The sequence below is a fragment of the Clupea harengus genome, chromosome 10 (assembly GCF_900700415.2).
Source record: "Clupea harengus chromosome 10, Ch_v2.0.2, whole genome shotgun sequence".
In the NCBI taxonomy this organism is placed as follows: domain Eukaryota; kingdom Metazoa; phylum Chordata; class Actinopteri; order Clupeiformes; family Clupeidae; genus Clupea; species Clupea harengus.
The window spans coordinates 12,704,182-12,848,360 of NC_045161.1; the positions used below are offsets into that span (position 1 = coordinate 12,704,182).

At 43.6% G+C, this 144,179-nt stretch overlaps 5 protein-coding genes across 11 annotated transcripts; 4 read left to right on the forward strand and 1 right to left on the reverse strand.

The window, feature by feature from the left end:
- Window positions 1–5,528: 5,528 nt before the first annotated feature.
- On the forward strand, window positions 5,529–34,186 carry pkn2b (protein kinase N2b). 2 transcript variants are annotated; one of them, XM_012839608.3, is made up of 21 exons: window positions 5,529–5,951; window positions 12,590–12,890; window positions 18,446–18,600; window positions 21,652–21,775; window positions 22,454–22,602; window positions 24,705–24,918; window positions 25,228–25,413; window positions 25,776–25,885; window positions 28,023–28,166; window positions 28,681–28,756; window positions 28,930–29,240; window positions 29,583–29,725; window positions 30,070–30,145; window positions 30,268–30,359; window positions 30,760–30,936; window positions 31,075–31,137; window positions 31,242–31,318; window positions 31,859–32,001; window positions 32,150–32,257; window positions 32,354–32,434; window positions 32,598–34,186. In XM_012839608.3, exons 1-21 carry the CDS (start codon window positions 5,931–5,933, stop codon window positions 32,799–32,801), a joined length of 2,955 nt encoding a protein of 984 aa, XP_012695062.1. In that variant the 5' UTR covers window positions 5,529–5,930; the 3' UTR covers window positions 32,802–34,186. The 2 variants fall into 2 exon arrangements, with proteins under 2 accessions (XP_012695062.1, XP_031431271.1); XM_031575411.2 differs by lacking the exon at window positions 5,529–5,951 and adding an exon at window positions 10,580–10,867.
- A 3,541-nt stretch (window positions 34,187–37,727) lies between these two features.
- LOC105910864 (kynurenine--oxoglutarate transaminase 3) lies at window positions 37,728–48,347 on the reverse strand. 2 transcript variants are annotated; one of them, XM_012839630.3, is made up of 14 exons: window positions 48,202–48,347; window positions 47,322–47,413; window positions 46,553–46,617; window positions 46,315–46,459; window positions 44,620–44,769; window positions 44,093–44,179; window positions 43,861–43,986; window positions 43,380–43,500; window positions 42,202–42,278; window positions 39,971–40,060; window positions 39,477–39,663; window positions 39,113–39,186; window positions 38,800–38,886; window positions 37,728–38,290 (listed from the first exon to the last, which is right to left on the reverse strand). In XM_012839630.3, exons 2-14 carry the CDS (start codon window positions 47,409–47,411, stop codon window positions 38,237–38,239), a joined length of 1,353 nt encoding a protein of 450 aa, XP_012695084.1. In that variant the 5' UTR covers window positions 47,412–47,413; window positions 48,202–48,347; the 3' UTR covers window positions 37,728–38,236. The 2 variants fall into 2 exon arrangements, with proteins under 2 accessions (XP_012695084.1, XP_012695085.1); XM_012839631.3 differs by lacking the exon at window positions 48,202–48,347 and adding an exon at window positions 47,811–48,177.
- Window positions 48,348–51,362: 3,015 nt separating this feature from the next.
- Window positions 51,363–54,409, forward strand: LOC116222173 (volume-regulated anion channel subunit LRRC8B-like). Its single transcript, XM_031575415.2, has 2 exons — window positions 51,363–53,644; window positions 53,758–54,409. The coding sequence occupies exons 1-2, from the start codon at window positions 51,554–51,556 to the stop codon at window positions 54,127–54,129; spliced, it is 2,463 nt and encodes an 820-aa protein (XP_031431275.1). The 5' UTR covers window positions 51,363–51,553; the 3' UTR covers window positions 54,130–54,409.
- Window positions 54,410–54,758: 349 nt separating this feature from the next.
- Window positions 54,759–73,472, forward strand: LOC105910702 (leucine rich repeat containing 8 VRAC subunit C). 2 transcript variants are annotated; one of them, XM_031575412.2, is made up of 3 exons: window positions 54,759–54,938; window positions 63,302–63,444; window positions 69,400–73,472. In XM_031575412.2, exons 2-3 carry the CDS (start codon window positions 63,307–63,309, stop codon window positions 71,683–71,685), a joined length of 2,424 nt encoding a protein of 807 aa, XP_031431272.1. In that variant the 5' UTR covers window positions 54,759–54,938; window positions 63,302–63,306; the 3' UTR covers window positions 71,686–73,472. The 2 variants fall into 2 exon arrangements, with proteins under 2 accessions (XP_031431272.1, XP_031431274.1); XM_031575414.1 differs by lacking the exon at window positions 54,759–54,938 and adding an exon at window positions 63,970–64,065 and having other exon boundaries at window positions 63,367–63,444.
- Window positions 73,473–81,494: 8,022 nt separating this feature from the next.
- On the forward strand, window positions 81,495–93,477 carry lrrc8db (leucine rich repeat containing 8 VRAC subunit Db). 4 transcript variants are annotated; one of them, XM_031575417.2, is made up of 2 exons: window positions 81,495–81,617; window positions 88,431–93,477. In XM_031575417.2, the coding sequence occupies exon 2, from the start codon at window positions 88,433–88,435 to the stop codon at window positions 90,941–90,943; it is 2,511 nt and encodes an 836-aa protein (XP_031431277.1). In that variant the 5' UTR covers window positions 81,495–81,617; window positions 88,431–88,432; the 3' UTR covers window positions 90,944–93,477. The 4 variants fall into 4 exon arrangements, with proteins under 4 accessions (XP_031431277.1, XP_031431276.1, XP_012695031.1 ...); XM_031575416.2 differs by lacking the exon at window positions 81,495–81,617 and adding an exon at window positions 81,688–86,656; XM_012839577.3 differs by lacking the exon at window positions 81,495–81,617 and adding an exon at window positions 81,688–83,311.
- Window positions 93,478–144,179: the final 50,702 nt, after the last annotated feature.

Below are 144,179 nucleotides of genomic sequence, written 5' to 3' on the forward strand. Positions count from 1 at the left end.
ACCTACAGCCTGAGCAACACATGTGGAACTCCGTGAACCCCAAAGTGTACATTAATTCAGTAATTTAGCTATTCTGTGTGAAATGCATTTGAGCGTAGAACTTTCGCATAATTAAAAGCTAACTGTGCAAACACAAGACAGATTTTTAAGCTTCGTCCTCAAAAACATTCAGCACTATTTAAAAAAAAAAAATTAATAAAATATATTTCTGTCTTTGCATGTAATATACAAATTGCTATATATTTGTTCATTGACAAACAGTAAACACATTAAAAGAAAGAAAATGATATCTTTGCATCTGATTACTTAAGACCATGTTTTGGACTAAGCGTCCTCTGTCTGCTATATTAGGCCTGAGAACAGACGCTTCCCAAAGAGAGGCTCAGCTGAAATGTCAGAAAGACATCTGTTTTGGATATTCTCATCCAGACATGAGTATTGGTCTAGCACTATATTTAGGTCTCAGGTGTCATCCAATCTAGTTTAAAACCACTCTTAAGTCCTTGTTCAGAGAGACACCCTGTGCAGCACAGACATGTGTTCATCTGCCTCTCTGCTGATGATGAAGACTTGAGAGTAATGAAGAAGAAATAATGAAGAAATGTAGAGTAAGAATGGCTGACTACACAGTATAATTAAATAAACAGAGAGGGCATGTGACTTATTTAACAGTAAAACATTACAAGTCTTTTAAAATCCAAGTTCAGTCAAGGGCTCTACATGTTCATGCCACCTTTTTGTTATGGGATCTGCCTGCTTTGCTCCCACACTAACTGCACACTTCAGCTAAAATGATGAAACCAGCTTAGCAACACTAAGCACATCTTACAGTCAACAGTGCTTGGTTACCGATCAGTATGTGTACTTCAGTTCTATTCAGGCAAACGTCTGTCCCCAGTTAGACTTGCAATAGAGGCCCGTGTTTCTCAGTGTAGCTTTTTCTCACCATAAAACTGCCCTGCTTCCCACTGCGCAGCTTGACCTAAGCAACTCAAACACACAACCCAAACCAGTGTCTTCACACCTGGCGGTATTTCCAAATGTCTGTGAAAAGAATGAATGCAATACAGTTCTTCAGCTGATGAACAAAGTGAACAACTGAAGTATAAGACAAGCTCTGTCTCCCTCTTCTGGTAGGGACTACTTACAGCACACATTGACACACTTTTAGGCATGCATCAACTATAAACATTCCAGCCATGTGTGTATGTCAATTAAGGCCAGGGCAAAAAGGCATTCTGCAAGCTGGGGTCAGTTGTAGTACAATTTGTACCAGGAAGATTGAAGTGGGAATATAAGCAGGACAAAAGGAGTAAAAGACAAAAGCTGTGTGTTTACTCAATAATACTTCATTTGTGAGAAACAAAATGTTTGTCAGATAAAAGCCAAAGCTTTTGGAATTCGTCTTTCTTTTCTGTTTTTATTACCTTTTCCCACAGATATCCACTCTTTTACTGTGGAAGCCCATGTTTAAGCACTTGTTTAAGACCACAACAAGATATTTTGTTATGTCAACAAAAAGACATTTACAACATTTACCAGAAATCAGTTCATAAACGTGGAATAATGAAAGCTGTGATTGAACCATTACAATAATATTAAATTTTGTATATAACTAATGAAAAACATGGTCCCTGAATGACTTTGTTCACACATGCACAGTGGTAGTGAAGTGTTTCGTATGATTCTGTACATTTCAAAGTGAAACATTTGTTCGTGTCTAAACTTTGCATTGCACCCACTGTCTGTTCTTTCTGACTGGCATTCAATCTTTCTATATTGTATTGTATTGTATTTACAAACAATCTCAGAATAGCCAGTATCGTAATCCACATTCACAATTACCATTTAAAAGATCCTGACAGCCAATAAACTTGCCTTGGAAAGACCAAAAACAGCACAGTTGGCATTAAATGCTAGCTAGCATTATAACTTATGTATCTTGGCAATATATTTGGTGATGTGCTGCAAAAGCTGTTCTTACATATTCACAGGGTTTCTAACCTGGAGCATAAGATGGAGAGGGTGGCTGGTAGGAATGACAGGTGTGATTATCTATCCTTAACATGACCATATAGCATCAAAATGCATATTGGGATGTTATAAAAACTATCTATCACAACAAATTCTAAAATTCTTAAAATGTTTCAAACCTGTATATTGTGCCTTTCATTTCGGCGAGTATATGTAATCCCTTAGTACATAAAGAATTTACATGACACACAGCCATAAACTCCCAGGTTCCAGAAGAGCTAAACAATTCAAGGGTTCTTGTTGATTTACTTACATGTGCTGATTGCAGTGTTACTGACAACAAATAAAATGCGTGTGGACCTCAAATGATCATGTTATTCTGAAGAACTTATGAAAGAAGATGTGGAATGGTCCACCATTTCTGCACAACCAATGCTTGCTGTTTCTCTTACAGGTAGTCCTATGTATTATGTTTTTGCAATAGGCAAACAAGCATTTATCATATTTCATCTGATCTAATTATTTTTTTTATTTGACTCTTTTATTCACAAGAGGACACCAATTCGTGTATGGACCTTTTATGCACTTTTGCCCTGCCACCAGAAGGTGGTGCCATTATACATTAAAATGTAGGAGTTTTTCTCCAACAGAAAAGTCCTTTGTTCTTCCTACCTCAAACAGGATGTCTATCCCACATGAAGGCCTACCTCTCTGAACTCTAAAAGCCAACATTTCAGCTCTGGCTGCATGTGAGAAACATCAATACCCCATCAATCACTGTCACTTCAGACCCCTAAATGGCATTGGCCCCCAGTCTCCATCCCATAACCTGGGGTCACTGCTGGAAACAAAAACATACAGCTGGCTAATTATTAGCTTTCGAAAAGACTGCCTAAAAGCTGTAGTTAGCCATTGGCGTTGGTAAGCAGGTGAGTGAGTGCGCTATCTACAGGTGTGCGGGGTGGCGTGAGATAATCTCCCCTCGGGCGGACATTCTGAAGGGGTGAGTCAGACAGCCAGGCTTCCCCCCTGGGTCTGTGCGTCACTGCTGGCAACTGTGGAAAGAAGAGGGGAGTCTGATGGCCACTACCAAGAGCATACGCCGTGGATAGAATCAGTCTAGGTGATGGTGTTTCTCTCTCTATCTCTTTCTTTTTTTCTTCCCCCCCCCCCCCCTCTCTGTCTCTCACTCTGTGTAAACTGATTATGCTGTGATAATCTATGAAATTGTTTCCTCAGAGGGAGGCCATGACAGTATCACAGCTGTACGTGTTCGGTTCAAAATCCCTGTTGACTATGCGCTCATGACCTAGAGACCCTGACGCTCACCTTCATCAAAAGTACAGTGATACCCTTGTGGGATTCTTACAGGATTTGAAAAAGTTTTCCCATTTCACTATGGGAATGTTGCTTAAACTCTGACCTTTCCTAAAGAGAACAGGAATGCAGTCATATACCAAATATGGCAATATGGTTCTTGTTTCATAAAAGACACTGATGGCCTTTCAGACTGAACTTCAATATTGCACTATTTAGCTATCTAGATTTGTGTAACCTACCAAATGAAAAAGCCTTGGGAGATTATCACCTCTGATACAACAACATGCAGTCTGGCACAGGAAGCTCGATTGTTACCACAGGAAGTGTGCGACTGTGGCTCCTGAGCGCTGTGTGTTGTGGTGGTGAAAACCAACAATGGTGGTTACCGTGGTTTCACACAAAGAGGTTTTCACTGCCACGGTGCACACCAAAATCCCTCCCTCAGACTGATCAGTTTTGGTGAACGCACATTCCATGTTCAAATTCCAACCGTTTGTGGGCCAAACGCTGAGACAGTTCTAGCAGTTAACCATTTCTTACCTCTATAGTTCATCAATGACTTCGGAATTGTTTGAAGCCTAACCATGCTGAAGTTTGTATGAACATTAGGGGAAAAAGTAAACAGGAAAATGTGACTGTGGTAACAGTGTGACCTGTCGGAAAACGGACCTTCGTGTCAAGAGGGAACTGAGGCGAGCGGCTGACCTGAAGTACACTGACCTTTAAGTAAAAGCCTTTGTTACTGAGTGCAAACACAGGAGCACAAAGGCCACAGCAACATCCACTCCAATTCCAAACAGCCACTCGTTCACTCTAACTCTGGGCCAAAAGACCATGTATGCATTCTGTTATCAAACACAACTAGAGGTGTGAAGCCATGCATTACTAAAGTAATATCTGACCATATGGAACAATAACGTGGCTGGAAATGTTATGCAGCTGAACAGAAAGCATATATTATTATTATTTGCCCTTGGATTTCTATAAAGGAAAGATCGCCTTTCCCTTGGAGTGCATGTCAAACTCAAAAATGGTGACTTAACAAACCATGGACATCACATTCGTCCTAGGGCTTGAGACAATATGGAGTGTCTGCCTTGTCCTTAATCTGCAACAGCAGAACTGAGCCTTATCAACGTCTGACTCACGTTTCCAGCAGCGACCAGCCGGCCTGCTTAGGACTCCAAAAATAAACACCCTCGGGAGTGGACAGAGAGCCTCGGTCCACTGATAGCTCATTAAGAGAGGGGCCCTGTCTACTTTGAGTCACTAGCTAATTTCCTTATACTCCACCACAGGGAAGGAGATCATGCAAACTAGACACACCACAAAGCCAGCCTTGCTGTGGCTAAAAATGATTCATATTTCAGGGTTGGGAGACATTTTTGTCTTTTTGTTAGGCAACACTGTGTAGCTGAGCACAAGGACGCATCTAGGAGTGGTGCATTATATGCATCCAATTTTAAATATCACTGTTAAGATGAATAGGCTTCATTGTGCTTGTGGGAAGGAAAACAAATGCCCATTCAAATGAATAACCGTGTCAAATAGGTCAACAGTGTCTCAAAATCTTTCATTAGCCGCTTGGATGGCCAGCCTTTAGAGATGGTTAAAAGTGGGGTTTGATTTACACAAAGTATCAAATAACCCTTAGCAATTCGTGAGTGGGGTCAAGGCCCCCGCCCCCTTGGTGGTCCAGGAGATTGCTCTACTAAAATACAAAGGTCAAAAAAGTCTCCCAGCTATAAATTTCCTATTGACATGAATGCCGACAATGTTACTAAACTTTACAGGCTACTGTACGCATAGTCTGTAGCCTATGTATAGAAAAGACAAAAAGCATACAAATGCAAACAACATGATTTTATACTATGTTAAACTCATAATCTGCAACCTCATTAACATTTATTTAGGGTCTTACCCTCATGTTGGACACACAATGATCTCAAAGTTGCAGTTGTTACAGTTATGAAAGAATATTATATATTCAAAACAGACTATTGTATTTTACTCAACGTTATGATTTATTGTTATTATTATTGTTATCATTATTATATGTGTAACCTGTTTTCCTAATTCCACTGGTCTACATTTCAGTTTTTCTACCGCACGATATGAAATTAATAAACAACACATATGAGCACTATATTTGGCACCATACGCTCACTGCTCCTCCTGGGAAAGTGTCTGCCGCATGCTTGCATAGGGTTTATGATCACATGACTGAAAGTGGATGAATTGACTCTTGCTGAGAGAAAGAGCTTTCCAGAGCTGGGCGCTGCGTGTCTCGGGCGGAGTTCCCCGCGAAGACATTTATATCACCAGCCCTCCTTCCCAAAGCCTTACTTGTGGACTGTTTGGAAAATAACTTTTATCTCAACGAGTGTTTAGCCTCAATTGTTTTATGTGTTTACATTACTTTTATAAAAGGGGATTACTGTGAAAGTATTGTCATGGAAAACCTCAGGATTCCCAGCTGAGCCATGGACACGTCGCGGGAGAGCTGATGGTTCCGTTTTTATCACTAAAAGAGGAGCTTAAAGGACTAGTTGGAGAGAAGTTGCAAAGCTGCCACTCTCCTTTGTGACTCACCTCCCATCCACTCTCCCGAGTTTGATTCAAAGTTAGAAGGCAAGATGGCGGCCGATTCCGTGCAGGTAAGAAAGCAAATTTCTTGAAATAAATAGAGTTTAACAGTTTTAAACACACACATTTGTGCGCACAGAAGTTATATGAAGCTTAACTGACGGCTGCGTCAGAGGTTTTGTGAATATTTGTGCGCTATTTTAGAGACGGGATAACCGATACTTCCAGCGCGCAGTTGTGAAGGGTTAACTGGGACGGGGGGATATCTACTTGGGCCTAGGAAATAACCAAACAGCGACCAACTGTTGCTTCACCGCGTTTACTCGAACAGGCGGAAGAATATAGGGCCTATAGTCTACAATTACATCTGTACCCAAAGTTAAACATGTTTTGATTTTGCTCTTGATCTTGTTTTTTAAATAACCGAAACAGAAATTAAACTCGCTTGGTTAGCTCTTCTGATGTTACAAAAACAAAACGTAAAGCTTTTGTGCCTAGGTTTGACTGAATGGTATTTCTGTGTAAGTTTGTTACTTGTAGTGTTGCAGAAAAACGAGTTATTTGGTGTTGGTGTAAAAATGAACGTGTCCAGTTTACTCTTGGATTGTTTTTGACAGGGCTGTCATGGCACCACGTTTCGTGAACGAGGCGATACTTTGTTACTAGCTGAGATTGTTTCCCCCCTCTTACTCATGTCGAGGAAAAGTATTTGGCAACATTTCAAAGGATATTGATTGTGGTTGTCGGAAACTTCGCCGATACATCGATATGCGTATTGTTTTGCTTTGTTGTAAATCAACTGGGCGTTGGTATATTTTTCACGCTCTCTGTCAAAGTGATAATTTACATTACATGTGTTCGTAATAGCCATAACGTTGCTTATGGAAATGTAGGGCGGAGATGTGTTAAGTGACGCTTTAGTTGTGTACATGAATATTTCGACCTTGGCGAGAGGAAATCGATGGTCAAGTGGCGTTTCCCTTCCTTTGCGAGGGCAAACTCCTGTTGGAATTGGCTAGCAGTCTACCCCCTGCATTCTCACTATATTCCTGTTGAATTGGCCTAATACTTTACATTTTTATGAAGGATAAATGCACCTATTATATCATGTTATGTTATAATGTAACATTAGATGTAGTCACGAAATGGCCTGTTCTCCATTTTATTTTGCAAGAGAGAAGAGGCATTTTCAAACTACACAGAAAGTCTAACAACATGTAAGGAAGCAGTCTCATTATTTTTTTCCAAGACATACACTGGCCCATAACATTTTTCAAACCATCCATGTTGTGTAGTCTAAAACGGGCATTGTAAGGTCTACCTCTGCACCTGTTCTGGAGTTGTAAACACACATTCAGATAAAGTCCACCACTATTCACACACTATCACCCAGTTTTGAGTGGGGAGGTAAATGGAGCAGGGACAACCATTTAAATCCAGAAGGTGCTATTAGCATTTTGTATCACTCATTTGGTAATAACTGGTGCTTCTGGTGTATTTCCATTTCGTATTCAAACAATGACGTGCCCTTTTTTGTATCGTTTAACTTGTTTGTTGTCACTGTAGCTAATATGGGTTGATGTGATTTCTGCTCACCTAATCACAGTGCACAGCCTGACATTTTCAAATTGTGGGCTTCCCTCTCTTCATTCACAAGTCATATCTGGTATTTTTTGTTTTCGGTTTATGGTGTAGATCAAACAGTTGGTGCGGGGGGGGGGGCACTTTTAGAGGCACAAAAAGCCTTCTCTCCTTTTAGCAACTGGTTAACTCCAGCCGAAATAGCAACAGAACCGGTCATTAGCAAATTACATGAAATGCTTCTATACAGCGATGAATTCAAAAGCTTGTGTCATTTCATTGACTGGTGGGGAGTAATTGCCGTGTTGCAGTGGGTCCCCCACCCCCAACCCCCTTCATTCTAATTACAGTGCCATGTTGGGGATAGTCCAGACCCCGGCACGTTAGCTGTTATACGGGGTGTGTGTATGCTTTCTTCCCCCTGGTGCTCTCTTCAGCAGTGGTCCTTTATCTGCGGTGGGATCACCTGGGTTACTTACAGAGCATGGTTCATTGACTTAAGGTGGCCAGACCCTGAGGGTGGGAAGCAGGCGGGTGTGGGATGGTTTGCGCTAGGAGGCAATACGAGTTCAAGGACAAGGAAATGGCTTGTTAGCTTCTTAGAAATTACATGGCCAGTCACTGACATGGGAAGGTTTATGCTTGTGGTCTGACCATTTGTGCTGGATTTGTTGAGGTTTATGAAGCTCTGTTTTAACACTAGCTGAATCAACATGGCTGAAGGCATGTTGGCTAAAAGGACTGGTACGAAATCATTAATTCATTTGTGATCATCTTCTATCATTTTGGGCCAGCTTGGCCCCATGCGGAGGCTCACCTCTGCCTTACACTTCTTTTTTGGGGGGTTTCTTATCTGCACCCCCCCCCCCCCCCCTTTATTATGTCATTGAGAAAAAAATAGAGTCAATTTCAAGGCAGGAAAGCTGATCAACAGGTCACTGCCTAAACCTGAGAACTACGATTTATGGGCTACTACAGTTCAATGACGTAGTACCCCTGAGAGGGGAAATGATTGTCCCCAGATGGCTGATGTAGTCGTCTTAATCCCATGCTTGTGGAACACATACTTAAGGGCGTCACATCATGCACTCTGTGCACTTTTGGGGCAGGAGGGGCCTACTTTGTTTATACTGCATGCGATGCAAATTATGGCACTAGTAGTACTTTTATCTGTATGTATGAAGAAAAAAACTCTCGTAAAGGGTGTAGAGCTTAAACCCCTGAAGTTCATTCATGCTGTGCTCTTTGCTGTAAGCAGCTCATGTGTACTGTGTTTCAGTTCACTTGTGTTCGGGGTTGTCACCAAACAGAAACAGCTGCTTAAAGCAGCAATATGCTTTTGTCTAAAAGTAGCAAGCTCCCTAGCCAAAAAACAACAGACTTGCCAAGCAAACAACAACAACACCAACACAGTTGGCACTGATAAAAGCTGATGTATTTTGGCTATATATTTGGTGACCTAGTGCTGTAAAAACTGTTCTTACATGGATCACAAAACACAGTAAATAGCCTAGGCGATTAGTGGGAACAACAGGTGTGTGTTTCTGTCCTTGATATGACCATGTGCCATCAAAATTTTGAACCGTAAAAACATGCATGATTTCTTCCCGGTACACACACAAACTATATGGCACCTGGTATTAAAACATGAAACTGAATTGTCCTACAATGCAACATCCTCCCTCTCTCTCTCTCTATCTATCTATCTCTCTCGCTTTGTCTGTGTAATAGCTATCTGACTGATTTTCCGTCACCGCCACAGACATTTGTCACCGTGTCACATTCACTTCGTCACCAGAGCGCTACAAACCAAGGTGAAGGCCTGCTCTTGAGCGTAGCCGTCCTCTGGCAGGCTGTGGGTTTTATGGGAGTACGTGGCCACCTGTTATCCCTTGTTTGGGAATTAGCCGGTTATGCAATCTCTGCTCTATCCGCTCCACTCTGCTCCTGGATCTGCATGCTGGCCAGGCCTTGTTGCTGGGTGGAGTTGACAGGACTTTTGGGGTTTCTGGTTTGGGAGGGAAGCCCTGGCTAACACTACCAAGGCTTTTCCCCCCTTCATCTGTGCTCTGCTTTCTCTACACAGGGAGTGTGAGTCATGATTTTCTCAGATGGCTAAGAGCTCTAGCTAACTGATTCTGAGGTAGTGAATGTATGTTTGTAGGCATTGTTATTTGACTCCAAGGACCTGTTGAGTCACGTATGGGTTTTTAAGGCAAGAGTGACATTCTGGATGAAGGAAGTAAGATGCAAATTAGTGTGAGTGGCATTTACATTAGGTTGAAACTGCAGTAAGATGCCTCTGAATCTGGAGGTTTCCTCTTTGCTAATATAAATGAGACTATATGGACATTTTGGCCAAATATTGGAGTACACAGGAGAGATGAATTGTTTTTTAGGCAGCTAATTAGCAATGGCTATCAATAGCAAAGAGTTTCACCTTTTCAAAAAGTTGTTGATCTAGAGCTTTAAACTGTGTGTCACTCTCCTTTTGAGGCTTTTCCACCTCCCTCCCTGTGAGTTTACAAGCACAATATAGTACACCTTCTATTCCGGACTCAGGAAAGTGATGGGATGGGAGAAGGCTTAAGACGCCCTGGAGAGCTTGACGTACACAACACACAATGTTTAGGCGCATGGGCGGACACTTGGTACACACTTGCAGAGCTTACAAATGTGCAACATTTCCTCAGTTCAGCTGTTGTGAAAGTAATAGCATGGCAACAGCAGGACCAGTGTTGCTAAGTTTAAGGTTGAGTTTAAAAAAAAAAGGATAGCATTGTGTGAGTGTGAACAGTTACAGAAATAAATATCCCCTGGACCTTCAGCAGCTCAAATGGCAGCCTTTCAAAAACTCCCAAGGTAACATACTTGTTTTTCGAAAATTCCCTGCACTTGCGGCTTCAAGTCTCAACCAACTCCACCCAAATAATTTGTCTAACCCTCACCGAACAAGGAGCATCACTTATCAGGTGGGATTTTTTGCCAGAAATCGAATTTGTTTGTCAGGTAATTGGATGAAGCTGAAAACCAGGTACTGCCACATGTCTGAGCTCTTTGGCTGGTTTTATTTTAGGAGTCGTGAAACCTGCCAGGTTCTCTCATCACCAATATCCTTAACCAGGCCATGAGCCAGAACAGGGGCTTAGCAGGATTTGTGCTCTCTGAACTCTTGTGGTCATTCCGACATTCATGGAACAGCCACTGAGCACAACCGATTCACAAGTTTTCACAAGAGGTCTGGGACATGAAGGTTTGTATGGGACTCTGCAGACTCATAGTGAGAGAGTGATCCTAAATTGGACCTTCCGGAAGCCAAGGAGGCGGTTGACTCTTTTAAAGAAGAGCTGGAAAACGACAGAAAATGCGCGACTCTGTTTGTGCAGCTGGAGTGGTGGACGTGTTGGTAAGCAATCTGACGTATACGCCTTTGTGTTCATGCTCTGCCGAGCTGCCCTGGGCCCATTGTTTATGCTTTAAAATAGTTTGATCTTGGAAGTGGAAGTTTCTATTGTATGGGATTGTATGTTCCTAAACTCCTGGTCAGATTTGGAACGTGTATGGAATACTTATAGAACTATTTCCAACTCCGTGTCCCCCATCTTATACATAATTACAACATTCAGAACCTCTGAAATGCTACACTTGGCATGTCCATGTTGTCTGAACACCTAGTATTTTATGAACACATAGCAAATGTTCCTGTTATTTTTAGTGTGCTGTGGTCGTGCGGGGCTGAGTTTTCTAGTTGGTGTTTTACGCCTCTAGTCAGAAGCCTGTCTGTGCCGCACCCGATTGATAGCAGAGGCTGGAGATGCCAAGCGGAGTGTTTGCTGTATGCCTGTAAATCAAGCCCAGCGTATGCTGTTTAAAGGGGGCTCTTTATGTGTTGGGGAGGTTGTTTGCGCACTCCCAGTTCAAGGAAACTACATGTTTGTGAGAACTGTGCAGTGGCAGGAGTTTAGGAAAAGAAAGGTTACTGACCAGGGTTCTGGTGTCTTATCAAGGCTGACAAGCTACAGCTATAATGATGCCTATGTGCTCTTAAACATGTTTTCATTACATTTGATTATTATATGTAGGTCTTTACATAAAATAAGTGGAAAAAATGTGCTTCTGGCTCAGAGCTGGTGGCCTGTAAGGTCCACAGATGTTACTTTCACTGAACAAAACCGTCTGTGAGTATGGCGATGCACACCTTAGTTGTGAGGCCCTCAGTGTGTGTGTTTGTGTGGTGGGCGATCACACTCTTTGGCCATGACGTGTGGATGAAGGCAGCATTCCTTGGTATTGTCTGGCCACTGATGGCTTTTGTTAAGGTCAGCCGGTGTGTTTGTGTGCTCGAGGTAGAGCTTGGTGTGGCATTGACCGAGGCCCCCCTGTGCCTTCCCAGCGCACAGATTAGCTGTCCAGCTTTATGCCATTACATAATCGCTCTGTGGCTCCAGACGCACGCAAGGCTGCCTTTGTCAAGGGCAAGGGGTCCAGAGACCTACATAGACTGGGAGCCATGTTGCTAACTCTCAAGGTTTTACAGATCTACTGTTTGGATGGTAATTATTTTGCTATGGTCGCAAAAATGTTTTGACTGATATGAATGTACATTGATTAATGTACTTGGTTTCTTCCCTTATTGACATCAAATGCACCTAAATGCACTGACCAAAGACTTTAGTTGTTAGCGTTGCTGGTATATTTTCAGTTGCAGTTGCAGTTGTTTTGTAGATCATTTGGCACTGTTTATATACAATGTAACGTAAAGTATATCATGTATATCAAGAATTCATTTAAATTCAATCAGTTAAAAATGTTTCCTTAAATAGTTAGATCTAGTATGTGACCGTTTTCCTTTGGCCTGGATTTGAAGTTGTATTTAAAGTGCTCTTAAAGTGGAAAAAGGCAACATTGTACATGTCCATGAAGACACATTTAGTTGCAGCACATTTCCTCATTGATGGCCGTTCATGGACTACCTCTTTGTGAAAGTTAGGCTTGTTTTCAAACATTTCAAACGGATGACTTGTCGATCATAAATATTCACCTATTTTTCTCATGGTATGTTTTATGTGTATCGCAGTTATTCAGTTCATGAACCTATGCACTGTGTTTTGTATTTGAACATCTACAGGGGGATACTAGGGGGCCAATGGTGTCAGAGCGCCTTGGCCTGGGCCACAACTTGGACCTCTCCGACACCATGGTGCAGCAGAAACTCGAGGAGATCAAGGACCAGATCAAACGCGAGATCCGCAAGGAGCTGAAGATCAAGGAGGGCGCCGAGAACCTGCGCAAGGTCACCACCGACAAGAAGAGCCTGGCTTACGTAGACAACATGCTGAAGAAGTCCAGCAGAAAGGTTGAGGAGCTCCACCAGGAGCTGCAGGAGCTGAACGCCCACATTGTGGTGAAGGACCCAGAGGAGCTTCTAGGTAAGGCTGCGTGGGGTATTCCTGCCGAGGTTTCAGTCGATGATGTGTTCAGGTTGCAGGTTTCAGTCACAGCGACATGGTCTGCTGAGGGTCTGCTGTGGGTGTCCACAAAATCTGTAGAGTGTAGCGATGTCAGTAAATGTAAGTTTTGTTTTCTTTAGGTAGGAAAGCCTGCTGTGCCTGAACCCTGATGAGTGGAAGTATTTCTCTGTATGAATAAACAGGGTGACTGAAGTTAAAAAGGAGAAGTCACTTTTCTCTGTAGTTTTTACCTTGGGCAAGAGGAGTTTTAAAAGCACAAAAACAGGAAATACTTTATCTTCCCACTCACTTGTCCAGTGTTATGACACTGACAGTGTAAATTGCACAGTGATAATAATCACCGTCCAATCTTTTTGAACAACAGCATAGCTTCTGACCTGTAGGATACTACTGTAAAACAGGCAGAGGAGAGGCTGATGTCATCAGGCTAAAGGCCAGTGAGCAACTGAATGAGTCTTGACAAGGAAAAGGGCTGAAGCTGTCGTGTGTGTGTGTGTGTGTGTGTGTGTGTGTGTGTGTGTGTGTGTGTGTGTGTGTGTGTGTGTGTGTGTGTGTGTGTGTGTGTGTGTGTGTGTGTGTGTGTGTGTGTTTGAGAGAGAGAAGAAAATGGTCCCCGAGTGTGTTTGTGGGCCATTAAAGGAGAGCTGACTGGGTGGGGGAGACGGCTGTGTCTGCTAGAAGTAATGAGGGCGTGAGTAAGGAGGATACCTCTGGGAGTTGCAATCAGTGCCAGAGTGTTATCCACCCTTATATGTTTGTCCACGTGTGTGTTTCTGGTTTATATGCCGCGGACACCTTGTGTGTACATCAGTTGGTGTAAATAAATGGACAGCTATTGAGTATGAACATGCACTGCTGGTGTGAGTGTTTGTGTGTGTGTCCCTATAATATATTACTGTCTCAGATGGCCCGTGTCTTTACTGTGTGTATGTGTGTGTATGTAATATATTAGCATCTCAGATGGCCTGTGTCTCTGTCTACTCAGTAACTGTGTGTGTTTTTGTGGATGTTATTACAGATATGTTAGTGTGTCTGAGTTTCCAAGCTAGGGTAGCAGTCACACTGCAAAGGACGGCTGCTGTAATTGGCTGAACATATGCAGCAGTGTCCCACTCTTCCTCAGCAGGCTGTTTACCAAGAGGAGGAAGGAGAAAGGAGGAAAAGAGTGTGAGGGAAGGCAAAGAAAAGAGGGGGAAGGCCTGAGTGAGGAGGAAGAGAGGGGGAGTTAACGATGTAGAGAGGTGAGCGAGCGAGTGAGCTGGAAATGGGGTGGGTGGGAGAGAGAGAGGAATTAAAGTAAGGATTGGGGTTGTTGGCTGGCTGAGAAGATGTCTCGGTCACAAGGCCTGGCTGGTACAGCGGGTGAATCCTGCCTGGGATGTCAGCTGTGTTAGTCAGCCCAGCCTGGCCTGAACCCTGATGAGGAAGTGATGGGCTTTGGTCGCATCAATGCTGTCCTACCTCCCCCATCCCTCGTCTGTGACCGGTCATGAAAACTTGATTGCAACTGATTGGCCACGCTCGCCTCTGTGTCACTACCTACGCATCTCAACATGGACAAATGGTTTCGTTTCACCTTTCTTCTCTTCAGAAATGTTATTTTTGTCAAAAGTAAAGACTCTCTGTAGATTAGTTTGATGTTGAGTTACATGCTACAGCAGGCACCCTTTTACACTACAGATTTGATGGAGATTCTATATATGGAAGTGTATGCTATGTATACCGCTGTCTACTTCATCATATCGACTACATTTCCATCATACATTCAATTACTGTAGAGGAGGATTCTGAGTGTCTCTACACTTACAGAAGAACTTAAAATTAGTGACTTAACATATTAAAGTGGCATTATGCAGTTATTGTACATCAGGATTAGGGTTAGGATAAGCAATTTTACCTTAAAATAACAGCTTTAAAAAAAAATTGGGGCGCTACAATGACTTTTAATATGGAGAATCGCCTCCGTGCCATTGCCATACCAGGGTCCGTAGGAATATTACTGCTAAATGTAGGATTGCCTGAAGCCGCCCGTTTTCTACTGTCTGCCGAACTAGTAAGTAGCTTATTTGCCGTCTTGCTTTGTCTTGTGTGTTGCACTTGCTTGATGTTTGACTGTGTTAGGACAGTTGTTGACTAACTAGTTTGTCATAATGTCAAAGTCAGCACATTTCAAGAGATTTCGTTAGTTTTAGCCGCTAGCATATCGTTAGCGATTAGCAATTGTTCCGTTATGCTACTTTAATTTGCTAAGCAAATAGGTAGGCTAAAGAAATGGGTATAGATGTGTTTTAATTGTGACTCCACTCAGAAGCACATCCTTTGGATATTAACAACAGAGGTCTTTGGATATTACTGGTATCTGGGAATTTTGCAAAGGTGCTATCTAGAATCCTGCCCAAACATACATACATACATACATGCATACATGCATGCATGCATGTAAGTATTTCTGGTGGGCTTTGTTCCCCAATGTTAAACCCTAACTCACACCCTTTAAAAAGCTGTAGGGTGATGGTGTGCTTCTGCATGGGTGTCGTCTGGATGTAGTTAATCTCTCTGCCCACCACGGGGCAAACGGGGTACTTTTTAGGGCCACTTTATGGCACACCTGCCCTTTGAACAGCACACGCTTAATTGGGAACTTGTACTAGCATTTACTTCTCCTAACAGACCGGCAGACATGAAACCAAAGCCTCGTCAGGCACATCAGCTCCCAAGCAAACACCCAGAGGAAGTATGAGCCAGTGTCATCAGGGCAGAGGCACTCTGTAATTAAAATAAAATACATTTTACATCTTGAGAGAAATGCAAATAAAATATTTTTGGGATTTTGTGTGTGTGTGTGTGTGTGTGTGTGTGTGTGTGTGTGTGTGTGAATGATAACACTGACTTAATATCTAACACACAATTCGTATTTTCTGAAAACTGACAAAAAAAAAGGATGGAACGACGGTTGCATATTTCATATTCGTTAAACTTTGCTTCCTGTTTTTACTTCTCCGACCCTGACACCCTACACGCGCTGTGCTCCGTTGTTTGCTGGTTTGACCGCCGACTGCCTTTTATTTTACAACCCCGAGCTAAATCCCAAGCTGTCAGTCTCCTCGCTGAAAACTGATTATTAACGGGCGTAATGATGGTTTGGCCTAGAGCTCACATCTTCAAGCAAAAAAAAACACAGCCAAGTGAGCTGCATATAGCCCCATGTCTTAAACTGTAGGCTCCAGATTTTTGCCCTACATTTATGTGTGGGATTTGTTTTTTATCATCACCCAGATTACAGGAAGAAGGTCTGAAGTGTTTAGATTTCAGGGAGGTCTCTTGAAGATAACGAAGATGGGCCCCGCTCCATTTATAGTTCACTAAATCTGACTCCGATCTCCTGAGGGTGATTGCGACCGAGTGTGTTAAAGGAAGAAAGGCGCGGGTCCATACATGGCCACTGATGACAAGCAAGGTGCTAAAGCAGATGGTGAAACTATTGTTGTTTTTTTTGGGTGCAATTGTTTCTGTTTTTGATCATTTCCATTGCGTAGTTAGACACGGTGACATAGCCTCAAGGGTTGTTCAGTCGGAGTAGCTGAAAAAGGAAGAAGGGAGACTCCTATTTTCCCGTCAATATGAAACTCTACAGTGGGACACTGATGTGTTCAAGTTTAAGAGGGGTCCTAATTGAAGTCTGATCTTCTCTTCTTTTTTTTTTTTTAAATAGCTTTTTGTGGTTGAGGGTAATGAATGATTCATTGCCCTTGTGACATTGTCTGTGTGTATGAGTGAGTGAGCCTGTGTGTGTGTGTGTGTGTGTTGGTGCTGGTGTTCCTGTCCTGACACGAGGAGATGATCTCATCCCTCAGTACCGCAGCCCCGCAGAACGTGCTGCTGACTGAAGGTGCGCTGGAAGCCCCTTGAGGGTCAAAAGAGCACACACTCACTCACTCTCACACTCACACACACACACACACACACACACACACACACTCACCCCCTCTCTTCTCCCTGCACACTTTCTGTTGCTCGCGTGTGTCTCAAGACCCACTCAGAGATTTATGACTTCAATACTCCCAGTCCATCTGTGTGAACCTCAGTACACTTCAACTCAGTGGATTAATGGGATTGCAGTGGTTGAATAATACTTCAGTTGTTCTGTTCCACTGTTAATAAGAGTCCATTATTGTGATTTCTGTCGCAGGCATCTGTGTCAGTTAAAGGCTCCCCTTTATATTATAACATAATTACTCGGGGCGTGGTGTGTGTTTTCTGCCATTGCATCATGGGGAGAGTTTTGGCCATGACTTGGAGATCAGTGCTGCTGTAATAATGGATAATGGAAGTCAGACATACAGGGCACCACTACTTCTGTGTAGTCCTGTACCCCCTCTGCCCTTTGTTGTCTGGCCTGTGCCATAAACCCCACTGCCAAGTGATGCACTTTGCTCTATCCCATTCCCACCTCACCCTGCCTGGAGCTCCGCGTAGTTCCCATGCTCTGTGGCTCCTCCTGTACTGTGCTCTCCTGTGCTGTATGCCGTCATGCTCGGCCCAGTTTGTTTGGCTCGCGGATGTTGCTGTTTACCCAGCCCTTGCGCGAGTCTTTCCACCCCAACTGGGGCGGTTCTCACAGAGAGCGCCTTTCACAAACCGGCTCTGGCTGTCGCCTGTGAAGTTGCACGTGCAGGTCCTGCCTGCACACGTCTACCCCCCCCCCCCCCCCAACCCCATACATACACACACACCCCAGTTTTACACCATGTTATTAAAGCTGTCACTTATTGTGTTTTGTTGCACAACCCTCCTTTTTTTTTTCTACCCCAAACAACAATGGAGGTGTCACCCTGAGGAAAGCCCTCTCCTATCTGTTGAGGCCCAGGAGGCGTTCTTTGGGAGTGGAGGGCTGAACCCGAGCCTCCGGTTTAACCATTTAATGGCTCTGTGGTTTGGTGGGGTTTTGGCAGCTTAACTGTTCAGACTGTTCTAAGGTGTTTGTTAAGAGCAGTGCATTTTCTGTGTCTCTCTCGCTCTGTTTCTTCCTCTAACTAGTGCATCTCCAGAGTGAAAGGCCACAGTGGGGTCCTGATAAAAGTTTCTTTGTTGAATGTCAAAAGTGTGTTTGTTCTTGCTGGGACCGCCAAAACAGAAGAAAGGCCGCTCATGTTGCCTGGGTTTTCTTTAACGCAGTGACTTAAATACATTTAAGCGAGCCTGCTTGTAGTTTGCAGATTTCTACCATTCTTGCATTTACTGTTTCTCTCTGTTTTTGATTAGTTCTCTGTGTAACAAGCTCGCCATTGCTCCTGATTATGTAGCGCCAAACAAAGCCTATGATAGCAGTAAAGGAAGTGAAAAAGAGCCTTGTCTTTTTGCCATTGCCTTGTGAACCTCGTTTACATCTTCATGAGCTACGTCTGTATATCGCAATTACTCCTTTCATTAATGTCCGAATGTGTTACTTTTGCTATGGCTGGTTGTTTTTGTGATGCGTAACCGTGCTCTTGTCTCTTTCCTTGTAATTTCAGAATTCCCCATGACTCCAGACACCCCGAGCAGTGAGGTCCGGTCCAGCCACAACAGTAGCCGACTAGCCGCCCTCAAGAGGCAGAACGACATTGAGCTCAAAGTCAAACAGGGGGCTGAGAATATGATCCAGATGTACTCCAATGGCTCCTCCAAGGTAGTCTGCCTGTCTTTGTTTGAAGTTTGCGTCTGTCTGTGTATGTGCCTGTACGTGTATTTTGTGTGTGTGTGTGTGTGTGTGTGTGTGTGTGTGTGTGTGTATTTTGTGAGTGTGTGTGTGTGTGTGTGTGTGTGTGTGTGTGTGTATTTTGTGAATGTGTCTCTGTGTCTGGCCGTGTGTGTTTGTAAATTTTGTGTATGTGTCTCTGTGTCTGTCTATGTATGTGCGGTATGTGTTTGTGCACACGCTTGCGTGTATGTTTATGTCTGTTATGAGTGGGAAATGGCAGTGATCGTCTTCAGAGGCAGCATGATTTACATGGAGCGAAATGTCTGCAGCAAAAAAAGGAAAAGCAGCACTTGAAACCATTCTGAGCACAGGATTATAAACACACAGAGCAGACATGGAGGGGGGGGGGGGAGGAGGAGAGAGCCTACTATCTAAAATAGCAACCTTAAATGTTAAGAATTCAGTCCAACTCAGGAGCCCATCTGTGGGAAGACAAGTCCTTTGAAGTGAAGGGGAGATTGAATGAAGCAAAACAGAGGGGAAAAAAGAAACACTGTCCAAAAGAGGAGATTGTTTAAGTTCCATCCCAAAGAAATGGAAAGAGAGGGTAGAGAAAATATCCAACAAACTAAACTAAACTTGAGAAAGGGCAGAGGGACATGGGCATGTTGAAAAGATAGCAAGTCATCAATCTGAGCTCGGAATACTGCGCTGAACGTGTCTGGTGTGATGAGCGTCATTAACCCTGTTGGGCTCCATGGTTTTTCTATTAATGAAATTCAAGATGATTGAACATACGTCCTATTCACCCATACTGGTCACAGCTATGTTTGTAGCGAGGTCATACCCTGTGTGTGTATTTAGCCCTTCTTGTTGTTGTTGTTGTTGTTGTTTGATGAATGTAGCTAATTGATTCTAGTCCTGTAAATGGAGGCCCCTATGAGACGAGGAAAATAATATGTGAAGAATTTTCCCAGAGTAAAACGCAGCCTTGACCTGTTGCTTCCTGTAACTACGACAGCAACCCCCACTCCCACCAACTGCAACAAAGCTCAGAAAGAGAGAGAGAGAGAGAGAGAGAGAGTGAGTGAGTGAGTGAGTGAGATGGAGACAGAGAGTGAAAGAGAGAGAGAAGGAGGGAGGGCGAGAGACATAGAGAATGAAAGCGGCAGTGGGACTGAGCCCACAGGCTCAGGCAGTGGTCTAAAATTAGCCTCTCAGCTTGAACTCAGGACAGAGGAAGTGGAAGAGGACAGGTGATCAGTTAAATCTGTTTACACTCGTTTTTGCCCCTGGCTCTCTCTCCTTTCTCTGTCTCTCTCTCCCTCTCTCTCTCTCCCTCTCTCTCTCTCCCTCTCTCTCTCCCTCTCTCTCCCTCCCTCCCTCCATGTCTTTGTTTCTCTCTTTCTCCTGAGTGCAAAGCTGCTTGTGAGGCATGACCAGGGATTAGAGTAGTTGCCACTGCCCCAGACTCAGGCTGGGATATTTGACCAGATCAGTCAGTGTATCCTTTTTGAAGGATTAGGATTGGGATCGGGGTTAGGGAAACCAGATTAACTTCCCCACTGCATGAGGAAATGTCAGTCAGTAGGCTGTCAGCGGCCCTGTTTCAGTGTTTTGTTGTTGTTGTGTTAGCTCAGTTTTGTTTTTCTGTGCTCGACACATCAGGGCTTTGTCACTGGTTTTGCCTGCTATCAACAGAGCGTCATTGGTTGAGGAAGTGATATAAATCAGGAATGTCTGTCTGTCATGCGTGGCTCCTGAGCGGCAGGAAGAGAGCTCAGGCAACAGGAAGCTCTGTACCTGACTCCGACGGGAGCTAAGCGACCCGTAGCCATTTAAGTCACAGTTGCACTCCCGCGCTGTTTGACAACACACCTCTCACTCACCACAAGTATCCCCTTTCTCCTCCCGTAGCCCTGCTGTTTGGGGTTTCTGAATGGAGGCTGTGGGCGCGGGAGCATGCGGGCTGCTCTCAGACTCTCCTGCTGGCCCGCCGCTCGGGCTATTCTAGGTTAGGAGAGTCACATGCCCGGAGAGTTCCTGCAGCGCGTCCTGCAGGAAGCGCCTCCCAGCTGGTGTCCGCAGATGAAGTGGTGGGCTCAGGAAAGGGCTTGCTCATGCCCCAATCCCCACGCCCGGCCCTGCTTCGGCCCGTGTGGCTGACTGACCAGCTCCCAGTCAAAACAGAGATTGGAAGATTGGGCCGGACGTGAAATTGGGCACTTTTGCCATCAAATTCCATAAGCGCTCAGTGGCATTGTTCAGCAATGCGGTGCCTTGTTTGGAATGTTGACCTTAGTCATGGGTTGCTTCCCAGATATGGGTATTTTAGTGCACTCGTGAATAGGAGACGAATGACTAATTTTCAGTGTCTTTCCCATCCAGAGACCGTGGGACACCAGTGAAATGCTTTGCTAGCTAAAATGCATTGCCATTGTTTTGAGATGGCTAATTCTCAAGACATTTTGTCACTTTAAACCCCATAATCAGACACTAATTAAGCAATAATTAAGACGACTTGATGTGGAAGCGTCTGGTTTGTCAAAGTATTTACATTTGCTTCACAGTGGTGTTTTGGATATAATGTGTAACTGATTCATAATTATATGAACTCTTACAGAAATGTTTATATGAGATTAATAGTGAACCAAATTAGAACTGGCTGCAGAACAAATATAAAGTGCAGTATAAGAACATTGTTACTTTACTAACTTACGTCAGTGAGGTTTAGTGTCTCTTCCTGTTTTGTTTTGACTGCATCGTATCAACTCTACATGTTTTCTTGGAAATGTCTGAGACATGAGTGTTAACAGAGAATTGATCTTGCTGCCCCAAAGAACTGCATAAATGATATAATGATAATAAACCAAACGGTTTAGGTGTCTGTGAATGTTAAAACTGACTGCATCTCCAAGGTTTTTTGCAACTGCCTACTATCAACTCCGTAATTTCATGGACACACACATATATATATATATATTTTGTAATGAAATAATCCTTTTTTGAAATAATATTCCGTTTTACTGTTATTCTTAGGATCGCAAGCTGTTAGCGGCAGCCCAACAAATGCTCCAGGACAGCAAGACGAAGATCGAGTTCATCCGCATGCAGATCCTCAAAGCCACCCAGGCCAGTGAAATGGGCTTTGAGAGTAATGATGGTATGTATCAGTCTACTTGGTTCATTTGTACAGTCCTGTTCTATTGTTGTTGGGGATCAAGAGCATTGTTGAAACATGAAATGACAGTATACACTTCAATGCTTTGCTCATTAGGATCATTAATCAGCATGCCAATATTTGGATTGTCAGAAATATTCGTTTTTCATTAGTCATGCATTAGGCTAAGAGTTTTTCTGGAAATGCATGCATCCTTGACCTTTAAAATAGTCTCTCACAATAGATTGAGACGATCACAATATTGAGAATATTTAATAATGTGTGACACTGCAGAATACATTGTGTGACACTGCATCAAGCATTGTATTAAGACATGTCTGTTAAGGAATAGACTCTGCATCTCAGAGATTCCCGTGCAATTATCATAACTGACTGCTATGCTTACCTTGGTTTGACCGGTCAAGGCCACCGTCACTGCCGGGCCAAGTTCTTTCCTAGTTAGGATTTATAATGTATTGTTTGTAGAGACGTTTTGCCGTGATTGCTTCATGTAAAACCGCAGTACGTACACACGGCTACCTAGCGGCGGCTTTTATAACATCATTGGTTTCATATTGACTCTCAACACCTCACACACTTGTGTAAAGGAGAAGGTTTATGAGGACTTCTGTGTATGTTAGTGTGACCTGACGTCCTATCTGTCATGTGACCCTTATGCAGTTCCTGGCACCAAGCCCATCATCAGTCCTCTGGACCTGCGGCTGGAGGAGTTGCGACATCATTTCCGGATAGAGTCGGCCCTGGCAGAGGGTGCCCGCAACGTCATGAAGCTGTTAGATAAGGTGGCAGAGAAGAAGGGCCATTCTGAGGTGAGAGGTCATATCATGTACATGCTCTTACCCCACAGAAAAACATTAACTCGCTTCTCTGTGCTTCATGCAAAAGGCAGATTCACAAAGAATAAGAAAGGGAAATATTCCAGGAACAGTTGAACATGTTTATTTCTATTAGATAGTTTACTTAGTGGACACAGGTGCGCTACATCGCTGAGGCTATTAATGGGTACAGGATACAGAAGTCATGCAAATAAAGAATTCAGGGTTCCCCACACATAGACTTTACTTAGGCGGTCCGCCCAGGTATATTAATGGTAGCCAAAGTATATTTGACCCATTTTAACATTTTCTTTTTAAATTCATTTATTTGTATTTGTCTGAGAGAACAAGGCCAACCATGATTGATTAAGGACATTCTCTCCTCGCTCTACCCCTCCCCTACCTGTTGGTAAGGGTCTACTGACAATCACACATGCTCTGCAGAGGGAGAGAGGGAGAGAGGAGGAGAGAGAGGCGTTCTCTATGTTAGAAGATGCAGACAGCACGGACCAGATAAAGCAACTGCATTTCTCCTGATGTATACTTGTTCTCTAGCTTTGAATTCTTTGAAGGAAAGCGGCAGCTGCGTTGGTAACTACAACACAAGTGTATTCAGCACACACAACTCGACCATTGTGCCGTTCTTGGATATAAGAAAGATTATAACTCGTTTTGTCTTTGGGATATAGCAGTTAGAAAGACGCAGACTGGCTTTTCATGCATTTACTCAGCAGATATGATAAGAGAACACGGCATGAAGAAGAGAGATACACAGCACCACAGGTTACTTTGGACAACATTAGCATTTAGCGTGGAATGGCAATAAATAAATGCATAAGCCTCAATAATTAATTTGTCGTGCAATTACTATTGCACTCAAGTGAGACGACATGCCGAGGTCAAACAACTAGATTCAAGCTTGTTCTTAATTCCTGTCGATCAGTGAAGCTGCTTGTACAAGTAGTGAAAGGTGAAAGGCGGCAGCAGCAGGTCCCAGTGTGGTAGAGGCAGGTGTTGGTGGCCGCCGGCTACCACCACAAGTATACTTCAGGCCTGTGGGAAACACTGAAAAAGAGTTAATGCTAGTTGTCCAGATTGTGAAATTCAGATCTATTTCCTAAGAAAACACCCCCGTCAGTGTCCAGCTAATAAGCTACAGAAAGCAAAACAAAGCTGGTATCAGAAACATCCTTGACATGTAGCTTCAGTAGCTACGTTATACCCAGTGACCTCTCCCATGGTTGATGTTTATGAGAGAGAGAGGAGATTTTTTTATTTTTATGCTGGGTCTTCCTTTGACCCTTAGGATAATGAAGATGAATATCACACGTGCGTGTCACGAAACTGTGGCACGCTGAGCAGACTGCACTGTAAAGCCACCGGCAGGCTTTGGTCACGACGCTGTGTGAAATCTTACAGGCAGGCTCGTGTAGGCGGGTGCCGACGTCGCAGGCCCACATGGAATGTTCTAGAGGTGGTGCAGCATACTGCAACTCTGTATCCCATAGGTCCACCGCAAACCTGCCAGCTCTCTCTGTCTCAGTTGCACAGTGCAAACTGTCGGTGCCTTGAAAATGGCTGTGCTATGTGTCGAGTTTGCACACGGCAATGTGCAGAGGGTGCCAGAGCAGTCACTGCAGTGAGACACGGCTTTGTGGGGTTGTATTTGCTGCTCGAAGGGTATCAGTGGATCCAGGTGTGAGCTGGCAAAGGTGACCGTGCTGCCGGCGGCCTGTGGTTGTAGTTAGACCTTTGACCATCCCCTCATGCACACCGGTAGTTGAAGAGATAAAACCTTTGTCAGACAGTAGACGACTGTAAGTCTGTTTGCTTGTCTGCAGGCCTATAAAACAGGCTGCCTTTAGCTACTCTGCTGCCCAATCTGTGTAATTGCCTATTAGTTTGACTGAAGTAGCCAATGTGAAGCATAACCTTAATATTAACATAGAATTGACCGCTTATGTATGCCAGGTATGAGGGCATCACTAAGTGTATTAGTGTTGGGTATTAGTAGTGAGTTAAATCTCTCACTCTCTTTCCCTCTCATCTTTCTTTCTATCTTTCCTCCTTCCTTTCTTTTCCCCTCCCTTCCTCAGGCCCAGGCGGTGTTAAATGAGTCCAGTCAGAAGCTGGACCTGCTGAAGTACTCTCTGGAGCAGCGGCTAAGCGAGCTGCCCAAGAACCACCCCAAGATCAGCGAGGTCAAGGAGGAGCTGGCCATGGTGGCTTCCCCTCCTCTCAGCCCGCGCCAGAGCATCATATCCACATACACCCAGTACAGCACGGTGGCCAAACCGGCTGCTCTCACTGGTATGACTCGCCAAAGGGACAACGGGCATGCACACACATGCACATCCTGACACACACACACACACACACACACACGGTTTTGAATAGGCATTTTATATCCACCTTTTGAAAAGCAGGGAGTGGGGATGAGGAGACAGTCTTAGTTGTAAATTCATGATCCAGTGATTCATTGAGTTGTTTTTTATATACGCCCTAAAGAGCATTAATACCTGTATATAAAATGTTGTTCATACTACAGTAAGACGGAGACATCACAATCATTCAAAATCAGTAATGACGTCTTGGAATATGTGTGGGTGTGCATAACAGGTACTTTGGATGTGAGGCTCATGGGCTGTCAGGACCTGCTGGAGAACGTTCCGGGCCGTGCCAAGGGGGGGGCGATGACGCTGCCCGGCTGGAGCCCCAGCGAAACCCGCTCCTCCTTCATGAGCCGCAGCAACAAAAACCGCGGCGGCAGCGGGCGCAACCTCTCCAAGTCCGACGAGCTGACCAGTTGAGTGACCGCCCATCGTTCTCTCTTTCCTTTCAGTATTCTTTCACATCATTCTGTCTTTCCCGCATGTCTAGCGTAGCGTATATCATTACTTTGTGACTGGGTTTTAAATGTAATTAAATACCTTTTCGGAGGAGTAATCAGAGGGGGGATTTTGTGTTGGGAAAGTGATGATGCCAGTCAGAGCTGAAATGCACTTAGCTGAAGCTGCGCTTTAGCATCTCCTCAGCGTGTGTCCTGGCTTTTCTTAGGGACTGATCCCACTAATTGCCTAGAACAGAGCTGCTGTGGGGGTAGTTAAACTAAACTGTGTGTGTGTGTGTGTGTGTGTGGTGTGTGTGTGTGTGTGTGTGTCATCCAGATGAGATCAGTGCTGTGCTGAAGTTGGATAACACAGTGGTGGGCCAGACCAGCTGGAAGCCTGTCAGTAACCAGGCCTGGGACCAAAAGTTCACCCTTGACCTGGACAGGGTAAGCATATAACACACACACACACACACACACACATTTTGCTGTGTGCATATTGACTCCATTGTACTTTATCTATCTCTCTCTCTCACTCACTCTTGAACACTCTTGACTGTTCCTCTCACACATAATTAACACACAAGGTATCTTATCCAGTGTGTAGCAAACAGTCTATCCCTGTCACACACACACACACACACACACAGACACACACTACTCTTTCCCTTTGTTCCCTTTGACCCACGAAAAGCACACCACACACTCCCCCTACACTTTAACTCACACATGCAGTGGAACAACCCCGGGTCCTTCTCCACAATTAACTTTGGCAGTGTTAATCCAGGCTTTGGCTCGCCTCTCTTACAACCCCCCTTCTGAAGGCAACTTGAAAAGGAGAACCGCCGTCGACGCTCCTAATCTGTTTGTTGTCCAACTCCCACCCACCCCCATTTGAGGTTTTAAATCCTCCGGGTCGGACGGCTCTTTTAGTTACCTGAGCGCATGGACTGTAAAAGTAAACTCCCCTGGCCTGAGGGGCGAACCTTGCCGAGTGTTGGAAGAATAGGTGCCATCCTCAGCCCTCCCCTCAGCCTCCCACTGGTGCCCCTGCTTTGATGATGAGCGGGCAGGCAGGAGACAGGGGTAGGGGTTTAAAGCACTGAGGGGGCTTGGGGGTGGGAGTGCAAGGAGGAGAAAGCAGCATGGTAACTTGCTGTTTTGGTGTCTGCTTCTTGGGGGTGGGGGATGAAGTCCTGACATTTGGAGGGGAGAAAAGACGTGAGGATGAGTTCAGTGAGTCGCCTTGAAGTCGTTTCAACAGAATGAGCTCATTGCACCACAGGACTGTTTTCTCTGTCTCTTTCTGTGTGTGTGTGTGTGTGTGTGTGTGTGTGTGTGTGTGTGTGTGTGTGTGTGTGTGTGTGTGTGTGTGTGTGTGTGTGTGTGTGTGTGAGATGCCAATTATCTCTGAGTGTCTGTCCAGATCTTCTTTCAGCCCCTGTGTTCTTACACATTTATTTACTCTGATAAGCTCTTATCAGTGGATAGGCTCTGTTAGTGTTAGCGTTTAAACTAAGTGGAGTTGTGTAATGATGAACGACTGGTGTCTGGGACAGCTGTCTCCTAGTCCTCTCACAGGCTGTCATGGGTCTAGAGCCAAAGTGTAAAGCCATGGCTTACCCCCTTAAAAAGATCTTGTTATTTTGGTCCACATCCCAACACCTCTGCTGGCCTGGTACACCACAGCAATATGAATCAAACAAAGTGTAATTTATAAAGGCCTTTATGAGTCATGTCTACTAGCGACAGGAGTAGGGAAACCTGAATTATGTCTTGTATTTGGCATGGTAGCATTCAGCTGCTTTCACCCTTGTATCTGTTTGGCTCTGTTTGAATGTTAGTCATTGCATGGCGGTAAACGTAGTCACAGTTTGGCATTCACAATAAGAGTTATGCTAACTGACCCATCCCTTTACCGGCAGATGCAATACCTCTTGGTCAACACCACAACTGAGCAGCAGCTTACCATACCGCCATGAGGCCTTCTTTATTTTTATGTATTATTAACTCTTTATTTTATTTTGTTATTTATTTATTTTTTCAGAATATTTATTTTTTCAATGTCCACAAACTGTTGGCCAAAGATAATACAAACTGCCATAGGGTTGAGGACAGAGATATGATAAGCACTAGTTGATAAGGAAGTTAAGAGTTGGGATTGGTTTATTGGTATCTGATGGCCTATATGTGATTTTATGTTTTAAATGCAGAGTATTTTCAATTTTGGTTATGCTCCATGTATTTACTGTCAGAAGAGTTCATGTTAAGTGTACGCTGAGAGATTCTTTATTTTCTTTCCATTTTTCGTCAGTAGACTTCACAATGGCCTGCATGTCAAACTGTAGATGTTTTCTTGCTGGAAGTCAATAGAAAAAAAAGTAGCATATGGTTGGTTACACCAGTGAAACATTCCCTATTCTAAGAGTAGTAGTGGAAAATACTTCCACTTATGTGCCTGTCATGACCTGTGCATACATGGTTCTCATCAGTTCCTTACTTCGAGACGAGACCTAAATGCATGTCCTGTTATTGGGTGCTGGTTGTCTGACTGGGTGGTGTGTTTGTGTGTTTGTGCACACAGTCCCGTGAGCTGGAAATTGCGGTGTACTGGCGTGACTGGCGTACCCTGTGTGCCGTCAAGTTTCTGCGGCTGGAGGACTTCCTGGACAACGAACGCCATGGCATGTGCCTGTACCTGGAGCCGCAGGGCACACTGTTCGCTGAGGTGAGCGGCACTCTGGGGATGACCCTAGATCAGCACTCATGCTAACTCTCACCCTAGATCAGCACTCATGCTAACTCTCACCCTAGATCAGCACTCATGCTAACTCTGCTGATCTAGGGTCAGAGTTAGCATGAGTGCTGATCTAGGGCCACTCATGCTAACTCTGACCCTAGATCAGCGCTCATGCTAACTCTTCTGTTCATCATGTGTAGCGCTAAGCAGAGGATGGCACTAACAATGCAAAGTTCATGAGGCCAAAAGCAGTCATTCAGTGATGCATTTGTCACTGCATGTTAAGCTTCCCTGGACGGAGGCATTAACTTTAAATGTGTGGGGCAGTTGTTGCACTTGTTCCTTTGTGTCAGTAATCCACGCTAAGCCTTTCTGCTTCTCCTCTTATGTATAGTCAAAGTGTTCCATGTGATCCCAAACATCCATCCATGCATGAACAGGCCGGTGTTTTAGTCTGTGAGGTCAGTCTGTAATGATTCCTCTGTTTTGTCTTGTTTGATAGGTTACCTTTTTCAACCCAGTTATTGAGAGAAGACCTAAACTTCAAAGACAAAAGAAAATCTTCTCCAAGCAGCAAGGTGAGTCGTATAGTCTGGTGAAGTGTGTCTGAAATTCAAACTTTGCTGGCTTACAGGATGTCCAAATCAGTCCAGCTTTTTAAAACCATCAAAACACACATTAAAGACTGACTGATCTCTCTCTCTCTCTCTTTCTTTTTTTTTTTTTTTTTTCTCTCTCTCTCTCGCTGCAGGAAAAACGTTCCTGCGTGCTCCACAGATGAATATAAACATCGCCACGTGGGGTCGGCTGGTAAGGAGGGCCATCCCCTCGGTGAACAACTCCTACAGTCCTCAGGTGCCTGAGCTGTCAGAGCTGGTTCCTGAGAGCACCTCTACTGGATCCACTGGCTCCGCAGACTCACCCACACTTTCCAGCAACACTACAGTGACCAAACTTGACTTTGACAAGGAGGACAACCCTCTACACAAGCGCCACTCGATCGCTGTGGACATGGGCGAAACCCTGGTTGAGGGCAAGCTTCCTGATGGCAAGGCAGTGCAGGTACCCAGGCAGTGTCTCATGTCATGTCTATGCATTACATTCAAGTTACGTCTATGTTTACCATTGCATTGAAGGCAATGTAATATATATATTTTTAATTTTACTGTTTCATTTTTTTTGCTTTAATTCAAGTAGTTTAATACAAGTAATGTAACTGATAGATGTATGTTTCATGTTTAGAAGTTTATTTATTTATTTGTAAATCACAGGGGTAAATATCAGCTTCCCTTACAGTCAAACCTAATAAAAAGACCATGTGTCCATACGTGTCCAGTGTAATCTTTGTCTCATTCGTCCTAACTGAGTCGGACTGCCCCCCCCCCCCACCTCCCTCCCTCACAGGATGCGCTGGCGACCTTTGACTTCCTGAATGACCGGCGGAACAGTATGGTGGTGGGGCCCCTGGTCCACGACAGTCTGGTGCAGGACGAGACTCCCCAGCCTGAGCTGGAGCTCACCTCCGTCCAGCCCCCAGCAGAGATCAAGTACGCAAACACACCACTGAGGAGTGGCTGCTTAACACGCGTCCCAGCAACACCCAATAAGTGTGACCTAAAGGATGATTGAAATGACATGAAACAGATTGAATGTCATTGATATAGTAATATATGGAATGGTGGAATAAAGGAGGGGGGTGGAGAGAGGGGATTTATATGCAGAAGTGTATTTAACAAGCCATTGGCTCAGTACTCGGTCTGTGTCCCTCTCTGTCTGTCCATCTTTGAAATCTGATCTGTTTACTAGGCATGGGAATATGGAGAAGTGTTAGTTCTTGCTCTTATGTTGTCTTCAGCTGAGCACTGTGTCCTCTCTCCCCCCCTCTCTCTAGGGAAGAGGAGGAATTCCAGTTCAGCCTCAAGGACTTCAAATGTGTAGCAGTCCTCGGCCGCGGACACTTTGGGAAGGTACACAACACTTCCTGCAAACCATGCTCACCTGCCAATCAGCTGCAAGCCATGTTTGTGATGCATGATAATTAATTCTACTTCCTGTTCCGACCTTATGGTAACTCCTCCCTCTCGTCCAGGTCTTATTGGCCGAGTACAAGAGCACCGGAGAAATGTTTGCCATCAAAGCTCTGAAGAAAGGCGACATTGTGGCTCGCGATGAGGTGGACAGGTATGCAGAGTGGATCTTGAGAGTCTGTAGGCTAGTGTACATGAAGGGGTTTGGGGTTTACTCTCTGGACATGAAATATGTTCATACAAAGGCAACACCTCTTAAGTCTCTTAAGTAACTGATCATCAACAAAATACTGAATAATTAAGACAATATGATTTATAATATATATGTAAACTCTTATAGTTTAAAAAAAAAATCAATGTCAATGTATAAGAGAATGGTTATTAATTCTTTTAACCATGGTTTATTGTGAGGTGTCGCTGTGGAACACACACTGTTTCTGTGCATTTTGTTAGTAACAAACATTCAGTGGATTGCGCTGCTTCTGTTAAAGCCCTGCACTGTAAATGTGATGGTCATTTTGCCTCCTGCACCCTCCCTTCCCACCCCTGTTTAGTCTTATGTGCGAGAAGCGTATCTTTGAGACGGTGAACAGCGTGCGGCACCCGTTCCTGGTGAACTTGTTTGCCTGCTTCCAGACCCGTGAGCATGTGTGCTTCGTCATGGAGTACGCTGCCGGTGGCGACCTCATGATGCACATCCACGCCGACGTCTTCTCTGAGCCCCGTGCCGTGTAAGCACACACACACACACACACACACACACACACACACACACACACACTCTGTCTGCTGGTGCTCTTTGCATTTTGTGACACTGTGACTCTTGGGTGTCATTGAATCTAAAAGGGTAACATTTGTCCTTTTTTTAGTTTCTATGCTGCTTGTGTAGTCCTGGGATTGCAGTTTCTTCATGATCATAAGATCGTCTACAGGTTAGTTCATTTCCTCGTCACATTTTAATCAGAGCGCTTCATCAAAGCTTTTATCGTGAAAATATTTCAAACCCCTAATGCTGCTTGTGTGTGTGCTTCCGTAGAGACCTAAAGTTGGATAATCTCTTGCTGGATACTGAAGGCTATGTGAAGATCGCAGACTTTGGCTTGTGCAAAGAAGGTTAGGGGCGACTAAGTTCTAAACCAAAATAACTTCTCCAAGTTGCACTCTTTTTTTTTTTTTATTTAAGGGTCATCACCTAGAGGTCCCCACATAACCCCCTCAGTTTCTCGCCAGTTTATTTTTTTTATCATGTATACCTGTACTCCAGATATGAGCACAGGAAAAGCTCAATACCAAAAGATAACAAAAATATGGCAATTTGAATTAAGGTAACCTCATACAAACGTTCCTACTTGCATTGTCTAAAGTGTACTGTAGCACTGATATCTTCAACACCATAGTCCAAATGACAATTGTGAGTGCTGTACACGAGCAAATAATGGCTACTGAATGAATACTGACACCTGCCCCTTCAACAGGTGATTTGTGGAACTCCCACACAAACTGTGTAAATGTAACCCAACAGTGAACAAATATGGATTACTCAGTTATTTAGGTTTCTCTCCATTCAGCTCCCTGAGGGAGGCTTTCCTAGGTCTATTAGTCACTGCCGTGGCTTTGTGGTTTGACTGTTCTGCTCGGCTGGTTTGTTCTCAGGCATGGGGTTCCGTGACCGCACCAGCACGTTCTGCGGCACACCCGAGTTCCTGGCTCCAGAAGTGCTGACCGAGACATCATACACGCGGGCGGTCGACTGGTGGGGCCTGGGCGTGCTCATCTTCGAGATGCTGGTCGGAGAGGTGAGGCGCTAATGTTAGCATTAGCAATGTGGCATCTTAGTACTGGCAAACTGCTTATTCAGCAGTGCTGATGCCCCACTTAGAGGATGTCTAATAAGTATAAGTAGTTCTGTTGACTGATCTAGTTTGTGTGTGTATGTTCATTCAGTCGCCGTTCCCAGGGGACGATGAAGAGGAGGTGTTTGACAGCATTGTCAACGATGAAGTTCGCTACCCACGATTCCTCTCCACAGAGGCCATCTCCATCATGAGAAGGGTGTGTAGACAATCGGCTGACTAGACCATACGGTTGATTTTGTTATTTCTTAAGCTTGTATGCAGTGTCTGATTTGGGGAATGTTCCTGTCCACAGTTGTTGAGGAGGAACCCAGAGAGGCGTCTGGGAGCTGGGGAGAAAGATGCGGAAGAAGTGAAGAAGCACCCCTTCTTTAGAGTACGTGCTCCCACTTTTCTCATTCAGCCTCTTAACCTTTACACATCAGTGCAGTTCAGCTATTGCATTGGATCTAAAGTCGTGGCTAAGACCTTACTAAGGCACTACTAGTCAGGGTACCGTGGCATGCTGTCTAACTTTACTTCTCTCTCATCTCCACCAGAATGTCGACTGGAACGGCCTCCTGTCCAAGAAGGTACGGCCTCCTTTCGTTCCTACAATCAAGGGGCGCGAGGACGTCAGCAACTTCGACGACGAGTTCACCTCTGAGGCGCCCATCCTGACGCCGCCCCGTGAGCCCAGGGTCCTCACGACCAACGAGCAGGAGATGTTCGGTGATTTCGACTACATCGCTGACTGGTGTTAGCTTCCTCCCCTCTTTTTCAATTACAAAAACAAAACAAAACAAGAAGTTAATTCCACACCAAACGTCAACACTGCCCCTGCCCTCTGTTGTCATGCTCAACACTGTGAACCCCTCTCACTGAACAAGCAAGACTTGCCAGCTGCAAGAAGCGGTGATGGTCGTCCACAAGCTAATTTTCTTGTCCTCTTGTCTGCCATTGAAGGGACTGGCGTTTTTAAAAGGAAGCTTTTAAACAAAAAATAAATCAACCGAAAAATCTGTACCCACAAATATGAGTAGATGTAGATGAAAAATGTCATCTGAGGTGTATGCCCTATATGGTATCCATTTTGTCTTGTCGGAGCACTGGGATTGTTTAAAATGGACTCCTTTTGTATAAGATCTCAAACTGGATGACTCATGCTTTTGTGTAATTTTTCCTCCCTCTCCTGTTGGTATGCTGAGCTGTGTCAAAGTAATACTTAATAGTAATAATAATTTTTTGTCACTTACGGAAAAGAAATCCTCCACCTTTTTTCATTCATGTATAAAATCGCGTTGTTGATAATTGATCAGCCCCGAAGGCAGAGAAATGTGCCTGTTAATGGAAGAGGCTGAGTGTATCTGAGCAGTTATTGGACTGTAGTCTAGCCTGGTGGGGGGGACCGTTTAAGTGCTTCCTCTCTCCACGTATGGACGCAAAAGTGACCTCCGTGCACATCTAGGACAATCATTGGTCAGCTGTCCCCATTCACAACACTACATCTTCACCTGTTTTTGTATTTATATCATTTTCATTTTTTTTTTATTCTCTCGTTTTCCTCACCCTTCTCCCCATAATGCCTTAAATTCTGTCATAGATGAAGGTCTTACAAAAACACTAATAGTCAGGTACTTCAAAAAACCTACCAAAGCTAGCTGCCAAATACTCCTCCCTCTCAAGGTCTTCAGATCATCAACAAGATGTTGGCCAAGATGGTCATGTTGATGGATGAGTGTATTTGAAACTTTTTAAGAAGTAGTTTCACAATGAAAGATAAGAAAGGAAAAAAAACTGCATTGAGTTGTCATCTATTTTGTTTTCTTTCCGGACTCTTCCAGATCCCTGTTAACAATCATGTACTCTTTAAGAAAAGTGTAAGTTATAGTTTTATACTGTATTTTTAGAATAATAGCATTTTGAATCTGCTGTATGGTATGACATGATTTTTGTTTTTAATATATGGATGTATGGACATCAAAAAAGAGAGGGCAGCTCGAACTTGAGAGCGATTCTGAACTTCTCAAAACGGAATGTAAAAATGTATATTCATCACAATGAAAACAAAGTGTATATTTTTTGTTTTGTTTGGCATGCATGTATGCCAAAGCAGGCTGTATTTTAAATAGTGTTTTTTTAAAAGACATTTGTAGTCTGGCTCTTTTTAAATATCGCCCAAGCGCTGTCTGTTTCGTGATGCCATGTGAAGAGGGACTGGCCCTGGCCGTCTTTTACAGACTTGGATGTTGACCTCAAGTTATCCCCCCTGGTCCCATGACATTGTTAGCCTGGATGCCAGACGAACTTAGCCCCGCCTACAAAATTTTAGGTTGGGAAGTTCGGTCTGGTGTCGCACAAAAATCTGTGAGGATAGATAGACCAATCAAATTGTCAGGGCGGGCTTTATACGATGATGGACAGATGATCAACCGTAACGTAATCAACCACGTCACCAAAGAGCTTTTGGGGTGAATTCGTTTTCAACAAACATGGCTGCCGTTGGAGAGCTGAAATGTGGAGATTCGAGTGTGTTTTGGAAGACATTGACAGCACATTCATTTTGAAAGAGGAACAGAGAAACACGATCAAAGCATTTGTCGATCGAAAATATGTTTTTGCCGTCCTTCCTACGGGATCCGGTAAAAGTTTGATGTATCAGCTGGCCCCGTGGTCTACGTTATGGTAATACTACGTTGCTCTGATTGGTTCTAGATATATCCACTTGAGCGAAGAGGCATTTTTTTTCCTGGTTCGGTTGAAACACGCCCTATAATCACAGCCCAACGGAGCGGTATCAGACTCATATTCTGACTAGAATTATGAGTATGACATCGTCAGGCTATGACATTGTAGCACTTGGGCATTGAAGTATGGAGGCCTGAGATGCAGACTGTTTAGTGATGCTGGCTGGTTGCCTCCCCCCCGGACTTGGGCACGTGTACTGATAGCGCAGTGGGTGGGCCTGCGGACGTCTGAGGTAGGATCCCCCCAACGACACCAGCCTGTTCCACCTAGTGGATCACCAAAAACGCTCTAAAACACACACCTTAATACAAATTTCAGCGTGATCCTGGTCTTCTGGTCTCCCCCCTACCTGCCCCCCCTTCCAAAGGAGCTTCTGTGAGGAATGTATGCGCTGAATAAACGGATGGACATCCTGTTTTTTAGAGGCTGTTTTCATTGGGCTTACCTTTTTTATGAGCACGCCTGAATGGGAAGCCTGAACTGAGAAGTGGGATCTTTGAGGGATCAGCGAGACGTTAGAAAGACCAGATTAGGAGAGGTAAAGGGTCTGTGCTTAAAGGTCAGGGAGCAGAGGGAGAGTGGGGTGCTTGCCTCGACTTGGTGGGGCTGGCTTTAACAACAGAGAACAGACAGTTTAAAAAAAAAAATACAACCAGCCAAACTTGAAAAACCAGATGAGGAAAGGCAAATGTGTCACTGTTTCGGGTTCTCCCACGCTTCTACTGTACCCTGTTCGAAAAGGACATTGGGGGTAAAAGAACATGTATGTGCAAGAAAAGTTTCATAATCCCCCACGCACACACCACCACACACATACGGGATCCTTCGAATTGCAAGACATTTCAATTCACTTTCAAAGCAGTTTGGTGACCTGTTCACGGCTCTTGACAAAAAGACTGCTTCCCCAATAAAACCAACAAAAGCTTGTTGAACTGGTCCTGCAGCACAGGTGGTGGTTTTAAACAGATGTGGTGTTGAGTGTGGATTGAGGCCAAACCACAGTGCAGGTAGGGTTAGGATTAGAACAGCTGAGCACCAGATATGGGATGAAGTGTAGAAACTTCAAACCCTCCTTAGACCAGTTGGACGCCCTCCTGGAAAATGTGCTGTCTTACATTCTCTTATTAGAAAAAAATGGGTCACTGTACACACCCGGCAATGTAACTGCTGCTAAAACCTCAAGCATGTAAATTTGGTCAGGACTTAAATATTTACCCTTTTCATTGATTTATTCGGCAAACTCAAACAGCGTGCTCATAGACCACCTCTGGATGGTCTGCACGTCTCTCAGGTGTTTATTTCAACCATGCTTCATCTCTCGATTCCAGTCAACATGTTCAGCCAGCTAGCTAGTCACACCAAACTAAACCAGCTAGCTAGTCACACCAAACTAAAACTGTTTTTTAAGGCATTGGCAGCCACCGCTCAAAGCCTAGGGCTAGGTGTAGTCAGGCTATACCCAACATCAGCTGTCTTGAGGGGACAGCAATGGTCAGCCAACCAGGCCTGATTGGGGAAGGGCGGCTGTAGGTCTCAGAGGGAGTCTCCATGGTAACTCTGGCTGACTGGTTCTCCAGGGGAAACTGGGGACACGGGACACATTTCCCACACAGGAAGAGGAAAGGGAAACTGCGAAGGAGGCCTGTGAGGAGAAAACTCCGCCCTGCTGTGCCCAGCCTTCTGGGAGCACCAGCGAGCGACACCCTCTATCCGGCGGCAGGAAGACAGGGAGAGAGAGAAAGAGGAGGGGCCACAGGGTCCAAATAGTGGGCACCAGAGAGATAAAAACAGAGAGGAGGAATAAACAGGGCATCTGAAATGAGTCTAATTCAGGGCTGATAATAGCCCCCCCCCCCCCCCCCTCTTTCTAAAGCACTCAACATTCCCAGTTTTCACTGCTTACAAGTTGGAGTGGCATTGGCCAGACTAGGTGTCAAGTCCCCTTGAATTGATATACTGGTGCGGTCCTGAGGAAAGTGCAGTTAACCCAATGATGCCCCCGACCAAATTCAACCTTTTCTTCCTTTATCTTTCGCATATTTCATCACACACAGTGGAGGATTAAGAATCCTGTTAAATATTATTTAGAAAATGGCTGCAATTTTCAGGAGGCCAAAATATTGCTTTCCCATTCCCAAAGTCAGTGTTTCTACCTTGGAGATCAAACACAACCTGAAAGGGCAAATTGCCAAACTTAGACATCAACAAGGTGATAAACAAGCCTTTGAAGACCACTTAATTTGATAGAGTATGCTTCCATCTAGTGGCAGATGTCTTGCTTTAAACTGAACACCAACATGACCAACCATCTTTATACTTACTTACATTGTTATACTAAGTTCACTTACAATCACCATGAGCATACTATAATATTATCATCAGAGAAAACATTTTATTTTAACTCGTTCATTTAAACTATTTTTACACCATATTCTTCAAAAGTATATACTATCACAATGCAATTGACATTTTTACTAACCTCCCTCCAATTTTTGCATAGATGGAATATCTCTATTTGAGTCACTGTGACAAATATGAGCACTTATAGAGCAGTCAAACCAGAAGCCAAGCCATTAGCCCAGGGCTCCAGTTAACCCCACATCCATAAGCTTGCCGTTTTACCCTCATAAAGTGTGTGTGTTTACATTATTACCTCCGCCAAGGTTATATTTTCGTTAGTGTTTGTTTTTGTGTTTGTCTGTCAGCAGAATTATACCAAAACTACCAGGCTGATTTTCATAAACCTTGGTGGAGGGGTGCAGCATTGGCCAAGGAAGAACCCATTCAAGTTTGGAGCGGATCCGGATCAAGCGGTGGAACCAGTTAATGGCTGTTACCACAGTGGTGGTTCTTGAGCTCAAGAAACCAGGGAAACACAGAGATAGCACACAGGTATTTATTCAAAATCCCAAGTTAGTATTCAAAGTTAGGAGACATTTTAGTGTTTTGAAAGAACAAAATTTTAATATTTGAAATTAAATTAACAACCATTTTCATTCACATCTTCAGCAAAACCAGCCACTATGTTGCTACATCAAGTCTTACACACCAGAAAATATTCAATAAAATCTTCATTAATGACGAGAGAGAGAGAGAATATAAAACTACATTTTGTGAGTGTCTAAGGCCTTGATTCAAGTTTGATTCACGTATGCACTATAAATATGTGGCCAATACTTTGTTGAACTCCACGTGTTGTGTTAAAGATGAATGCAAACACTTATAGTCTTAAGAAAGACTAATGCTATGTTCACACTGCAGGTTTTAATGCTCCATTCCTCATTCTAAAGTGGCCCTGATTTGACATGAAAAAAAAAATATTGTGTACTGTTCACATTACACAGAAAAGATCAGATCTGGGTCACTTTGCAAACATAATCCAATTCAGGTCAAGTCAACACGCTGTGTGAACGCAGTAGATTGTCAGTCATGGACCTTCCCAGCATGGCATCTACTTGTTCCAGCTTCTCAGGATGGCTTCTGCTGCATCCAATGTGCTGTCTTGCTGCAGTGGACATGTAACAATGCGCAAACGTTAGAAGACTAACTTAAAATAGACAACCTGTAAATAACCTGTTGCATACAAATCATGTGAACATTTCTTGCTAAATCCCAGAAGACCACAGCAAGTAGGGATGGCCAGCTGTTTCGGAGCTTTCTTAAATGTCTAATAGTCAGCCTGCGCTGAAGTTTGTCGTAGCTGATTGAAGAACCTTGGAGAGCTCAAAGAATTTTCATTAAATGACAGAACCTATTTATTTGATCACTATGATATTTTTAGATCATCTTTCCAGCTCAATCAGCGGCTTTAGAACTGAACAGATGAGATACACTGGAGAACAAAGAACCCAGTAGTGGAATTACATTTGACATTCTTATTTGAGGATGTCTGGACATCAGACCAGGCCAGATGGTAGGTTTCAAGGCCTACGATGAAGACAATTCAGTCACATTGTCACCTTCTTTATGCAGATTTATGAAGAAATGTTAAGAGATTTGTCAAGAATCCGTTACCTTGATGAAGCACAAGCGTATATATTTCTCAAACTGCTTTATGGAGTCATCTCCACAGAAGGCAGTTACTGGAATGGCTGCCAGTTTCTGGGGGGTGGGGGAGGGTTGACAAAACAGAGGACAGAAATAGTTACACACTGACATGCTCCAGGGGTGATAGCCTGGCCTGTGTCTCTGCTCAATGTCTTCTCAGGGATTACTTCACTGTTACAGTAGCTGCTGAGTGTAAGACTGATGACAATGGAGTGTTTGGGTGTGGCTTGTGAACTGAAACAAGCTAAAAACTCGAATGGCTGTTTTCGCTGCCTCTTACCTTCTCTTTGATCATCCACTTGACAAACTTGTAGTCGTATGCCTCATCGCCCCCCATGTGCGACAGGTCCTGATCTTGAGGTGAACACAGGGAAAGTGGGAGTGGTTACAGTCGTCATAGCTACATCACTTACATCAACATCTGACTTGTTGGGTGGTGGCTTACTAATATAGTTTGGAATCTTCCCCAGCATCGCTCAAATTCAAAAACTATATCAGGACAGTTGTTAAAACATCATAGCTCAAAACATGAATGAGTGATTTTATTCATATTTTACACAAAAGAAACACTATATGTGAACACATAAAAAAATCAAAACCCTACAGTTGCGTATTTCAGAAATGAGGTCTAAAAAGCAGCTCACTGAGCGCGGTCACGTCCACGATCATGAAGTAGCCGCCTTCTGGAACCACAGGGGTCATGCCGATGGAGCGCAGGATACCGGCCAGGCGGTCCCTCTTCCCCTCCAGCTCATCAGCCAGCGAGGAGAAGTAGCAGTCGGGCTGGCCCATGCGCTGGTAGTCTATCATCAGGCCCTGTGCTACTGCCTCCTACAGGAGAGAACAAGGGCAGCGCGGGTGTCAGGACATGCACGTCTAAATGTGACCGCTAACTTTTGATGAACATTGTAACGGGTCCGAGCTGAGTCGCCGTGTGCGGGCGGGTCTGGCCAAATCTCAGAGGCAGAGTTTGTTTGACAAAAATGATTTTGTATTTAATAAGGCTTGAAAAACAAGACCAAAACTCCTTAGCGCTGCTTTAACATGAAACATTATTAATTATTCCTACAAGACATACAACCTAACTGAACCTCAAAAAAGAAAGTGTAAGCCATGGGATAACCCATTATGTACTTGCCTGTAGTGGAGTGGGACAGGTGTACAAGGTGTTCTGCATGACAGTTTGCAGGTGCTTGATCAGGTGTTCTGGGCCAATGGACCAGCCAAGCTGCAGGAGAACAGGAATAGAAATAGCATCCACTTTAACCCATTCCTATGAAAGACTAGGGATGCTGGGCAGACAGGAAGGAAAATCTGTTCTGGTTTAAATTCCTCCTTTCAAAATATACTTCAAATAAATTCAGGGAATTAGCATGAGACTAACCCAAAATATCCCTAAAGATTTACAAGACATTAAATGTACATTAGTGCCCTGTATGTAACTGTCCTGCCACTTCAGGAAATGAGTTTATGAGGTGCATATAGCAGGGGTTAAAGCAAAAATTATCCTACACCTGAACTTTTTTGGGTGTTTGGGTGTGTGTGTGGGGGGGGGGGGGGTGTCGTGTCCCGTGGCATGGACACATTCGCAGGGTCAAAAAAACAAAACAAACAAACAAACATTTAGAAATGAATGATTGCAGATTATGGTGAGACTTTTGAAACTGCAATCCCAAGAAAGGTCAGCAATAGTACGCCACCTCACTACAATATGGTACTAACACATGTAGCATTCACGATTTCTTTTGATATCAAGTTTTGCTGCTAAGCTTTGTCCTTGAAAGGTTACAAGATGACCTACAATCACAAGGTGACATGTTATAAGGGTATGTCAGTGGAAGAAGATTTGATTTGCAACCATTTCATTGAGGATATATGAAAAAGGACAGCGATTTACTTAAAGTGCAACAGTAGACTGTAGATAATAATGTAGTTTTATATTGCAACATTTCCATAATTACTTTATTTAATTTATCAATAAAATAAATAAAACAAAACATTAAAATGTTACAAGAACTGGTAACTTTAATGTTGGGAAATAAATACAAAACCGGACTTTGTCCATGTACTTGTTGGTGGCTTCGTCGACATTTAAGGAAAACATGCCGTTTTTCTTTAGCTTTTCCGAAATACGTCTTTTAAACTCTGGTGTTATGCCGTGTGTGTTAAAATAGCGGCATGCCGATTGGATATTGACAGTTTAGTCAAACACACGTCACACACACGGTCAGTTATTGATGCCGGTACATCAGCTGTGGATGTTGCTCCCGGTAAAGGCGTTGTGTGTTGGAGAGCTAGTTGCATATATTAGCTTTCTCGAGCACAAAGTGCAGAAGCAAGCACCTGCTTCTCTTAACTTCTTACACCAGCTACCAAAAGGCTTACTGTCCTTCCCTTCCCATCTCTTCTATCCATGCCCAGCGCCATTTATTTTCATGAACTTACTTTCCATCCTACTCTCCTTTGGTGTGATGTCTCTCTACTCGGGCATCTACGCTAGGCAGAGCGATAGAGAAAAGTCGGTGTTTGAAGCACATTTTCCCAGAACCCGCCTCAATCTACTTCTGATTGGCTAATAATGTTATTTTGAGAGCGGGAGAGTTGTGCTCCTTTCATTTCATTTGGCAGACGAACTCATAAACTCGAAAGTGATGGTGATGATATCGAGACGTGTTTAAAAAATAAATAAATACAAAAAAAAATGTCCGCAGCCAAACACCGCATGCCGGAAATCCGGCACGGTGCCGGAATACTTTAATCCCTGATATAGTCATAGGGCAAACAAGTAAATAATTTGTATTACGTAAGAGATTCTCTATACATTGTCACAAATGGTCCCATAAATCAAAAGGAAACCAAGCAATTCCTGTCTACTTGTTAGAAGGTAAATGAAAAGGAGGAGGCAGCTGTTGGTACACCTGGAATTCGTCCATTGTGTTTGTTTTTAATCAGGAACTTGCGTAACTATGTAAACAGTCAGCCTCTCCTCCAATCAAACTGTAACTGTAGCCTGATGTCACCTTATCTACGCCCCCTGAACTGGACCACAAAAGTCCTGTTGTGGCGGATTTTGACCACTGTAATGGACACTACAGTTTGTGTGGCGCCCCCAAGTGTTCAACCTAATTAATCTGCTGTTGTGTTGAATGGTTGATGCCTGTCCAATCAGGTGAGATCACCAACATATTATTGGTGCTGTTGTCAGGATAGTGCCAATGTTATCTTGGTTGCCCTCGTGAAGACAGTATTACTATTTATGAACAATTGCAGTCACATTTATTCGGCGTCCGCTCACAAGGTAAGATACCTACATTATTCTGGTAACCATGTGAGGCTGGTACCCATTGCACCTACACAGCTGATACGCACCTTCCAGCCAGTCACACTGAAGGTCTTCCCCGCACTGCTGATGGTCACCGTCCGGTCCCACATACCCGGCAGAGTGGCTGACAAAGCAAACCACAGTAAGTATAACAGTGTGGCCTTGCATGTGTATGCATGTAAGGATGAATTTTATGTAACTAAACAAACTAAATTTATGTAACTCTGCCTAGTGAACGGAATTTAAAGCATTTAATAATTAACTAGAAAATGCATTTCCTGAAGGAAATACCAGAGCATGAAATGCAAAAGTTAAGAAAGGAAGAAGAAAAGAAAGAAGAGTGAAGAAGCAAAGAAGAAAGGAAAGAAGAGTAAAAGAAGGAAAGAAGAGTGGAAGAAGGAAAGAAGAAAAGAAAGAAGAGTGAAGAAAGGAAAGAAGGAAAGAAGAAAAGAAAGAAGAGTGAAAGAAGAGTGGAAGAGTGAAAGAAGAAAAGAAAGAAGAGTGAAGAAAGGAAAGAAGAGTAGAAGAAGTAAAGAAGAAAGGAAAGAAGAAAGGAAGAAGAGTGAAAGAAGGAAAAAAGATTGGAAGAAGGAAAGAAGAGTGGAAGAAGGAAAGAAGAAAGGAAAGAGAAAACAAATTAGAGTATGGAAGGTGTCTCTTAATATCCCTAGTTATACAGTTGAATGGAGAGGGACAGAGAGAAGAGGAGCCTTGGAACCTTGGTGCAGGTGTCAGTGAAGCACAGGTGCAAGCCAGTTTAATTACCCTATTACTGTATGATGTCATAATGGCCCAATCTAAGTCAATGGGAAATTTTGTATAAGTTTTTCTTTAATATCTTAAAAAGTATAAAGTTCAGAAAAATGAAAAATACATAGCATAAGTGTCGTTTACAAGACCTACGCGACAAAGTTTGAACAAAGTTTCTACGTTAAGCGGTTCGAGCTGAATTAATCGCAGAAGTTGGTACAAAGAATAAGAAGAAGTATAAGAAACGAAGGAATAACAAAACAGGGCATTTCATGCACTGTAATTAGGTTTTAAAGACAAGTTCATTACATGCCTTACATTTACACTAGTGACACAAGTTGACATTGTGACAATGTAGCAATATTGAATATAAATGCCAAGAGGGTAATGGTTCAAGCCTGCAGAAATCCCTTCCCCTCTCCAGAGGTAATACAAATGCTTCTCACACATACTAGCAAATGAATCCAGCCAGTACCTATTTTGATATGCTCGTGGCCTTTGTAGATGAGCCACTCGTACACCTCGTCGCTGAAGCACAGGGTGTCGTGTTTGATGCAAAGGTCTGCGATGGCCTGGAGTTCAGCTCTGCTGAAAATCTGGCAGAGGGGGTGGTGCATTGTCAGTCAAACATGTGTCGGTCAGCTGAGTCACCAGAGAACAGGGGGCTGCCTGAGGGCCCAGACTAATGCCAAAATGACACTTGAAATGTGAAAGTAGAGGCCTTATAGAAACAAAGGATATGAAAGATTTGGGGAATATGTAAAGTACATAGTATTGGATAAAATTCCAAAAGTGAATTGGATAGCAAAGACCGGCAAAAAAGATTAATTTAATCTTGCTTTAGTAATACGTCCTATAATGGGCTAATACTGTATTTTGCAAAGCAAATAAGTCCTTAAAGGTGCCTGCAGATCTATCCAACCTATCTATTCACATCCCAGTTGACATATCCTCACCTTGCCTATGGGATTGTTTGGCGTGTTGATGATAATGGCCTTCGTGTTTGAGTTGAATTTGCTGGCAAGTTCATCCTGATCCAGAACCCAGTCTGCACTGGTGATGTCTCCTTTCTTGCCAGGCTTCTGCGTATGGAAACAGCCAGGTCAGAGAATGTCAATTCAGAGACTCTTGCTGAGGGTTGAGTGCATTTGACAGAGCTGAGGAAGTTCATTCATGAGACACACCTACCAGTCTGAGGGGGATCAATACTGGCTTTGCTCCTGCCATTCGTACCATTGGAACATAGCAATCAAAAAAAGGCTCAATAATGATGACCTGAAGAGAGGGAAATCATGTGAGTTTGTGCATTTCGATAAACAAATTCCTGCAGACTAATTTTTTACTTAAACTACTCATTATATTCTAGTGACTATTAGCGATGCTCTGAAATGACAAAATAAAACAAATAATATCTCTAGGATTCTCCTGCTGTCTGTACTTAGTGTACGCAACATGATGCAGTTGTGTTAATTAATTAATCAATCATGAAACTTTCAGGACATAGGCATCACCACCTCTTACAGTAGACAAGTCTGGTTATAGTTGGAAAGAACTGCTTATTTTAGCTTTGAGAGAATATCCTGCAGATGCTGTCTTACTGCATACAGTATCTCTCTGCTTGAGATCAAGAGTAGCTCCACCTTGACTAAGGAACTGAAATGACACTTAGTTCACAGCTAAATTATTTTGGAAAATGAATAAAGACCTGGTCCTACCTCATCCTTCTCCTCTACCAGAGCCTGCATGCAACTGAATAGGGAACCGTAACCCCCAACTGTGACCAGGATCTCTTTAAGGGGATCAATCTGCCGATCGTACACTTTCCCATACACTTGCGACAGGGCCTTCACCAAAGACGGATGACCCTGTTTACACAGTCAAAAAGATGAAAGCAGTGAAGTTACACATACAGACGTGGATACAATTGTTGGTACCCTTCCGTTAAAGGAAGAAAAAGCCACAATGGTCACTGAAATAACTTGAAACTGACAAAAGTAATAATAAATACAAAAAAATACTGAAAATGAACTAATGAAAATCAGACATTGCTTTTGAATTGTGGTTCAACAGAATAATTAAAAAAAATAAACGAATTAAACTGGCCTGGACAAAAATGATGGTACCCCTAGAAAAGATTTAAAACAATTTGACCATAGAGACATGTTAAACTAAGGTGTGTCCTCTAATTAGCATTACAGGCTTCTTCAAACTTGTAATCAGTCAGTCTGCCTATTTAAAGGGTGAAAAGTAGTCCCTGTGGTGTTTGGTATCATGGTGTGTACCACACTGAACATGGACCACAGAAAGCTAAGGACAGAGTTGTCTCAGGAGATTAGAAAGAAAATTATAGACAAGCATGTTAACGGTAAAGGCTATAACACCATCTCCAAGCAGCTTGATATTCCTGTGACAACAGTTGCACATATTATTCAGAAGTTTAAGGTCCAGGGGACTGTAGCCAACCTCCCTGGACGTGGCTGCAAGAGGAAAATTGATGACAAATTGAAGAGACGGATAATACAAATGGTAACCAAAGTGCCCAGAACAACTTCCAAAGAGATTAGAGGTGAACTCCAAGGTCAAGGTACATCAGTGCCAGATCGCACCATCAGTCGCTGTTTGAGCCAAAGTCGACCGAGGAGGACACCACTGTTGAAAGCAAATCATATAAAAGCGAAACTGGAATGCATATTGAAAAGCCACAGGGCTTCTGGGAGAATGTCCTTTGGACAGACGAGACAAAACTGGAGCTTGTCAGTTTCAAGTTATTTCAGTGACAATTGTGGGTTTTTCCTTCTTTAAATGAAGGGTACCAACAATTTTGTCCACGTCTGTATATATACATACATATACAAAAATGTTGTGATGATGAAAATTTTGGGAGCAGAATTTCAGTAATATTAGCATTGTACTGTTTATTGTGAATGGTTGAACACTGTTGTTACCAGGCCTTCCTGTCTGCCTGTACACCTTTCACCAGCTAGTACCATTTCCCCCAAGTGCCCCCCCCCCCCCCCCTCCCCCCTTTCTGCTTACTGTAACCTTTTCCGTTCCTACAACTATACGAGGAACCTGTATTCTGTGTGTGAGAGCCTTCAGCTCGCCTCACTATCCAAATTCGCCAAAATTGAAATGTAATACTCCAGTGTCCCTATTCCGAACAGGATGTTAGAGAAAAACACCCTTAGGGTCAGGGCTTCAACATGTAAGAGGCAGAGAAGTACAACATTGGACACAACAGGAATGGAGACATGAAGCAGATACTTTGGTGGACAGCTATGGCTACCACTTACTTAATTCAGCAGGTTTTACATCATGTAGCTTTAAAAAATAATGAGAAGACATTCAGTCAAGTACTGTCATACAAAGGGGTGCTATCTGTATAGGAAGAACTTTAAGAGTAATCTTACAAAGCCTCTTGTGTACTGGTTCAGTCTGTCCACAGCTGCTGCCTGGGCAAGCCCTTCTTTGACATATGAGGGAGGTGGAATATCAGGGTAGCCCTGTCCAAGGTTGACGATGGTCGGGTCTGCTGCCACGGATGTGAAGGCAACCCTGCATAATGTTTAAGTCAAACACAGTTTTGTGTCAAAGGTGAAATCATCTTCTGTAATAAGGCAACAAAGGTACATGCTAGTTCATGCTTACCACACATTCTTGTCCAGACCCTCAATTCTCTTGGCATGTTTATGCCTGGAGGATGCCATGGTCACCTACACAAATAAGACACGAATCAGTCTCTAATTAAAGAAATACAAAACAATAAGGTCACGTAGGTAGTATATAGACTCTATAGAGCCTAAACAAGAGACCACCGCCACACAAGCTTCAAATATCAGTTATGCCATTTCCTTCTCCATAAAAATACATTTCCACATATTGCACAATTATGGATAGTTGCGCTTTGCATGAAATGTTGGTGGTGCTGGTGGGAAAATGGTACTGTGTCTATCTACTTTTTAATTTCTTCTTGAATGGTAGTAGCAACTTCCTCAATCAGATCACAAAAACGTTAACGTTATTTTTTAATAAATGGGAAGCCAAGACGTCATCATAACAGGAGAGCACATCTGCTAACTAGGGGTGACTAGCCGTCAAATGTGATTTAGAATTACACTAAAAGTAATGGCCCACAATATCTATGGTAGTGAAACATTGCTTCACTGAAGTTCATCTTTTCACCTCAGGTGAGGTTGGCGCTGTTTCACAGACTAGTAGTTAAATTCAGGAAAACAGCTCATGTCTAAATAGGTCTTTTTATGGATATCAACATTTCTATGTTTAAAAGCAAGAAAAAAAACCTCATTGTTGTAATTTTTTGTTTTGTTTTCCCTTTTGGTGAAACACTGTTTAACCTGTAGTCTTAGAGAAGCCTCCTCTGATATAGAGGCAAGGTCAGATCCAGATATTGACTTACTTGTGTGGATGAGAGGAGTCTGGCAGGGTTAACTCTGAATATTGGACAAGCAGAGAGGTAGCATCGACATGCGAGGTGTGTGATGTTCATATCTGTCGAAAAAAATGTAGAAAACATTGAGATAAACTATTCTTAATACCGGTTCCTTGGGGTGAAACAAACATCTACTTGCTACATCAGGCTTTCAGGACGCAAATACTTCAAGTCTGTTGTCAAGTCAGACGTTTGTAAGTCGAATGTCATGCAAAATCATTTAAATATTTTTGTACATAACTATTCACTGTGCATTTTCAGTAAGAATGACTCGCTAATGCCGGCTAACGTTAGCTACAAGTAACAGTCCAAACCTTATTTAATATCTTTAATAACCTCCATTAGTAACCTGTCCTTCCACAAAGCATCACAATAACAGACACATTTATCCGATGCATTCATTCGCGAAACTGCAATCCCAGACATTTGAGAACAGCTTATGTTTATAACAGTTACCTGCAACCTGCAAAACTGAATGAGTGCCAATCGAATGCAGGCAGCAAGCGTGATGTTTGGAAAGAGTCCACACGACGTACTTATACTCCCGCCCCTTTGGTTAGCCAATCATGTTAGACTAATTGTTTTATCCACTTTCATCACCTCAAAATAAATACCGTTATTTTTTGCTATTTATTGAAAAAGAAGGTACATCTGAGTATGATCTGGAGCCGGGATACTGAAACTTCTGTAACACTGCAAAAAAACATTTAAAGTCTTTAGCCCTTCCTGCTCTCTCAAAGCCCATCCTACTGTTTTATTGTGTTGGTATGAGTGCACCAAGCAACTCTCTGACGGACCCTCCACCGTCTGAAAACCGTTCCGCTCACAAAAGAGACTATTTACTTACATTTAACAATATTATTGTTGAATCAGATAACTTCTAGTTGTTAACTAGGATGTTGTGGAATCCAGAAGACGCACGTCCCACGTGCACATCCGATTCCCAACCCGGAAAGAGAAAGCAGCACTCAGCTTCGTCAGACGCACGCTAACCGTAAATCTTAGGAAAAAACGCACATATCAGACAACGATTGTGTGTCCTCAACAGAAAGACTGCTACTTTTCGGTCAAAGTCGTTCAATGTTACGACTGGGTGCAAGTCGTTTAATACAATGATGGATAGGCCAGTCAGTGTTTTGTCTGGCAGTGCACATCATAAACATATATATGGCTATGGTGCACATCTCCCAACCATTTTGCTGCCATACATTACGGTCTTTACTGTCTATGGTTACGGCAGGTGGCGCCAAATACAAGATGAAAACAAATACAGAATTTTGTTTAACACTAGGATGGAGCGAGTGGCCCTAGGGTTTGTCCAACTGTAATTTGTATTAACGTTAATTTTACCCGTAGGCCCTACCCTCCGCCCAAACCATGATTTAATCCAAATGTGTGTCTAATCCGAATCGTTGCAGACAACTGAAACCTAATTCGGGGGTATTTTTAGGTAAAGTTTAATTCTAACCAAGACAAGTCCATCTTTTTCACCTGTTTGAAACCGTAAAGGGTAACTTGGTCTAAAGCTAAGTTACATTTTTTTTGTAAAAGTTACTGAGAAAGACTGACGTATCCATTCAGTGTGAGGTAAGATGTCCTCGAAGTTTAAGATAACTGTTGCATCTTTAGCTGTTGAACTAACGTTAATCCTGGCTAGCTGTTTACATCTAAGTGTGCTCCTAGATGAATTATGTAAACTTAAGACTTTCTAAATTGTTAACAAGTGGTCCTTAATCTTCACACTATAATATGTAACATGTTTTCTATATTAATGTTGTCCATTGGTAGTACTGCTAATACATAGCCTAAATTACAGAAGTGTTCCTTTCCCTTGCTAATGCTAGCAATGAGGGAGGGAGGGGTGGAGAGAAATTCTATAACAGGATTTTTCTAATGCTTGCCGTTTCAAACGACCTCAGTTTGTGGTGTATACTGTAGTTGTAACAGCATAGCTTACCTCACAAAAGCAAACAAATTGCCCAGGTTTACCATCCTGGCCTCAGCTGGCTCAACAAACACTTTTTGGCTCAACTAATTCACATTTTATTTATTGTTTTATTTTTACCATGGAACAAATCGTTTAATCAGAGACTTGAATGGAAGTGTCACTGTTGTATTTAAATGAAATTAATTGCCCCAGACTATCCCACTCAGATGTTCTGTGACATGACATGTCTGTAATGTTTTTCGGATGTTTGGCCCTAAAAATGATTATATGAGGAAATTTGGATTTATCCCCCTGGACAGATAAGTCCACTGTTTGTATCAAATTTAAAATGCGATTAAACTTGTTTATATTTAGCAAATTATGTCATGGCAGACATCCCCTTGCAAAAGCGCTATTGGAGGCCAAAGCTGAAAAATTGAGAAATGTGATAATTTGATTAAAATGTATTGTATTTCAGAGTGCTGGGGAGGTGTAGACTGTTAACACTAAGCAAACACAACCTTTAATTTGCTGTTCAATAAATTCAAGAGGTTAAGTACACAAGTTGCTATCGCCTATTTGTCACCACTTTCCTGGTTTAATAGCATTCCAAAAGCATGTGGATTAAAACAGCAAAAAAATAGTATTGGTCAGTCTCGTTTGCCTTGATAGTGAGATGCTGGGATGTACAACTGCAGTTGAACTGAACTGAAAGATAGAGATTTTTGCCTAATTTTGAAACTAACGACACTGATTTGCAGAATTTCAACGGCTCATGATTAACATCCCGTTTAGCCGAATAATTTCACTCAATTTATATTGATAATCCATATATTTCCCCTGTTAAAAGTTATTACTAAGTTAAATGGCCAACTTTTAATTAATGGTTCTCATTTGCAGAGTTCACGACGCTCCTGATTTATTTATGACCTCAGTAACGCATTAAATATGAATCCTGAAGGATGAGTTTTCTTAGATTATCTCAGCAGTAAAGCCCTTTTGGGTCTAATTAACCAAATTAAAGTGAATTTATAATGCTTTATTTTTTTATTCTGCGCTCTCTTTGCCACTCTCCTTGGGCTTGAAGTCAGCTCTGAATTGGAAGAGAGGGAAAAACAGATTCCACAGAGAGCAGGCAGAGATGAGCACAATGAGGAGCCTTGGGCTTTTCTCTGTCTTGTTCTTGTCTTTGGTCTCAAGAAGATTAAGAACATTTTCCTGTCCCCTTCGGTAGTTTCTTTCTCATTAACACTTTATATTTTGATAAATATTGAACAATTATGGCTTAATAGTGCCAGCTTATAAATGTAAGGGTTTGTAGATGTGTTATTTACTTGTTTTGATGGGGCCTGCAGGCCTACTGGCCTCAATCTGCACTTACTATTCGCTCTCATTCACAGTTGATGCAATCCACTCAGTGTAACAAAGAAAGATTATTTAGCCTAATGATCATCAATAAGATGTATATGAGAAAACAGTGTTTTTCTGTCACAAAATATAGGCCTAATTTTTTTTATTCATGTATTGTTGGTTAATTGACTGAATGCACATCTCAGAGTAAGCACATAGCAACAGTTTCCCACAGTATTCACAGTATTCTATCAAATCAGTTCAGCAAAATCAGACCAAATTAAACGTTGACTATAAGACTGAGATAGGAGCTGTGTATACTAATCATGAGTTATTCAACATCATCTTATGCTATAATTTAATTTCCATAAAACATTCAGTACCACATTGCAATATTTTATTCGTGTCAAATACTGTAGTTTCAGATTCTTGTCCACTTCAGTAATGCAAATTGAATGAATAAGATGCCTTTAGCCCAGGTTTATCCCTAAATCACATTAAATTAGAAAAAGATGGTGGGATCATTTTTGTCAGACTATTTGAACAGTCTCAGGCTCAATCTAATTGTTTCCTGATTTATACCCTGTGTGTGCAATTCATGCATTGCGCTTCAAGTTCAGGGGTTTAATTGGGGGCCTTGCTTGCATTTTTGTGCTCTGACTAACGTGTATAGTTTATTTATTTAAAACATGATGTTTAAAACAATGTACTGACACACATTTGCTTTGCCTTGAAGGACATTTTCAGAGATCATAGAAAGGCTTTCACTTGTTAATATGAACTCTGCACTTTAAATGTAACTCACTCTTCATCTAGTGAGTAAATAAGCCAACATGTTTACACATAGTAGGTGTGTTTATGAGGGGCATAAATTTGTAACTGCTCACTATCTTATTTCTTTGCTTCTCCTCAGGTCAGTACAATGCTCTCAGAGGGTGAGCTCAAGGACTTGACCAATGGCCAGTCCCTCTATCGTGTGCTGCAACCTTGGTGGGATGTGTTCTGTCACTATCTCTCGATCATGATGCTCATGATGGCCACACTGGGGTGCACTCTTCAGGTCACTCTCCGTAGATTCATATGTGTAACCTGTCAGATGACCTCAGACGGCATCTGTGAAAATGCGTATAATTCCAAACAAACATTTACTACATTTAATTCCAGCATTCCCAAGTTTTATATCCCACCATCCCCCCCTGGGGTCTTCAGGCTCGACCTACAGCAGTATTCCTACATAGATGCAGTGTGTTACGAACATCAGCTCCACTGGTTTGCTAAGTTCTTTCCTTATGTGGTCATGCTCCAGACCCTGGTCCTAGTGATAATCAGCAACTTCTGGTTCAAGTACCCCAGCACTAGCGCCAGACTCATGCACTTTGTCTCAATCCTCCACAAGTGTTGTGACTCACCATGGACCACGCGTGCACTCTCTGAGACTGTGGTGGAGCAGGGTGGGGGTGCCCAGCCCTCTGCAAGTATAATCGAGCCTGTGGAGAAGGTGTCCACCACCAGTGAAGACAGGAAGCCTATTGGGATGGAGCCGATCAGTGTTCTAGACAAAAAAGAAGGAGAGCAGGCTAAAGCCATATTTGAGAAGGTCAAGAAGTTGAAGGTACATGTTGAAGACACAGACATTATTTACCACCTTTACATGAAGCAGATTGTTGCGAAAATGGTGGTTCTGGCAGTGTGGCTGGTATACATTCCTCGCGCTGCCTCATACTTCACATTTGAGGTGGACTGTACAGTGGACCTGAGAGCAGTTATACCCTATCATATGTTCCGTTGTGTTCACTCACTAGCTACCATTTTCTGGCTACTTTCCCTAGTCTACACAATGATGATAATTTTGTACAGTCTGGCATGCTTCTACAGCTTCTGGTGGATGATCCGGAATTCACTGCGCCACTACTCATTCGATTCGGTACGGGAAGAGAGCATCTACAGTGATATCCCTGATGTTAAGAATGACTTTGCATTCATTCTCCATCTGCTTGACCAGTACAACCCCCTCTTCTCCAAAAGGTTCTCTGTCTTCCTGTCTGAGGTTAGTGAGAAAAAGCTGAGGCAGCTAAACCTGAACAACTTATGGCCCCTAGAGAAGCTGCACCAGAAAGTGGTGAGGAACACAAAGGACCAGTTGGAGCTCCACCTCATGCTGCTCAGTGGAATCCCGGATGCTGTATTTGAGCTCCACGACTTGGAGGTGCTGAAGCTGCAACTGATCCCAGAGGCTAGGTTCCCCAAGAAACTCACCCAGCTGACTTATCTGACAGAGCTCTGGTTAGACCATACCACAGCCACCGTAGATTCTATGGCCCTCTCCTTCCTCTCACAGAACCTGAAGATCTTGAAACTAAAGTTCACTGAAGTTCAGAAAGCACCAACCTGGATCTTAAACCTGTGGAACTTGGCAGAACTCTACCTCTATGGTAATCTGTTCTCAGAAGAGAACTCAGCCTTTGTGAACAGCCTCCCAAAGCTGAAGAATTTAAAGGTTCTCTTCCTCAAATGCAGCGTCTCGATGATGCCCAAGGTGATCGCAGGCTCACTGACCTCACTGCAAACACTTATCGTGGACAATGAGGGCACACAGCTCTCGGCCCTTCAGAGTTTAAAAACAATGCAGAACCTAACCTGCCTAAAGCTCATTCACTGCGACCTTCAGCGCATTCCGAGCTCCATCTTTAGCCTAACCAACCTTCAGGAGATAGATCTGGAGGGAAACGACCTCAAAACTATAGAAGAGGTTCTGAGTTTCCAGCACCTTCCCAGGCTTTTTACACTTAAGATGAAGCACAACAGCATCACTTACATCCCCGTGCACATTGGCGTTTTGGAATCGTTGGAGCAACTGCACCTCGGTCACAATCACGTCAAAACCATCCCCTCTCAGCTGTTCTTGTGCACAAGATTGTATTATCTAGACCTAAGTCACAACTCCCTGACTGTCATTCCCCATGGAATAGAGGACCTGAAGAGACTGCAGTATCTGAACATCTCCAACAACAATGTAAGTGATCTATTCATTCAAATCAGAATTTTTAAGCCTTGTGAACATAAAATGTATGCATATGTAGTAGGCAAACAAACATCAGCACCCTTTTCCCTTCCACTTTCATGTAGATTGATGTTATACCAGAAGAAATGTTTCACTGCAGAACGCTTCTATCTCTTTTGCTGGACCACAACAGTCTATCCATTATTCCATCACAGGTGAGTGAGCTCACCAACTTATCCCTGTTAGATCTACGGGGAAACCAGCTGGAAAGCCTACCTGCTGAGCTGGAGGACTGCCTGTGTCTCCGGCCTGGGGGACTCCTGGTTGAGGAGGGCCTGTTTAACTCCCTGCCTCCCAGCATGAAGGAAGGTTTCCAGAGGCCTGAAAAGGAGCACTCCCTCAAGGCTTCTGAATCCGATGTAGGTGTCAACGCCAACTGTAACTTGGTTATCTGTAACACAGGACATGGAGACAGTGGACTGACATACTCTGTGTGATAGGTCTGAAGAAGATCTGGTTTGTAAGCAATATGTTTCTGTGTGTTGGTTAATGAATACATTCAATGACTGTTGTATGTAATTGTTCAATTCAAATCATTAAAACCAGGATTAAGAAGTGGTGTGGAATGAGTGAAAAAGAGGTGCAAAAGTTTGAAATGGACATAGGTGCCATTCTAGATATTATCAAGAATTATTTTAACCCAGTTGGTCGGAATTGATTCTATTATTTTGACTCAAGGTATTTAACCTTAATCATATGAATGATATACCTAAAGTTCTACCAAGATTTTGCAATATGTTAGTCAATTGTGTTATACGGGTATGAGCTCTCCTTACAGCCTATATTTACAAGCAGGATGTGGTGGCCCTAATTTTAGTATATATTGTTGAGAGAAGAGAATGCTCACCCGCTGTAGTGAATGCCATAAGGAAGTGGGTATGTTTAGCTGTCCCACAGAGACGAGGAGGATGTGCTGCCAGAGGTGATGTATCAAACACAAATAGAAGGGTTCAAGGTCAGAAAAAGAGGTCAAAAATATAAATAAATATATTATTTACATATGTCCAGTTACGGCGTCTACCCCTTGGAAAAAAAAGTGTAGCCTACACAGTGTTTTCGTTGAGCAGCCCCCAAACTTGTGGTCCCGCCCTTCTGCCGTTCGTCAGTACAGCCTTTGTGAGTCCGAGGCACCAATAGCGGTACAACAGACGGACCATAGTCACCGCAGCCACAAGGACATGCCTTCACCTCAGTGTTGGGAACGGCCAAACATATAAGAGAGTGAGGTGGCGAAGACACATCGTGGGTAAGCTCAGTGTTTTATCATTATCGGTATTTAGTCATTTTTACTTTGTATGTTTACCGAGAAAAAAGCAGGCAGTTCAGTCAAATCTTTATCCTACGAACCAGCGCTCGGATGATACTGTAACAGCGTGGCATATCCTATGAAACCCTTAACATAACTTTGACTGCGTTATTGTCGGGAAAGTTAAGAGAAGCAGCATAGTTTCTACCCTGGTTAGAATGTACGGTCACGTCGTGGACACCTATTTGAGCTAAGACTACAATATTAATCAGATTCACCCATCCTGCAATTGTGTGGTTACGTGCAGAATCGTTGTCCAGTGTTACACGTGTTAGTAGTTAGTCATGTTGCTGATGTAGGCTCACTTTGACTTTCAGTATCTTACCATGAGTGTGTGGGTGAGACGTGTCTGTAGGCTATTTCTCTGGATATCGATTAGGTTAGAGGGCTAGAATGATTCCCAGCAGAGAGGGCCAAGCAATTACCATTAGATCCTACTTTAAGGGGTTGGATTTCCGCGAAATTCCAAACGAAGTAGTTACTCTGCGGTGATTGTGATAAGTACCCCAACTGAGAGTACCCCATCTTTCAAAAAAATGCAAACTGACTGATAGTTCACATAAATGTCAGGGATGGCAGTTTAGTTTAGTAATTCCATTCACACAGTCAAAATCATCTGATTTGTGTCCAGTGCTATCTTCAAGCTTGTCTTTTAAAAGATTTCATGAGGGTGTGGTGAGCTTGTCAGTATCTGAGAATGGATTCAGTTCCCAGGGGCAAGGAGCGTATAGTTGCAATGATTGTAAGACAACTGGAATTACCCTTCATTCCAAGAAATCTATTACAATGATGCTATCACACATATCACATGATTATCAATGATGGTGCATAGAATTTAGCATTAAAAGCACTAAATACATTACAATGGAACATTTGTCTTTACCTTCGGGGAATGGCTGGTATCTCACAAAACAGCACCTATTGTCTTAAAGGTCCCATATTGGACAGGATTTTGTATCCTTGGGTCTTGAGGTGACTCAGGCATACATTGTCTCTGTCAGAGTGTGTGGCTGAGAGAGCTGGACCATTTCCTGCCAGGAAACAGTCTGTCAGTGGGATAAGGCTGGCCTGGCTCAACAATGCCCCAGCACAAATTAACGCCACAAGGACATATCTCTTTCAAAGCGATCAAAGGAAGCATCGCTCAGTGAATACCAAACCATGTACTGTTATTACTAAGGAAGGCATGTCACAGCAGATCCTCAGTTGATTGTCGTGTGTGATCCGGCTGAGACTCTCGACGAGACACGAGTCCTTGGGGACCTAATAGACTTCTTTCAGTCATTTGGATCTGTAAACATCCTCTTATCCCATCCTGGTGTGCCCTGCATCCTTCCTCTAAGGTACATACTATTTCCACCAAGGTTGCCAGCAGTGGGAGTTGGTGTGTTCAAATATATATGTTTTTTAAAACAGTCAGGAAGACGGTGTTTACGTGAAGGTCGCTGTCATGGTAATTTCACCAATGTCACTTTGATTGAAAAGATTACGGAAGCGTTTTTTTATCTTTAAATAATTGCCTATGCCCTTGGTTTGCAGGATGAAGACAGAGACATGCACTCTCACACTCAAACACACGCAGCCTCTCCAGCTTAGACAGAGCTTGGTAAGATCATTAGTCAGCACAGGATATTCCAGACATGTAGCCCTCTTGAACCTTTGCAGCTGGTTATAACAGATGTATAAATATTGTTTCAAGCACTAAAAAGTGTTTTCGTAGCAGGCAGTGTTTAAATCAGCCAGTCAGGACTGTGGAGCGGGCTCACGGTTATCAGAGGAACACAGGAAGAAAACTTTTTCTAAAAGCCAACCTAAAAAAAAAATATTTACAGCCATTCCACTCAAACCAGCACCAGGGTTTTTGTGCGGTAACTGATTAATAGGGTCTCCTTGGTTTGTGGGATGTTGGAATGTGAGAGACAGAAGTATGTTCCTGGAGACACATAAAAAGGAGCTTGCATTGACGTCAAATACTTACAGATTCAGTTTCCATTTTAGAGAGAGTGTACGGAAGAAGATCTGCTGACAGAATGATTATGGGTAGGCAAAGCAGAGACTGTAGCAGAGCATGATGTGGAGGGGATTCTCCAGGGAGGATGAGTCATCTGAGGAGATTAGGTTATTGCAGGTCAGGCCAGTCAGGTCTCCAGAATCGCCGTCAGTCCAGAAACATATAGGCCTTGGTAAATAGCCATGTCCAGTTAACAGTTATGAAGAATGCATATTCAACTTCATTCAGTAGATATATAGCTTGAATAGAACATAGTCATTGTAGTCAAGAAACTTTGGTGAGTAAGGGGAAGTTAAGAAATGTTCAAATATTGAAATCTAATTGTCTATGGAATCAAGAATTCACACACGTAACACATGCATGTTTTCAGGATACTTGTTTTTAATACGGTTATTGGGTAACATGTTAGATGTTTTAGAGTAGAGTACGTCCATTTTGTTGACTTGTCTAACTTTTACTGGTTGAAACAGTTGTGTTTAATTCCATGTTCAGTGAAGAGTTCATGTGCACACGGCACTACTGCCAGGTTCACCCTTAATGTAGCAAGGCCCATGTTTTTGTGTTCCACAGCATTTCAAGCATGAAACACCAATTAGGGCTGAACATATTTTTCAGCTGGAATACAGTGGAATTCAGGCTAGGGTGGTGTTGGTTATGAGTAATTATCCGGGACATCCCAACAGTGGGTGGGAGTCTGTCTGGCATGCCTTCTTCTGGGGCAACAGCAGGGCAACAGCGTCCACTCCTTCTACCACACTGCCACCTCTTCTATCCTGCCCTAGCCCAGCAGATCTGCCGGATACCAGGATGAGATGCTTCTCAGATATAACCGTTCTGTTAGCAATTGTGCAATTGTGCTACTTCATTTAATGTGTTTGAAAGAAATATCGCCTTGTCAGGGTGAAAGGTCAGCTCACATAAGTATGTAGCATATTGGGTTTGAATGCCTTGCATGATTTTAAGCAAATTGCTGCAACTGCTGCTGGACTAATTATTTGACTGTAAGGGGAAATTAAACATAACTAACATTTCAGTTATGCACAGGACAAGATGTCAAGTTCCTTGCACTATTGTTTGGGGATTTCCCACAGCAGCCAGACCTCAGGACATCACATGCAAGTAATCATACTGAAACTACCTAAACTATTTATTATGACACATCAGGGTGCACCACAACCACCATACTGATACTTAACAATACTCAGCAAAAACAACACCAAAGAGACACCTTTATGAGCACCTCACAGGGGTTGTCAAGTGGGAACATTCCCCCATATGTGTTTCGTTGATTTAGGCTCACAACAAATCCAGGAAGTACAGCAGTGGTGTCTGGCATCCCAACCCTACCCCTCCTCCATACCCATCATGGGTTAAGGCACATGTCAATACCAGACACAACACTGCATACACTTCAAAGAAACACCACAACCCTCACTGACAGACTTCCCCACAATAACCATTATTAACATAATGAGAGTGAACTACCTATACAATTAAACAAATGACTGTTCTTTTACTTATTGCTTGTCGGTTTTGATTTCACCACTAACTTCGACTACTCATCCTCAACGTAGGCATGGCTTTAATCTTCTGTTGAGTCACCATTTGAAAGAAACTGCATGATGGATGAGAGAGAGAGAGATAAATCACTTAAATAAGGACAAGGTTAAAGGTGAGACAAAACAGACAAGGGGAGTCTCAACAATTCGATTTTCCACCACAGACATGATGTGCATACACTAATATGATGAGGGAAGTACACTTGCAGGCCTCAACACAACTGCTGTCTTCAAAACCGGCTTTGTCATGGACTAGTTACCAAAATCATTTTAGGGTTTTACAACCATGCAAATATTCCCTGTGCTTTTGGGCCTATCGAATACAGCACATTTGGGTAACACTATATTTGGATAGTCCACCTACAGAGGCTTTACAGATGGTTTGTTGAAATTCAAGTTCAGTCTTTCTAGTTGTTCACTGAACATCACCTAAACCTAACCTAAACACTAACCTTAACCAAAAGTTGTAGTTCCAACAGATCAGAGCATCTGTAGATAGTCTGTAGGGGACCATCCAAATAAAGTGTGGATTCGTGGATTCACATTTGAATTAACTAAGTTTGAGTGCTGTTACCTGTACAACCGAGTTTTATGTTAATAAGGGAGTTGCACACATTCAAATATAATTCTGTGTTCAAGTGTGAACTGTGTTGGTCAGTCACAGATGTACAGTTTCTGCAACAAAGTGTTCAAATTATGGCTGTCATGACTGCTAAAATAGTGCTGTCATACCTGAATAACATTACCAATAGACTAATAGATACTTTCTTGTAATTCTACACTCCAATGTGTCCATGATGACATTTAATGTCATTAACGGGTAAATTAAATCAAGTGTCTCAGTTGCCAAAAGACTCTATGCCTAATAACATCCAGTTGTCCACTGACTGACATCCAGCTTGTGACTGAACTAGTCTTCAGAAAGCCAGTGGTCAACTTCAGGGTGCTTTTTTCTCTCTTCTGTGTAACCTCTCTAATGCAGAAGCAGCAGTAGTTGGAAAACATATGTAATTACTGTGGGCCATTGATGGGTATTGTGGGAGACCTTTCATTTCCTGTGTGGCTAAGCTTTGCTTTTACTTGTCCTATAAATAGCTGCAGTAGTGCTGGCCTGTGGATGCTTGTGAAACGTCCTTGCAGAGATTACTTTGGTGATATTTGTTTGTTTTAATGTACAGTACTTGACGGATCATTACCCAGGTGCTTGTACAGTGTAGTGTTGTAATCAGGACTCAATAATGCTTCCACAACAGGTCGCAGTTATCTTCAGTGTATGTGCCCCAAGGATGTGGATCAATACAGAGGAGAAATGTGCTCCTTAACGAAATAAAAAGAAAACTCTTTGGTTGTCAATCAGATTTTCCATAACATAAAATCTAATGTCTAAAGGAACAGTGATGTGGAAGGTTGTTATATGATAAAATCCTACTTTTCATGCAATGAGTTTGCCCCAAAATGCTGTACGTGTGTGCCTGTGAGAATGTTAATGTTTCATTCAGTGTCAAGTGTTGCATTTTAGAATGTACTTGTGTTTTCTAGCTTGTGTTTATATTAGCATGCATTTCTGTTATCCTTTTGGGAACCGTTTGAGATGTGTAATTGACTGTGCTTTCCCCTGTCTGTTAGTGTTTTTGGCCACCTTCAGGCCCTGCCTGCTATGCTAAAATGAAGAGAGAAAAAAACAAAACAAAAACAAATGACATTTTCAACTTTGTCCCCCCCCCCAATGTCAAACATCTTCCTATGCCACTGACTGAACTTACTTTCATACTTTACCCTACAACCTACAATTGTCTGATGTTTATTCTTTGTTAATGTTTTAAAGACCCAACCTCACCATTGATAGCACTTAAGATATGCTGTGTGCGCGATTTATTTTTATTTTCTATTTCAATCGAACGCAACTCTTTAGATATAGGACAGCATGCTGTGTTATCTTTCTTGATATTTCAAATAAATACTGACACATTATACTTTTTAAAATATGTAATTATATCATATCCTATGTTGTTATTTCACCCCAGTATATTGAGATATGAGTTTTTTTAGCCTTATCGCCCAGTCCTACATTACACTGAAGCCTTTAATAAATAGTCAGTACCCTTGATGATCTCCAACAGAGCATAAACACTGCCATTTTTAGATAGTCAATGGCTCAGCTCTAGAGGTTTGTTTGACAAGTAGAGGCGCAGAAAAATGTATTGGTGTTAACAAAAGATGGAGACACCACTACAGGGCCGGCGGGGAAGCCATGAGCCCAGAGCCATGCCTATGTAGCAAAAAAATAAAGAATGTTTCTGGTGGTTGATGCTGCAATCAGTCTTTATTCCAGTAAAGAGCAGTAACGAAGCAAATGGAACATACTCAGCATTCAGTGGTCTGGATCCCAAACATCTCAAACTCTAGCCATATATAGGTTTAAGACACCTCCTAATGTAAATGAACTAGGCTTCTGATGCAGACAACTCTGTCAACCTTTTGTTGTTTTGTACAATAATGAAGTTTCTCTGACCTTTTGCCTGAGGTTCTCAATGACCTGCCCCCATTCCCATACTACAATTGGTGGCTGTCAATTACACCTCAGTTTATGACCCCTGGTGTCAGAGTGATGCCAGGGTGTGGACCTTTTCTTTGTTACCATGATAAGATTACCATTTGGGAGGTAATGGTGACCACGTTTGGTGGTCACAGCGGCTTCTTTGTCATGTTTGTTCCTTACACCTAATCTTCGGTCCTCTTTGGTCAGCGACCACAGACCAAACTAACTAGCTAAACTAGCTAACTAGCTAAGGCCCTCATCTGAGCACTAAACAAATAGCATTGTTGGGGTTTCAGTGTTTCCCCTAGGTTTACAGCTTTGGGGGGGGGGGGGGGGGCTGGGGCACGGTGCACGCTTAAAGGAATCATGGTGTTCATGTGTTTCTTTTAATGACAGCAGTCAATATAACAACTAAACATCGGAACATGTCTTTTTATGACAATTATCCACAAAGTGTGCAGCTTTTGTCGCTGCAGTGGTGTATCTTTCTGGGCTTCTGGAAGAACATTTTTTAAGATATTTGCGGCCTAAAATTCCTGATTTCGCAGGAGCTTTTCCAAAAAGTTGCGATGAAAGTTTTTATTTTTAGGTTTTTGTTGCAATGAAATTGGCGAAACAAGTGAAAGTTGCGATAAAAAGTTATGAATTGTCCTCTTTGTAATTATAATTGAGTTATTTGTTGAAAAATAATTGATTATTAAACAAACATTAATTCATCAAGAACAAAACGATTGAGAAATGGTCCTCTTAATAACCTCACCAATATGCCAAACAAAAGATTACCAGGACTACAAAAATGTAGCAAAATAGGCTTTACTTATCCACAACGAAGTGCACATGTTGGCATTACAAAAGGACCAGTACGACTGAATAAGATGTTATGAATGTCTCAGCCTTCATATGACGAAAAAAATTAAAAAAAACAGCCTGTGTCACTATGATCTGTCTCGTCATCTGACGTCCTGCCTGTGTTTCTGCCGTTCTCATTGCTTATCAATCTGTTTTGCTATCCTTGTTTATTTATTTTATCCGTATAGGTGTTGATGTTCAATTTCATATATTAATTTAAAGTCGTCCAATTTCAAGTCATCCATTCTTCAACACTAGCTGCTACCTTGTCTTCAAACAGAAAGTAACATTAAATCTCCATGGCAACAGGTCTTGAGGGTTTGGCAAATAATCGGATTTATTGCTTCCTTCATTATTCACAGCAAAATAAATAATTTTCGTTACATTTCATAGATTTATTAGCAGACTCTATGTAAAAAGGGCCACGCACAACTCACGGAAAAAGATAAAAAATGGAAGCCAGATCTATTTCTGAATTTTCGGTGCGGACATTCTGTACGTACGTTCTGTTTCCACGTCTGTTGTAGCCATTCTCATTGGGCCTCATTGTCGACCCTACCGAGGAAAAGATCTCTGCCGGATTCATGAACGCCTGGATATTAGTTTTTTAAAGCTTAAAAGTGTCCGTAGCTGTGCACTGGTTCTTAAGCCCAATTCTGTCCGCTGGTGGGAGCGTGCTCACCTGTGTGTGCGCGCACGTGTCTGTGTGTTTGTGCGCATCGCGGCGGAACTCTGCCATGCGCGATACAGAGAGCAGAGAATTGTAAACGCGCGACCATGTAGAGACAGAAATTACATGCCGTCGTGTAAATAAGATAAATAACATAAGGCTATTTATTTTGTTTAATAAAAGAACAAGCTATAGACCTGTTCTATAGGAAAGGTAACCTTAAATTACTTCCGTTGTGATTTGGCGCTTTATAGAAAATAAAATTGAACAAAATTAACTTGACCTTCCAGGGGGGGCGGGGGGTGCCGTTGGGGGGGCGGGACGCCCCCCTAATATAACGGTAGGGGAAACACTGGGTTTTGGGATGGGGACTTTTTTTCTCTGTGGGGCTTAATAATGTTGATTTTAGACATGTACTGTATGTCTTTTTGGCTCATGTATAATGACATTGGCAAACACAGGAGGTTAATGAAAGTTCGCTCCACATGACCATTCTTTACCCTTTTCCTTACCAGAATGCATAATCTAATATAAACACAGCACAGTATCAAATAGTAGATGGTTGTTCTAGTTCTAGGTGGAGTTGATTGTACAGGCATTGTAATGTAGATTTTTATCATCAGCTGATGTTGTGACTTATTTTCCACACTCGTGTGTCATCTTGTGTCCCAACAGGAATCATGATTCCCGTGACAGAGTTTCGGCAGTTCTCGGAGCAGCAGCCAGCTTTCCGTGTGCTGAAGCCATGGTGGGACGTCTTCACTGACTACCTCTCCGTGATCATGCTCATGATAGGAGTGTTTGGATGCACCCTTCAGGTTGGTGTCATAGCAACAGTGGTAGTCTACACGTTACTTGTGTTTTAACACATTCATGCCCCACAGAATCAAATTTGCATGTGCTCTGATAACAGAGAACCACATCAGTTTTACTAGAAAGAACAATGTAGATGTTAAAAAAGGACAAATAGGGATGTTAGGAGTCATCATAAGGAAAAAGACAAGTGCTTATGTTCATCTGCTAACAGTTACTTAATAGGAGAAAAAGTACATTTCACTTTATTCAGTTATTTTATTCAATTAAATACATCTGAATTGCCAAGAATGCAGAACTAACCTTCTTCCCAGGTGGTCTTCGTTGTTCCATCTATGACTCATGTCTTCTTACAACATATACTGTATGTTTGGACACCAAGTGATTGTTAGACACCCATGCTAGTGAAGGCGTAGTTTATACAAATGGAGTGTGAGTGTTTCCTGGAAATTTCCTAAGAGATATAGGGGACTTCCCCACAAGATGCTAGCATTCCAGTGATAAATAATTTACATTTGACTCTTGTACAGAATGGTGGACATTATGCAGCTGGTTGAACAGCAAGGACAAATCAAGTAAACTAGGAAGGAAACATGGTGGATAGAAAACCAAAGTCCGAAGTTAAGGTATGGAGTTGGATCAATGATGATTTAAAAGGAGTAAATTGAATTGCACGGGTGAGGTCATCTATAATGGCCTATTGCATGGACATATATGGAGCTTGTCAGAAAGTGAAGGTCAAGCGAAGAGGTTCAAATAGAAAGGCTGATTCAAGAGGAGGCAGCTGAAGAAGCAATGGGAACGAGCAGATGTTGAACAGAGATAAGGTTTTAATGTACTGCAGGCAGGGGGTGAGGAGTAGACTGGCTACACCAAGGAAGGCGGAGCTCCTCAGATGAGGAAGGAAAAAGAAAGAACAAGCTAGGGATGCATTCTATAAGGATCCATTTAAGTTTGTGAAGTCTTCATTCACTCAAGAGAAAGTTTGAGAGTTGAAAAAAGGAAGTATCTTCAATTGGTACATACTGAAAATCAGAGGCATGTGAAACTCAAGTTACCAGCAGACATTCCTCCAGTTGGAGAGATAGGTTCACCAAGAAAAACTGGCATCAGCTCCTGGCCCTAATAGGGTACTTAATCGTGTCTATAAAGGAGCGCCTGATATTTTTAAATATCTATGGAAGCTTATGGTGATTGTTTGAAAAAAGAGGAACAGTTCCGAAGATGTGGCGTCAGGCACAAGGAGAAAAACAACATGACCTTTTTTTTACCTATGATTCCTCTTAATGTAATCACAAGGAGCTTGGTCTCCTATTTGAAAGCAAATACCTTGATAGATACTCCTGTGCAGAAAGCAGGAATCTCAGAATGGAAAACTGGTGGAGGACAGTTTTCTTTATATTGACGGTGAGGTGATTCCTTCTATTGTAGAGAAACTGGTGAAGAGTTAAGGCAGGCTTAGATAATTAATTGGTAAGGCAAATACCATTCTTCCCTGGTAAATTTAAATTGTGGTACTTGCAGTTTGGGCATTTGCCATGCACAAGGTGGCCTTTGACTGCGTATGAAGTTACTATTTCAGAGGTGGAGAAATACAGAGTGGAAGAGCAGGGTTTGGGTTAGTTGACAGTTGGAAAGCATGGCGTAAGGCTACATTGCCAGAAGGAGGCAGATGGTACCCAGTTTTGTTCACAAGCAAGAAGAGGAAACTAGACAGCAGTTGCTTGTCAGGCATAGCAGGGGCAATGGAAGAACTGGCATAATGTTGAGAAGAGGAAGATGAGCTATGAATGGCATTCATTTAATTTACTTATGATGTCCTCCCAACTCTGCAGAACCTCAGCCAGTGGGTAGTTGAAGACGGAAGCTGCATGTTGTGTATGGGTGTTGACTCGTTAGAACATATTCTGTCTGGTTGTAAAACTTGCTTGACCCAGGGTCCCTACACTTGGAGACAATCAGGTGTATGAATGTATTGCCGTGTTTGAGAATAATCTAGTTGAGGTTAACTGGTTAATGACAGGGACAGTAGAATTATTTTTTGCGAGAGGAGCAGAGAAGTGGACACCAGTCAGGTACAAACAGTACTGGAACAGTACAGTAAATGGGCCAAGGTACGGGATTGGGGTTTGCTGGCTGATGTCGGAAGGCAACTTCAAATTTCAAAGTGTATTGTTGTGACTGCTATGAGACCAGACAAGGTGATGTATTCTGAGTGTGAGTGCATTAGTTACTTTACTGAGTTAATGATTCCCTTTGAAGATGTGATTGATGAAGCCTTTGAAAGGAAGAGGCTTAAGTATGCGAAACTGATCGTGGAAGCAAGGGAACAAGATTGGCAAGCACACACAAGGCCAGTGGAGATAGGTATTAGACGCTTTGTAGCTAAATCAACCACAGCGCTTCCGTTGGATTTTGGTTTTGGTCACTGAATGGAGCTTTAAAGCAGTTGTCTGAGGCTGCTGAAAATGCAAGCCAGTGGTTATGGCTGAAATGCTCACATACCCCTTTTCCATCAAGTTCTCAGCGTTCTTAACAGCCAAAGAACCAACTCTCAGCCAGGAAAACTGGTTCCAGAGCAGCACCAAAACTTTGCTTGTCTAGAACCAAGAACTGCTGATGTTAGGAGCTGGGGGCGGGATCATCGTGACCAACAAGACCAACTAAAACTGTGACTGACATTTTTATAAAACCAGAGCTGTTTAGTGAACTACTAATTTCTTGTCTGTAACTGATAGGTGAAAATTCACCCTAGTTACCTCAGGACTTCAGAGCTGCATATAAGTATATTTATTAGACAAACAACAATTGCAATCGGGCTCACTCCCAGCACAAGGCTGAAAGTGAAGCAATATTAAACACATCGCACAAGGTTTATATAGACAGAAGTTTAGTTTTCAGCAGGGATAACCACGTGGTGGATCTCTGACGTCCGAGGCTCCCTGAATTGCAAGGATGACAGTTTTGCACAAGGTCGGAAGAAGCTTATCACCTCTGGTCTAAACATGCTCTTGTACATATGCAGACTAAGTGGCACCTAATATTCTAAGTTACACCCATGCAGAAACACAGAAAAGCCATGTTCCTTCTTACATAAGTACATGATTCATATAAGGTAATTAATAATACCAGGCACTTGATTATTATATTCTTAAGTCATTAACAGTGTTTGGAAATTATCTCCATCAGTAACAGTGATGGCTAGCTAGCTGTTGGTTAGCTAACATTACTCAAGCCAGCATAGTGTAGGTACAATACCAGCCTCATACGGGCACCAGAATATTGTAGGTACCTTACCATGTGGGTGCAATTGTGCATAAATATTAATACTCTCCTCATGAGGGCCACCAATAAAATGTTGCTGATCTCACCCGATTGGATAGGCATCAACTATTCACCACAACAACAGATCAGTTAAGTTGAACACATAGGCCTACCATAGTGGTAAAAATATTGATCAGTCAAAAATCAGTCTCATAAAATATACTAAACTATCAATTTGGTATTATCAATTTGGTAATATAAACTACAACCAGAATTACCATATAAATAGCTAGTAAAGGTTGCAGCAGGTTAGCAGCATTCACTCTTGTGCAACGTTAAATAAACCAGTTTATACAATCAAAAGCATTTATTTACAAATTATCAGAAGTAAAATACACAATATGTAATCTAACTAAATGTATCTAACTAATGAATTGAAGGGGAGTGTGTGTGTGAGGGAGAGACAGTGTGTGTGTGTGTGAGTGTGCAAGCATGTGTGCTGGAGTGTGTGCTGTCGGATGTGCACCAGAAAGACTGTGTGTGTTTCTTTGTTCATTCTCCATAGTTATGCGTGCATGTGTGTGTACAGTTGTGAACAGTCAAACAAAGCAGCCTATGTGAAGTGCGAAGCTTGAGTTTTCTCTCTGCATGTGTGGCTATGTTTAAGGCTTACATATGTGTCATCTGTGTGATTATGGTGCCATGTTTAGAAGAGGAAAATGGTCAGTAATGCATGCAATACCCTATGTCTATGGGAGCATAATTAACATTAGCAGTGAAATGTTAATTATATTGAGTATTGTTAAGTATCAGTATGTAGCAGTTGTAGCGCACCCTGTTGTTACACTAATTAGGCTAGAACTTGCATGTGACCATGAGAGGGTTGGCTGCTGTGGAAGTCACCAACCAATAGCATGAGGAATTTAACATATTTTCCTGTGTACAACTACAAAATGTACTTGATGCAGATACCTCTGTACTTAATTCTCCCACTAGTCATTCTTGTATCTACAAACAGAACACCCTTGGTGTCATTACCTCAAGCTCTGGCTATTTGAAAGCACTGTTATAGAACAGCTTTTCGGAATACGAACACAACTTGAGGGAGACGATACAAAATTGGAGGGAGATGGGATTCCAGCACCTCCATATGAAAAACACAGATGCCTCCCTTCCTACCCGCTCCATTTCTTTTTCCATTCCTCATTCTTCGCTATTGTGTCTTTGGTCCTGTGGCAGATCAACTGAAGACGGCCTCTATTTACAGCCAACACCCCCCCTTTCGTCCTCTGTGTAAATTCCTGTAGATAATTCCCAATTATTTTTAGATGAGACAAACACCCCTGACAGGAACTCCCTGAGTGGGTGGGAATATCCCCCTCCACCTCCCCAGAGGAACATGTTCAAAGGCAGAAGCGCTTAAAAAAAGAATTCTGCCCCATTACAGTATGGAAAACTGTGTGGGTATTGTAAACGTTAGCCATCCGATGACTCGCAAAGTGTAGATTCGTGGCAGCAGCTCCATTCATGGCAGCCATTATGGTTCCTAATTGATACGCTTCCTGCCATTACGTCTGTGCCTCGCGCTGTAGAATGGGTGAGGTAAACACTCTCCGTGCCAGAAGGCCCCCGTCTGAATTGAGGGGGTGTGTGGACTGGCTGAGAGTACATAATGCCGGGTGAAAGGACCTTTAGTGCGGTGGACAAAATTAGAAAAGGGCGGGTGAAAGAGACAGAGGGTGTCCATGTGTTTGCCTTAGTAAAAGTGTGTGTGTGTATGTGTGTGTGAGAGAGAGAGAGAGACAGAGTGACAGAATGAGTGGTGGTGTGCGCAGTTGTGCTGATCTCTCTTTCCTCAGGAGGCCCTACTCAGCAGAATTAGCCTCTTGTCCTCGTGTTAGCCTTGTGAAGCTTCTTCCCTTTTTTCCCCCCTCAGCTGATGCTGCTGTAGATTGTCTTTTCCCACTGAGACAGACTCCAGACAGGCCTCATCCAGCCCATAAGCTAGGGAGTAATTATGTCACTAGATATTATCGAGCCCTTCCACAAGAAAGTAGCAGGAGGAGCTCAGTATTGAGTCAGAAGTATGACTCAGACTCTGACTTTCCACATGCGGTTGTCTGCAATAATACATTTGCTCAGACATCAGCTACATCCAGGAACATTCAATAAAATGATCTATCATCTGTGTCAGCTATGGGGGAGGATTTAGGGAAAGACTAGGCTCTTTTATTTATTTCGAGACATTTAAGTGAGTATGTCTCCCTCTGGAGTACACTGGGATGAATACAGCAAGTGGGCACTTCCTGTCTGAGTCATCGCTCTGGTAGGCATATTACAGTAGACCTCTTGGTATGCAATACCACAATGTGCCTCAGGCAGAATAATACAAACATGTATTAAAATGTGTTTTGCAGTGTATATTACAGAAAGGGTAATGACAGAAAGTCACATATAGTAATTTAGTCAGATTCTACAGTTCTGTAGATTTCCAGTTAGTTATAAAATGTCAGTTACTCGAATCATGTATGCATCATGCACATACACTGTAACACGGATACACTGTTGTCACTATTTTGAAAATTAATCACAATTAACACAGTTACATGTATTTGTTTACTTAGTGACAAAGGTATGCATTAAGGGACACATTTTCTAAACTCTTTAGTTTTTTGTTTGTGTGTCTTCATATGCAGGTTATGCAAGACAAAATCATCTGCCTTCCTCAGGGGAATCTTCCAGTTCCTCCGACGAATCAAACAGGGATCTTGCCAAATCAGTCTGAGCCAGAAAGTGAGCCTGCACTCCCTTCTCCCACCTCAGTCTCACCTGCACCTGTAGTGCAGGAAATGAGGGGCCTGAAAACTAACCTGGACTGGCAGCAATACAGCTTCATCAACCAGATGTGCTACGAAAAGGCACTTCACTGGTATGCCAAGTACTTCCCATACCTGGTGCTCATACACACGGTCATCTTCATGGTGTGCAGCAACTTCTGGTTCAAGTTCCCAGGATCCAGCTCCAAAATTGAACACTTCATCTCCATTTTGGGAAAGTGCTTTGACTCACCATGGACTACTCGAGCCCTGTCAGAGGTGTCAGGGGAAAACCAAGAGGAGCGGGACAGCAAGAAGCAGGTCCCCAGCCGACCAGTTCCCAACAATGCCTCCGCAGTAGAGGGGAGCCTGGTCAAGACTCAGTCTCTTCGATCCATCCCAGAGAAGATTGTGGTTGACAAACCAGCAGCAGCAAGTGTCCTGGACAAGAAGGAGGGTGAGCAGGCAAAGGCACTCTTTGAGAAGGTCAAAAAGTTCCGACTGCACGTGGAAGAAGGTGATCTACTCTATGTTTTGTACGTCCGCCAGACCATCCTCAAAGTGCTCAAGTTCGTCCTCATCATTGCTTACAACAGTGTCTTGGTCTCCAAGGTCCAGATCACTGTCACCTGCAATGTGGACATTCAGAACATGACTGGGTACCGGCACTTTTCCTGCAACCATACCATGGCCCATCTGTTCTCCAAACTCTCCTACTGCTACCTGTGCTTTGTGATTGTGTATGGATTCTCATGCTTGTATACGTCCTACTGGCTCTTCTACCGCTCTCTCAAAGAGTACTCCTTTGAGTATGTGCGACAGGAGACAGGAATCAGTGACATCCCAGACGTGAAGAACGATTTTGCCTTCATGCTGCATATGATCGACCAGTATGACCCACTCTACTCCAAACGCTTTGCTGTGTTCCTCTCTGAGGTGAGTGAGAACAAGCTGAAGCAACTCAACTTGAACCACGCCTGGACTGCAGAAAAGCTCCGCCAGCGCCTGCAAACCAACAACAGCAACCGTCTTGAACTTCAGCTCTTCATGCTCTCGGGCCTGCCAGACACCATCTTTGAGCTATCAGAGCTGCAATCCTTGAAGCTGGAGATCATCAATAATGTCACTATCCCAGCGGCCATCGCACAACTACAGGACCTCCAGGAGCTGTCCCTCTACCAGTGTTCGCTGAAGATCCACACAGCGGCCATATCCTTCCTGAAAGAGAACTTGAAGGTTCTGCGGGTGAAGTTTGATGATGCTCGTGAGTTGCCACATTGGCTGTACTTGCTGAGGAACCTAGAGGAGCTCCACCTCACCGGTTCTCTGAGTCCAGATGCCTCCAAAAACATCACCCTGGAGTCACTTCGGGAGCTGAAGTCCCTGAAGACTCTGTCACTGAAGAGCAACTTCATCAAGATCCCGCAGTCCATTGTGGATGTCCACAGCCACCTCCAGCGGCTGTACATCTACAATGATGGCACCAAGCTGGTGATGCTTAACAATTTAAAGAAGATGGTAAATCTGACAGAGCTGGAGCTGGTGCACTGCGACATGGAGCGTATCCCACATGCCATCTTCAGTCTGGTTAACCTTCAGGCACTGGACCTGAAGGAAAACAATCTACGCTCCATCGAGGAAATTGTCAGCTTCCAGCATCTGCGCAAACTCACTTGCCTCAAGTTGTGGCACAACAGCATCGCTCAGATCCCAGAGCACATCAAGAAACTGGGCAGCTTGGAGAGACTCTACTTCTCCTACAACAAGATTGAGGTCCTGCCCTCGCACTTGTTCCTCTGCAACAAGCTGCGCTACCTGGACCTCTCCTACAATGACATTCGCTTCATCCCACCTGAGGTCGGGGTGCTGCAGAGCCTGCAGTACTTTTCACTCACGTGCAACAAGATCGAGAGCATACCGGATGAGCTTTTCTTTTGCAAGAAGTTGAAGACACTCAAACTGGGCAAAAACACTCTGTCTGTGCTGTCACCAAAGATTCGCTACCTGGTGCTGTTGACTCACCTGGAGCTAAAGGGGAATCATTTTGAGGCTTTGCCCCCCGAGCTGGCCGTCTGTCGGTCATTAAAGCGCAGTGGCCTCATGGTGGAGGATGTTCTTTTTGAGACATTGCCCTCAGATGTCAGGGAACAAATGAAAGCTGAGTAAATGGGTGAATTTGACTCTGCACAATATACCAAAAAGTCTTAAAGTACGTTTGGTTTCTGTCCGTCCTAGGCGTGGCATTTTCCGTCCTAGGCGTGGCCTTTTCCGTCCATTTGTATCCAGCCTATGTGTATTAGATTTCATATGTCATGATGGATATTGCAATACTAATGGGTGAGTGCAACCTTTTATACTCTTATGCTTGGCATAGAAGGGAAAGCCGTCAGAATATCTTTGTTGGGCAAACAATTTGGGAAAAAGGCCTAATTAATTATACACATTTTTGTTGTTATCATAAGAATGTATCTCTATTGTGTATGTATCAAAGAATAAGATAATGCCTTATTGGGTGTCTATGCAGGCGTGCCATTTGTTCTTGGCATGGAAAAACATGTTACACTGGACAGACTGTGTACCCCATACATTTGTGGCCTTCTTTTGAAAGCTTGTAGTGATTATCTTGTGACAAACATTCATCAATTGAATCACCATTGGTGATAGCCCTGGCAAGAATGCATTTCTTAAAATCGATGCAAATTGCTCACGGCAATACAGTGGGAAATTGTTTGTGTCATGTTTCTATTCCATTTACTTGTCATCAGTGACATAGCTGGATAGTGATGAAGAATTATCTGTAAACATTTTGAAGCTCTTCTAATATACATTTTTACATATAAATGACATATTTGCACTGGAAAATGTAGGCCTAACATTCCAATCTCTTCTATTATATCGCATTGTATCAGTACTACAGTTATGGCCAGCTGAAGGTCAATGTAAGTGTTTGCAACAGATCAGTGGCTATATTCAGGTACACCCAAATGTAGGCACAACATAAGTTGATCAGACTGTTCCAATGCCAAATTCTTTAGCTGCTACCACATTTGACCAAATTCAAATGGCTACAACCCTGTGCCTCTGGTACGTAAGCCTCCTCTGATGATGGTGTCATATTAACATCCCATTGCCATAGTGCAGCTTGCTGATGCCATTCCTTTCCATTGTGAAACATGATCACTCGTGTCGATATGCTTGTCCAGGGCAGAGAGGTCCTGCTTCTCAGGATATCTGAAATTTGATCAGCTGACATTTATACAATATGTGCCTCGAGAACGAAGCAAAAACGAATGTTGCTGCATCCACCCTACCACCGGCATTATGCATGCAGAGCTGCTCCCTGGCCAGTCTAACCCATGACACAGCAATACTGTGATTGTGCTTACTCCCTCAGCTAGGGTGCAGTGCAGTCACTGTTTGGCTCAGAACCAACAGCACAGGGTGGTACAGGATGTGTGCTTGAGCCCATGCCAGAGGAGTTCAGGGAGACGAGCTAGAGCTTGTGTCACGCTCCCGGAGATGCCGAGATTGAATTGTGCCACCCACAAGACCCAGGAAATCAAAGCATCAACCTCCTGTGTGCAGGATTACTGTAATCTTCCAGGGTTCGTTTCTTGCGGTGCTCTATGTGTCACATGATGCCTCGTGTGTCCAAAAAATTGGTTGCAGTGTGGGCATGAATTGAGTTGGGTCCAGCTATTGCATTTGACGAAACATTATCAACAACAATCTTTTCAGATGCATGCTGGACCTAAACCTGTTAGCTCTGCTTTATTTAGGTTCTGGTGGAAATAGCCAGATCTTTTTCATGTACAGAAACCAATTTATTTTGCCATTGCTGCCTATAAATGTAAAATCCTTTTGCCTTATCAACATGACACTTTTTCTACTACGTATTTCATCATACTGTACTGTATGGAATTCACAAGTAAATAAATATTTATTTCATTTTACCCATTCTCTTCCTTTGGTGAGTTACTTTGCCCAGCTGCTGGCTATTAGAAAGTTACATTTTCGTTCTGCATGCATATCCTTGGTAGCACATATATGCACATGATCCTGTCTTTACATCAAAAATAATAGGTAGTCAGCAAAGTGTACAAATATGTTTAATTTGCACAAACAGCATTTTTTATGATGTTCTTACTTTGATTTGGTAAAGAAATGCCCATTTTGTAGGAGGAGAATACACTAAATGATTTTTCACATCCTAAGTGATATATGATGTCCTTTCTGCATAGTGAGAAAATTACCTGTCTTTGTATCCAGTGCACATGCTTTGTGCCGCTAGAAGATTAATTTAGTGCAAATTAATTTGCACATGTCAGCATGATTAAATGTGGCTGGTTGGGGCTTTGGACATCTTGTCAACTGAGGAAAATAAATTATCTCAGGGCCAGACAGCCCAACGGAGAGATCGTCCTATTCCTGAAATTTAAATGGACTTCTTGTAATGGCCTAGCTGATTGCACTCCCTTCACGCTATTATCACAAATTTCACAAAGGTACCCTTTTCAAGTAAGAGTCATAAGACCCAGCCCCTGTAGACTCAAAATGATAAGTCTGATGTGAAACTGCTTCTTGGTATGACTGTGTGGGATGAGGTGCGAACTGGCAAAGGTTTAAAAAAAGCTTCTCTGCTCACAGGATTTCCTGAAAGGTCTATGCCATTTAGTGGAAGTGAAACATTGTAAACAGCCCTTTTTGGGTAGCGGCATACGGTAAAGATCACGGGTGGAGAAGTATCACTTCATGAACCTCACATTTTGTCTCTTCCATTCTGCTTACTGGTGTGCTATTTTATTCACTAAGAAATTAGCAAGGTTAATGTATGCATTGTATGCCTTAACGAATGCTGTCATTAGTTACATGTCCACAACATACTATACATGCAGTTAATGCACATCTGTGAATACTCAGTATCTGCTATTTCGCCAGGAACTTGTAGTGTAAGACAAGCAATTGATGATGGACATAACTCTCGTTTATGGCCTGTGTGGTATTTTGAGTCATAATTGCACCACAACAGTTTTAGTAAGCTGTAAAAACAAAACCTGAAACCTAATTGTGACCTTGAGATTGAAAACATACTCCTATCAAAATGCCTAAAATAGAGAATGGGTACTTTTTTTCTTTTCCAAACACCAGCTGACAATATAACAGCAAGGTTACACCTAAAGTGGGGAAGAATGACCCCCACGCCTGACACTGCTTTGACTGACACAACCTTTTGGCATGCCAGTGGCCCATTCCAGTCATAAAGTGTCATGTCTATTCATTAATGTCAGACAACTCACTTGCCATGACGAATACCACTGTGGCCATTGTGACACAAAGGGGACAGCTACAGTATATGCACACCAGCTGTTGTGCTGTATTGTTTGCTAAGGGCATCGCAGAGCACTCATCCAGGGAGGATACATTCCTTTATGACAGGTCTTAATCTTTGAAAATAAATATTGTTATGCTTCCTTTTAATAATTTGTTTTGCCTTGTGATTCATTCTAGGTTGCTCACTATCATTGTTGTTCATTGTGTGCACAGGCCTCCCCCGTCTCCCCCTCCCTTTGCAAAATGTAATTTCTCCCATCTCGTCTCACCCTTCAGTCAAAAGGGCTGGTGAGTCATCCTGCAAACTGGAATTAGTGTGTGGCCTTTCACCCGTAAGTCTGTGGTAGGCTACAACATCAGAAGGGTATTCACAAATCAATGAGCCCCCTTTTGTTCAACTCACTGGGTAGTGGCGGTTCTAGCTTATATGGTGCCCTGGGCGAACTCTCCCCGCCCCCAGTGCCCCTGCTGACAGGCATAGTGTGTGTCTCTGTCTCGCTGCACATTCTTCCTGGCCAGCTCGTCACACTGGTGTCAGAAGTGGGATGAGCGCCGCGCCAAAGAACGAAGGGAGCGATCCAGGAACTGGAGCACGCCATTGGACACACGCACTGTCGCTTGGAGGGCCGGACCTGGCAGAAGATGGAGCTTCCTTGAGATGGAGATTTCCTGGCCTGCCCTGATGGTTCCTGCATACAGCATCCTCCTCGCTCCTCAGAGTCCAGGAGTGCCGCTACGGGAGAGCACCTGCTGTCCACGGCTGTTGGCCGCCCGCTGGCAACATCCTGGGGTCACGCAGTGTATGGGGCACGGGTGCTGCATTAAAACTGAGGTCTTTGTCTCACTGTGCATTCTTCTTGACTAGCTTGCAATTCACAGTTTTATGAATGAATTACAGTTAATTTGCTAGCCTTTTATAGTGTGACTGGTTTTAGTGATTGTATTAGTAAAAGGTGCGCTATTTGATAGATTTCCCCACCCCCCCCTACTTCGACTTCCAGTAGGGGGACCTGAGGATGTTATAAAGTTTGTACTATATGAGAAAGTAATGAAAGCCCCAGTGTGTCAGCATGCAATAAGTGACAGGTGTTCTTTGGTGTGAAGATTAGACTGCTCTTTGCACTCTGTCTGCAGATCCTGTATAATGGTACCTTACAGCTGGGGAGAAGAGTGTGGATTAAGCTGTTGCATGTTTAAACTTAAAATAGAGGTAGCTGGGTACATCCATGGCTCTGTTGTGGTGGCGCTGGGCACACACGCAGGGAGTGTGACTAACCACAAGTGCTACACAACCACACCATGAAGCAAAGCTGACGTCAGTGTTGTTACTGAGAGACTAGTGGAACCAAACAAAATGTGCCTGTCAAATAAGCATCTGGATACTGCTGAGGTTTTCTTTGATTGTATGGTATAACCTCACAGTAATATTAGTTTTGGCTGTTTAGCTGTTGTCAGATCACTAATCTCCATTCTGAAGACAATGATCTGTGAAAAAAAAAGAAATGGATAGTGTGCTTTAGTGCATAGACATAGGGGGGTCATACAATGAGTCAGAACACTCATTTTTCTCAGAGACAGTTGTGTTATGTGTTCAGCAAATGTGAACTGCATTAACGGTGTTGCTTAATTATGTCTAATCTCACAGAGCCAGTGGCAGGAAGTGGCTTTTCCTGCTTGGATGTCATTTAACATTGGTTAAGTGGATTAATGTCCCTGGTGAGAAACAAGAAGTGCCCAAAACTTCCTCCAAACCTCACTGAGGAGCCTAGGGGGCAGTATTAGGCAGCCTTATGACAAATAATAAATATAGACATGCCTACACCCTTAACCATACATGAGATGTAACATTACTGCAACTGGAACATCTTGTTTTCACACTGTCCACTGCCAGTTACATGCCATTCAATGACACTGACTGACAATAGAGTAAAATATGTAATTGTGCTGCTGGTACTATAGTTTGGTATGGTAGTATCAGTATCAGTGTGTGTAGAAGACAAAGATCATTCATTCATTGCAAAGCACGAAGGCTTGCCGTAAAATTGATTTATAAATATTACTTCAATTATTGTTTAAATGATCACAATAAGATCATCTGGATGTTTACATCAGTAGAATATCAAACCTGTTCCATATACCTGAGCATTTAAGGCTTTGGTCTCAGGGGTGTGTTTAAGAGCACCAGACACGGCTCGACTGAGGTGTGTGAGAGACCTGTCTCTGCTCTCCTAGAGCTGAGGTTATGATTGGCAGCTGCTGGTGCCAGGCCTGCAGGGCTTCATCTCTGGTAACTCTGATGTCAAGTGTCTTTCAGCTCTCATTCACTTGTCCACAGGCCCTTACAGATCTTCACTCCTGTGCCAGAGTGAGTGTCACTACAAAGATCCCAGAAAAGCTGCTTACCCCCTCCCCTCCCCCATTTGCCACTCTCTATGTTGTGTATGTGTGTGTGTGTGTGTGTGTGTGTGTGTGTGTGTGTGTGTGTGTGTGTGTGCGTGTGAAAACGAGATTGAGAGGAGGAGTCTGTGTGTGTGTGTTTGTATGGGCACTTGCATAGAAAGAGGCCGTACCCCGTTTGCTGGGTTATCTCTTCAGATGCTTTCTGACATGACGTTTCTCTGAAACCACACTGATGGAGGAGTTGTTGGAGCTGCCAGAGATAAGGTGATAAGATGTGGTAAGAGCACAGAGTGAAGGGAGAGGAGAAGGAAGGCTGTCGGTAGCAGCAGGTCAGGTTTGGCAGATGAAAGACAGGGCTGTCGGTTTGAAACAGGAGGCATCACTGCCAACCGGAGGCTTTCATCCCTTACCTCTCAGGGATTCAGTGGGGCATCTATGGGTAGAGAAAGATAAAGAGAGGGAGAGAGGGAGAGGGAGAGAGAGGCAAAGGGGAGACCTGTGAAGGAAACTATGGTTGTTTCTTCCCCGCTCTATCCCCACCCCTTTCAAAAATAGAAAAATTAGCTATGACGATCGTACTGTACTTATGTGACCAGCCAGCAGCAGGGTCCACTTAGCCTGAGGATTATCCCAGTAAACCTACACACTGACAACCCTGACAATTAGAAGAAGAAAAATTAGACAAGAGTCAACACAATAATACTACATGTTCCACATTATTATTATTATTATTATTAAAAAAAAAAATAGCTTTTTAGGTTAGCACACTGGTAATCAAATCACCTCTAGACACTTCCCCCTCCAACCCTCCCCTCACACTGCCTTGCCCAGCTCACCACCTGCTGCCAGTAATTTAAATATATATGATGAAACAGGTCAACCGTGTATCAGAAAAACAGCCTCCTTCAGTCACCATGATATTATAGCCTAGTATAGAGTATCATGGCTGTTGTCTGCCCAAAAGGAGTTTATGTATTCATTTGTTTCAGGGATTCGGTATGCATTCTTAATTGCTTGGCTGGTCTCCTGGTGCTCAATAGAAACTGCAGTGTCAGCATCAAAGTTAATTCTGGCTCATGAACAATCACTGCATAAATCAGTGCAGCTAAATTGTGATCTTGTTGGTCAGCGGTGAGAAAACTACAATGTGAATATCATCTAGTTTGAGTGAGCACACAGTATACTTGATTCTATAGAAGCGCTGGATGGTCGCTTACTCGCTTTTTATAGATGATAAACATCCTTGCAAAAACTAAAAGTAAAAGCATTGAAGCAAAGTGCTAAGAATGAGCTATTGCAAAAATGGTCAAAACCCACATTACCCAAGTCAATATTCTATGTGACCTAGTTTTGAAGGCTTTATAATGATTGTAAAATGTATTTCACTACATCATAAGGCCACACGTCAATAAAGAGATTGTAATAAGAAACACTGTCTGTCTGCTACTTGAGAAATAGACAAATGCCATAAACCACTTTCAAACAAATACAACCTCCCTTCGCAAATTTCCTTCAGTCTCAGGGGCACTGCCCTTGTACAAACCTTCAGAGTTCTCTCAGTGTCTCTATCTTGCGCCCCCCATTGCTGTCTCTCCCAGCCTCGGAGGAGGGTGTACAAGGTGAAGGACTCAAGGCCTGTGCATTATTTATCATCCAACAGCTTGGAAAGCACTGTGGCAGACAGCCCAGCCCAGCCCAGCCCCCTTCGAAAACAGCACAACATGCAGATGGCTCTTAAAGACGGCCCATTTGATCTTGAAGAATCAACCCTCCCTGGAGGGGAAAATGTGCATTTGAGCACAACTCAGTGGACAACACACAGCGGTTTATGAGCCATCCGTCAAGCTAGAAAACACACTGATGTGGCTGTGGTGAGTGTACCGCTGGTGGGGAACAGCGGCACAAGTGAGACTCTTCGCTTCCAAATTGGGAAGTCAAAGCTGCTCTGATGCTATGAGGATGGAGTGAGTAACACGGTGATAGACTGGGCTAAATTACTGTTGTCTGGTCTTTCTTTTATTTTAGTGCCAGAGGTGTTTCAAAAGTGATGGCCTAGTGGATTAAAAAGTACATCCGGTTCAACTGCTTTGCTCTAGGGCCTCTCAGACATCACTAGGGGGAAGCATAGACATAGTATACTATGTCTATGGGGGGAAGTGTCCCAGGACATGCTTTTAATACTCCCTTTGGAATGTGGGTCCAACCAAAATTAAGTTATTTTCTTTTTTTAACATTTAATTACCTTTTGCTGGCAGAAGCTTTTTTATAACAAGTTTATGAATGAGTGATGCAATGCATTGTTAAAATCTGGCCTCTTCATCAGAACAAAATGGGTGTCTATTTGATTTTAAAGCCTGCACTGTATGGAGCATTTTGGCGAGCAGTTGTTGAAACATCTCCTCCTCTAGTTTCACAGAAAGACCTTTGGCCTAGACCAAAGGTCAGGTTGCTTATTTTAACGTAAGGTGCTGAAGAGGCACCTTCACTATGACAAGAAGGAAACTTCTATGCAAAGCAACCAACCAACCACAGGCAACAAGGGGCCTCTTTGTATAACAAGCAAACGAAACAGTTTGTGGTTTCCTAGTTTTGTAATGTGGCCCGGAAGTGTGTACACACTCCTGTGACTGACATGATAGGCAGCCAGTTAAAGCGGACCAGAACGGATACCTACAAGGTTGTCAGTTTAGAGAGCAACATGCAGAAGACAGTTCGCCACACTTGTGGGCGGGACAACTGCGTCTGAGATTACTTCCTCCCTTACTAGCCTTATCTCATCTTAACCAGAGGATCAAACCAGCCTTATCCCACCCCAGCCAGATGGCCAATAGAAGGACTGAAATATTGATAGGGGAGTGTCTTGTGGGGGTGGGTGATCATACCCCAAAGTCCGCTCTGATGACTGGTTGTTGGGGCAAAATGGTGCTTAAAATCTGGATAGATTTCAGATGGCATTTGAAAAAACAGAGAAAAGAGCCCGCCTAACTGCTCTGTGAAAACATATTACTGTGTCTATATTAGATTAGTCTATTATAGAAATATTTATTTTGTAACATAGTAATAATGTAGGTTTAGCAGTAGTTATTAAGGTGCATTCTCATATGGATCTATGTATTAGTGAAATGTATCAAAAGAAAGCCAGTTGCTACTCCTGTGTTTTTGTTATGGATACAGTTAAGTGATTCAGGTAAGCTTACGGCCTTGCTTAGCTTTTCCAGCTTTGTGTCTACAGACTACCGCAATGGTGTCTAATACAGATAGGGCAAACAGTGTCTGTTACACACATTCATCAACCATTATTAATGAGCTTAACCACGCCCAGAGCAAACTCCTTCACGCCATTGCACACATGGACTTCCCTCCTAAGTTCTCGCATTTAAAAAAAAAAACTCACATCTTGAATTTTCATTTCCCTCTGGGGTTGAACCAAAAACCGGGCCCTGGCTGTATCTCATCTAGTTTGAACTGGCTGGAACCTGCTTGCTCTCTCCACGAGCAGACAGAGGCTGCGCTCAAATGCCAAGAAAATCTCCTCGTGTATGCCACAGCCTCAGCCAATAGCACACATTTGGAGGTGGAAAGTAGGATTCACCTTGTCAGAGTGTGTTTCTCTCAGCCCCTTCAGCTGAAGAGATTGTGTGTGTGCATGTGTCTGTGTGTTAGGGATGGGGTAAAATGGGGGTCTGCTGTTCTTTGTGTTTTTCACAGTGACAGCGAGGTTGGCCACGTACGATGTGCCTGAGGTCACATGCTTTTTGTCCACTGCACCACCATCTCATCTCTGTTCAGGCAATACAAATGTGCGTCAAACTTCAACTTCTTGATTAATCGTGCTTACAGTGAAATTGTATGGGGGTTGTATGACGGGGGCTGGGGTTTAAGGTGGACTGTGAAAAACACAACTAATGCCTCACACATTGCTTTGGGATGTGTGATTCACCTGAGCTTGAACAAATAGGTAACTCATTGACGTATCTACCTCATGCTGGTCACTCACCTCATGATACAAAAATGGGACGAGGATCATAATGACAGAATTTTCATTTAATAAAATATCGAATAGTTTTTACTTTATCCACATTGAATAAGTTTGGGGACTGACCTCTCACATTTAAGGCTCATTATTATTACCTTTTGTTTTCAACTGGTACATATTCCTTTAGGGAAGATGTGGGCTACCTGCAGCCTCTGTCCATATCACAGTATGGTGTCCCAGAAGGACAAGCAAGGCAAAAGCTTTAATCTTCTTATTTGCTGCCATATGTTTGGACTCCATGTTACATGTGCTGTTCGAAAAGCATGGCATATACCAAGAGGTCGTATTCTATCTCATAAATGCTGATGGATGGGACCCCAGTAAAGTGAAGGTCTGTATACTAATGATAATCTACTGTAGTCTACACAGCATTGCCTCTCGAACATTTTCCAGCCAGCATATCCCCGTGTTGATGTGATCAACAGTGTCACAGTGGCCGCTTGACCTGGCCTTCTGATAATGTGTAAGTTAGCTCGTCAATGCTTACAGTGTAGGCTGCGTTAGTGAGTGTTACCTAACCTAATTTGTAGCAGATTATGCCTTATTTTGTAAGGGGTTGTTCAGTTTACATCCATTATCAAGGAAGACCACAGGACAAAGACGATGTTGTTTGTTGAATGGCTGTGGTGCGCGCTCTGTTACTCTAAAACCAAACGTCTACACTTGTATAGCATAAAACACATTATGGGGTAGCATTATTATTTGCTGTATTGACATAGGCTACAGTTATTGGCTAAAGTAGACTAACATCAACTGCTTACTTGGTCGGTAGCTAAAGAACATGTGACTGTTTCCCTCTTAACTATATAACAAGGGGCAAAGTTCATTCGGTGATACATTAATAGGTCGTCTGACTTTCTTACGGCGATGAACAGCCAAACTGACATGCAATGTAACCTACCGACCAGTTTCCTCACTGACCGCCTCTATCCGGCAGGTACAAACGCGCCTCACACTTTTAAGAAACTTCAGTACCGCCCTCTGCCACTTCCTGTTCCCTACAATAAACTGTAATAAACTGTAGCTTCGGATACCCTCACTCGGATTAAGAAAAACAAAGACGATGACCACTCTGATGAATTTGTCTGGGAAATGACCACTCTAGATTGAGGTATGTTGATTTGAATATCTTTCTCAATATATTTCATGTCCATCACATGCAGTCTATGAACGAGGCGCAGCTGGCAAATTGTTAGGAAAACTGGTGCAGACTGGTTATCTGTACCGGGCGCACAGCACTGTATAAGAGCGGGCAGCATGTCTCGCTAAAATGGGACAAGAGATGGTTACTCCTACGACGTACATCAAGACGACAATCGACCGTCCACATGCTAGATAACGCAACACCCTGTGATATATTTGTTTAGTCTGGGGTACATGAAAAATCTAGAAATCATTTCCATTTGGCTCACCTACTGCAGAGGAGGAAAACTTGGAGACACGAAGGCGGATGTTGGCTTAATAGCACTCGCCGAATTTCATTTGACCAAAGAAGCACGCGAACGGTGTGGATGAGCTTTTATTGAACAGCTGAAACATCTACAAATAATTTATAGTTGGGTCACCAACTACAGTGACGGAAAACTTGGAAGCACAAAAGCGTATGTAGCCTAAATAGCACACGCCAAATTTCGTTTGACCGAAGAAGCACGCGAACGGTGTGAATTAGGTTTTAATTAACAGCTGACAGTCTACTGATGTTAGAACCGGCCCATAGAAATGCTGTGTCACAACGGCTCAACCCTACTTGCTTTCACGCGCACTGTAAACACGGCGCTGGACCACAATGGCGCTGATGCGGTCTATCGTAGCAGCCTGAAACACAGACCACAATTGACGGCTCCCGAATCGCGGAGTGGATCTTGAAGATAACGTATGTTAACAGTGATGTCCACATAGCTAAGCTTAACGGCTGCTGGACATTTTATGTCAACCTCCATGTACCAAACCGTATTATATACCGTTACACGGAGTGGATGGTGGTAGCAGTTCATGATGTCTATGTAGATGCCGACTAACAACACAGTAAGTAGGCTATGCTGTTTCATATAACAGAATTTCGAGAATACTGTGCGAGCATTTTTGTTGTGATTTGGACTCAGATAGGTGGGCAATTTTATTGGGTTGTACAGCAGCTGAGCTGATGTCCGGCTACTGCTGAGTTTGAGCTCAGCTTTTTTGTACGATTGGCATGTAGTCTTCACGTTGGACGTAAATATTGCACAGTAACTATTTGGGCTATTTGCGACATGGCTTCGACACTTTGAATCGTAGGTGGTCGCAGTACAGTGAAACTTGGTTACTGCTTCCCAGTTCTTAACATCTGACGGAGAATTCTATTGTTCTAAGCCTGTGTGGTCACATTTCAACAGATGTCAGTGAAGTGGTGTGCATGTGTGGAATCATGGTGTTTGGCTACTACAGTAGTAGTAGCCTGTACTATGAAAAGTTTAGGCCTACTGTATGGTAGATGTGTTCACCTTTTGTTAGAAGACACATTGCCATCCATTTACTTTGACACACAGGTAGCCTAAACAGTGGTTGATTAATGCAAAACAGGATAATCAAAGCTTGTATGAAATATTTAATTTGTTTTAACATGTAAATATTCTGTTATCGTTCTGCAGTTTCCCCCCACCTCCATAGGTGGCCACTGTCATGCAGACATCTGAAGACCATTAGAATACCACTAATTGAGTAAATGCACTTGCTGACATACTATTTGAGTTTTTGCGTATTTTAGACAAACTAAATTAAAGCCTCTACATTTGGGCCTACTGTGAAACCTTCCTTGTTGACAATACTATTTCAGATTGCTGTTTGGCATTCCATGGGGATTTCCTATGGCATATGTGACCAATTGTGATCGTATGCCATGAACTACCCACCAACTATTGAGAGACATATGGTAGTCCCAGTGTCAATTACATCTGCCTGAGTGCACACAGAACTCTCATTGGTTGCTTGCAATGCCAGTTAAGTCCCGTTGTTTGTGCACTGTCAAATGAGAGTGCTTTTTACATTGCTCTTCTTGTGACCTACTTTGTAAAAAAAAAAAAAAAAGATTGAGGTTGAATGAGGTTACCCATGAACGCAAATGGTTTAGGATATTATTGCTATTGAATATAAATTAATTTCTGAACACAACAGACTGGGTGGGGTCCATTATTCCAAATTGGTCCATGGTGTACAGTACACTAATGGACATGATGCATGGTTGTCTGAATCAAACCTATGTGTGTATAAAAATGTTTTACACTACAGTGAAACTCCTCACAGGGGTACACATATGGGTATGCTTTTTTTGTCCTCTTTACTTCAGGAACGTTGCAAAGGTTTTGGTTGTTTTAATTCTGTTTTGTTTATTTAGTGAAATTATTTAGCGTGTTGTTTAGAAAAGGCTACAAAAACACTATATAACACACTGGACCTGTAATCCTAGCCCAAGGCAGCCCTGGGAGGAGATTCTGGGTGCATGGGGAAACAAACCTTACTGAAAACCTGGAAGAACCTGACTCTGAAGTTAGGTCCATCTGCCCTAGGCTGGTTTAGGTATGTAGATAGTAATCACTGTGTTAGACATTTGAGTTACCCACTTGAGTAAGCTGTGGAAAACTACGCTGCATCAGAGGGTCATGGCAGTTCTGTAGCATCTATTGTCATGTTGAATTTGTGGGTTTAAGCCCTTATTTGAGCCTCATCATGCTAATGAGAGCTCAATGCTAATGACCCAGCCCTCATACCCATACCATTCAACATGTGAGACTGCAACAGTGTAAGAGTGTGTTGTGTGTTGTGCGTTGTGTGTTGTGTGTGAACCATTGGCAGACAGTGGTTGTGTAAGTCAGCACAAAACTTTCCTTCGGCATGTTAATGATTTCCATATGTAGTTGCGGCTACACATCTCAAATGGAAAGGGAGATTGTGTATGAATACTTCCCCAGTGTAATAAACTGTTTAAATTAGTGCACACAAGCATATAGACTCACACAACCTTGTACATTCTTGAACATTGGTTTCTCAGAATCACTGGGTGTTTTGCTGCTGTCGTTAACAAACCCCCAGTCTGGAAAGAATGGCATGGGCCCCTCACATGACTAATCCGGCAGTGTTAACTTCATGTGTCTGTAGGTACCACGTCTGCATGTGCAGTGAGTGCATCAGACCTTAATAAAGACCTGATGAAAATGAGTTTCACTTTCAAATGCCCTGGCCCTGCATGGTAGATGCTCAAAAAGTAGTCTCTGGAGTAAGCAGAATCAGACACAAGCACATTAGGCTCAGTCTAGAGTGGTTTTATACCGATTTACCGCAAATGAGCAGTAAGTGTAGTAAGCAGTAAGCAGTAAGTGTAAGTGTGCTTTCAAAGTGTGTTGTTGGCTCTTTTTCTTTCTTGCCCAGTTTGCCTGTCGGCCTGTTTTCCCGTCACACTGTCTGTCATTACGAAACAGTAATGCTGATAGGTCACTCCACTCTCACTGAGATAGGCCCCCAGAATGGCCTAGGATATCAGAGATAGCAGAGAGTTACCATAAATATTAATGAGTGCTCATGCTAAAAAGCTTCAGGAGAATATTGCACAGGCATTGTGGCCTCAATAGTTCATTTAGTTACGAGTTTGACACCTTATGATATTCCTGCACCCTTCCCCCTGTTTTCCAAATATGTCCTCATTAGTGTTCATTCATTAGCCTCATTCAACCATGATTTCTCACACACACAACCGTTACGTAACGCTAACAAAAAAAATGCATAGTGAGCGGGGTAGGTCTCCCGGGGTAGGTCTGGATCCTCAAATGGGGGATTGTAAAACTCCCAAATGAATCGCGTGCAAGACATTGTGTAACAGCGCACCCTTATGTAATGTTTATCAGTGTTCATTTAGAGAAGATGGAACTTGGCCACAAAACACTGATTGATCATTTTTTCCAATCTGTTTGTCTTCCTATGATGGCTAAAGAGGCATTGGATAAAGCCAAGAGATTCAAGACAAAGATGAGTGTGTTGGGTAAATAATGAGACTCGGACATCTCCCTGGGACCTGACTTGTTTTGTCGCTTGTTTGTATCATACACAATAGTCCTGCTTCAAAGATCAAGCAGACTTGGACTCTGTCCATTGATCGACTTGGATTCAACTTCTGTCTGTGTTGCGCTGTAAACTTCAAGGTTTAATTTGTACTGCTTTTATGGCACAGCATTCCACAAGGCTTTAAATTTGTAATATTGGTTGACCACGAGAGAGGCGATGAGCTCTGCAGACCAGGAGTCGCAGAAACAGATGTTTTGGGGAACTAATGAGCAGTCAGACAGATGACCTGAATAAGGACCACCATGGAGAAGCACACCATGAAGAACATTTGCTATTGATGTAAATATGGTCTAGACTAACTGATTATCCTCCTCTCTTCTGTCTTCATTTACTCCTCCCTCTCTCTCTCTGAAGTGAAAGACATTATTTAATGGTGTACTCTTTTGCAGACCAGTAAACAGGCTGGATTGACTGGGTTGACAAAGTCTGTTAAATTTGGCCCGAGTAAATATTCATTACTGAGGGATAAAAACCGGTTTGGTTGCAGCATGTCCTGTTGATTATCATGTATGCATTGTAGGCCAAACATGTTTTTAGTGGATCTATAATTAAGTTAATTGAGCTAAATTACAGAAGAGGAACCACTGATTTGTCCTTTCCCCTGCTACGGTTTAAAAAAAAAAAAAACATTAGGTAGACAGAGGAGCGCATCATTCTGGTTTCCACTGTTCCATTGACTGGGTGTTGTTTTTTTTCATAGTGCTGTCAAAATTCACTGTTAAATTCCACACTATAATTATTATCTCCGACACTACTCAGTTGTCGAACCAGACATTCCAAACTGAGCGACCAATGGCATGTCTAAAATAAACCCCCTTTGACTGGCCTTTACAGTTGATATGTTGACATCAAAGCTAATATGGCCCTTCCTTTCAGCACAGGGATGAAGTTTGAGAGAGAAAAACGGGATAAGCAAAGCGAAAGAACAAAGCAACGACTTAAAAGAACTTGTTCAAATGAAGGAAAGGAATGTGGCTGTTGAAGCTGTAGCAAGCACAGGGTTGAGTATCATCGTGGTGTATCACTCACTTACCACTCCCTGTTGATTCCAAGGTGTTTTAATAGCAGGTGAACGAGTACAGGCATGTGATGAGCTTCCTGGAATGGCTTTAAAGAACATACAAACAGCTTTCCAAGAATCCTCATGTCTGGATAGTTATCTATTTGTTGAAACTTGATGGTAGCAATGGCATATTCAGGCTAGCACGTTTTGCTCTAACATCAATTTCTCAGCTGTATCTTTTACCTGAACAGAAAATGAATTGAGTATTTTGTTATCCTTGTACTTGTTTCTTTATCTCTAATGTTCTTTGATTTTTTTTAATTCCTCATACAAACAAAGTCTGTTTTTGTTTTTTTCCTATCAGGTCATCTAAGTGTTCAGTATAATACTAGGAAGGAATGCACTCCTACTCAGGACATTGTGTCATCACCACCCAATCACCCTCTTACACTGGTTGAATTAGCGTTGGTTCTCTGGCTCACATTTTATTTCTCAGAGAGTGAGAAGGTCACCTGTTGTCAGTGAGTTGTTTGCATCTGTAGTGCTCTTGAGTCAGGCCCAGCAGTATTAAAGATGACCTGGTACAGTCGATACTGGTCCATGGAAATGGCAAACAGGGGAGGACAGGGAAACGGGAGACTTCATAAAACATTATCTTTGGCTTCATTTCACGTCTCGATCAATATCAGTTTTCATGTGGTCATATTTGTACCCGCGGTGATGGATAATTTAATCAGGAAGTATAGAGTTCTGTGTGAATACTGATTCAAACTAGCTTCAGATGGAGCACGTGTCATGTGGTGTAATGAACAGACAGGCCACTGTCTCCTCCCTTTCCTCCGAGGATTAAGAAAAAAGGTGCAAGAAGATGTTTCTATCAAGTGATTTGGATGTTTCACATAATGATAGAGTCATTTGTCTCTGTATTGAAGGAAAATATTCCTTGTATCTATCTAAGAGCAGTGTAACCAGTCTGGTCTTGTTTATCCAGAGCATTATTCCCATATATTTTGATCATATTACTTACATATCTTTTTTCTATTTTTGCAGGAATGTTTACCCTCACAGAAGTTGCCTCCCTCAATGACATCTTGCCGACCTACCGTATCCTGAAACCATGGTGGGACGTATTTATGGATTACCTTGGCATCGTCATGCTGATGTTGGCCATTTTTGCTGGAACAATGCAGTTAACCAAAGACCAAGTAGTTTGCCTCCCCGAATTGGAGTCCGATACTTCACCCACTCCACAGCCTGACGAGTTTCCAGACCAGATGGGGACAGGATCAGGAACGGGAGCAGGATCAAGTAGAGTAACCTTGGGAGCTGCGCCTCTTGCCTCGAAGGACCAACCTGATAACGTTGTCCACCAAATCCACTTCATGCACGCGTCTGCTGTTGGGCAGCCCCAGCCAACAGGGGTTAAAACGAACTTGGACTTCCAGCAGTATGTTTTCATCAATCAGATGTGTTACCATGTCGCTCTCCCATGGTATTCAAAATATTTCCCATACCTAGCTCTCATTCACACTATTGTGCTCATGGTTAGCAGCAACTTCTGGTTCAAGTATCCAAAGACCAGCTCAAAAATTGAGCACTTTGTCTCGATTCTGGGAAAATGTTTTGAGTCACCCTGGACCACCAAGGCTTTGTCAGAGACAGCCTGTGAGGACTCTGAGGAGAATAAGCAAAGACTGACTGGAGCCTCGTCGTTACCAAAGCATGTCTCTACGAGCAGTGAAGAGGGAAGCCCAAATCAGTCCACACCAATGCTTGCAAAAACTGGTGTTAAGTTCTCTGCTGAAAAGCCCGTTTTCGAGTTTCCAAGCATGACCATTTTAGATAAGAAAGATGGCGAACAGGCCAAGGCACTTTTTGAGAAAGTGAGGAAGTTCCGAGCACACGTGGAGGACAGCGACATGATCTACAAGATGTATGTTGCTCAAACAGTCATCAAAACACTGAAATTTATTTTAATTATTTGCTACACAATGACGTTTGTTGCCTCAATTAATTTCAATCACGTGTGCAAACCTGATATCAAACACTTGACTGGTTATGCAAGTTTTCACTGCACTCATAACATGGCTTTCATGTTAAAGAAACTGCTTGTTAGTTATATTTCCCTCATATGTGTCTATGGCATGGTATGCATATACACTCTTTTCTGGTTGTTTCGACGGCCTCTAAAAGAGTACTCCTTTGAAAAAGTTAGGGAGGAGAGCAGTTTTAGTGATATACCAGATGTTAAGAATGACTTTGCTTTTCTGCTGCACATGGTGGACCAGTACGACCAGCTGTACTCAAAGCGTTTTGGTGTCTTTCTCTCAGAGGTGAGTGAGAACAAGTTGCGAGAGATAAGCCTTAACCACGAGTGGACGTTTGAGAAACTACGACAGCATGTAACTCGAAACACACAAGACAAGCTGGAGCTCCACCTCTTCATGCTTTCAGGGGTCCCTGATGCTGTCTTTGACCTCACTGACCTGGAGGTCTTGAAGTTGGAGCTGATCCCTGAAGCAAGGATCACGGCAAAGGTATCACAGATGATAAACCTCCAAGAGCTGCACTTTTACCATTGTCCTGCAAAGGTCGAGCAAACAGCATTCAGTTTCCTTCGCGACCACCTTCGGTGCCTTCATGTCAAGTTCACAGATGTTGCTGAGATCCCGACCTGGGTGTACTTGCTGAAGAGTTTGAGGGAACTCTATCTGGTGGGGAACCTAAACTCTGAGAACAACAAAATGATTGGTTTGGAGTCCCTCAGAGATCTGAGGCATCTGAAGATCTTGCATCTCAAAAGCAACCTCACGAAAATCCCAACCAATATCACAGACCTATCCCCACATCTCATCAAACTGGTGGTGCACAATGATGGTACAAAACTTGTAGTACTTAACAGTCTGAAAAAGATGATTAACCTGGCAGAGCTGGAATTGCACAATTGTGAACTGGACAGGATCCCCCATGCTATTTTTAGCTTGACCAACCTCCAAGAGCTGGACCTGAAATCCAACAACATCCGTACCATCGAAGAGATCATTAGCTTTCAGCACCTCAAGAGGCTGATTTGCCTCAAACTATGGCACAACAAAATCACTAGCATTCCGCTCTCCATAAGCCATGTTAAAAACCTTGAGTCACTCTATCTCTCACACAACAAGCTAGATGCCCTACCCACCTCTCTGTTCAATCTGCTTAAGCTGAGGTACCTGGATGTCAGCAACAACACAGTGACGATAATTCCACCAGAGGTGGGCTTCCTACAGAACCTCCAACATTTTGCCATCACGGGCAACAAAGTGGAGGTGGTGCCCAAGCAGCTATTCAAGTGCACAAAGCTAAGGACTTTGTGTCTAGGTCACAATTGCGTTTCCATCCTACCGGAGAAAGTGGGCCAGCTAATGCAGTTGACTCACCTGGAGCTCAAGGGAAACTGTTTAGACCGCCTGCCGGCCCAGCTTGGCCAGTGCCATCTGCTACGGAAGAGTGGCCTCATTATTGAAGACCACCTCTTTGACACACTTCCCCTGGAGGTTAAAGAGAGTGTCAATCAGGAATAGGGATGCGTCAATACCACTTTATTACAGATTTGATTATTCTGTCTGAGTACTCCTCTCAATGAATTGGCATCAACATATTGATCTGATCTTACATCATTCCAGCATTTCTGGCTGGCATTGGTATCTGCTACCAATACTCAGTACTGCATCGGTGCATCCCTATTCAGGAACCTAAGATGTATTTTGCAGTTTGGTTATGAGTGCTGCTGTGTGGATGAGTTGATTGATTGAGTGCATGAGTACGTAGATGGCCAACTACTCTCCCTACATGCATGTCTCTAGTCGCGTTACCAATGTGGAATGGAATATGGACTGCAGGGCATGGGGCACAGCAGAAATGAATGTTTTTCTTACTGCTGGTCAGGTTTCAATGAAAGCATGTCATCTGTATGGTATGAAGTTAAGCTCAGGGCTGATTTGATTTTACCTTAAGGAAAAAGTAGGTGTTTTTGAACTTTTAGAGTGAACCCTGATAGAATGCTGCTCCAGAAACTGGGAAGTTATACATTTGCAATAGCGTGTCGGACAGTGACATACCATTGCAGTGGTTTAAGAGAACAATTATGGAAATGTAAGCGTGGAAATGAAACAAAAAAAGATAGGTACAAGTAGGTGCCAGGGATTCCCCATTGTTCTGCTATTTTTTTGCAGCCTTTTTTTCATAATCACTCCCATTTAAAAAAAATAAAATAAAAAAAAATGTCCTGCCATATTACTTGACCATACTCGACTACAGATTCATAAACATGTAGCAACAATTTAGAGGTACTCTTTAATATTCTGAACATTTTCGTTCCAATCAAGTTTATGTCCTATGCATGACCGCATAAGGTAAACATGCCAAGAAAGCCACCAAACATTTTGAGCAATCATGTTTATGTTGTTCTTTCAGCTCCTTGCTACAGTCTGCGCAGTTCCTATTGTGGTGGAATTATTGATTGTATCTCGTAATTTTGTTTAGATGTAACCAGGGAAGACCAATGCACAGCATCAGAAATCATCAAGCAGCAATGACTGATGTGCACATGTTTGTATATATTGTATTGTATACTAAGTGGAAAAGGAGATCCCACCCTTTCTCCTCTCCTGATACATGAAAATGGCACGGTCTTTGCTGCTTACAGGGCCCCAGTGTATGTGGACCTTTGCTATCCTGATATTTACTCCTTTTATAGATATTCAAGCTCAGTTAGTAGACATGAATTAGGCATCTTTCATAATCTCCAAACTCACAGGACACCCTTAAGGCTGTTTCAAATTATGACCCACACTTTGTACAGCATAATGATACTCATGTTGTTATTAACTCTGCTTTGAAAGGCCATGTAACGGAATGTGGGGTTTTTTGTTGACAGTTGAACTACACAGATGTTTGGTCTTATTATCCATCTTCTCCCCAATCTTGTCCTCCTGTCTCAGAATTACTACAGACTAAATCAAAATCTCTACCCATAGGAGGTATAGAAATAGGATGGGTGGATATACAATATGTATGTGGTGTCCTTTGAAGCAGTGTCAATGTCATAACATGTTACAGTTAAGGGAACAACTATATTTAATCATTCTAAATCATTTCCAGCACACACCCCCCTTGTACTACAGCTCTTGGCACAAATTGGTGCATCTCTACTTTGTCCTAAAAAAAGTAACGCATTGGATGAAAAGCAGAAGAAAATGGTACTCACTCAAAGTATTGCATGCAAAGCCATAACCAAGGGATCTTTCACCTCAGTGTTTAACATAAAAGACAGATAGCTTAAAGACAGATAGATGTTTTTGTCACACTGCCACCTCTAAATGCTGCAAAGGTCCTAGTGATTGCATTTAATTTTGTTAAATACGTCGTCTCCCCTCACCAGGTCTGGTAGAAACTGAACTGACCTTGGGAAATGCTAAAACAAAAGGTATACATATATTTTGGAAAATGTTTTAATATATTATGGAAGAATGTTGCAAAGATTACTCTTAGGTAGGTTATTTGGTAAATTGTTATTTACGTGCATATTTTCATATATTGTTATGTTTTTATTTCTCCCCTTTATTAAGTTAATGTCTCCATTTTTTAAACTAAGCTGCCTCTTTTTAACTTTCTTTTATAATGTAAAGTAATTCATTTCTAAACCAATGTTCTAACTTTCAGTTTTACACCTGAATGAAATCAATAAAAGCAGATGTTATAACATCGAACTAATACATTCTGATATGAATTTTGCTGTTGTGGAATAAAACTCCAAAAAGATATTGTAGCCTGCATTGCATAAGGCTCACACACTAAAGGGCATTGGATTCTGTTTGTTTTGAGTCCTGTTGTGAAGTGTGTCTAGTAGACATACCAAGACATATAATGGTAGCGTGATTTTATCACTGCCATGACATTACAGTACCTAGCATCAATGAGTGAATGTCATATGACTGTCAAAAGTAGAGCAGTGTCACATTTTACATTCGTGTCCTGGGAAGGTTTGGGATGATCCTGTGGTTTATTTAAATTATATATTACTGGCATATTTTCAAATAAATGCCAATAAATGATATGCTGTTGTATTTCTTTGACTGATATTGGGTGCACATGTGCCAAGTTGGGGAATAAGTAAAATGAGGTAATCTCTGAGATTTACACACTGGTACTGCAGGTGATCTTAAGTAGCAGCAGTTTTGCATGAAGACATTGTCATTGTAGCCAATATTAAGCACGCCCTCTTCCTCCAAGATATACATTTCTCCAGCAAGAGCTCAAATAAGTACTGAGTGGTTTCTGTCATTGCAGGTTAGTTTTACAATTTTGCATTTCAGGTATAATTTAGTCTTCACTTATTGAACATAGTTTTTATTGAAAAGGAAAATGAATGATAAGGGTCACAAAAAGAGGAAACCTGATGCCACAAAATGTTTTAAGTTAACACATGTATTCAACAATAAAGCTACTGGTGCTAGTGCCAGGCAAAAATACGATCCAAACAAGAATGGCGCAGTCCAAGGTTCTGAAACAACAAATTTACATTAAAATTAACAAATTGCCAAATGAATTGCCAATGTAATACAACGCAATAAATCATAAAATGACCATGACATGTCATCAGAGACCAAGGAAACATGATAAGTTGAAATACGGTTTCTCTGACAACAATGCAGCCAGTATGTTCTCCACTGAAATGTCCGTTCCGGAACAGTGTGCTGCATCCATGGTAGCAGGCAAATGCTCTGGAGCATCAGAGATAACGTTACTAATGGCTACTAGTAGGGATGGGCATTTTAAGTAATTTCAACATTTGAGTACTCACATTCATACTCTGGTTGGTGTGCAACTGGGTTATCAAGGCTATCAAGTCTTAACCCAACACACTCATTCCAACACACACTAACTAATGTTAACTCATTTTCATTTTATTGTATTATTATAGTTAGTTTCTAATATGTTTGCACTCTGAAATTCTTCTGAATGAAGAGTGCGTTACAAATAAAATGAATTATTATTATTATTATTTATTATTACACTAACATTAACTGCAGTCAGTCACATCAGGGGAGAGAACGGTCTACAACTGTTTCTTATCTCTGCAACAACCAGCATGACATGTTGAACGGATATTGACATCCAAATAGAGTAACGTTATTCATGCCCATCCCTAGCTACTAGCTATATGACTATCTTCTCTAAAAGAAACTATATACCCATTTTAGAAGAGTTTATTAAATTCTGTGACAATCAATAAATATGGTCAAATTTAGCCAGCGTTAGATTCTGTCTCATCTCTCTGTCATTCTTCCTCTGACTCTTTCTCTCTGTACTCTGTGTCTTGGACCAGGACCATACCTGTAAAGTCTCGTTTTATCCATGAGACTCACAGATTTTCAACATTTCTCATGTCTCACTTACGTGACAGTGAATCTCATGGATTTCCACTCCCAATAGCATAGAATAATAATTACAAGTCCATTAGACTGCTGTGCAGTGCGAGTTAGAGACTGCCATGTTCACACTGAGCAGTTCAGTATGTCTGTGTAGCAGTGTTAGGGTACTAGTCAACAAAGTTTTAATATTCAGCATCACTGAACAACTTCTTATATCGAGGCAAACCAGAACTGTTTGTATGTAACAATGTGCTTGGAGGTGTTGTCTGTGTGTATGCGTGGGCGGTGGGGATCACAGATTTTCACAGATTTCAACCACTGACCTCACAGATTTCAGTCATGTTAATTTGACAAGAATGCAGGACCTGCACTCTCTCATCTTCTGCTTGTTCATGTAGGTTCCGTGTCCTCAACCTGGCAACCCGTGTGAGGTTTGAGTCTGGGCGAAGGGGGAAGGGGGAGATAACACTCTCCAATATTTAGAATTTGGAATGCAGCTCTGATTTTAAACGGTTACTGTCAGCATTACATATTGCTCCTTTAACTTTCTCTTGTAGAAGGTTGGACAAGAAAGATGCAGTCACAATTCACCTGGGCTTGTTTTGAATGGCTGATGGGATGTGTTTTAAGTGGTGTCCACACAAATACAGTGAAAACTGACAAAACAAGTTTTGACGCGTTAAGGCATTTTGTCCACACGACAACAGTGTTTTCGGGGCCTGGGAATGCACATATTTGAAAACAGGTTTCAGTGTGGAGAGTTTTGAGAACGCAACCCTTACTGCCTGTGTTGCGTGTGCCTGGCGGCTGTGTGCATACCGCTGACGTTTCTGCTGCGGCGCTGCTACTGCCAGCCCTATATTTCTCTATTGAGTTTGCCTTTGATAATGGCTGTCAATAAACAATCAGTTTGGTATCATCCATCGTTGCTGAAGCCAAGAAACTTGACCAGTTGTTACCAGAAATCAGTCACATGATCTTTGTTTACCCTCGTTCAGAGCAAGAGAGAGAAAGCGCAACAGGAAACTACTAGCTTATCGAAATAATTTAATTTAATTTAATTGGGGTTTCTATATAGTACACATGTAGCATCCACTTTCCCCTTTCATATCATGCAATGGCTTTTATTTTAATAGGTTTAATGAGCTCAGGATCCACCTTAAATGTTTTGCTAATGAAATCTGTAAAACAGAAACAAGAGAAAAGAATACATAATAGGTTACTGTATATAAACAAGTTATCCCAGGTTTTAATTCATACAATGCACTACCAGTAAGAAGAGCATAATTATACAGTGAGGCATATGACATTACACAGACATAGCAAGCCATGTCTGGAAACCGTCAAAGGTTTTATAACCTTTATAATTTTAGAAGTATTAAGGATCAGCAGATCCAGTTATAATTGTGTTTTATTTTTGTATATATTATTTAGGTCACATTTTTGGACAACTATGGCCTTTTCTCTCTCTCCATTATACTTGTGTTATTTCTGACACCAATATTACCCTTGTTATTTCACATACTCATACTCACAAATCTGTGGCTTGGGCTCTCTTCCAGGGAAGGCATTAGGTCTCTTCCCTGTGTAGCAGTGGATAGAAAGGTGCACTCTTCCGAAGACAGTCAACATCAAGTCCTTTGTGGTCTTTCTTGCAGCTTCACCCCACTTGATGCAGGAATACTGGGCTGACGTTATTGTTGTGTTTGGCCCTATTTGAACCTAAAAAGGACCAAAAACACTGTAGCAAACGATAACAGCGAATGGGAGTTCATTGATCTCCGCTGTCCTCTCTCGGTCTCAAGCCTGGGTAGGTTGGCAAACGGCCATACTGGGTCACTGTCTTACCACTAGATCAAGAGACCGTCCTTCCGCTTGGCCCTGTTACACCATGCAGGACGGGCTCCTGTATCGCCGCTGGCAGGCTCCTGGGGGCCATCGCGATATTCTGCAGCTCCTAGTGCCTTACTGCTTGCGCTCCCGAGTTCTTCCGCTGGTCCATGGTTCGGTGGGGTTCACTTCTACTGGCCAGGCTGCGTTCCCTCATCAGAGTGCTGCCACCACTTCTGAGTGCCCGGTCAGTGAGATGTTCTGCTGTTTTGGTGCACCCGAGGAGCTGCACAGCGACCAGGAGCGGAACTTTGAGGCTGGTGTGTTCAGCGAGGCCTGCCGGCCTGCTTGACAGAAGCGGGCATATGATACCTACTGCTGAGGAAAGGACTTTGCGGCTGTAGATAAGGTAAAGGTTTATTGTCCTGAGTGCAAGAAGGGGGTCTCTCCTAAGTAAGCGAGCCAGTGGGTGTCACTGTGTTAGCGAAAGTTAGGCCACAGCGAACGTGGTTTTCCTCCGAGACAGACTAGCACCCTACAGACCCCTACCGGAGATTGTGCCGCGGTAGTGTTTTTGATCTGTAAACATGGAGCAGTTCAGTGTGTGAAGCAGGAGCGGTCACACCTAGACTAACCGATGTTTGACCAAAAGCCAAAAGTGAAATTAATTCTGATTGGCCAGGGCAGCCACTGCCACACAGACCCAAAATTAAAGGAGGAGTAGGGGCCTTTAAAACAGCTTGCTCAGCACACACACACACACAGAGATGCTTCATGAACCACCTCCATTGCTGAACGGTAAGATAGCAATAAACACATCCAGCTTCCTGAATCTTGTTTATAAGTTTAAGACTTGGAGTGGTATTTCGGACACAACACCGCCTACCCACGTCCCTTTGCCACATGCAGCTGATGCATGGACGGATTATGAAACCATGGGCCCCTGGGCCTGGACTTGTGCGCTCGCAAAACATTGTAATGACATTTTTTTTCAACAGCACAATAACTAAATTCACCTGTACCTCAACAGGATTTACAGCACACATACACATTTTCTAACAGCGCAGGTACACTCAATAAAAGCCAACAGAAAATTAACAAAATACACCCCTTTCAACCACAAATAAGAGATACATTTAAGCCACCTCTAATATTAACAAAAACAAAGTCTAAAAACAATTGACAGCAAGCAAAGTTAATAACAGCGACTTCACGCAGAGGCTCTGGCTTAGGGGCCCCCTGAGCTCATGGGCCCCAGGCCTGAGCCGAAGTGTCCCTGGGGCACTCATAGTGTAAGCGACAACTTCGTGACAAGCACTGATTATATAATAAGATGTTCTAATAAACCGATTTTCTTTTCAAACTTGGCTTGTTTTGCATTGCAGTCTTTGTTTCATTGTCCCACGCTCCAGGCGCTCTCATTCACTACTGTTTACGTCAATAGATGGCTTATCTACGTTAACTGAAAATGAGCTGCTGCCACTTAGGTTGTGCGTGGCACACTCTATGGTGGCACAACTTTCTTCAATGTGCGCACTATAAACGAGAATACTGCGGGCACCCTTAATGGCTAACTATGGCCAGCTCATACGGCCAACGTTAGTGACTGACGCAGCTCACGTTGTATTTCTAATAGTATATGGAGCCAAATTATAAATAATAATTTTTTTATTAAAGTTTTATTTTAATTAATTTTACCGTGCAGGGGTGGCCTAGCTGACCTTCCGGGCAAGACACTGTTGTGTAGCCTCCCAGCATGCCTCAGTGTTTGACTGTTTCAAGAATTACTCATTACCGTCCAGGTGATATGTCTCTTTATTGTCTAGTGAGAATGTAAGTGTAATGTCTGATGTTAGCATGTTTAAATGTCTCTCTGTGTTTATGTTGTTTTATGCCCAGTGTTAGTTTAACGTTATCTGTCCACTGTGTCACCTGCCTTCTTGTGAGCCCATTGTGTTATGAGTTCCTCTCTCCCTCTCTCTCTCTGTGTGTGTGTTAATAAACGGGGCTGTGTAAGGAGCACAGTAATGGCTTACAAACTGATATCTCTGCCTCATGTCAATGCCTTCAATGCTAACTCGTTACGTTGTATACTACCCTGGCCCTGATGTGGCCTCTCCCATGGTAAGGACTGACCCATTCGTAGTATCATGTTCACCCAAGGTTGTGCTGTTTTGTTGTTCTGATACTGGAGCTCCCTCTGCAGGTGACAGGTAGATATTTTTTGCAAAAACACGACTACTCTTTCATATGGACGCGATAATAAAGCTTTAAAAAATAGTTTATTATACATTTTTAGTAGTTTACGAATAATTCCCAATTGTTCTTACTACATACTTATTCCAAAATTACCATCAAAAATGACTGCAGTTGATATTTTCATAATAACAATGTATGCAATTTTGTGATGATTCAGAAAAAATAACAACCTTTTACTATCAAGGAAGTCTGAGTGTCATTTTTGCCAACTGCCATTTCTGTGTGTAATGTTTTCAGAAACGAATCGAAAAACTTAGACAGCCTCACACAAGCACACAAAAGTAAGTCTGAAAAACATACTCAACGAAAGCTCCAGTAGGATGGACATAAGGACCACTATACACTTGATTGTGAATGGATGATGGAGAATGATTCAAATTAACCATCTCAAAGACAACCACAAAAGCATGGATTCAGATGTGTAGGAGAAAAGTATGGGGACAAGTATAGACGAGTGACCTCTCATGGAAAACCTATTATACTCCTGTGGTAGGAAACTAGTGTGTGGGGAAATTATGTCATCATAATATATTTATTTCCATAGTGCATGCTTTCTTTTATTCTTTCTCAAGTTACATTCATTTTAAATAACTGAATTTCTTCACTATTTTCAGCTGTTTTATGATTTGATGAGAGCCTGAGTAAGTTAAATGAAGCATTCACCATAGAATATGGATAATAGACTCAGTGCCTCATACACTTGGAAACAAGGGGAGCTCCAGGAGGCCAGCTCAATCTGGAATAGTTAAAGCTGATGTTTCATTTTAAAGAAACATATCCTTTTCAGCCCGGCTTTATTTGAACCTTTCCAAAAGATTTGATTCAAATCCATAAGTATACTGTGAACCACAGCAAATGACACAAAACAGATGAAAACCACAAAGGAGTCTACAGATGAAGCTTTGAAAGCTTTAAAAGAAGTAGCGGGGGGGGGGGGGGGGGTAGCAAGCCCATTGAATGTCATTACTGAAACACGATATGGATCACCTCTAGTTCCTTACTCTGCAGAGGTCACTGAGACTGACCTTACAAAGCTATGTATGTTTAGTCCACTGCACTGGCCTGTGACTCCCAAATGTCTGCTGTGGTCCACATGCAGCTCAGGAACAAGGTGGTACAATCCCCTGGTCCTACACGGCATAGTCTTTCCCCGCAATACCCTTCCCAGTGTTCCCCTGTGTATGGAAGCTTTGCTCCCCACTCTGGCTGATCCTGGGAAGCTCTCTCTAATGACACTCACCCCACAGCCAAGGGATCAGATGTGGGGTGCTCAACTTAAAGTTCAAGCACTAATCGATTGAAACCCTCAGATCGGTGGGGGAAGTTAAGAAAAAAGAACAGCCAGTACCCTTGAGGAGATATCTTTCTTAGTCTTCTCAGCTGAAGTGTTTAGTTCCACACTTGTGTCCTCAAGTCCATTTTTTTTGAACAGGCAAAATGTAACTTAAGCTGAAGGTCCTTTGAGGGAACCAGACTATACTTTTAAAGAGATTGCCTGGAGCAACCCCCACCATGGTTTACAGTACCAGGTTTTCTACCCAGTTCTTAAAACACTGTATTAAAGAACTGAGCAGTAGTTTGATAATAAACTGAAGGGAAGGATATGATCAGCAGCAGAACTGCCCAGACATGGAAGTCCACTATGAAAAGTGGAACCAGGTGTTGTGAAATAACACCATGGCACCAGTCTTTTTAGCATATTGTGTTCATTGGGTAAAATTAGTCGTAAAATTAGTAAAATATTAGTAATTTTGAATACAGTCATTTCAATGTACTAGACTTTTTGTTCTTATGTCTAGTTTAACACTACTAAAAGCTATCATTAATCGTCAGGGTCACATTTGATTCCATCCAGCAATCACAGGAATACATGCCCCTCAGAACATCTCTTTTAAGTGAGAGTGCTACCAAACCATTCCAGAGGGGGGCGCCTCTAAACACATGCTCATGGGAAGTGACAGGGAGCGACACGGCGGCCGCCACTGCTCCAGCCCCATTAAGACAGCCCTCCCAGCAGCCAGGGTCACCTCGCTGATGCTAAACTCCCCCGACGGCCGGCCTGTTATGACGATCCTGTCAGATCAAGTGAACAGGAGTATCCCCCTCCCCATAAACACACATACACTCAACATACACAGACACACAGGCATCTACACACACCATTGTGTAACCGTCATTATTTCCATCTGATCAGGAGACAGAAGTCTGCCGACAAGGGTGCACGCGCAGACGCCAACCATCCCTTTCCTTCTCTGGCGTGCGACGGCTGCCATGTTTGGCTGATGGCTGTTTTGCCATGCCAACAGGATGTCCGTCTGTTGTTTGAGTGTGGACAGGAGCCGCACGCTCTTTACCCTTGCAGCTCACACTGTGTGGGAAGCCCATGCATGGCATCTCACAGCTCGAGGCGGGTCATCGATGGTGACGTCCAGGAGCGAGAGACACGGAAAGTCATCGTTTTAACGACTGGACCTCCACCAGAGACTGATCCACTAAGGAGATGCCTTTGGGAGGTGAAGTTGTGTGTGTGTGTGTTCACCTGTGAGGTCCCAAAAAGCCAGCATTACATTAAAAAAAAAAAAACATGCCTGGAAAGAGACATCAGTGTCAAATGTCAAAAATGTCCATGAAAGAGGTTGTCATTGCTGAAATTGGGCCTCCATTGTGACCTGATAAGAGTGGATGGGGTATGCATGTGAATGTGGGTGAGGAGAGCACATGTAGTATGTATGTGAATGTGGGTGGGGAGAGCACATGTAGTATGCATGTGAATGTGGGGCAGGAGAGCACATGTAGTATGTTGCAAACCCCAGCATGCCACACATGTCAATCATCAGGTTTCCATGATGTATGACGCACCCAGTGCCATTTTGGTTATTCTTGATGATAGTTTTCAGACATGATTTGAAGTATGCAAAGCCCTTTGGTGTGTTAAGGTCTATGTGACCTTAGTTTGAATGCCAGCATATGGCCTTGATTTTAGATTCCCAGTATAAGGAACATTTACTTTTGCAAGTATTCTCAGAGTCAATATTGATATTCTGTCACTGTGCATCAGGTTGGTCTAGAGTAGGTCTATCTGTATTTGAAGATATAAAAAATGTGTGTGTTTGCTGGCTTGCATGTCTTTAGTGTATGAGGTACTAAATGTGGGTTTTAGTATGTGAATGTGCCTTGGAATATCTGTGGTCTTTCTGCATATTAATCTACTCACAGAGGATTATAATGTGTGCACACGTATATGTGTGTTCTGAGATTTGTGTAATTGGTGCAATTTCTATGTCTTTATTTTGCCAGTGTATGCGTTTGCCATTGTATGAGATCAGAGTAGGGTTTGAATATGTGTGTGTGTGTGTGTGTGTGTGTGTGTGTGTGTCTGTGTGTCTGTGTGTCTACATGTATAGATGTGTGTTTGTGTGTGTTGCAAGCTTCACGTTTGGTGGAGCGTATGGTTTGTTCTGCTCCTACCCCTAGGAGATGAGCAGCACTGCGGTGCTGGCACTTTGTAAGCACTTGCACAGATGATACGCCATAATTATGTTTTAATGATTTCTTTAGGGCATCTCTCACTCACTCACTCCCTCTCCTTCTCTCTTTCTTCCTCACTCTCTCTCTCCCCACCGCTCTCCCTGCGTGAAACCCATCAAGCACCCTCCCTCTTCCCTTCCGCTAGCAAATTAAGACGTATTTTGAAAACATTTGGTGATGAAACGTATCTCTATGAAGTGAACTAATTGCGACGTGAGCCTGGTGCTGGGCATGGGCACGAGCCTGGCAGCTTTGATGTCCACTAACACCCCCACCATCTTCATTTCACCCCCACACACGCTGGCCCATCAACCCCCCAGCCCCACGGTTGCCAGGCAGCCATCCGTGCTGATTGGCCATAATTGGGACAACTTGTTTTTAAAAAGGGCATCCGTGGCATGACTTTGACGGCTGCATCACAGACCACCCCCCCACCCCACCCCACTGCAGATCTCCCTCGACCCCCCCAACCCTACCCCCCCCCCACCTCAAATCCCGCTTGTCCGTCTGCCCACCACCACTGCTCGGAGTCACAGCATCCCCTCTGTGCCCATGGGCACTGAGGCCTTGTCACTTATTAAAGGCGGCTGTCACCACAAAGTGACAGATGTCCTGATATGATCTGGCTCTGTCTTTGGCCCCAGCCTGTCTTGTTAGTACACATAGTTCTGGTGGGGGCGGGGGAAAGAGAGAGAGACTATGGTTTGAGAAAAGAAAGTGTGAGAGAGAGAGAGAGAGAGTGAGAGAGAGGGAGAGAGAAAAGAGGGGGAGCGTGCGGTGGAAGACTTGTCGTTCCCCTTAATAACTGTTACATTGGTGACTCTTCTGAGGCCCCTCTCTCTTTGTCTCCTTCTGTAATGTGGCCTCTAGCCTGCTTGTCGCCTGTCACCTCCTGATTCGCCCGACTCCCAGCTCGCTCCCTCCGGTGCAGGCCCTCGCCATTCGCAGGTTGGCTGCCGTCCGAGCGTCACCTAAAATCTCCATTTTTCCCATCCTCGGTTTCGGGGCCCCCTGCCTGCCACGAAAAGATGAGGCCCGAAGTCCTGGGGTACACACACCTGACACCCCCACCCCTCTCCACCCACCTATCTCCCTCTCCTCAACCTGCCACTCTCCTCTTCACACACCCCTCCCCCCCAGAGAGAAGTCCAACCCTTTTAGCTTCTTCCACAGGTAAAATTGCAAAGGACCTTGCAAGGCCTCCAGGTTCCCCCTGAGGTAAAATCTATAATGGGGTTTTGATTTGATATACAAGGGCCTTGAAAATGGACTTCTTTAGCCACCCCTGTGCCTGGCAGAAGGTCAGGGAGGCTTGCAGGTGGAAGAGAAACAGCAGCACTCAACAAGCGGCACCGAGGGGGTGGGGGGCGTTGGGGGATGGGGGTGGACAAGCAGAACAACAACTGCTCTCCTGAGTCGTGCCCCACAGGCAACACTTCATTCAGGAGTAATTATGTTTTATTCCTTTTATCTTTAGTATCTTGAAGTTCATCTCCCTCTTCTTTTTTTTCTGCTACTTCTCCTTCATTTATTTTTAAACATATAAACTACCTGAATTACAGAGCCTATTTTGTCAATAACATCTTTATATTTCTCTTGCGGTTCATGTGGGACATCCTGCCATGACTGTTGTTGATATTTTTACTTAACTGGTGGGCAAATGTACTATAAAAGTAGAATGTGAGGCAATTTAAGCAAAATAAATACTTAAATGTCATGATACGCTTTAGGAATTGATGCTTTAATAACCTTCCCTGCAATAATGGATACAGCATATATTCATTACCAATAGAGGGCGCTCAAACATCAACTATGCACACAACATTCTGACAAAATGGAAGAAAGGCAGCCACTGGTAGGTCTGTTTATCTTTGTCTCAATCAGAACCCAGTCTTTTGTAACAACTGACAGTGGTCAGATTGTTCTTTTCAAGGATTCAGTTTTAATTCTATCATATCTTATCACATCTAGATAAAGATAAAGGATACTAGATAAATACATGAACAATGTCTAACGTTTACGCTGTGTGTGTGTGTGTGAAATATTCCTTGCACTGTTCATAAAATGTGTTCATTTTCTGTTCTTTTGAAAAAAATAAAAAAGTGCAGAAAATATGCACACACAAAAAACATATTAAACCCAAACAACTTTTACAAATATTTCATTTGACAAGTCGTCTTGTTTATGTTTATAAAAATATATTGCATTTAAAATACCCACAAATGGCTCATTACTACTTTATTGGTGTACTCATATCTGACTATCTTTAATTATTAATTAGCCTTCCTCTGAAGAAAAAGGCGCCTGACTCTCTGTAGATTTGTTTGATTCAGAAGGGGGGAGGCAGAGAGTCGCATCTTCAGTACCTCTGTAATCTTTGATAATCTTCCCATTTAATACACTTAGCATCAGTTTTTCAAATTCAAATGAGGAGTTTGCCTGCCTTTCTCAGTGAAAACAGAGGGGCTTGCCATTTGACCACTTTCTTCCTATTGCATGCTGTTTGTCAGAGTGTGTGTGTGTGTGTGTGTGTGTGTGTGTGTGTGTGTGTGTGTGTGTGTGTGTGTGTGTGTGTGTGTGTGTGTGTGAGAGAGAGAGAGTGGGAGGGAAACAAAAGAGAGGAAGAGCAAAGAAGAAGAGAAAAAAAATGCCAGAATCGGTCATTACTGCCGATCAGGGGCCTTTGAAACGTAATGCCACCTGACAGTTAAATTCGGGTGTCTGACAGCGGCAAAAACTTGTTGAATTCCCCACAGAAGTTTTTTTTTCCTCCTTCCTCTTCTCCCCCTTCCAAACACTCGGCCCACTCGCGATCAGTTTAAACATCCCCGGGAGGCCTCGGCGGCGCGCCACGTTTGAACACACACCCGAGGGATGCTGGACTGGGAGCCGTGCAACGACCTACAGGTCTCACCGCAGCCACCACCACTGGGAGATCCGTTAATGATCCTGAGTGTAATTTCTTCCCTCTGCTAAGGTGGGGAAAATTGGAGCAGTGAGAGAGATAGAGAAACAGAGGTAAAGAAAAAAAGAAAGAGAGAGGGAGTGTTTTTAGAAAGTGGAATCTTTGCCGGGCTTAATTTCCCAGGCTCAGGCGTAGTGAGAGGTGGATTTTTCTCTCTCTCCCTAAGTAACAGATCTCTTTGTCAGATCCATCCTACCTACCCAGCATAGGCCCAGAGGCACTCTAAGAACATACGCATCACCTAGATTTGCCTTCTAGCCCACTTCTCTCTCTCTCTCTCTCTCTCTCCAGCGATTGCTCTGTTTCCCCGCTGGCTTCTTTGTGTAGAGCAAGAAGAGAGAGCGTTTTAGAAATCAAATCTCAGTTTGTCGGCATAAACCTGGAGCAGACTTCAATTTGAATAGGTTCAGTGCTACATAATTGTTACTAACGTATGTGTGCGCACACACACACACACACACACACACACACACACACACACACACACACACACACACACACACACACACACACACACACACACACATACACCACATACAAATTTCCTTCTCATCTCCCTGCTATGTCCCAGTGCAAACAGATGACATGGAACATGGAATGAAACCTCCTGGTGAGTCTGTTCTTCTTGCCTGTGTGTGTATTTGTCCTAAGCTACAGTAGCTAATGAAATCACTTCAGATGTACAACCAAAGATAGTAACACACTAATAAAGGGCAACACTACTTGTGGAATCTCTCATTTATTGACCTGGCTCTTGATAGCTCCTTGAAAATGAACTTAATAATAATAATGTATTGAATGTATTTATTTTTGTATTCTCTAGACTGTTCATCCTGTCTCCTTTCTCATTCACTCATACTTCCCTCAAGGTATAGCTCCTTCAGCTTGAGTAACTGGTGCACAAAACAAACCTCATCCTGTGTCTTCGGTGACCCGGTAATGGAGCACTGCATTGCCGCTGCTGCTCTGCTTGGCCATTTGTTAATACCAGACTGGCCAGGGGGAGAGGTAGAGGAGACTGTGAAGGAGCACAAAGGACAGAAGATGGCTGCTGCTCACCTGGGAGTTATGGTGTTGCGCCGTTGAGAGGATGCACTGCTGGGACGCACTGGAGGAGTTTGGCGTGGACATAAACAGACGGAGAGAGAAACGAGGAGTGATGATAAAAGAGGGACAAAAAAAAGAAAATGATATGGAGAGAAAAAGGGTGAGCAGAGAAGAGGAGGTAGACAGGGAGAATGGTGTAGGATGGAAAAAGAAGAGAGAGAGAAAGGTAGAGAGGAGGAAGATAGGAGGTTGTGTTTTTTTAGCAGGGAGAGAGGAGACCTGGCAGCTCCCTGCGCCCCTCTCCTGTCCGTGACCGGCGTGTCCATCAGCCCGGTCTCCTGAGTGCCCACAGAAATCGCCACGCCGGCAGAAAGAGAAAAACACACACCCCAGGAAAGTGCTTTTTTCGCCTCCAGACCGCCAGTGATGGATTGGGCTGGCCGTGGCACACAATGCATTTGTTCAAGAGGAGAGGAAAAAAAAACAGCGAGATGTAGGGAGGGAGGCAGGGAGAGAGAGAGAGAGAACAGGGAGAAAGAAAAAGGTCTGGCAGAAAAACACTTCCACTTTACCTTTAGTTGCCACTAAAATATTTAACAGTGTGATACCTCTTCCGACATTTTCGTAGTTGAAAAGGACAAGGAGAGGATGGATAGAAACACACACACACTCACACTCACATACTGAGACACTAGCCAACACACCCGCATCAAATCTAACACAGATCGAGGAGCGCTAGCTACAGTTTCAATTTAGAGAGCAGTGCGTTGTGGAGCTTGGCTCATATTCAGGCTTGCCAGGCCGCATCTCAGTTTAGAAATATTTGATTTGGAATGGTTTTCTGGAGTCTTATCGTGTTGGTCCTGCAGGGAGAGGACTGTTTGGCCTTGATGAGGTGCCGCGGGGCGCTCCGAAACATCTCCCCACACGGCTTAAGAAATCGAGGCTGGCCCGGGCGAAGGCTCCTGACTGACGGCTCGGCAGTCCTCCCGAGGACCTCGGCCGAGAAATACCTGCAAGCCCCTCAAAAGCGAGCAGCGCTTCTCGCTGCATCAAATAATAACCAGCCCTTCCTCCAATAATTGTCCCAATTTCCTTTGAAGAGAGAAATCATCCTTGATGTTCACCAAACAGCTTATTTGGGGATTTCTTCTTTTCCATCTAGGTTAGATTAATTAATGCATGCTTTTCTTAAATTAGCTCTCCAAGGAGCAATAACTCAAATTCTTGTATTTATGTAAGTAATAGGTCGGGAGAAAGGAGAGGCAAAAAAAAAAGAAAAGCTAAACTGAAATAATTATGCAGTCCAACACTTTGCTTTGAGAATAAACTGTATGAAAAAAACCCTGATGAAATATGAATGTGTTTAGGGTGCAAAAGTTAGTTAAATATTTACAGCCTCATGTTAGTCTACAACCCCAGTTAAGATGCTAGTCAACTGCAATAATTGCTCTGCAGCAAAACTTTGCACTTAATTTATTGAAGCTCACACAAGTTTTTTCACAATTCAATATTCCACAACAGTTTGTTGGAAATAAGCAAAAATGCAATGAATAATTTTAAATGAATAATGCAAGGATGAGATTTATTTGGGCTTAGTGAATCTCCATGGGGTTTAATCAAGCAGCAATTCAGGTGTGTGTGAGATTCTCTTGAGTGCCTTCCTATATTCGCTATATCACTGCAAATGGCCCTGAGGGAGACCTATCTTATATCAGGAGATTGCAGATTTTTCACGGGAAAGATGTTGTTCAGCTCCACCAAAACTCTGAATTATTAACAGGCCTGTATGTCTTTCAAAGGCTTGATTTAGCTTTTAGGTTTGTGGAGGTTGATGGCGTTGAAGACGAGATCGTTGCTGCTGCTGAAGTTAAAGCGGTAAGCGTTGATAGCAGAAAGAGGAGACGCAGGCAAAAAGAGAAGCACGAGAGACTAGCCAGGAGAATGGAAGAGAGAAGAGCAAGACAGATAGTTGCGCATGGCTGGCTTGCTCTAACCCACACAGAAGTGATAGAGAGTGTAGCTAAGGTTTTAAACGGTTGACAATCCTGGGCCAACTCTGTCGATGCCTCTCTTGATTTGGAGATACAGTACAGAGGCCCGAGTTGTTAACAAGCGTGTATGCTAATGACTCAGTATTAGAACTGATCAATCTGCTCTGGATGCCGGCGATTCCCCATCACTTTGAAGTGAACTCATTGATTGGCCCAAAAGTGAAAGAATTACAGAACACGTCAACAGTTTGAACAAGCACCCACAAACCATACACACAGAGTCCTTCCCTCAGTTGAGAAAAGACGGCTGTTTTAAAATGCTATGTATGTTCCAGTCATCTCATTTGACCAGTGGAAAGTGGGGGGCAGCTACCATAGGGTTGAACGAGCAATCCTGTTTTGGGAGATCAAACGAAAGCATGATCTGCAGTCGCTGCAGCATGGCTAGGGTTCAGGGCACTTTACAGTGCACCTTTAGCTGAAAGGTGAAGGAGGCATGCTAATCAAGGATCCATACATTTATGGAGTAACTAGAGCAGTCCATGCAAGAAAATCTCTCTTCACGGGATACCAAATTGGCTGCCTCTATTGATTTTTCTCACTCAATTTCTCCTTGACTGGAACTTATCCATAAATTCATGGTGAATGGAGCACAGAATGAAAATGATCATTTTTCCTCAAATTAATGCACCACTTTGGAACAAATGAGGTAAGGGCAGAGCAATTATGTTGACTTTTAGTCTTGCCTGAAGCTCTCATTACATCAGTGTCCTTGGCTTTTTCATGCCATTTTAAAATTTAAACATGTTTTGTTTTTCAGCAACCACAAAAATGGATGACTTGTCATGCCATGCAGATATCTCATCTCAGAGCAGCACTGAAGAATATATCAGCTAGTTTTAACATCATACTAAATCTGTGAAACTGGATGATACCCTAGAAGAAAATAATTTTATCATTCTCTAAGAATTGTGCAAAATTATGATCAAACTATAATGTATACTACTTGCAAAAGTAAAATAGGAACTAAGAGAAGAATAACTACATCATAATATAATTGGGAGTAATCAATAGATATTTGAAATACTAGTGCATTCTATATCCATGCACAAACCATATATACCAAATCCATGGGAAACCATACCAAATAGTGTTATACACAACTACATACAACACTGTTCACCGGATCACTGTTAAGTATATATTAGAGGATATTTATACTGCATGGACATTTATAGATCAGACAGACTACAATTCTGACAAAGGCCTTCATCAAAGAGCCATCATGAATTAGACATATCCTCACTTTGAATCACTTTTAAAACACCTCACTCAGAGGAAGGGGGATGGATCTTATGAAGATCCAAAGAGAAAGGCCAGAGGCAGAGACACAATGGCGTAAAAGCTCTTTAATGTACTCAGTGACTTCCCTCCCTAGAATGGTTGCGCATTTAAGAGGGTCAACCACTTTTCAGGTCATCTCTGGCACAAGGCTTTTTAATTTGATGTAAAAAGGTGTTAATTAATATGCAGTGTCCCGGGGGTGAGTATTATTTAAGATTGTGGGATGGTGGAGCAATTTGCAAAAAGATTGATTTCAATTAGTTAGCGGGTTCTGTGTGGCCTTTCCTGGGAGGTGGGGTGGGGTGGCGAGTAGTAGTTGGGACTATTTGGGAGGGAGGGAGGGAGGGAGGGAGTAGGGGCATGACGTAAGGGACGCGGCTGTCACGCGTCTCTGGACTAGTTTTACTCTGTTTAGGGAGAAAGAGGGGAAAGAAATGTGTTTTGTCATCAATACCATACCGCCACAACAAATGTTTGTTGTCACAAAACATGCGGCGACAAGAGGAATGTGCGCCGTTAGCGGGGAGCTAATTATTGGTGTTACTGTCTGCAGGCTGCAACATGCGGCTGGATGCTGGAGAGCAGGGTTTTGGAGAGCAGAGAGCCAGCTAATGGATGGAGGAGGATGCTCCCAGGTGGGATATCGTTGCTGCATCGCCCTTGCGCCAGATGTTTTTTTTTTTTTTCTGCTCTTGAATTGTTTTGGCTTCGAACCAGGATGAAAAATGGTCGGAGGGAAAGATTTTCTTCCACAGCACACAAGGACACAAGCTGAGCACACATAAAATATTGAGTGTAAACTCCAAACCTTTTATCATGCTCGAGAGTGTGATAAGAGACCAAGACCTTTGAGTTCCACTACAATGCATAACAGTTAATGAGGATGGATATTAGAGATTCAAGTTTTTTGTCTGTCAGTATGATCCAATATGTTGAGAGAGAAACATTATTTTTAGTGCATTACCAATGCATGAAAGCATTGTGTAAATGTATACTCTCTACAGACACATCTCAAACCTCAGGGCGAGTCAAAATATTTTGTGTTGTAGGCCTAAATAAGTTGGAAAGATTATGTTTATAATATTAATGAAACATTAAATATAGAATACTTAAAGTCAGCTGTCTTCATATTGTTTCTCTATAATAGATGTGCTAAGAAGAATAAATGGTCTCTTGGACTCTCCTGTGCTCAGCAATCAGTATCATGAAAAATTTCATAAAGGTTCAGCTGTATTAACCAATCAGCACATTTTCAAAGCAAGGCTCCTACAGGACAATTTTCTTTTGTATGTGTGTGTCCATAGCAACAGTGGCAGCAAGGACTATCCTTGATCCTTGCAGTTCCTTTCACCTAAAATGTGGCTACTGTTAGGCCTTTTTCAGGCCTTTTACAACTATAGAAAGGAAGGACAATGCAATGAGGAGAAAAGACAGTATGCAGTAACTGTGTACCCATGCTTACTGACACATAAGGAAAATGTGCGACGGGGCAAAAAATATGTATGTTTACACATTTCGTGCTGTTATTTGTTTTCATTCTGAACAAGAATGTGGGCCAGAGTATCCCCATCCACTTACTGATCTTGCACTAAAGCTAGCTAAAAGCAAACAGCTTTGTTCGCTAGCAAGCCAGCTACCACAAAGACCTTCCCAGGATCTTCACACTATTCCTAAGCTTCTTGTCAGATAGGAGGTGTTTAATGGTGTGGCATTTTAACCTTAACATTTTCAGTTTGTAATGTTCAGTTAGTGTGTTAGCAGTGTACTGTAGTGTACTGTAGTGTAAGTAAACAGGGTAGATTTTTTATGTCAATACCTAATTAAATCTGTTTTTGGTAGCACATTCTAAAATATGGCCCCATCCCTACTAAAAAAAACTTTTTAAAGTTTTAAGTTTTAAATCTCAACATTTTGTACCATATGCTATACAACATACAGGCTAAAGGGTATGCCCACATTTTTAAGGTTTGCAACTCTTATCCATTAGGCTCCTTTCAATGTGTGTTTGCCAGGAATAAATAATATACTTGAAGAGATAGAGATGGCTTAGCATTAGCCAGGGAGATAAACAGGGATGATCTTTGTAAACTCCTCCCCGCCATTCTTGGCCTCTCCTCCTCTCCTCTTTTACTCCCCTTCCCCTGTCTCCCTCTCCGTGTAAACGTGGTGCTGGTCTCTGACAAAGCTGCGGCTAATTAAACCAATAATGTGGACAGAATGTCATTGATAAAGATTGGAGTGGAGGTGCCCCCTTCGTCACCATGTGTCAGCAGCCGATCACTCCTGTCGCGTGGATCCCACCACGCGGCTTTCATCTCCCCCCTCTTGCCCATGAAAAATTCATCCTAGACCTCCAGAAATATTTATAGGCGAAACTTAGAGAGAGAAGCAGGGCCACTGAAAAATTCATGGCCACATCGGCCTCCAAACAGTTGCCAAACGGGGAGCCTCTTAATTAATTTGATTGCTCTCATTATACAATAAACTCATTTATACAATATTTATTTATCTGCCTTTCTCTGTTTTCTTATTTTTTATTATTCTTGCCTCTTTGACTCTCCATCCTCCGCCCTCTTATCCTTGGACTGATCACATAGGCCTGTGTGCTGTAAAGCAGCATGTTGCTTTCCTCCTCCTATTTCCCCTGCACAGAAGGAGCTATAGCTTTCTACTCTCAGCCCTAAAGCGGCCTGTTTCACAGCACATTTGAATTCCTCCATGCTTACGCCGCTACCCCATGCATCTTAATGCCATTTCACACCAAGAAAGAAACGGTGCCTCGTTTGGCAGGGCTGGGTGCACGCCTACAGGTGCTGGTTTTACAGTGTGTGGCATGTTACGGGGATTAGAGGTCCCCCCCCCCAGCCATAACCCAAGCTGGCTCAGGCTTTTGACAAGACTTTGCCACGAGGCCCTGCTGACTGGCGCACCGTGTGCCAGGTGCCAGGGCTGCGAGTCAGTGCCCTCATTAAGTGCAGAGAGACGACTGCAGCTCATTCGCTGCTTAAAGACTGGGATTTGATGGGGTTTGATGGGCTGCATATATTTGGGACGAGGAATCACGCAATTGAGTCATGCAAATGCTTATGAAGAGCAAAGCACCAACTGTGTGACTGGATCATGTTTAATTGATTAGACTGTGTTATTTGTATCATAATGATGGAAGTACAGCAGTTTGTTTCATTAATTTCATTCGGGTGTGGGAGATGAAATGGGCAAACATTGCTGTACATTTTGTCATTATTTATGCCCAGATGGCTTGCAGTTGTTAATACTCTGATTGTGCCTCATATTTTAGATGCGTTTGTCGTGATTGTTTCCACTCCTTCGTCTCATTATATTTGTCCACATTCATCAACTGAGAGCAAATTAATGATAATGTGATAATTTTGGTGTCATGAAACTGGATACATTATAGTGAGTTGATGGATTGCTGATGGAGACTTCCTGAGCATGGCAGCATTTGTTCTGTCATTTATCAAATCATATATTCTAGTGCATTCTACTTTTTGTCAACACCTTACACCTAAGCTGTTCCCCAAATAAATATGTATGAAGACCTTTACCACATATATTATACTAATATAATATATTTCACTATATAGACACATCAGTGTTAATTTCGTTAACGAAATGATTGACGAAAAATATGCGTTAATGACCTTTTTCCCATGACATAAAACGGACGTTGACGTCAAGAAAACGGATCTTTGAAAATAAAAACTGTGACTAAATCTATTTTTACTTTCGTTGACGACACGACAATGTTAGTGGTGGACTAACGGACATTCAAAATTGAATGAATGAATTTTTCGAAACTTGCATGCACCTAGTGCAGTGCATCCTTAATATAATTGGTTGAATGATGCCCGGTACTGTATCCATCCTCCACTCCCCGAGATGCCCAGACATTGCAGGTGATGCCCTAACAAACGTTATATGATGGCTCAAGTTCAAGCACTTGGTACTGGAAGAAAAAGAAGACTAGATATCTGGACACACTTTATTTATAACTTGACAGAAAATAAAACACAATGCACCGCAATAACAGGAGAGAAACCATGTGCCTTCAAAATAGGTGGGAAGAACACAACAAACCTCAAGAGGCACCTGAAAGCACACCACCCTGCAATTTATGCCATGGTAAGTTAGCTAGTAACTCTCAATGATAACTAGCTAATGTTAACTAGTTATTAGTATATTAGCCAACGTTAAGTCAACTTCAACGGGGCAATCGAGTGTATAGGATGTCGACTTGGATAGCTAGATAATAATTCATTATAGATTGAAGCCTCCCGTCAGCCTTGGCAAATGATCGCCAAAACTTTTAGCTAGCTAACGATGAGGTAGCATAGCTAAGTTAAACTCATTGCAGAGTGGACTATAGGACAGGCCACGCATGACAGTAATATTTAAAAAAAAAAAAAAAAAAAAAATACTGTGAATGGTTTACATATCCTTGTCAATATGGGCAATTGTTATTACCACTGGCACCACTTTCCACTGTCAAAACTAGCTGTCTAGCTAAATCTGTTGGTTATCAGATTGTACAGCTATTCATGGAGGATATGTGGTTGATTTAGCTCTAAGGTCAGGTAGGCATAGTAGTTGTATTGTGCTAGCATCACATAATTTGAATCTTCAAAATCTAGACTTGATATTCTCTTATATTTTAATGATAATACTGTTAATTAAGTATTGCCTTAAAATGATTATTTACATACTAGGAGATCTGTATCCTAAGGACTAATTGTATCCACAATTTAAGTACTGCAAGCTTGACTATCATGCAGTTGTAGACACAACACAGGGGGTCCCTGGGCCTGAAAAGGGAAGGAAAGGAGTTTAATGTGGCTATAAGATGGACTTTTAAATGTGACTAAAACTAGACTAAATTGTTCTGAGTTTCCGTCGACGAAAACTACACTAAAACTAAGAAGGATAAAAATGTTTAAAACGAATATGCATTTTCGTCTAAAGACTAAGACTAAGCTCTAAAATAGCTGCCAAAATTAACAATGAAACACATAATGTTTTACAAATGTTTTCCCTGTCACCACAGACTGGTCCAGGACCTGGTTAAAGCACCCTGTTTAACAGTATTGTACAGATTTAAATTAGCAAACCATTCACTCTGTATCAGTTATTATAATTATTGTCATGTATTATCATTATGCTCAGTTGATTGTGTTTTGCTTGATGTGAAGAGATTTTCTGTATCTATTATGAGATCATGAAAAGTAATGTAGTATTTCGATTGAATTTTGTGAATTGTGTTCCAAATGACGAGATGGAACAGAAAGCTTACGTTGTTACAGAGGATGCCGGCATTTTTCCCTACTGTAGTTTACATGCCATTGTATGCCAGAGGACCCATCATGTTTTACCCTGTGCTGTTCGCTGTGCCAATTTGGCACATGTTCACATTTATTTCACACCTTCCCCAGCATGTGGCATGGTGGAGAGTGGCACCACCCAGTGTGATCTGGTGTTAGTCCAGCGTTGGGCCAGATGTGATCTGGAGGAAGGGGAAGGAAGGGTTGGGATGCAGGAAGTGGGTTAATGATGGTGTAGAATGGACGCGCGTGTGTGTGTGTGTGTGTGTGTGTGTCTCTGTGGAAGTCTGTCCACCTACCTGCCCTTGCAATAAGGGTAATGTAAGGGGCTTGTGTAGTCGGCAGGGTGGTTGACGGCCTCTGTTCATCATTAGCCCAGCTAAATGCAGGGGCTTCTCTTCAGGGAAGGATGTTCAGATGTTGTGCGTGCCGCGGGTGAACACTTCCGAGGCCATATGCTTGGGGTGTCTGGCTAACAGTTTAAAGAGCCTGCATGTCACCGTGTAAGCGGTGGCGAGTGGAACAACAGGGGCTTCTCAAACTGGGAACCGTTGTAAATGACTGTGATGTGTGTAGATGTTCTCACATTTGTAAAAGACCTACTCAACTAGCTCCCTGAAACAGAAATGGAGCCACTTCAGACCAAAGGACAAAATACAGAACCCCAAATCCAACTGAATCAATAAGGAATGAGGTCCTGAAAATAATTACAGCTGTACTAGCGATCTAACATTAACCCTTAACATCCCTCGTAAGCTCTGCCACCTCTACAGAGTTTCCTTTATCACCTTTGAAGTAAAAATAAAACATATTTTTTCAAAACAGTGAAGAAACTGCATTTCCTACAGAGTCAGCGGCAAATTGGTTGCCTATCCTGTATCTCCTGTTTCACCTGGGCTTTTAGATGGACACCTTTCTGAGGTGTTATCCGCTGACCAGTGAGTGTGGCAGCACTGATTGCCTCCTGACCTCTTTGTGTCTCTTGTCTCCCCGATCTCTCCATATTAAAAGCCTGACTTTCCGCTCCACTGTCCCTTAAATGGGAACAAGGTGCCAAGCTGAGGAAGCGGTTTCTTTTAGATTGCGCATTGGGTGCTGGCCTTTGATCCTTCACGCACCCTCTCAGGCTTGGTGACACATGTCGGCACCATCCTACCCCAAAGGGCCGGGTACTGCAGTTCCACACCACGGCAGTTAAACCATCCCCCACTTGTGCCACTGTCACACCACAACCTGGCCTTTTCTCCGCATGCTTTTGATGGAGGCCCTTTGACCGTGGTAGAGAGTCCCATTTTATGAACCTTTTTTCTTTACTGCCTTACTCATCAGACTTCAGACTTCCATTACATTGAAGAGAGCTGTGGCTCTTTGTAGGCTAGATGGGAAGTGACAAACACAAGCAATTACAGGAAGGCACGGTCCATCTGGGGTCATGATGAAAAGAAAAAAGCCGTAAGGTTACAGACTACATGAATTCGCCAAAGGTGACCAGGATGAATCACGTTACATTAATGTCATAGGCGAGGATCACAGAAGCTATCACAGGAAATACTAAATTGACAAATTGATCCAACTGAACATCAATTTAGGAAAAAAGACAAACCAAAGACATTTGCTCAAGAGATATTTTGTCACTGTCAATCCTAGAAATTATTTCTGAAGGCTCTGAATCTGAATTCTCTGAATCTGAAAAACTGAAGAGGCCCATTTGTCTCCTCAGTTTTAGGAATTTGTCACTTGAAGGAGAGCAGAGGAGACGGAGAGATGGAAGGAGGAGGAACATCATCTCATCAATCCGTGTTGGAGATCTGTCACATGTGACCTGTCAATCAAGTACAGTGCTTTGATGCCAACAGATTTAATCACACAGATCCAATCACGGGTAACTTCACATACACAAAGGCACACTCTCAGAGGTTGCACACACATACATACATACACATGTTGTGTTAAAACAGGAAGGTCCTCTCACACAAAGACCCACATGCATACACACAAACACAGTGCAGACAGCAAGTGAGTGAGTGACGAATTACATGATTCTTTAATCACCTTGGGGTTTGTGCCAGATTCATGACTGACGTGGCCTCTAGAGATTTGGGGCCATCTGACGCCCTGCCCTGCATGAAGTCCTCAAAAGCATGTCTGCATTCTATCACACATTACTTACCATCTGACAGTATTTCCTTATACATTTTAACACTAATGGCAGACAAACGCTCCCTCCAGGAAGTACACTCTCTCTCTCTCTCTCTCTCTCTCCTCTCTTGCATGTATTAATACCTTGTCTCTCTATTTTTGTGCTCTTGCGGTCTTGTGTTGTTTGAATTTAATGGTGTTTACATGACAGTAGAGCTCCATGTAACTTATTGATTATTTTGGTCCCCACTTGTTTCACAGACATCAGTCTTAACTAAGGCTGAGAGGCACCAAAGCGAGGGCCTTAACCCCAGAGGGGGTGTGTACAAGGCTTCCTACACACCACTTTACACTCTAGGCTGAGGACAACAGTGTACACGAGAATTCAATTTACACCACTTGGCGACCGACGTAAACATTCTACATGCGCATACGCCATGGAAACAAGGGACAGCCCCCCAGAGTGGCAAAACTGAATACTGGAGGCGTCTAAAACCTGATTTGATCTCCCAAAGAAGTGCAAATTAGTTTTAGAGTAGAGAGAGAGTGAAATAAGAAAAAAATGTGAACACTCACAAAATCACTAATCTCCTTCTAGTGGGAGCTGCGGTGATACCTCCTTTGTTTTAGTGAAGATTGTCTTTAAAGATCAAAATCTGTCGAATCTTCCCCATAAAAATGAAGCTAATTATGCCGAATACAGCACAGAGGAAAACATGGAAAAGAAGAAAAATGAACATTCATCTTTCCCTTTGAAAAAAAATATGGATATGTGCTTTTGAAGGGGCCGTGAGTGATTCCACCCACCCTCACCATCTTTGCCGTGTATGACTGTATGTGTTTTAATTAAAAGGCTAGTGATGTGAAGGAAATCACAGTGTCTGTGGAGAAAATGAGGGCGAGGCTTTTGGAAGGGGGGTGGGAGGGTTAGAGAGAACTTGCAGTTCTCTCTTGATGGGGATCGATCCCTGTGGAGTCCTGTCAGAATGTCAAAAAGCCTTCCCAACTCCGTTAATCCCTGGGACAGCCGAGGAGTCCCTCTTGCGATTAACTTCTTGATGAACATGCACAAAGACCACTGGCAAAAAAAAAAAAAAAAATGGGTCAGAAAAAAACGCTCGTTAAGCAGTTTGATAGACTTTTGTCCTCTGTAATGTTGGACCGATTAAATATTCTTCGGCAACTCCTGCAAGACAAACATTTGACTGTTGAGGCTGGGTCGGGGAAAACAAGCTGTGGCCCTTAGTTTCTCCGGCCCGTTTAATTACTCAAACGAGTTGTCTTTGCGTCTGTCTTACCAGCCTTTGAACACACCACAGCTCTTTAAAATTGGTAATTTGCAGATTATCACATCGCAACGGGACATCAGAGAGGGTGCGCGAGGCTGCACTGCACTGGATCAGACAATGTGCTGAATCGCTAATGAACTAGCAGCAAGGGGGGGGGATCGTGATTGTGGGTGCCTGATCGGTAACTAGTTTTAACATACAAATGGAAAAAAACGGGTGTCTGCAGAACTTTATTCCCGCCGGTGCCCCTGGCCAGATAAATTAAAGCTTTGTTTCCCTCCTCCATTTTCAGTCTGCTCTCTCTTTGCTTTCCCTTAGCTCTTCCCATGATGCTTTTCACCAGCCGCACACTCGCTCGCCCGCGCTCTGTTTGCTGACAATCGGCGGGATCGGTTTTTATACTCGGTGTCATCAAAAGAAAATCAAACAGAGGGATTGTTGCGTTTGATGTGAACAGATTAAACCATCAAAGATTTTAATTGTTGCTAAAACACTTTCAGATCCACCATATTCCCTTTGCTGAGACTGGTTCTCCCTGCTGTCTCCCAAACGCACAATGCAGAGAGAGAGATTTAGAGAGAGAGATGGAGCGATCGGGTGCAAGTTAGGCGAGACGTATGTAGTCAAACTCTGAAAAACGAATCCGCCGCCTAAACCATCTCAAGCCTGGCTGTGGGAGAGGCGTTTGAGAGCGTAAGGTAGGCCCTCTTCTCTGATGTTTCTGCTACTTTGGTGGAATCCTCAGTCCTAAAAGCTGTATTGCCTCTTAAAGCCTTGGGTTTATCCCTTAGGCCCTGGCACCATTCAAACAGCTCTCCCCCACCCCTCTCTATCCCTCCCCCCTCTCTCTCATGCACAGCCAAGGTGCTAAGGTGTGCTGCAAACAAGAAAGATGGTGGCTTCGTTCGTGTCACCCTACCAAAGGGCCTGAGGTAATCTGACATCGAAAAGCAGCCACCTGAGAGAGTGTGAGTCAAAGCTGGATTAAAACACATGGAGATGGAGAGGGAGGGAGGGAGAGGGGGAGGGAGAGAAGTGAGACGGGGGTGTAGGAAGGGGGGAGCCTGCAAAGAAAAAGTACCAGAAATGGCACAACTTCTCCAGCGCGCCGAGAGAGTAATCTCTGTCTCACAGCCAGCCGTGGCCCCTGCCTCAACCTCCTCGCTTTCATCTTGCCTTTGTTGAAGTGGCTGCAACAAGGCATGGGAGGGGGGGCTTCTTTCTCCCCACCATCCCATCCCTATACCCACCTCCTCAGCTGTGGATCCAAAGAAGATGATTGCCCCCCAGTAATGCCACTCCCTCCTCGCGCTATCCCTTTCTCCCTCTCTCTCTCTCTCTCTCTTGCTCTCTCTCTCTCTCTCTCTCTCTCTCTCTCTCCATCTCCATCTCTTACTCTCCTTCTATCCATCTCCCTTGCTCTCTCCTGTACCCTAGCTTTATGCTTAGCAAACATCAAAGGGACCTATCATACCCCGATGGTTTAAATCTTTAAACAGGGGGTAACAGCCGCAGTACATCCAGAGCCCTTGCGTCCCACAGTCTTGTCACCGCCTGTTCCTGCTGCTACTGCTGCGGCCGAGGTGAGGGGGTGGGAGGCGGGATGGGTTATTGTGGGGGCGGGGTGTGTGTGTGGGGGGGTGGGGGGGTTATGGCCTGGGCCCAGTCAGAGAGGAGTTGAAGTCAGGGACTGGGGGCCCCCTTTTCTCTCAGTGGACCAGGAGGCGGCTCGGTGGCTGTGATCACAGTCTGGGCGAAATTCTGTTTGAAATGAGAATGGACTAATTTTCATCAGACGCCTTCTCACTGGGGGAGTCCCAGGTGCCACTGCATGCCAAGGGTCATCATTAGAAAACGTCTGCCTTCAAAAACACCCCCAAAAAAGAAAGAAAGAATGAAAGATAGAGGGAATGTGGAGGGTGCCACGCTTGCATCTTTCACACTTCCAATGTTTCACTTTATTTTATTTTTCTTTCGTTCTTTTTAGAGCCCTCTTTCACTCTCTCTCCTGTGTACTGGCTCTTTGTTAAATTTATAAACATTAATAAAGAAAATTCACACAGCCCACACTGGTCCTTCTGCTGGGCTCCTGAGTCCCTCTTTTATAGTTTTCTTTCTTTACCTCCTTTTTATCTTCTCTTTCTTCTCTCCCTCTCTCTCCCCCTCCTTTAGTCCCTCTGTTGTGCACAATTCTGGCATCAATTCATATGTAGTAAACAAACAAAGTAGTCACAGAATTTGAAGAGACTACCAAGCAAAAGTAACAGAAAGAGAGAAAGGGGTGAGAGAGGGAGGGAGCTCAGGAGAGCGAGAGTGGGAAGAAGCAGGGGAGCTCAGGGGAGAGAGAGAGAGGGAGGGAGAGCGCTTTTTTTATATACTGATTTCAAATTCAGAAAGCCTTCCGTGATCAAAGAAGGCTCAATATCTCCCAGCTGTTCAAAGGGACTGCGCTAAAACAAATGCGATGTGACCGAGAATAGAGGCACTCTCATTAAGAGCTAAAGCAGATAACGACAGGTGAGAAGAGGGAGCCTGCGACGCGCTCTAATTTTCTCCCCCCACAGAACAAGCGTTTGTTTGCTTTCCCTTCCCTTTCTGACGAGCCGCTGCCCCCCCCCTTCACCACCACACACACCCGCACCCGCCCTCCTCTTTTGTGTTGCTGCTCTCGATATTGATTAGGAGGGGAATAGAAGAGCAGTAATGGGGGAATTTTGGCAGACGCTGGCGCGCTATCCCGCTCGTGTAGCGCGCAAGGCTTTTGTCTGAGGCGGCTTGCTTGTAAGCGTGCTGCGGTGTTCCCTCTCCCTGTGCTGGCTGTTGTTTTTCACACAGATGCACACACACATACACACACACACACACACTGAAGGAGAGAGAGAGAGAGAGAGATTTGAAAGAAAGTCACACGGTTCTAAACACCTCGATTTCAGTGCCTTGAGGAGTTGACTGGTGCTCCTAAACTGTTTCGTGTGGAGGTGATAGCAGCGATTACACCATAGTTAGAGGATGAGCGTCATGATTGGGGGGTTCAGCATTTACAGACTGCTTCCCAGGCATTACACTATACATCTGTCAGCCTATAGATACATACTGTGCTACCCATTTATATCTTAAATCCTATTAAATGCCTCTATTTGGCAGTGTGGCAGGTAAGCAGAATATTTCCTGACTATTTGAATATTTGACTTCCATTGTTAGGAACACTACAGTGATTGCCATCTGTCATACATTCAGGTTCTCCTCTACTTACACCAGACAATCTGATCTGACGGTGTGGACTCAGTTTCACATGGTATTTATAGGAGGGCCAGATTTCCTGTTTGTGTAGGTATACATCTTCTTGAATTTACTTCAAAACAAGCACAAGAAGGGAAAGAGAACCACAGCTCGGCACTGAAAATCTAAAGGTGAAATGTCTTGTCTATATGTGTGTGTGTGTAATAGAGTATGTGAGAGAGTACGTTTGTGAATGTGTGTGTGGACATGAGCGGACACACACACACACACACACACACACACACACACACACACACACACACACACACACACACACACACACACACACACACACACACACACACACACACACACACACACACACACACACACACACACACACACACACACACACACACATCAGACACTGTACTGTTCTGCAGGTGATGGCCTTTTGCAGCCTGCTCATACCCCAAGAGGTCATGAAAAATTCACCAATTCATACATACACCACCTCTCTCTTTCTATCTCGCTCTCTATTGCTAGCCAGGCTGGTGGCACTCGATGTTTCTCGAGTCTTTCACCATTCATGTCTTTCATCATTCATGGCCTGTCTGTTAAGAGAAAACACAAGTATGTTATGCCTGGCTAGAAGCTTTGCAGTCTGCGCGAGAACTTCTATGGACAGTCCTGTTCACTTGTACATGAGTTCACACGAGTATACAAGGGTACAATACCAAATACACGCACATTTATTCCCATTTCCGTCTGCATCACCGGTATGCATTGGTGCAGGATGTGTGCGAGATTGGTTCTTCCCTTGGCTCCTGTGATGAGCAGCGTTTCACTGTTAAAATCACACACGCTCGGCCGACTGAGGCGTTTCTAATCCAAATCCATCATCCTATAGAGGTGCCATAGCATTTTTCTGTGTCTTTCTCAGTTTCAATGCATACACCACTGAGTTAAGGATGGATGTTTTTTTTTTTTTTTTGGAATGTGGCCAGTCCTATGTTATATACAGCTTGTTTCTGGAGTCAAACTTGATGTCAGATGTCAATCTGTTTGTCTGAAATTGCCCTGACAAAAGTGACTTTCTATTTTCTGTAGAAAAACAGAGGCGTTGATTATATGGTAAAAAAAAGAATATAACCCTGTTTGTTTGTCTGTGTGTCTGTCACTGTTGAGTTAGCATGCAGATAGCCCACCGCCACATCAGCTGAATGGACGTGCTTCTGTTGCTCCCCAGCGCACACACAGCTGTGGCTGTGAGAAATGTTGGGACCATTAGCGGTTACATTTGTTTCACCCGTTCGTTTCCCTGCTTCTGCCGTCTGTGCGGAAGACCTTGCCTCACCGCTACATCCGCATGGCTTGTATCACAGTGAGATAATGACACCGATCTGCCAACAATCCATTTGTTTCCCGTGCGCAGATAATAAGCCTCCTCCTCTTGCGCTGGTGCGCTGAGAAGGCGCTCGTTTGATATCTCTGTCACGTCGGCATGTCAGCTGCGAATGATCTTAATTCCTGTCAGATGCGTGCGCCAGAGAGAGAGATGGAGTGTGCTGATTTTTTGAAGAATCGCTTGAGATGTGGGGGACGGTTGGGCCTGTGCAGCTCCCGAGTGTGTTTGCGTGGTGCCTTTGTGTGTGTGTGTGTTTTTAAAAATGTCATTTTTTTTCTTATGGCCCTCAGTCATTGATTGTAAATTTCCACTGTTGTGCATTATATCATTGCCAGGTTCCTTGGCTTTAACACAAGGAGTGCCATTGTATTTCATGAATATTGAAGTGTGATTCCCCACATACTGTCACAAACCATCTTAAAGATGAAATCACGAAAAAGGCAACCCTGCTTAATATGTCTGAGTTTTGTTTTTGTTTGAAAAGCATTTTCAGTTTCCGCCCAGGACTATCCATTCCATCTTTCAATTTTGCCCCCAAATCCTCCGTTAGACCAGAAGCTTGAAAGGCCCAAAGGCTACTCACTCAGACTAGAATAACCCCAAATTTGTACAAATGGCATGTGGGAAGAATACAATTTCACTGTTGCACTGGGTTTAGGCCTCATCTAAGAAACCAATCCCAGAGGTCTGAAGTAAATCCCCTATGAAGCCCCCCCCCCCCAAAAGAAAACATGGCTCCATTTCTGCTTTTCTCTTTACCTGGGCCAGCTCCCACTTCAGTCTCAGCCCCTATACCCATCATCTACATTCATAGCATCAATATCCCTTTAAAGACCCTGGCATTTGCCTCAAATAGTATGAACTGTATCTCATATAGCCTTTGTTTATGCACACTACAATCCCAGCAGTAGGCTCAGATGCTGTTCAGAGAATAGTATGGTGAATGGGAGAGGGTGGGAGAGAGGCACAGGGGGTAGACGGAGCGTGCATAGCCCCATCTTGGTGCCTCTCCTTCAGCCTGACACGTCGGTAATCCAGCCTGACGACGTAGCGCGCTCCGGCAGTTAGCACAGGCTTTGCCGTGGCGGCAGCCTCAAATCCACCCCTGCCTCCCCAAACATTACCTGCGCTCTAAGCATTACATTAACCCCAGTCGTACCTGTCTGGAGAGCTCAACATGTGTAAATAAGAGAGTGTGTCCGTCTGAGTTTGCACATTTGTGTGTGTCTGTCTGGATGAATGTGAGTGTGTGTAAGTGGTCTTATGGTCTTTCTGTGTGTCCATGTTTGTAAATACATGCAGGATTGGCTGTGATAAAAAAAGACGGGTCAGTTGGTCTCTCCCCCCTTTTCTTGTTTTACTCTCTTTCCCTCTCTCCCTCTATCTCCCTCTCTCTCTCTCTCTCTCTCTCTCTCTCTCTCTCTTTTTCTCCACATAGGCCTCGACTGCTCTCCTCTCTCCCTCCTGGCTCATGCATTATTTCTGCTGGCCGGCTCATCAGCATGGAGATCCTGCTGGTAAACAAGGCCTGAGTTGCCTATTAAAGCGCTCCTGCAGCGCCAAGCCGCAGCCACGGCCTTCCCTCACCCCCAAATCCAGCACACGCACACACACACACTACCTCACACGAACACAGCATACACACGTATATACATGCATACACACACACACACACACAAATAAATACACACACACACACACACACACACACACACACACACACACACACACAGATAACAGACAGACACCTACTCACATGAACACACTTTCCACATGTGTATACACAGACACAAAAATGCACACACACACACCTCAAACACACACCTCCAGGATCAGCACTCAAAACACTATTGCTATTTCTCCAACAGCAAGAGAGAGGCAGAGGAAGAGGTGGGGAATCACATGCGAGCGAGGGAAAGAAAGCAAAAGACTCAGCATCTTTTCCAGGTGTGCTGGGGTGTTGTAAGGGTTTTCACAGGGGTTTTGATCACCGGCTGTATGGCTGGCGGTCTGGGGCGAAACCGTGCGGAAAGGCCATGTTCTGTTCATTTTGCAGAGCACCAGCGAGAGTCTTCGGAGGAGCAGGAGGCAAGCAGTGCCAGCATGTGCACCTTTCTAATAATTCATCATGGCAGTATGCGCTTTATTTATCAGTTCCATGTTTGGGGGTGGGGGTTCTCTCTGTCTATGTCCCTATTTCTCTCCCTATTTGTCTCTACTACTACTCTTCACCAGTGCATATAAATAATGAACACAGAATGAGAACATTTTCATTGATGTTATGCAATACAAATTATTGTAATTGATTAATTAACCATACATTAAACAAACATACTCTTAGATAGCGGTGATTTCTTGTTGGATAAAGATTCCAAACAGGGCACAGATGAACCGTTTACATCCAGGAAAATATCAGTGTTGGCAAAGCCCTCCCTATCCTAGCATAAGCTTTTAAAATTGCTTTTTGATTACTGAAAGAGACTGTCTCTCTTAGCTTAGTGCTTTTTCAGAGTTACAATGGCCCTCTATTTCCTGCTGAATTTCCCAGAGGGTCAGGCTACGCCACCCTCAGACAGAGAGAGAAAGGGAGAGAAAAGCTGAGATTTACACCTGTCGTGTCTCATCCGTGCACTAGGGGGCAGTAAGTGACCTGAGTAATTGCAGCTCTGCCAGCCATCTGTTCGGTTCTTCAATCCAGAGAAGGAGAAGTGGAGGAGACAGGCCTGATATGTGTGCATTAAAAGAGCACCATTTAAAAGCACACATTTGTGATTTCCCCTCTCTCCTCCATCTCTCCCTCAATCTCTTCCTTCAATCAGTTTACGTACATTGCGGATGCAGAGTGGAGGATTGAGGAATGGATGTGTGTTGAAGCAAACGATACCTATGCAACTCAGGGCATTTGCATGTGTGTGTCTGCGTGTGTGTGTGTGTCTGTGCAGACTATGTGTCTGTGTGTGCAACTTTTCCCCTCAAAACAATGATGTAAGCACCTGTAAGATGAGGCAGAACGGGGCGGCCGTGGTGCGGGGGCGCGCTATTTTCCACCGCCGTTAAAGGCTTCTGCAAGGAGGCGAGAAAGAAGGAGACGACGAAGGAAGGAAGGAAGGAAAGTCAGGACGCTGCGTCTACTGCCTCGACTCTCCCCTCCGCGCACACAGTTCTCTCCCCCCTTATGCCTTATGAATAGTGCACCATCTGCACATCAATTATTGAGCTCCTCAAAGTCCCCGCATCCGACGGCTCTTATCAGCACCCAGTAAACTCCCAAGCCCATGTTTACAGGCCTTGCAGAATGCGAGGAACAACCTTTTAGCGGTGGCACCATCTAAAATGCATATCTCTCCCTCCTGCCGCCTGCTGCTGGAACAGCCCTAATAGACTGAAAGAGCTCCCATGACCGCCACTAGCAGTGTGTTTGACACTGCTTGACTAGACCTTGGGTTCTGCAACCGGCACAGGCAACTTATCCCGGAGCCACCCAGCAGCAGCAGCAGCAGCAGCAGCCACTCCGCTAGCAAAACATACGTCTGCCAAGCCTGCAACGAGAAGGGGGCCTCTATTTTGAGATGATCCCGGTGCTGCTGCAGACGTGATATGTGGAGGCCCGAAGGTGCCACTTCTTCCCTGTCTCCTTTTCTGTTTTTTTTTCTTCTCTCCTCTGTGTCTGGGCGACAAGACTCCACCAGGCGATGGCTGGGCTGCCACTTCTGTTGACGTTAATCTCACCATATTCAATTCTGCGTGCCGAAAAGCCCCTGAATGGAGAATAGAGACTCCAATCCCTTGTATGTTATTTACTCAAGCCATTTACAATGCTCCTGGGGATTAAAAAAAAAATAAAAAACTCAAAGAACACACCCTCTCCCCTCCCCTGCACACACATACCAATTATCCAGGGAGAAGCCTCCAAACACGGCCCCCTTATTTCTTAATTTAAAATGCAGGCAAGCGTGACCCACAGAGGCCCGGCTGGCAACACTGTATGAACAGTGTCAATTACGGAGACCGGTGCGGATGATTTTGTAAATTAAATAGGGTGGCTAGCGAGGCCCACAAAGGCACAGGAGCTAACACCTTGTGCTGGAGCGGTAACAGCTGCCAGGCCCCTTCGCGCTCTGTGTGCGCGGAGAGCTGCCACGGAGAGGGCTGTTCATTAGGCAGGCATCTCTCTCCTGGGCCAGTCCACCTGCCTTGATCACGGGCCGCGTTAATAATGCATGGCTGAGTGCTGTAATGCCGGGGCCGCGGCGTGGCGTTTCGCACCTCGTGGTCCTTGCCTCTGCCTTAGTCTCCGTCTCTCTGCAGAGAGGTAGTGAAATAAATCGTCTTTCTCCTTCATCCCGGCTTCCGATCGTGTGGTAGACTGAGGTGCAGATGTATAGGAGACATACAGTTCACACAGCTAGACACAAGACACATGCGCATACCTGGTGTTGCATATAATGAAAGCCATCTACCCACCTCCACAGACATATACAGACATAAAAATGAGTTTACCATTTTGTTTTGGTTCACTTGTCCTGAAAAACAACACACTGGCCGTGAGATTAAAGTTGTTATTTTGGAGTGGTGAAAGTATGGCATGTGTGTTAAAAATTCCTGTGCAATATCTTGCCCAGCATGGCCAAAGGATATCTTCACAGAGAAAGAGAAAGGGTAATGAATAGAGAGCGAGATAGAGAGATAGACCTTTACAGCGACCGACTTGGATAAGAGTGAGGAGCCATGCTAGATAACATTTTATCAGACACAGACATGCCTCTCAACGAAGCTACATTTTCTACAAGTGACCATACATTTTAATGCTGGCTAAAATGGTTTTGGGAGATTGCCTTACATTTTTGGATTTGCCTGTTAAGATCCAAATAGGAGGGATTTGCATAGATTTAAACCTCCTGTAATGAAATCTAAATGTACCATGGTCTCTCTCAAACAGTGTTACTGGTGTGTGTGACAAGCACCAGAAGAAAAAAATGAGGTACAAGCTGATATGTGCTAGAAAGAATGAAGAAACCCCAGAAAGAAAAAAAGCAAGAGAAAAAAAACAATCCCGTGGATCACATCCTTGTTAAAATTCACCCAATGATTCCTTCTCCATAGTGCCAGATCCTAATGGTCAATAAAGGCAAGTGAATCTCCCTCGGAATCACGGGCACGACTGCTCGCTAGTTCGGTAAATATGACTTATTATTTTTTAATGTAACGATGCCTAAGTCTCCCTTGAGATCAGGTTTCCATTTGGTGACAGGCGTTAAGGAGATTCAGGGAGTCTTCCAAATGCCGAGGTAATTAATGTTACCATGCACGCCCGAGACATTAGAATGTTAACAGTGCTGGAACCGTGTGATGGCGAATACAGAGTGAGGGCTTTATTACAGCTTGGCAGACCACGGGTGACATCCCTTCTAATTGGGGACATCAGGGTCCCTGCTGCCATGTCTTATCTCCAGTTCAGATTTGCTCTTTCTTCTCCTTTTTTCTGTAATTTATTCAGCCTCTCTATCTCTCCACTTCTCTCCCTCTCTCTTGGTCGGTCACTTCTCTCATTCGGTCTCTGTTCTCATTAGTAGTCTGCTACGGCGACAATGTCCTCGTTTGCATTTGAAGTGGCAAGGCTACTGAAGGTAGTGTCCTTGCATGAGAGAGGGAGCAAGCGAGTGTGAGTGTGTGTGTGTGTGTGTGTGTGTGTGTGTGTGTGTGTGTGTGAGAGAAAGGAATAGATGAACAAGGGACTAGAGGCTGAGAGAGGGGAAAGAAAGAAAGACCACATGGGAAAGAGAAGGGTGGAACTCTGAGAGAGAGACAGAGAGTAACAAGAGGATGAGACCCCAGTTATTGTGCGTATAAGCACAAGTGTGATCCTCTGTGCTCGCGCAGCGTGTGTGCGTGTTGTTGTGAAGTGTATGTGTGAGTGAGTGCGTGCGCTTGTGTGCTGCGTGTGTGGAGAGGCAAGCAACCCCTGCGACATCTGGGCCCTGCTCTTATTCCCAGCGGCGCCGGCGTGTCATTAACAGGATTAATCAGGGGTGGTAATCCCTGCCATGATCGCTGCTTTAATGCGCGGGCCCAGGCCGCCGCGCTCGCCCAGCTCATTACCACCAATTTGCCCAAGACACTCATAATCAGCCCCTCCTGGAAGCCATCGACATTTAATTTTGCTAATATGTTTTCTCTGCCGTCCGTCACTTTATAATGCGAAGGGGTGGGCTGCTTTGAGCAAACAGAGAGCGCGACATCAGCTCTGTACCGCCACCCGCAGCCCAACCAGGGCTCTTGATTTAATGCTGCGCCTCTGTGGAGCTCCTGTACTTTAGTTAACTGTGAAGAGAGTCCGCTGTTATGTGTTTTACTGGGAGAGGGAAAAGAGAGTTTTTAAGGCCTGGATGTTAAGAATGTCATCCACTGCAACCCCAAACCCCATATATTTAGCCATTAGGGGCAGTAAGTTAGAGCCGGTCCCCAGTGGGTTTCAGATAGAAGTGATGGCGCTAATTAGTTAGCAAATCTTTGTGCCACATCGGCTGATTTAGCGCACTGGTTTTCTGGTTTATTTCATCACCTCAGGGGATTTGGTGTTCTCTCCAAATGTTGTCATGTAGGACACACAAAGACACACAGAGAAATATGTCGACTCACAGAGTAACATGGCCACTTACAACTGCAACCAAATATGCTAAAATTATCAGCTTTACCTTGGTGACTATACTAGCCTACTTTGCTACATCACACCACTACAGAATAGGTGCTCCCTGTGGCTAAAAGAGGAGAGAATGAGAGAGAAAGGGAATGAGAGAGAGCAATAGCGAACAAGGGATAGAAAGAAGGAGAGAGAGAGGATGTCAAGATTTTTCCTCTTATTTATTTATATAGCAGGCCAGCGATAGCACCCCAGCATAAACAGTGAAATGCATTCATGCCCGGGGGCAGTTTGGGGCAGCGCTGGGGATCCGAGGAGAAGCTCCCCAGCTTCAAGAACAACTTCTCCTGGCAGCGGGGCCCCCGAGGGCGACCCTCGCCCTCTCTGCTCCTGTGACAGTTGACCTCTCACCCCGAGGATACTGATAGCAAGGGAAATGCTGGGGAAAAGAAAAAGAGAGAGAGAGAGAAAGAAATGGCAAACATCCACTCAGGGCCTCTTCTGCCGGGTAATGCTCCGAGGTGCGATTTCCCATCCCCGCTCGGAGTTCTGTTGAACCAGCTGAGAAGACTCTAAGAGCACTAAGCACTAAGAGGTCCACTTGGGGAGGAGCAGGAGTGGCCAGTGAAACTGACCTCCCCTGTCAGGTTGCATTTGGTGAGGGAAGCTGAGGCCAGTCAAAACCCAGATCGAAGCTCTCATTGGTGAAGAGAGGTTAGATTGCCATCATTACTGGGGAAGGGGTTTACGTTGTGCATATTATTGGGTACCAGTATCAAACTCATGAGAGAATGAAGAGACACTGTTAGACTAAACAACTGGTGGAATTGTCGGATGTCATTGTTGAGAAATAACATTAATGAGATCTACATTGATGTTTAATGTCACAAGCATGAATGTGAAATGCACAATACCCTGACCACAAAAGACTGAGCAATGCAACTGTAACTATGAAACAAAGAAGGCAACATACAGGAAGTCACTTGTGTTGTTCATCTCTGAGGTCTCCTGATCACTGCAATCCCCTGCTGGAAATCATCTTGTTTCTGTTGCTGAATAAATCTGAATATCTGTTTGCGTTTGCTCTGTTTGCTTCCCACCCAGATGCTGGATCCTGCTGATCCTCCCTCACGGAGCTTCCATATCCCACCGAGACACACCGCCTCGGGAAGGGGGGGCCCCGGAGGTACACCTTAATAACTCATCATTCATGCTGGGGGTGGGTGGTTGTTTGCATAAAGCCCTTAGACATCTGATTTCATCTGTGACAAAATGTTAATTAAAAGTCCTTTAAATGCCAGCTTGTTAATTGGTTTGCACCTGCATGCGAAGAGCAAATTTTATGAATTTTTTTTTTATGGTATTTGCCCCCCACACACACACACACACTCTCCTCCCTGTCCGCCACACACATAAACCCTTATCAACCTCCCCCCACCCAACCCACCACCCTCTCAGTTTCAGCCAGCAACAGCACCAGGTAAATATTGAATCAGCGACTAAACTCCTGGCTGCGTGTAAGGCGAGTGAGAGAATATGTGTGCGCAGGCTTTCCTAATTAAGAAGCTCTAATCATGCTCCGAACAGGCCGAGGTCAGTCCCTTAGAGTGATTTGGCAATATTAAAACCCGCGCCTCTCCGCTCTCCTCTCCTCTGTTTGCTGTTGTCTTGCCGGCTAAAACTGATCCCTTTTAATATCGGGGCCCATATGCAAATCGTCATTTCAATATAGCGTGCGGCTCGGTGCGATCCTCTCTTAATTGGACAATGGGAAGAGGGTGTGACCTTGCCATTCAAATGCGGCTGTCACCACTCCCCCCATCTGGCCGCGGCTCGTGTGATGTGCTGGCCGAATGACTCGTGGAGAGAGAGGGAAGGAGGAGGTGCTTGAAGTGAGAAAAGAGGGTGGATAGAGGGACAAGCCACTTCCTGTCTCTCTTGACGTCTGCCTCAGAGTTCCCGTTATGGACAATGGACAATGCCCCCCTTTATTTTGATTTGTGTTTGTGTGTCTGTTTATCTTTATGGACACCATAGATATTGGCCTTTCACATGATAGTTGTCTGGAATGTTGAAACATAGACAAACAAAAGTATAGCTTTTGGATGACCGATTTGGTTACTTTTGTTACTCTGAGAATGGCAGCTACAATTAATTTCCCCATTGACCTGGACTCTCATGCTCAATGAAATGCTAATGCTATACCTATAAAACCTGACAAAAAGATCCTTAGAAAACCTACTAAAGATCAACAGTAGTTATGTCTTTTGATGAATAAAATATGTGAATTCCTATTGAGATGAATGATGATGGATGAATGCAAGCCTGTTTTTACCTATGAGGGATATTTTTCTCACATGATTTAAAACTGAGAATTACAGATCTAGGTCATATTCATTACGGGACACATACAACAGGCAGATATACAACAAATTCTACATGACTCAGTGTGAGGACAAAGCAGGAAATGGCTAAAAGCATAAAGCATGCGCTGAAATACACAATAATTTCGTCCAAAACGCCTGAGACATGTTGGTCCACTTAAGTGTATCTCTGCGTGTTCAACTTCCCCGAAGGATAGAGCTGTCTTGTCATATTCTAATAAGCATGTTGTGTTATGCGTGGCTAATTAAAGGCACCTGCAGTCATTTTCTAAAGGTAATTGAGCTGTCAGAATGAATGCTCCAAAGGGTTTGGACAGTTCCACAACTACTTGATGAGAATCTTTGATAATGATAGCAGCAAGGACAGCTAAGGATCCTTGTCCCACGTTGTAGAGACATCAAATACGTACGTCTCAATTATCTTTTGGGTAACAGCGATATTTCGATTAAATCTACTTGACACGAGATGTAATGAAACAATTGCCAGAGTAGTCTTTGATCATGTGATGTACTGTTGATGTGCTGTAATTGAACAGAGCCTTGATGCTTTTTTTTCTCGTTTTTCAAATAGAGCCACTCCCTATTGACAAGTCCTTTAAAGCACAACATGGAGGAACATAGGCTGTCTTCAAAAATGAAATGCAATAAAAATAGCTTATATATTTTTTAGTATAAACGTTCCATAGGGATTTGTCCGTGGTTTGGTGAAGATGGGAATTGGACTAATTTCCCAAATTCCCAAATGTTTTATTGTATTTTAATGGGTCAGTTCATTTGTTCAGTTCTAGAGTCACTTAATGTTGTTTACCAGCATTGGTTTCCAATTCCTTTGTCAGTTTTACCCTTGGTTGTCAAATAAGGGAAGGTTTCATTGTCTTTGTGTTATGGAAATCATGCGTGCAGTGAAGCTTTGTTAAAAGTTTTTTTCTGTATTCCTACTGCTAACCTCAAGCTTGTCTAAAAAGCTCAAGTTTATTCCTCCAATAATTACATAGAGACAGATGCAGTTGTGGCCAGACCAGGTGCCCCAATAGTCTGAGCTTGTCACAGTACAACATGCCCTCTGTTGCTGCACCAGTTGTTTGTGGAAATGCACACTTTTTAGGATTCACACATATAATCCCATCTCCTGGCTCTGAGGCGAGAGGATACACGTGACCGACTGATGGCACATGCTTATGTCCCGCCATCTTCTCTGTGGACTAAGTTCCTGTGTGGAGGGCTCATCTGAGGCTCATAGGCCTGAGAGGGCCCGTGAGAAGGCCAAGGGAGAGAGTATCAGTGGTGTCGACAGACACAGGGACGCCAAGGAGAAAAACCACTGCTATTCTCCCCCTCTGCTAACTGGAAAACGTTTCCAGATCTCTTCAGTGGTTCATCTATAATGAATGAACCTGTGTTTCTGCTCCCCTCAGTCTTTTCTGTGCGGGGTCTTTCTTGCCATCGCTCTCGTTCTCTCTCTCTCTCTCTCTCTCTCTCTCTCTCTCTCTCTCTCTCTCTCTCTCTTATGCTCTTGCTCCAGTGTTTACATACTGCAAGTGACTCAATGGTGATGCCACAAAGAGGAGCTGGAGCCGAGGAAGAGGACTCTCATGTTAGGAGACGAGCGATAAGGAAAGCAAACGGAACCCTGGGACACAGAGCCGCCGGTGGGGATTGCAGAGGATGACAGAGAAAACGAGAGAAAGAGGGGGAAATGACAGAGAGGGGGGGGGGGGGGCTGTGGAGGGAGGGAGGGGAAGACCAAGAGAATGAGATAGCATAATAGGGACCAAGAGAAAGCTTGAGGCACAGGGAAATGGAGATTCATCTGCTTAACCTCTCAACTCTTCAGAGGTTTCTCTCGTCATTACAAGTTAAACTGCTAGAAAATGGTCTGTCTTCAGCTTTCAAAAGGGTTCTTTTTAACCCAGAAATGTTTCTTAATGTGGAAAAATCACAACAGAGGTTTAAACTTATACTAGGGTTAAATCATGAAAATGAGCCATTGGTAATTGGTTGTGCAGTGGTTTTGGACCATCTGGCTGTCTCTGAGCTTGGTATTGCGTCCATTAGTTACCTTTCATGTCTAGCTAGTCTCTTTCAACTTAATAGCAGCTGGGTAATACGTCTATTTGATGTACAATCTGAAATTCAATGTTTAAGATGCTGTAGTACTATACGTAGACGCAGACATGGATTCTTCATTTCCTTTGACTTGTTTGATCAGGAACGCTTTGGAATATCGTCATAGCTACACTGCGCAGAGAAGATCTCAGATATCTCTTAGAGGAACCTTCTCCTAATCTAGTCACACCCACCTGCCCCATGGCTCTCGTGTGTCTCAGGTGTATTTAAAGTCTTGCCATTCGCAGTTCCATGGGAGCCAGCTGTGGAGACCATCTGCCTTCGGTGGTCGTAATGGCATCTGAAGAACATTGAGCAAACCTTCTGCATGTGCTCACAAAACCAGGCATTGTTTCGGCACCATTCTGTCGCTGTAACATTATTAGCCTCGCTGTAAGTGAATTATGACTTCACAAATCTAACAATGTGATGCAATATGTAATAGCAGTTTTCATCTTCTCCAACGAAGAACCCAGTACTGTTTGTAAAAATATTCTTTAAAAAAATATTTAACAAAAAGTATGACTCTTACTTGTTTGTATTGTTGTATTTGTATATGTTTTTATTTTAATTCTTCACTGCACTTATAGTATTCTACTAAATTATCAATATATTGTAGTGAATGTGACTTCATAATTCACCCTTGTTCTTAGTGTGGTTCTACACACTGTTGTTTCATGCAGTTATTTAAGTAATGTGTTATACACGTAAAAATGAATGTTCCGGGATCGCGGTCCCTTTAAATATTCTGTTGTTGTTGATGACGTCGAGCCCCATGCTTGTTAGATTACAGGGCCACGCCATCTTGTCATTCATTCGTTTTCTGCATGTAAAATAAACGAGACACACACTTGTGTTCTCAATTTGAGGAATTGCCTTTTGCTTTTAAATGCAACTTCCACACTGGTGACCCCGACGTTTGTTTGCTTGACGTATTCACAAACACGACTCGACCATGACCGCGAACGCTGTCACCCTCAAACTCCCCGAATTCTGGGAATCGTCAGCGTCGGCATGGTTTGCCCAGACTGAAGCGCAGTTCGCGTTGCGGGAGATAACCGCTGATACAACACGGTACTACTACGTTGTGTCAGCTCTCGGTAACTCAACAGCAACCAGAGTGGTGAGTCTCCTTAAACATCCTCCAGCTACGGAGAAATATGCAGCGCTCAAAGCCCACCTGTTAAAGACCTTTGAACTGTCCGACGCTGAGAGAGCTAGCAGGCTTTTCTCCCTCCAAGGACTGGGTGATAGCAAACCGTCTGAGCTCATGGACCGTATGCTGGATCTCCTGGGTGAGCACAGTCCCGATTTTCTGTTCATTCAACTTTTCCTGCGTCAGCTGCCTTCCCAAGTCAGAGCTGCATTGGCCAACACCACAATCACTGACTGTCGAAAACTGGCTGAAGAGGCTGATAAATTTTTCCTGGCAAGCCAAGGGCACTGTGTAATGGCCGCACTTCTTCCCACGCACCTTGCTCCTGTGACAATGGAGGATTCCACACTTGTTGCAGCAACCTCTTCTCGTCGGCAGCAGTCTTCAGGTCGTCAGCAGTCTTCAGGCCCCCAGCAGTCTTCTTCAGGCTTGTGCTTCTATCACGAGAAGTTTGGACCGAAGGCTCTTAAATGCCGCTCGCCATGCAGTTTCGGCGGGTTGGGAAACGCCAGGGCCGGCGCTCATTAGTGGCCATGAGTGTCGGCCGCGTAGGCAGGCTGCTTTTTATCCGTGACAGCATCTCCGGACGACGTTTCCTGTGTGACACGGGTGCACAGAGGAGCGTCCTGCCTGCATCCCGTTTGGACATGGTAACCGACAGCCATGGCCCCCCGATGGAAGCTGCTAATGGGACCCCCATCCGCACATATGGAATAAGGTACATTGAGTTGTGTTTCGGAGGGCATCGGTTTGGCTGGGATTTTGTCACTGCAAAAGTCGCCGTTCCCCTCCTTGGCGCTGATTTTTTGTGTGCACATGGACTGTTGGTGGATGTTAAGAAACCGCCGTTTGATCGACGCTGTCACGTTCTGCTCTTATACGTGCACGCTCAGCGGGGCTGACTCCATACGACTGTCCAGCATGCTCTCCCCATCGGATGACTTCCACCGTCTACTGGCTGGTTTTTCCAGCACTCACTCAGCCCACTTTCTCTGCGTCTGCCGTGAAGCATGGTGTGGAGCACCATATCGCCACTACTGGTCCACCCGTCTACGCCCGTGCTCGGCGCCTCGACCAGACCAAGCTTGCTGTTGCTAAGGCTGAGTTTTCTAACATGGAACGCCTTGGCATAGTCCGCCGATCCGACAGCCCGTGGGCGTCACCCCTGCCACATCGTCCCCAAACCTGGTGGCGGCTGGCGCCCATGTGGCGACTACCGGCGGCTTAATGAGGCAACGGACACCTGACCGATACCCAGTCCCGAACATACAGGATTTTTCAGCACACCTGGCCGGTATGGTAATTTTTTCTAAGGTAGACCTCGTCCGGGGCTATCATCAGGTGCCCATGCACTCACTGGACATTCCAAAAACAGCAGTGATTACGCCGTTTGGTCTTTTTGAGTTCTTAAGGATGCCGTTCGGCCTTAAAAACTCAGCCCAATCTTTTCAGCGCCTCATGGACTCTGTTTTACGTGACCTGCCTTTTCTTTTTGTGTATTTGGACGACATTCTGGTAGCGAGCACGTCCAAATCCCAGCACCTGTCGCACCTCCCGAACACTTTTCGAGCGGCCTCAACGAACATGGCCTGATTGTGAACCCTGCCAAGTGCCAGTTTGGTCTCTCCACCATTGACTTCCTGGGACACAGAGTCACCAAGGACGGTGCAGTCCCTCTCCCATCAAAGGTGGAGGCGGTCACCACAGTTTCCACGCCCCGCTCACCGTGAAAGCCCTGCAGGGGTTCCTCGGCATGGTGAACTTTTACCACCGTTTCATACCCTCGAGCCGCTCAGCTCATGCAGCCCTTGCACGAGGCCTTGAAAGGTAAGGCCACGCACGCTGTGGACTGGACTGAGGCAGGGACAAGGCTTTTGCTGACACTAGGCAGCCCTGGCGCAGGCACCATGCTGGCACATCCTTCAGCCACAGCCTCCATCGCCATCACCTCGGACGCCTCGGACTACGCTGTCGGTGCCGTCTACGAGCAGTGGGTAGGCGGGGCCTGGCAGCCGCTTGCTTTCTTCAGCCGCCAGCTGCGCGCTAACGAGCGTAGTACAGCACTTTCGACCGGGAGCTGCTGGGTCTCTACCTCGCCATCAGACACTTCCGTTTCCTTCTGGAAGGTCGACACTTCACCGCCTTTGTCGACCACAAGCCGCTGGGTTTTCGCCATGGCCAAGGTGGCCGAGCCGTGGTCCGCCCGCCAGCAACGTTCATCTGTCCTACATTTCCGAGTTCACCACGGATTTACAGCACGTGGCCGGAAAGGACAACCAGGTGGCGGACTGCCTGTCACGGGCTGTGGCAGGCGCAGTCCATCTTGGTCTGGATTACAGCCGCATGGCAGCGGATCAGACCACAGACCCAGACGTGCACACCCTGAGGACCTCGACTACAGGTTTGAAAATAGAGGATGTGGTTTTTGGTGAAGCCGACACCACGCTCATGCTGTGACGTCTCCACAGGCAGTCCTCGGCCGATTGTCCCCACGGCGGTGGAGACGACGCGTCTTTGATGCCATCCATGGTCTCTCCCACCCTGGTTCGAAAGCGTCACAGAGGCTGGTGGCGGCGAAGTTTGTTTGGCACGGCCTCAAAAAGGACGTAAGAGACTGGGCTACCACTTGTCTTGAGTGCCAACGGGCCAAAGTACACCGCCACACGAAAGCCCCGTTAGAGTTGTTCCCGGTGCCAGAGAGGCGGTTTGACCATGTTAACGTGGATCTGGTTGGCCCTCTGCCCTCCTCTCATGGTTTCACCTACCTGTTGACCATGGTTGACAGGACCACCCGCTGGCCGGAGGCTGTGCCACTGACATCGTTGGCGTCTGTCGAGATGACACGAGCATTTATCGGCACCTGGGTTGCCCGTTTCGGCACCCCTTCGGACATATCCTCTGACCGGGGCGCGCAGTTCACGTCTGAGCTGTGGAATGCGGTGGCCCAGAGCCTCGGAGCGAAACTCACCGCACGACTGCATACCACCCGCAGGCTAACGGACTCTGTGAGCGATTTCACAGGTCGATGAAGGCTTCTCTTCGTGCCGGCCTCAAAGACAGCCAACTGGGTCGACAAGCTCCCGTGGGTGATGCTTGGCATCCGGACTGCACCGAAGGAAGACTTACAGTCCTCATCCGCGGAGCTTGTCTATGGGCAGCCACTGCGGGTTCCAGGGGATTTTGTTCCTGCTTCCACCGTTCCCTGGTCTGCGACTCTCCAGCGGGCCTCACTACTGGACAATGCGAGGCTTTTCGCACCTGTCCCTACTTCCCGTCACGCCCTCCCTCAGTCGCACATCCCTGCTGGCTTCAGACGGCTGAATACGTCTTTATTCGCCACGACGCTCACAGGGGGACCGCTACGCCCGCCCTACGAGGGCCCATTCCGTGTTTGGAGACGGGAGACAAACATTTTGTGGTGGACATGGGTGGTAAACCGGAGCGACTCTCATTGACCGCCTCAAACCAGCTCATTTGGACGTTGCTAGGCCCATTGAATTGGCCAGCCCCCACGACGCGGGCGTCCTCAGCTCTGCACCCACCCCCTGCTCCCCTTCCCCCCAAAACTCCCACACTCCATGCCCCACACCCGTGTCATGTGGTACACCTGCACGGTAGTGTCTCCTCGACCCCCTGTAAAAAAACAGCCGTTCTGGCCGGTTAAATACCGAACCACCTCGCCGATGATTTATTTTCTTATATGGTGAATTCTGGGGGACGTGTGTAGTGAATGTGACTCATAATTCACCCTTGTTCTTAGTGTGGTTCTACACACTGTTGTTTCATGCAGTTATTTAAGTAATGTGTTATACACGTAAAAATGAATGTTCCGGGATCGCGGTCCCTTTAAATATTCTGTTGTTGTTGATGACGTCGAGCCCCATGCTTGTTAGATTTACAGGGCCACGCCATCTTGTCATTCATTCGTTTTCTGCATGTAAAATAAACGAGACACACACTTGTGTTCTCAATTTGAGGAATTGCCTTTTGCTTTTAAATGCAACTTCCACAATATAATATTATGGTTATTGTACTTACGTAATACCTTTTTAAGTACTTGATTGATATCACCACTGTCTAAGAATGACAGCTGCCATTGTAATGGTAGCTTTTACCTCGTCTAAACAAGAGGCTTCACTCAGCAACTGTCAGCTCTGCAAGGGTCAACAATCAATTAATTTCACTTCACACACAGTTCACACACAATAGACTTCACTCACACTCGCAATGTGACCTGCAGGAGAGTGTCAATAATACTACGTGCTTTCATAGCCAAATAAATCACAGATTTACTGCAATAGAACCATCAGGTACTTAGTTGTATTAGGATTGTGTAGTTTGATCTTGATTTCTTGCTATTTCTGATTCTGATACCTCTGCACAGTTGATTCTTGATACAATGTAAGGTTTGTTTATATGTGTATACACATATAAAATGGTGTTATATTTTCTTATTTGAGTATTCATGCGGACACTATTGTACATATGTCTGTGTGTGTGTCCCTATTTGCATCTTTGTGTTTGTGTGTATCTGTGTGATTGTGTGTGTTTTTGCATGTTTGTGTATGTGTTTCTGTGCATATGCTTGTGTGTGTGTGTGTGTGTATGTGTGTGGACCCTGGTGTTAATGGGAGCCAGATGCAGCTGTAGGTGTGAATGAGCTGAGAATGAGGAAACCCTCAACTGCTGAGACCCCACAGCCCCACCAGCTTTGGCACCGCCTGGGGCCTGGGGCCTGGACTGTGGTGTGTGTGTGTGTGTGTGTGTGTGTGTGTGTGTGTGTCTGTGTCTGTGTCTGTGTCTGTGTGTGTGCAGGGGTGTAGGAAGGTGTTTGCCTGTGGGGGGACTGAACCTGAAGTGTGCAGGGGGGTGATGGGATACTATGATGTCCAAAATCTACCCGTCTGACATAGTGTAGGCTACAGTAGGAACCGTATGGATAATAAGAAGGTACAGTTTTGGCATCTGTGATGGATATTATGAAAAAAAATGCGTTAACTTGCAGCAGGAAGGTGAGTCGTGAGCTGGAAAAAAACATTGGGGGGATATTTTTACCGTTAAAGTGTTTCACCTGAAAATGCTTGAAAAGAGTGAGTTCAAAGTACCACAGGAATGCATGGTACATGGTTTTGAAGCCACATTTCTTGCATTACGTACATAATTGTGGCCTACAGCTAAATCAAGACAAGACAAGATAAATTCCAAATTGTTTATATATCAACATCAGCAAAATGTGGTTTTAGCGAAGTAAATTACTTACCCTTTTTGAGGTTGCTAACATTTACTGTGACATTATATCAAACAACGCCCTGTGTGTGTGAGTGAATGAGTATGTGTGTGTGCAGGGTAAACAAAACCATTATTTACAGTAGCTCTATCTTCAGCAAGAGCACTACAAACTGTAATGGTGGGGGACTCTTAGTAAGAGCTTTCGTTCAACATGTCATTTGTATAACCTTTAACCCACTGTATCAGGTCTTTAGAAAGAAACTTTATTGAAAATAATTGGAAATATGAGATGTTTAGCTACATCTCTTTGTCAGCGCTAAACATGTAGATGCCACTGATGAACTAATCTTCAGAGTCCAAGAAAAGTGGAAAATACTTGCAACATTTCTGACGTCACAGAAAATGCGGACATTTATTTCGTCAGTGATGATTCCCGTCTTTAAACAAATGCTCGAATGTTTCAAATACATATCGACTCGTACACGAGTAATCTTTCTAATAGCACTTGGAAATATAAACAGACTGGGACAAAGCAGCAGTAGTGAAGTGTGAATTATTCATTGGCTATCAGATGCACATGGAGACCTCTCCTGATAGCTTCTGCCTGGCCTTAAGCTTGCTGAGGTTACAAAGGACGCCAAGCACTTAAGCTACAGATGACTTCCCCAAACAGTCATCTTGGGCGGAGAGGTAAGCTGTAAGTGCTGCCCTTAATGTGTGTGTGTGTGTCTGTGTCTGTGTGTGTGTCTGTGTGTGTGTCGGGGTTGTAGTGAACTCTGGTATCTGTGTTTGCGATCACACACAGTCTGAGTGCTCCTTGCCAAGGATCTGTGTACCTGCTCCAGGGGGGCTCTCAGCAAAGTAGACTGCGCTCAGCTCAGGATGAAGGAGAGCCACACGGCCTCAAAGACAATACTGACTGCACACACAGGAGCCAAGTGGCAACCAAGGACAGGGCTCTGTCCAACACTTTGCGTGGCCCACTTCGTGTGTGTGTGTGTGTGTGCGTGTGCGTGTATGTCTGTGTGTGGAGAATTGATGTTTCTTTGAGGTTTATGGTGCAGATTTGAAACAGCAAGAGGCAAATGTTCAGAAACGGAGGCTTTCCCTTTTTTTTTTTCCTGTGGAGTCTTTTCATCATGCACTTGGGCTGTTAACATGACACTGGCTCACATTAGTGGTGAGCGCGGCCATGTACAACACGCGAGCAGCCGATGTCGAGCCGTCATGCTCTGCGGTCTGTGGCACTCCTGCACTTGTAAAGTGAGGATTTCTCAATGAAAAATTGATTCTTGTATATTTTGCACATGATTTGGTTCAGGACAGGCGCTCAGTCTTGAGTGGGTCTGGGAGTTGGCAAGTCGGTGTTGGATGGGGAAACAGGGAAGGCCAACTCTGCCTGAAAGAAGATGTTTCTATAAAAAAAAATTGAATTTCCTCAAGTGGAATATGAGAGAGGAAAGAAAAAAAACCACAGCTTCATTACGAAAACTGAATTGCAGCCATAGTTATCTAGGTCACTTGAAGTAATTGCATAAAGGTTACTGAATTATTAAACATAATTGGGATACCTACTTGAAAGGCCTGAATCAAAGACCTAAAAGTCTCAGTTAATGAGTGAAAAATCAAAATCCTGAATACACACACCTTGCCTGTTTCAACTTTAAGTGGAACATGAAAGAGATGTAAGAGGTCGAGTCCATGGAAACCAAAAGAAAAGATAACTATGTTGCAATCACCCAACAGAGTTCTCATGGCTGAACCTAAAGTATGGAGTTTCAAGAGAGTAACTGCTTGAAATTCATACTTGGAGACCAAATGTACAGTGATTTTTATTCTAATATCTGGGCCTGTTTCATATATTAATCCAATAGGATTTACAGAATTGTTTTAATATAGCAGTCTATTTTATATATTAAATCAAATTATATAACAGTCCTATTATCATTTGAGAAATTTGCTGTCCTGTCATTGAACTATTGAAGGAATATGTAAAAGATGAGTAAAGCATTGAATAGTTTCTCTGAATTAATAAATAAATAAAATGCATAGGAAAATAGTTCCCTCCCCTCTTAATTTTGGTGTGGGGCACAGGAACAGAAGTAATCACACCACCCTTGAGGCGTCGCAGGTTAAATTGAGTTGAAAATGAGATTTTAGCGGCACCCCACACGAGTGACGGGGAGCAGAACTTTGGCGGCGTGTTCCGTTAATAGAGCGAGAGCACAGGAGAGTTTGGTGTTAGTGTGTGAAGGGTGTGTGAAGGTTGTGTGTGTGTGTGTGTGTGTGTGTGTGTGTGTGTGTGTGTGTGGTGGGGTAGGGGTAGGGGTAGGGGTGTGTGGAGCAGGTGGAGAACGGCGTCTTTTACATGATCGGGCATGAAGTCAATTAGACGTGTGACGAAGGGAATAAAGAGAGGGAAGACACACGAGGTGTGCATGTGTTCTGTGTTTGCGTAAATTTATGTGTGTGTGAGAGTGAGAGAGAGAGTGTTTTTTCTTCCTGTGTGTGTGGCTTTGTACAACTTCTTTTGTAGTTGTCTTTGTGTGTGTGTGTGTGTGTGTGTGTGTGTGTGTGTGTGTGTGTGTGTGTAAGGCCAGGGAATGAGCTTGGCTGCGGGGCCAGGCAGGCTCTAATGGAGGCCAGGTGGGACAGTCTAAACAAGTTCAGCCCAGAGGTGTCCCTGCTGCAAATGGAAACGTGAACGACGGGCAGGGAGAGGTGAGTGGGTGTGGATGGCTCAAAGCCAGGATGTTGATTATGGCTTCTGTTAGTTGTGCTCCCTTAATTCAGGGGAAAGAAGCAATGCAAGGTAAACACGATACATTCAGGACTCTATTTTCTTTTAATTTCTTGTGCTAAGAACAAGGTAGGTGATATTATGATTGTGCTACATACATCATGGTCAGGGGTTCCGTCATACTATAATATGTGAAAGGGAATATGCTGAGCATTCTGTTGAGTTGGGAAATGAAAAAGGCAAATTAAATGTGTTGACACTTCTAACACCATATAGTAGTCAGGAAGGGTGATCACATCACACCTGTTTTAGCTACACTACATTGGCTCCCAGTGAAGTTTAGGATATATATTCCTATATTCCCTATATTTCAAATCTCCTGACCGCTTCTGCTCTGTCAAGAGCCCTAAGATCCTCAGATGAACCTTTACTGGTTTTATTCTATTATTTTACTGGTATTTTACTCTTTCCATGTGTATTCTTTTTTTGTGTGTGTTCTAGCTGCCTTTTATTTCCTTTAATTCTTGCTCAATTCTATTATGAATATATTTACCCTGACTGGAAAGCACTTTTTAGCACTCCTTTTTAAATCTGCGATACAAATAAAGTTGACTTGACTTGCCATTCTAAGGGTAAATGTATGGCTTAAAATGAGGCAATGATTATAGTTAGACTCAGGCTCATAGTTAGATATAGTTGACAGCTCTCAGGTAGTTATGTGCTATCGCTAGCTGACAGGTGATTCATAGTTTATACATGATTCACTGAATG

Coding starts and splice junctions, on each gene's coding strand:
- pkn2b (XM_031575411.2), top strand. CDS start 10,826: ATGCGCGACTCTGTTTGTGCAGCTGGAGTGGTGGACGTGTTG. Junction 21,776..22,453: donor GGGCTTTGAGAGTAATGATG/GTATGTATCAGT, acceptor ACCCTTATGCAG/TTCCTGGCACCAAGCCCATC. Junction 30,360..30,759: donor GCTCGCGATGAGGTGGACAG/GTATGCAGAGTG, acceptor ACCCCTGTTTAG/TCTTATGTGCGAGAAGCGTA.
- lrrc8db (XM_031575417.2), top strand. CDS start 88,433: ATGTTTACCCTCACAGAAGTTGCCTCCCTCAATGACATCTTGCCGACC.
- LOC116222173 (XM_031575415.2), top strand. CDS start 51,554: ATGCTCTCAGAGGGTGAGCTCAAGGACTTGACCAATGGCCAGTCCCTC. Junction 53,645..53,757: donor TGAACATCTCCAACAACAAT/GTAAGTGATCTA, acceptor ACTTTCATGTAG/ATTGATGTTATACCAGAAGA.
- LOC105910702 (XM_031575412.2), top strand. CDS start 63,307: ATGATTCCCGTGACAGAGTTTCGGCAGTTCTCGGAGCAGCAGCCAGCT. Junction 63,445..69,399: donor TGTTTGGATGCACCCTTCAG/GTTGGTGTCATA, acceptor CTTCATATGCAG/GTTATGCAAGACAAAATCAT.
- LOC105910864 (XM_012839630.3), bottom strand. CDS start 47,411: ATGAACATCACACACCTCGCATGTCGATGCTACCTCTCTGCTTGTCCA. Junction 44,180..44,619: donor TGGTAGAGGAGAAGGATGAG/GTAGGACCAGGT, acceptor CCCTCTCTTCAG/GTCATCATTATTGAGCCTTT. Junction 43,987..44,092: donor TATTGATCCCCCTCAGACTG/GTAGGTGTGTCT, acceptor TTCCATACGCAG/AAGCCTGGCAAGAAAGGAGA.